At 35.1% G+C, this 115,012-nt stretch overlaps 8 protein-coding genes, 2 long non-coding RNA genes and 4 pseudogenes across 16 annotated transcripts; 6 read left to right on the top strand and 8 right to left on the bottom strand.

The window, feature by feature from the left end:
* Window positions 1-10,869: 10,869 nt before the first annotated feature.
* On the bottom strand, window positions 10,870-12,099 carry LOC104767273 (putative F-box protein At3g24580 pseudogene; annotated as a pseudogene).
* A 2,916-nt stretch (window positions 12,100-15,015) lies between these two features.
* Window positions 15,016-16,090, bottom strand: LOC147920485 (uncharacterized). Its single transcript, XR_015590513.1, has 5 exons — window positions 16,019-16,090; window positions 15,844-15,908; window positions 15,643-15,741; window positions 15,376-15,448; window positions 15,016-15,160 (listed from the first exon to the last, which is right to left on the bottom strand). It is a non-coding gene; the product is annotated as an uncharacterized LOC147920485 (long non-coding RNA).
* Window positions 16,091-36,546: 20,456 nt separating this feature from the next.
* LOC147920484 (uncharacterized) lies at window positions 36,547-45,859 on the top strand (annotated as a pseudogene).
* Window positions 45,860-47,912: 2,053 nt separating this feature from the next.
* LOC104766261 (uncharacterized) lies at window positions 47,913-51,227 on the bottom strand. Of its 2 annotated transcripts, XR_015590395.1 has the most exons (15): window positions 50,981-51,227; window positions 50,800-50,899; window positions 50,597-50,692; window positions 50,474-50,520; window positions 50,291-50,402; window positions 50,129-50,191; window positions 49,987-50,046; window positions 49,734-49,895; window positions 49,596-49,669; window positions 49,423-49,516; window positions 49,218-49,354; window positions 49,061-49,141; window positions 48,859-48,964; window positions 48,582-48,768; window positions 47,913-48,184 (listed from the first exon to the last, which is right to left on the bottom strand). XR_015590395.1 is itself a non-coding variant. In XM_087500372.1 (14 exons), the coding sequence occupies exons 1-14, from the start codon at window positions 51,124-51,126 to the stop codon at window positions 48,679-48,681; spliced, it is 1,368 nt and encodes a 455-aa protein (XP_087356498.1). In that variant the 5' UTR covers window positions 51,127-51,227; the 3' UTR covers window positions 48,326-48,678. The 2 variants fall into 2 exon arrangements, 1 of the variants encoding a protein (XP_087356498.1); XM_087500372.1 differs by lacking the exon at window positions 47,913-48,184 and having other exon boundaries at window positions 48,326-48,768.
* Window positions 51,228-52,713: 1,486 nt separating this feature from the next.
* Window positions 52,714-54,489, bottom strand: LOC104766259 (uncharacterized). Its single transcript, XM_010490101.3, has one exon. It carries the CDS (start codon window positions 54,270-54,272, stop codon window positions 52,959-52,961), a length of 1,314 nt encoding a protein of 437 aa, XP_010488403.2. The 5' UTR covers window positions 54,273-54,489; the 3' UTR covers window positions 52,714-52,958.
* Window positions 54,490-56,943: 2,454 nt separating this feature from the next.
* Window positions 56,944-57,925, top strand: LOC104766258 (uncharacterized). The gene is made up of 2 exons (XM_010490100.2): window positions 56,944-57,102; window positions 57,260-57,925. Exon 2 carries the CDS (start codon window positions 57,375-57,377, stop codon window positions 57,732-57,734), a length of 360 nt encoding a protein of 119 aa, XP_010488402.2. The 5' UTR covers window positions 56,944-57,102; window positions 57,260-57,374; the 3' UTR covers window positions 57,735-57,925.
* A 7,636-nt stretch (window positions 57,926-65,561) lies between these two features.
* LOC147920483 (uncharacterized) lies at window positions 65,562-67,348 on the top strand (annotated as a pseudogene).
* A 5,869-nt stretch (window positions 67,349-73,217) lies between these two features.
* Window positions 73,218-77,933, bottom strand: LOC147920482 (uncharacterized; annotated as a pseudogene).
* A 1,710-nt stretch (window positions 77,934-79,643) lies between these two features.
* On the top strand, window positions 79,644-86,578 carry LOC104766257 (phosphate transporter PHO1). 2 transcript variants are annotated; one of them, XM_087502421.1, is made up of 15 exons: window positions 79,644-80,273; window positions 81,363-81,455; window positions 81,842-82,061; window positions 82,684-83,041; window positions 83,137-83,185; window positions 83,283-83,354; window positions 83,441-83,570; window positions 83,692-83,812; window positions 83,955-84,204; window positions 84,305-84,409; window positions 84,491-84,535; window positions 84,619-84,771; window positions 84,864-85,142; window positions 85,212-85,348; window positions 86,184-86,578. In XM_087502421.1, exons 1-15 carry the CDS (start codon window positions 80,025-80,027, stop codon window positions 86,272-86,274), a joined length of 2,352 nt encoding a protein of 783 aa, XP_087358547.1. In that variant the 5' UTR covers window positions 79,644-80,024; the 3' UTR covers window positions 86,275-86,578. The 2 variants fall into 2 exon arrangements, with proteins under 2 accessions (XP_087358547.1, XP_087358548.1); XM_087502422.1 differs by having other exon boundaries at window positions 79,649-80,273; window positions 82,693-83,041.
* Window positions 86,579-86,711: 133 nt separating this feature from the next.
* Window positions 86,712-90,543, bottom strand: LOC104766256 (long-chain-alcohol oxidase FAO3). Its single transcript, XM_010490096.2, has 3 exons — window positions 90,077-90,543; window positions 89,574-89,846; window positions 86,712-88,602 (listed from the first exon to the last, which is right to left on the bottom strand). The coding sequence occupies exons 1-3, from the start codon at window positions 90,293-90,295 to the stop codon at window positions 86,842-86,844; spliced, it is 2,253 nt and encodes a 750-aa protein (XP_010488398.2). The 5' UTR covers window positions 90,296-90,543; the 3' UTR covers window positions 86,712-86,841.
* A 5,145-nt stretch (window positions 90,544-95,688) lies between these two features.
* On the top strand, window positions 95,689-99,396 carry LOC104766254 (plastid-lipid-associated protein 6, chloroplastic). Its single transcript, XM_010490095.3, has 4 exons — window positions 95,689-97,880; window positions 97,998-98,234; window positions 98,832-98,958; window positions 99,056-99,396. The coding sequence occupies exons 1-4, from the start codon at window positions 97,617-97,619 to the stop codon at window positions 99,268-99,270; spliced, it is 843 nt and encodes a 280-aa protein (XP_010488397.1). The 5' UTR covers window positions 95,689-97,616; the 3' UTR covers window positions 99,271-99,396.
* Window positions 99,397-99,570: 174 nt separating this feature from the next.
* LOC104766253 (large ribosomal subunit protein eL42z/eL42y) lies at window positions 99,571-100,593 on the bottom strand. The gene is made up of 4 exons (XM_010490094.3): window positions 100,478-100,593; window positions 100,107-100,286; window positions 99,869-99,943; window positions 99,571-99,773 (listed from the first exon to the last, which is right to left on the bottom strand). Exons 1-4 carry the CDS (start codon window positions 100,478-100,480, stop codon window positions 99,714-99,716), a joined length of 318 nt encoding a protein of 105 aa, XP_010488396.1. The 5' UTR covers window positions 100,481-100,593; the 3' UTR covers window positions 99,571-99,713.
* A 176-nt stretch (window positions 100,594-100,769) lies between these two features.
* LOC104766252 (CRIB domain-containing protein RIC5-like) lies at window positions 100,770-102,492 on the bottom strand. Its single transcript, XM_010490093.2, has 5 exons — window positions 102,318-102,492; window positions 102,152-102,223; window positions 101,928-102,006; window positions 101,744-101,844; window positions 100,770-101,655 (listed from the first exon to the last, which is right to left on the bottom strand). The coding sequence occupies exons 3-5, from the start codon at window positions 101,983-101,985 to the stop codon at window positions 101,203-101,205; spliced, it is 612 nt and encodes a 203-aa protein (XP_010488395.2). The 5' UTR covers window positions 101,986-102,006; window positions 102,152-102,223; window positions 102,318-102,492; the 3' UTR covers window positions 100,770-101,202.
* Window positions 102,493-103,716: 1,224 nt separating this feature from the next.
* Window positions 103,717-106,213, top strand: LOC104766251 (uncharacterized). 5 transcript variants are annotated; one of them, XR_015591570.1, is made up of 7 exons: window positions 103,717-103,842; window positions 104,043-104,123; window positions 104,436-104,689; window positions 104,806-104,917; window positions 105,041-105,393; window positions 105,479-105,840; window positions 105,922-106,213. It is a non-coding gene; the product is annotated as an uncharacterized LOC104766251 (long non-coding RNA). The 5 variants fall into 5 exon arrangements; XR_015591571.1 differs by having other exon boundaries at window positions 104,806-105,166; window positions 105,273-105,393; window positions 105,697-105,840; XR_015591573.1 differs by having other exon boundaries at window positions 104,806-105,166; window positions 105,273-105,393.
* Window positions 106,214-115,012: the final 8,799 nt, after the last annotated feature.

Below are 115,012 nucleotides of genomic sequence, written 5' to 3'. Positions count from 1 at the left end.
AAATTTTTAAAGTCCGCATATTGAGCTGATCATAATCTCGTATTTCAATCATAACATAATTAGAGGGTAAGCAGACGAACATTTAACCCCAATAAAAACCATATAATCCCCAATCGTTCTGAGTTCTCAATTTTTCGTTTCTATGAAGATAAATCTACAAGAACATTTAGGGTTACCCAATCACTTGACAAACATTCTACAGGAATCAAGAGACGATTGGTTAGGTTTACTAGAAGAAACATGTACATTATTAGCGCAAAAAATGCTATCATACACTAGATTTTAACTAGCGGTACATTGCGACACAATTTTTTTATATAATAAAATTTTAACTTTTATTTGTTTGTTATGTTTAGTTAATTAGTATTTGGATTGTTCATTATTAGTAGAAATAATAAAATACATAATAAGTAATATATAAGATATTATCTAAATAAGACACAATTTTGCTAATGATTTAAATTATTTTACAGAATTTAGTTAAATTACCTTGATTTGATTTGATATGTCTAATATTCTAATATTTGTAGTGTTGACCAAATAATTAAATGAGAATTTAACCCGTATTTTAACATCGAATTATAATTATTTTTAATTTATACTAATGTTAATTCAAACCCATCAAGTTTTATAACTCGTCCTGCTATATAACCATATTATATAGTATTTTAAATTAATTATAAGAAATGATTGTAAGATTTTAATTGATAAAGGAAAATAGCAATGAAGCGGAGATATATTATAAGGTTAATATCCGATTCACAATATCAATTTAGGAATATGATGTTAAATGTAAAGATTGTATATAAACAAAAATTGATTTAGGAAAATAGAAATAAATTTAGAAGAGATATTTTAAGAATAAAATTGGTGTAACGATTTTATAGACATATTAATTCAGTACTCGATTTTGAATTGTCATATTTTAGTTATTATTTTGTTCGGATTGACTTTGTAAATAAGTATAACTAAAAGGGTATAACACAAAATGTATTTCAAAAAATATTAATATAAATATTTCATAGCGATATCATAAATGTTTTGATATCGATAGCCATGGTAAATAGCCCACATACGCTAACATTTTTATATTATAACACTAATCAAAATGCTATAATACATTTTATTGTAACACAAAATTAGTGCTATTTTCGATATATAAATTTTATAATTTGTATATATGAATCATGTTTTGCAGAAATGATTTAATTGGATATATATATTTATATTATTTTATATATATATCATAAAATCATCTACGTACATAACATTAAATATTACATTAACCAAAATAAGTCTTACATAACATCAAGTGTTACATAACATTAAGTGCCACAAAGTCTTAAATAAATTAAAACTTACATCACAAAAAAATAGAGACAAACTTCTATATCATACAAAAGAATAATACCATCCTTAGCAATCTTCGATTGGGTTCATTGAGCAGGTTAGGTATATCATTCTCCGACCAAGTTTTAACAGAGATAAACCTGAAACCACTAGATAATGCAGATGAATATCAAAATATAAGATTCTGCTAATGGAACTTTGTGAAGAAAGAAGCTTACCTCTCATGGTAAGCACAACCTGTAGACTATGAAGTCCATAGCGAGATGATGATTAACCTCAGATGCTTCTTTGGACAAGGTACCCTAGTTGTTGCCGTTAGGGAAATGTTGACCTTCATTGTTAGTGACCATCAAGTTGGTCGTACATGTTCTTTTCGTTTGGTTAATAAGAAGGTTAGATCTTTTTTAGTCAACATCATTCGCCACTACCTGATTCAACCAAAACAATTAGAAACAAACAAATTATCTATAAACCAAAATCAATGGAAGATAATAGAATTTAACAAACCATTCCATTAGGTAGATATCCTGACTCTGATGATTCATGTATAGATTATTTCAAGCAGCTGAAATAATACATGAAAAATTAGAATGTCACGCAAGATTATTAGGGTACCAAGGCAAAGGCTTGATACCCTCCAGTTCACCACTCTCTACAGTCTAAGTAAAAGGCAAAGAATCCAACATTTGAGAATTGTACAAAATAATATAAAAACAAAAACAAGAGTCAATGTATTATTTATGTCAGCCTGAAGAGATTTCATGAAATCATTCTCCAACTTGAGTCGAAGATCATCGCAAAATTTGCCACTAAAGAATCACATAATAAACAGAGACCCAACAAATAAAAAAAACATACTTGGAATGATTTCATGAATGACACTTGCCCAAAAAAAACAGAGACCCAACAAATAAAAAAAATTCAGAAACTTAAACTATGAATGAAACTGTTAAATGATTTAAGGATGCAAATAAACAAAGCATACATACGTACTTGGAATTAACTCTGAAAGCAGCAAGAAATGGCTTACGAAGAATCTCCATAAACAAATCCCACTCTTCTGCTTTCACTATCCTTTGCTCCTTACAGAACAACAAGAAAGAACAATACACAATGTTGTTTAGAAGCAAGATTTATATCCTAGTAAAAAAAAAAAAAAAAGATTTATATCCTAGCAGAAGGACAGTCACAAGTTCAACGTGGTTCCAACAAACTACATTTTTTCATGGCAATGAAGGTGAACACAAATAACTCGCATACCTCATTAAGGCATGGAAGTATACGCATCACCTCAGGCCCTCTACTATCAACACGGATGTTGAACCCAACAACAAAAGATCTTTTCATCTCAAAGAAATGACCTTTGTCAAATCCAAAAGCCGTAGATTGATCGTGAATGTAACGCTCCCGAACTGCCCTATGGTCAGACGAGCCAACGGACAGCCACGGGACACTACGATGGGCCGAGGTGGTCCAGTCGAGGGACTGAAGCTGCAGCTTCTTGACCGGTCCTCCTATGACACAGTTCCACTCGCGACCGAGACTGCTTAGACTTTTCCCCCTCTCAGTCTGGTTCGTTTTGTTGGCCCGAACGAGGCCAAGTATCAAATTCATTTGTCATGTTTCCCCAAAAATCATTTATATTACTTATAGTAAATTATTACATTCAAATAAGTTACCAAAGCAATATATAGTCGGATCCTTTTCATAGAATACATAGTAAGAAAAATATAGTTTTTACAAAAACACATAAAATTTCCTATTCGGCACCCTAGTGTTTGCTCCAGCTCTAGATTCATCATAAGCTTCCTGCAAAACAAAATATTATCATGAGTAGTGTAAGGTTACTCAGTGAGCTGGGTACCCTTTTCTCCTAACATGCATTCTATCTTTCCCTCCCCGACCACCCCTAACATGCAGATACATGGCGGAAGCAGTTTAGCAAGCACCAAGAAATGAAGGTTAAATAAATCAAGACTAGACTCGATAGACCTAGACACTTCACTCCTATAAGCCCTGGATAACCTGTTCCTTCCACAACAAATAAAGTCCCATTTTGAAACCACAAAGGTAACCAACATGAGCCACCAAGGTCGCATCGTCATGCGGCGGTCGGGCTAGTAGCTAGCTAGGCACCGAATTGTCTCTAGCGTGAGAAACCACTTGGGATTAGGCTCACGAGACATTCTCACACCGCACTTAGAACAGAAGATCGACCACTCTATTCTAGCTAAGACTCCAAAAAATAAATTCAAGAGACTAGCTAAAATAAGTACAACAATCTAAAGAGTTATTAATAACGCAAAAAATTAAGTACTTCAATCACTCAAGCAATTTCAAGCAATAGCATGCAAGAAAAATCAAGCAAGAAAATTAAACAAACAATCAACAAGCAACATGAATTAATTCAAGCAACTTAGATACATGCATTCAAGTCCATTTTTATGCAAAATTATAGCAAATTAATCCATCAAGTAAACTATGTCTATCAAGTAAACTTAGACTGTTTTTCCACCAATTTGATCATGCATGCAAGTCCTTATCTAGTTTTTTAAGCAATCCCAAAATTTGCTAACAAAATTCATCGTGTAAACGAATTCATCATGTAAACATAGAATTTCTATCTCTTCGATTTTTAAACATGCATGGTGATTCTAGTATCAATTTTGTGTAATTAAACAAGAATAACACAAACAATAACACAACAACTAACACAATCAAATAATAACAAAGACACAACATCAAATAAAACATCTCAAACTCGTCAATAACTACCAATTATTGACTTGCAAAATACGAGCAGCATAACGACTATAACTATAGCATAACCGATTATACTAGCATCAAACTACTCACAACAAACAAACACGCAATAATAACCACATAAAACTAATCACACAACAATGATCATGAACTATACCAAAATAGAACATGAACCTAACATGCACACATACCCTAAGAAAATACAATAATAAACACAACAACCACACAAAGCAAACAACAACCGAACTTAACCTTACACAAAATAAGGAAATAAATCCTAGACATGTGCTACTTCACATGTGTTCGGTACTCACAGGGTTAAGCTGGAACTTGGCTTAGTTCACGTCTCCGACTAGCTAGATCCGCGCGAACTCGAATGCTCTGGATTTCGCATCATCAAGATCCGCTTAGGCTAGGATCTAAAAAGAAAAGCTAGAAAGGAAACTGAACTATGACTAGAGTACTTACCTACAACCTTGCTATCCTTCTTTGAAAACTCCTTGAGCTACTTGGAGACTTCCCTTATCTCCAAGAACAAACAAAAAACTTAACAAAGGTTTTAGGTGGATTTTGGGTTTACTTAAGCTAAGGAACGGTGGGTGGGTATTTATACTCCTCTAGGGTCGGTGATGAGGTTGATTAGTCACCTAAAGAAGTGTCTTTCGTTCAGTTCTTAGCCAATCATATCTCGCCATTTTAACTTTGACCATACTTATCCATTTTGTTATGTCAACACATGGGATTACAGCTCAACCACGTCCTCATCCTATTTTCTTGGCTAAAAATGAACCACTTGGTCACTTATTGACCAATCAAACTCTCCCAACCGATTCCAAGCCAAACTCTCACGAACCGTTAACTGTTTCTCATTGGAAATATCCCATTTCAACCAGTTTTATGTGCCATTGCCCTAAAAATAATTCCTCCATGAAAACTCTGATTTTCCAAGATAAAATTTCCTATTTTATCCGTATCACTTTTCCTTTCGGTGATCGGCTAAAAGAGTCTCTGGCGACTTGATTTTCTAAAAGAAAATTATTCTGAGCTTCAACTTGATTTTCTACTTCTTGCTATAGCATCCTCAACTTCTTCAAGGTCCTCTTAACTTATTTCATGCTTGTCCTTAGCAAAAAATTCTAATTCTGCTCCTTAGCGCTCTTTTGAGTAGCTTCTGGGTCAATTCTCTAGAAATCTGAAAACTGACTAATTCTTTTTAGCTAAAACCTTTCAAGCTTCTTTTCTGATTTAATCATATGCCTTAGCCCACTGAATGCTTCATTTTCTTCCTTCCAAACTGATTCTTAGTCGCTAGACTAATTACCGGAAAATAGCGTCTCTCGCTAAATGGCTATCGGTTCCTATTGAACTTAACGTTGATCCTTAACTAATTTTTGCAGAGCTTCTTGATGTCAGTCCTCTTGGCTACTGATTGAATCTAGTCTTTCTTAGAAATTCTCTTCTTCAGCAATTTCTTCCCGGCTAGGTCATTCGACTATCTTACTGCGTCTTTCGTCTTTGGATTATTTTTCTGAGTAATAATCTGTCGGGACAATTGCTCTGGATCCCTTCTACTGAGCTTTGATCATCGTTGTTCCTTTGGTTTTTAACCAATCTTCCACTCATTTGGTTTATTTCCCTCGTTGGTCGAAAAATCTTGTTCGCATCCTTCCCATATATTTTTAGGTTTAGTACGGGATATTCCAACCACTGTGTATAGGTGGAACCATGCGTTGTTTTGACTTCACCGTTGTATACAAGCCAGCAGCATACAACGTGATCACCTGGGCACCACGTTGACATGATCACCTGGGCACCACGTTGACATGATCACCTGGGTACAAAATGAAGGTTGTCGTCTCTACTTACTACTAGTGCGTCAAGTTCCCGACAAAACAGTGGTCACTTGAGCACCATGTCGACATGATCATGGGGGGCCTAACAACATGCATGGATTTTGTTCGTTCAATTCGAGACTACGTGAAAGCCGGAACGGCTGCTGTGTGGCCAGTCCAAGCATCACCCTTCATACCGCCGATGACCTTTGAGGCAGAAGATCTGATCGGCGTTAGCTTCCCGCATAACAATGCGCTCGTTATTGAACTCCACGTCGACTCGAAACATGATTGATACTGGCAGTTTCGTTAATGTCATATTTCAAGATGTCCTGGACAAAATGGAAGTCAAAGACTGCGAAATCAAACCATCGATCCGGCCACTCACGAGTTTTTATGGAAACTACATGATATACTCCGGGACAATAAAAATACTGATCTACAAGAAAGGTGCGACGCCTCAGTTTCCACCTCGGGAAGATGCAAAACCCTAAGGAGACATTTCAAGATGAGCCGAGCAAAGTCTCCAAACTAGCTCGTTGACTCGGATTAAGGTTGTTCCCAACAAACTAAAGGGGGGTGGGGGAATTGTTGGATATTGGTTTCATCCCACTTTAGCAGGCCTTCTCTCAGCCCACCTATCAAACAGTCAACAGAGCTTCTAGTGGAATTGTGTGACACCCCGGTTTCAGAGACTTGCAGAGAGGTTTAAAAGAATTGATTTGACCACTTATGTCACCAAAGTGCACTTATCTTTGTGGTCAAGGGTCCTGAGAAAACTCTCCAGTTAAGCGTGCTTATGCTGGAGTAGTCTTAGGATGGGTGTCCTTCCGGGAAGTGACTGTCGAAAATGTGCGAGTGAGGACAAAACACAGGGAAAGATCAAGTGGTGATTTGTAGGGACGATAACAAGTCTTTAAAGTCTACCGGACATAGCAAACCGGCCGTCGGATATTGATGGGCTCATGGGCCTAGTGAGAGGACGTGAGACCAATTAAGGAAAGTGGGTCCATGGACTGGGATTGGACATTGGGCCACTAAGAGGTGACGTTCGGGGCGTACAAGTTGACCGACTGAATAGAGCGAGTTGGGCCGGCGAGATGCCTAAATGTCCTGTTAAGATGTTCAGTTCGGCCCATTTAATCGACGCCCTGAGTACGAATAAATGCTGCCAAAGCAGTTAAGTGGTACCACATCGATCCCAAGACGAGGATATGATACGTCCCATCAACTGTAAATAGGAGAAAGCCCCGAGTAAGCAAGGGCATGAGTTAAGCGGAGTAAGATTTAGAAGATTATCTGGTTCTAATTCGAAGTTCTTAAGTTGTATTAGCGAGTATAAAGTTTTGTAACTAGCCGACCTAGTTTTAGTAACATTGCTATAATTTTGCCGATCCTTGATTATCTTAATAAAAAGCCCTCTGTCTAGTCCCTTTTGTTACTTGTTCTTTATTTGACGATCACTATCACTAGATCAACAAGAGAGACTCCACGGTCACAATGATCTACCTTCTCGTCTGGAGAGACATCAAGTACCCTCCATGAAGCAGAGTTTAAGTCGTAGATATTGGTCTCAATAAAGGTAGTGGGGAAAAATACATCAATAAATCTCAAGATTTTGTAGCTGCGGCTTCTATTTCGTATCCAAGAGCATACGAATAAAAGTCCAATCTGGGGAAAGTATGTGTGGGATCGATCCAATGGGTTTGACCCCAATACGGGTTCCAAACCACGAGCTTAGTGTGGTCCTTGGTGATGCATAACAACAAACCGTCACAGTGAAAGACTTTAGATACATGGACTTCATATGAATTGTCTAGGCTAATAAGTTTACCTTCATGCTGTTTCCATGATTGTCTAATAGTAAGTTGTAACATTGCAATTCCTATGGTGTTTGTTTATATGTACTCTATGGCAACTCCAGCCTCCCTGTTTCAAGTTGAATAACAGTGCATAAATAAAAGCAAGAAAACATCTTTAAACATTGTAATCAAGTTCTGATTCGTGCTTAATAACGATTGAATAAAGTTTCTGGCAGTCATATGTACCCAAGACGTAACACAAGATCTTGAATTACATCATAGTACTCAAAACTTGGACAGCATAAGGTTTTTGCAGGGCCCTAATGGAAGTGAACCATAGCACCATAACAGTTCGAGTAGATGTTCCCACACATTACAGGTTATCATCAGAGCCATGCCTACTTGATATAAAATGAAGCCGCCTACGGCATCAAAATTTAGATAAAACATATATTACTTTATTTTGCTTACTTGTGAGTTGTGATGATGTAATTTAGTTTTAATTTCTTTCTTTCTTCACCTTAAATGCCCATCAATAGAATAGTTTATTCACGTTTCTACTTAAAATTTTGGTTTATTTTTTATTGTCCATGCGCTTGTTTTTTGTTTTTCCCCACCACATTCATTTTTCTTCTTTTTAATCAAATTTTGAAAAACATTTATTTTTGTTTATACTTATTTAGATTCTAAAAATACATGTTTTTACAAAATAATTTATGTTTAATTTGATTTGTATTGTCAACAATTTATTTATTAATTATTTTGCTTAAGTTTATACTTAAACACTAAATTACATTTTTCTATGATAGTTATTATAAAATAATTTAAAACTAAACTATACATTTTTCTTTTGCCTAGGGCACTAAAACTCCTTGGCACGGCTCTAGTTATCATCTTTTGCATAATAAATCATGAAAGCAGAACTTTTTCGAGTGTCCAAATACTTATGCTCCGGGAAACAAGAAATGGTAGTAGTAGTACTTCAGATAGGGAACTATTTCATCTATTATTGTTTATTCTGAGTTAAAGGAGAGCTGCGGAATGGATCATCATCACCGAATGCAGCTACGTTCCCTGGACGTGAGAAAACTATCTGCAATATTGCATAAATGCATATAGTTAATCAAATTAAATCTTAAAATGAGACTGAAGTAAGAAACAAGGTTATTTTTCTGATTCATGCTCCCGTGTTTGTGTTACCTGGTAGTTCCTAAGGGTAAGTGTCTTGAAATAGTAGTCGAAATAGCTGCACAGTAGTCGAAATAGTACTCCCGTGTCCTTATGAATTTATCGTCGAATCCAAGATCCATGACTTGTCTGTGCAGATAGATAATAGTTACTTTTCTTGAACAAATGAACAAATTATACTGAGTCCTGAAAAGCAATACAGAGGAAAGTGTTTTTTCTTTTTTTGAAGTTTATCTTACTTTTGTCTCTCTAAGAAGTTCTGGCTCCAGCACCTCAACGTGTGGTAGTAATGAATCCCAAAGTTCTCTCTAAAAAAATCTATTACAATTTAAAGCAATTCGTCTTACTAATGAGCATTAGAAGCTGTAAAATTGTATAGAGACATGTTTTAAATTGTTTCCAAAGTATTTGCATTAATTGTAAGCAGATACATTGGTATTCAACCTTTATTGGGTTGGTCATTATAATTATTTTTTCTTGTATTTATGTCAATTTAAAAAAAAAAAAATCAACCTTTATTGGGTAGATCATATAACTTATTGCAATCACGAAATTTGTTTATAATCTTATTTCTCTTATGACTATGTCATCAACTATTAATTTGTGATAGATTTTCTGAGTCACCCATTTTAGTGGTTAAAGTAAGTACATATCTCAAAGTAAAAGTCTGAAAAATATAATTGGTTTAATGTGTTCATAAAGTCATTTTATAGGTAGTATAAAGAGTATATTTTAATAGTAAAAATATGTATAGGGTTGTAAAAACACATTTTTAGTGGTAAAAAGTATTGTAAGTTTTACATAAATATTAATAAGATATGGTTTGACTGATGATATTTATGTAAAACATTTCGTCAAAAAAATTGTGAACCCATATTTTAGGTGGACGTGAATTCAGGTTTTTGAGTTTTGACAATAATAATAATAATGGTTAATATTTTTGCAAATTTTTTGGTGATTAATAATTTAACTTTAGTAGATTATTGTAATAATTGTTACAATAAATTTAAAATAATATAAATACAAATTAATGTATTAGGGAAAAACAAATAAACTATTTCTTTTTAAAATAAAAATTTCTATATTTACTTATAGGTTTTACTTATAACAAAAATATATATATATATATATATATATTTTATATTTAATTTTAATTAATTTAATTAAAAATTTTAAAATCCGCATATTGAACCAATCATAATCTCGTATTTCAGTCGTAACATAATTAGAGGGTAAACCGACGAACATTTAAATCAAACCAGTAATTAGTAAATATGCAAGAAATAGATTACTAATTAAGTTGCACTAAACTTGGAACCTAAGAGCACACAATAGGCATGTCAATTATGGCTAAAGCCCGCGGGCTGGCCTGACCCGGCCCTGAAAAATACCGGGCTCAGGCTTAAATATATATATCCAGAAAAAATCGGGTCTTTCGGGCTCAGCCCGTTTGGACTATAGGGTTTTTTGGGCTTAGCCCGACCGGACTCGGACCAGCCTGAAAAGCCCTTTAACAAATCTATTTGTACTTTTTTGTTAACATTTTTATTTGATTGCAATATTTGATTAATAATTTATTATAAATAAAGTTTAAAACTCTAATCTTAGTTTTCATATTTACTTAATAACCTTGCTTAATACTTTTAAAATTTTTATCTATGATATTTTATATGAATTATATATTGTTTTTATTTGGTTAAAGTATAAAATTTTATTTATTTTGAAACTTTTTCTTTTAAATTAAGTTGGTTGTAGTGAATATAGATGAGTTATTAAAATTTTGATTGATTTGTTTTATTGTACATCTTTAAACACTGCTTTTCAAGACTTATAAGTTTTAATTATTGATTTGTAAGATAAGTTCGAAAAAGCCCGAAAAGTTCTGTAGCCCTGTTAGGGCCGGGTTCGGGCTTTGAAATATAGGCTCGGAAATATTTCGGACTGGACCGGACTGGGCTCAAACATATGCGGGCTTTACGGGTTTTGGGCCGGGCCGGGCCAGGCCAGCCCGATTGACACCCCTAGCACACAAGTGGATAACAATGTTTGTACTGAGAATCTCCAAGAGACGCTTTTTTGAGGGATCCATCCACTCCAAGGATGTAAGCTAAGTTGCGAGTGGGGTTTATATAATAACAATTCTCATCTTGAACGACTTTATCAAAAACCACAGCGACTTTCTCCTCCTCGTCAATGAAGAAACTCGCAGCTGTGACCGGAAACAGAAAGCCAAAGAAAGTAAGTGGTCTCATATTGAGAGCTAAGAAACACTTGGTGCTCCAGGAAACGGCGTTGGGCTCAATCTTAGTAGTTATCCATATCTCCAACATTGATGTGTCCCATCGCTGGAATAAAACCGCAAACTGCTCCTCTCTAACACTAGATAGAGTGGCAGTATCTTCAACAAACCACTCAAAAGGAAGAGGCAAAAGTGGCCCAAATACCTCTCTTGTGAAATCAAAACAAACCAAGAAAGCCTCCTCGTCCACACCTTCTTCTCTTGTTTCTGAAGGCTTCTCTTTAGCAAACCAGTAAGTATTTCCCTTGAGAGAGACTCCACGGTCATAATAATCTACCTTCCCGTCTGGAGAGACATCAAGTACCCTCCATGAAGCAGAGTTTAAGTCGTAGATATTGGTCTCAATAAAGGTAGTGGGGCAAAATACATCAATAAATCTCAAGATTTTGTAGCTGCGGCTTCTATTGTCGTATCCAAGAGCATACGAATAAAAGTCCAATCTGGGGAAAGTATGTGTGGGATCGATCCAATGGGTTTGACCCCAATACGGGTTCCAAACCACGAGCTTAGTGTGGTCCTTGGTGATGCATAACAACAAACCGTCACAGTGAAAGACTTGAGATACATGGACTTCATATGAATTGTCTAGGCTAATAAGTTTACCTTCATGCTCTATACATGATGATGATTCAGCCTTGTCGTCGTGAAGATTGATGCTCGTCAAATAAACCTTAAAATCCATCATCAAGACCACTATAGACTTCTTTGCGTTCTTTGCTTTCGCTACTGCAAGGTGCAACTTTCCAAATTTCCTACATTTGGATAAAGTGTTCCAAGTTTTAAAAGCAAATCGGACTTTTCTCATTGATGTCACTAGAACCCTAGAGAGCACCTCCTCCACCAAATCCTTTGGAAGATTGAGCATCGTCGTTCAACGAGGATCAATTTAACGCAAATTAGATCGAGCGACAATCGAAGACGCATTAAATAAAGAAAAGATTCGGTGATAACCGACAGAACACAACCCGATCGTGTTACTGTTAGCTTTAGGTCCATGCCCAAATTAGACTTTACAAGCCCAAAACCGATCCAACGTGGGTTAGACATGGTTAAATTTAGAGAATTTTTAAATTCAGACAAAAAGGTATTTTTAGTACACAGTTCATTTTTAAAATTTTGAATGGAATCTCTAAAACTTTTGTACAATACGTTTTAGACCTTAAAAAAAATCTTTGTGTACAATACGTTTCAGATCGTGAACCGGATGGGTTGTTCAAAAAAGATTGAAGTCCATGAGCGGTTTTGTGTTTTTTTTTTTTTTGTGGAAAAAAAAATAATTTTCAAATGGGAAAAAAATAATTAAAATCTCTTTTCTAATAAGAAAAAGTGATCTATATATATATATAAAAAATGGCAAAGGATTTACAATTTATCCATCACCATATCGAGAATTAAAAAGATGGTATTAAAGCATGGTTCATGGCCATGGGACACGAGTTTTCAAATATTTTACGAGTAAATATTGATTCTCAAAGGCAATTTTAGAACAAGTCTGTCCATGCCAGCGATAGACTTCTATTGCTCTGTCGACAAAGTTAAAGGAGTGGATGGTAACAATCGCGTTGTCGTGACACTTGATGGGGTCTGGGGAAGTATCTATCGCATTCCGAGCAGGTCAGTGTTGCATTTTATAATGCTTTTTTTAATATAAGTATTCAGAATGTATGAATGATTTGGGATTATTGTTACAGAGGACGGAGAATATGTTGTCAAGGCCAAACCTCAAGGGAAGTACAAGCGAATGATGTGAATCTAAGAAGCTTTATGTTTCCATGAATGTCTCATAGTAAGTTGTAAAATTGCAATTCCTATGGTGTTTGTTTATATGTACTCTATGACAACTCCAGCCTCCAGGTTAAAGCTGTTTCATGTTGAATAACAATGCATAAATAAAAACAAGAAAACATTTCTATCTTTGTCTTAAAACATTGTAATCAAGTTCTGATTCATGCATGCTTAATATCGATTGAATAAAGTTTATGGCAGTCATATGTACCCTAGATGTAACCTTGTCATAGAGATCTTGAATTACATCATAGTACTCAAAACTTGGACAGCATAAGGTTTTAATGGAAGTGAACCATTGCACCATAACAGTTCGAGTAGATGTTCACACACATTACAGGTTATCATCTTTTGCATAATCATTCATGAAAGCAGAAGTAGAAGTAGTTCAGATTGGAAACTATTTCATCTAATGTTGTTTTATTTCTGAGTTAAAGGAGAGCTGCGGAATGGATCATCATCACCGAAGGCAGCTACGTTCCGTGAACGTGAGAAAACTATCTGCAATATCACAGAAATGCATATAGTTAATCAAATCAAATCTTAAAATGCTCCAGTGTTTTTGTGAATGCTCCAGTGTTTGTGTTACCTGGTAGTTCTTCAGGGTAAGTGTCTTGAAACCAGCAGCACAGTAGTCGAAATAGTACTCCCATGTCCTTATGAATTTATCTTCGAATCCAAGATCCATGACTTGTCTGTGCAGATAGATAATAGTTACTTTTCTTGAACAAATGAACAAACATATTGAGTCCTAAAAAGCAAAACAGAGGAAAGAGGTTTTTTGTAGTTTATCTTACTTTTGTGTCTCTAAGAAGTTCTTCCTCCAGTACCTCAATGTGTCGTAGTAATGAATCCCAAAGTTCTCAACGTGTTCAATGCTGTATTAATTTTTTTCAAGTGTTAGATACTAATTAGGTCGTTTCGTTTAGGAGAAGGAGAAAGCAGATAAATTGCATTTGAAGCTAAACTCTAATAAAGAAAAAAAAACTTTACCATAGCCTAGAGGAAGAGGCCATGGCTGAAGTAACTCTGGCTAAAGAACACTATAACAAATATGAACATTGATAGCATTAGAGAAATGCTATAATATGTAATTCATAGCTTTTTTACAAACGTTATATTAGGTCATTGTTATTGTAGATACCGCTCATACGATAGCGCCGAATACGTATGCTATGGTCGAGTATTTTACGATAGGAGTAGCGAAATGCTTTGTTATCATGTTTTTTTAATTTTTTAAGATCATGTTATAAGTCATTTTACACGCTATGTTAGGAGCTTCTACCGTAGCTATATCATAGCACTAATCGAATGCTATAATATAATTTATGGTATCACAAAATTAATGCTATTTTGTTTATTATTGTAATATTTTTTTTCAAAATTTATTTAATTAGATTTATATTTTTACATTTCATAAAATAATCAACATACATAACATAAATTACATTAACCAAAATTAGTCTTACATAACAAAGTGTCACCAAGTCTTAAACAAAATAAAACTAACATCAAAAAGAATAGAAACACTACTTGACATGTACATGTAACCCATCCAAGCCTTTCTTACTTGTAGCAAAGCCTCTCTTTTAGCTGCTCACTTAGCGTTTCTTGAAACAGTCCAATGAACAACTACTAGTTCACTTTGAATATATGAAAAAGACATGTTAGTTATCCTCTCCATATGTATCTGCTCATATGAAACAAAAGAATCATGAGAAGCCACAATATGCCACTAACCCTATAAGCAAATAGCAATCACATAGAGATAAATAAACTATAAATTGTAAGTGTTACCTATACATGAGCAGAAACATACGAGACACATTCAATATCAGAAATGAACATTATAATTGTTAACCATTAAGGAACAATAAAGAGTAAGGAATTAATACCAAATCATCATCATCTGTTTGGCTGTTCCCACCACTACGGTTCTCCCTCAAACCTTTTTTTCTTCTTCTAGTTGTGCGCATCGTTGCTTTGCAAAGATCATAAGGCTTCTTTTAGCTTCTCGTAGGAAGAGAAAATAATCTAATGTCAATCAAAAGCCTAAGCAAAAAGCATCTTACCTGAAATTTGAGCTGCAATTTCCCTATCCTTCTGCTGGAGTTGTGCTTTGGCTTCAAATCTAGATATATCTGATTGTTGTCAATACACAGTAAGAAAATGCAGATAGATCCATAACGGAGAAAAAAAACATGTAAAACATCAAAATTTTGAAACAAGCTAAAAAGGGACCAAATGTCTTTCCGCTGAATAACATTCTCATGATGCAGCTTCAGAATTTTTATCTTCCTGATTGTTGTTATCAAAAACTGCATCAAATCAATTGCGAGAATGGAAAAGGTTGTACCTGCTCAACAGGAGGTAAGACCTTCTCCTTGAGATTGGTATTGGTATCCTCTGAACTGTGCTCCATCTTGATCCTAGCGAATGAAACAACTCATTACACTTAGCAATACAAACAAATGATTCAGAAATTGCTTTCCCAAAGCTCGAAGTGATACTTGTAGAGGAGAGACCAATCTACCCAAAAAAAGTAATAATGAAAATAGAAGGTTTGAAATTTACATATTTGAATCTAATCAATAACTTTAGCAAACCAAAATTAATCAATTACCTTTAAAGAATCTGTTCCACCGTAGATATCCCCACCACAAGCATGTCAATAACTCTGTCTTATTTTCATGTTCACTTAACTCAAAGCAATTCATCAAACCTGAAATTAAGAGATTAATACTCATGCAAGGAGGAAACTACAAACATGAATAGAGTTAATTAAAAAGTCATCTCTTGCGTTTTCTTAAAAGCTTTCCAGGACCTAAAACTGTGCCTCCACCAAAGGCTTGTTCCACTTATCCGCTCATACTTTCCATCTGCATTGACCTAAATAAGAACAAGTTTAAGTAAGTAAAATCGCTGATGTAGTTGCAAACAAAAACCATAGTTATATAATCCATATTCTATGTATGTCCTCGAGAAACAATCTACAATACCTCTGTACACAAAACTATTGCTGAGGCGACTTAGACTTATCACCCAAATCAGCGTTGTGCACTAAAACAAGAAAAAATTAACAAGCTTATGAATTTAATTCGATGTCATGAGAGAAATAGGCATATCATATAGGTCATCCAATATCATAGATACCATTCAATATAATAAAAAGGATAATTTATGTATTACATAAATATTTATAATATTTTAAATTTTTAAAAGGTTTCGAAATATAAAATTTGAACCTTTTCAAAAGTTTCAATATTATAACTTTCAAAAGTTTCAATATTTATAATATTTAAACTCTTAAACATTTTGAAATATTCTAATATATTTTTTGAAACTTTTTAATGTTTTAGTTTGATCAAATAAAAAACTGGATCAAACCGAATAAAACTATTAAACTGGGACGCCTGATAAATCAAGCTTTCCTGTTCATTCGTTGTTGAAAGCATATTAATCTTATTTATAATGGTTCTGAACCATTGTCTAAAAATTTTCTAGCCGATGTGTGATATTGTACATATTTCTTTTATTTCCAAAAATTTAAAATTTTCCTTTTTCTAAAAAATTCTGGAAATTTAAAAATATTAATGAATGACATGTCAAATCCTGATAGGATGTTTAAAATAATTCTTAATATTGAAAATTCTGGAAAATTTAAAAAATGTTAATTAGTGAGATTTCTAATATCTATCGGTGGTTTAAAATCCTAGGTGGACAGCTTAAGAAGCTTATAGCTCATACTTTTTATTATTATAGATTTTTCAAGGTTTTTAAACGGTTTACAAAGTTTTTTAAAGATTTTTCAACAGTTTTTAAAAAGGTATTTACACTGTATTTATAAAATATATATATATAATTTATACACATATAAAGATAATTTGTGTATATATTTATAAGCTTACACACAAATTTTAAAAATTTGCAAATTTTTAGTGGTTTTTTTGGTAAAATTTGAAAAAGAAGATATTTTTGAAAATAGTATTGCAAAAAGGGTATTTTTGAAATTTCCCCAACTAATTTATCGCAAATGAGTTTCTAGTGAGTATCTAATACGTTCTTAAAGAAAAGCTATTACTAATTCTCTTTCATGTTTTTCGAATATTTTTTACTTAAAAGTTATTGTGATATTTTCTTAGATACAACAACATAACTAATAACTAATGGAAAAGCTTTAAGGACAACTCCATTGGTTATATAGCCATTTGGATGTTAGGAGAATTAATTAATAATATTTTTAATTTTATTTTATTATTTAATTATTTTTTAATTTATCCAACCAACAAAACAAAGACAGCAGTACATTCTGTGTGTTAATAGTTTTGGGCAAAGACACCTTTTCTCATTTATTCAATTTTTAAATTTTTTTTTCTGACCCTCTATGTGATATGTCTGATGGAGATAGTGTTGGGTTTTTCTAAACCCAAGTCAAGTCCTATTAGTATGATATTGTCCGCTTTGGGCTGAGATCGCAAAGCCCGCAAGGATTTGTTATTGGGTTTTTTCCCAAAAAATCTCATACTAAGTAGGTTTGGACTTGACTTCTATATTAGAAACTTCTTTTTCTAATCTTCCGATGTGAGATGTTGGTTTGTACCCAATAATACTCCCCTTCAAACCAAGGACCACAAACCTTAGGTTTCCCCTTCAGCCAAATCTTGTCACCATTAACCAATCGATATGATATTGTACGAAATGCCGAGCCACTGTTTGGGTTAGGGAAAGGACCATATGTTGCATATTTTTCAGAAGAGTGTTTTCTTTCCCTAGCAAACCTCGTGCAACTTCCACCCCAGCCTAAAGACAATAAAACCGTATCAAAAGTGTGGAGTGGTCACTGGCATTAGTCTATCGTCATGGAAATTTAGTTAAGGATCAGACAATGATTTGCTTTGAAGTATGAGTTTACCAAAAAAAAACATATAAAACAAAATCTAACGTACATGCAAACTAAAACAATATTACAAATATTATATCATCAAAAACTGTTATAATTAACATCGCAAACAAAATATATAAAATATATGAAGAGAGATCTAGAGACTAGAGAGATGAGTGTATATATATATATATATATGAACGTGAGAGAGAAAACTAGTGGGAGAGAAAACTAGCTAGTCACTTCTCTCTTTTCTACCACTTAGTCTCATGTGCATAACCTCTATCTATAGTAGGGAGAAAGACCATGATGACTCATATACTACTCTAAGAGACAAAGACAAGTATAAAAATGCTAAGAACAAGTGATGAACAAATGTAGACCATGAAGACAAGGAGATATGTGTCATCGAGGTGAAAATATCTTAGTTCACTCATTTCAAGAAAATGATCAATGTTCTCAGAGTACCCACGATAAAAAGGTAAAATCACAAACTCAAAAGAGTAGAGAGAGAAAAAATAAAAATAAGAAGAAGTCAACTTACAAGTATCATAGTGACGAGAATTAAATGTCCCTTCGAACTTGAGTTAAAGTATTATATATACGACCTAGAGAAGAAACAAATTACATCCCAAGTGATTTAGACTAGTTTTTGCTAGTCCTAGGCATTCGGTGGAAACAGGTTGTTCGGGTCGGGTTATTCAGTTTTTTTTTTTTAATTCGGACTTTTAAAAATTTTACCAAATTGAAGTTAAATTGAAATACAGTTTGGTTCGAACGGTAATCGGGTTAATCGGGTCGGTTACCTGATTTAATTTTGCATCCGAAAACAATTTCTAATTCGGGTTATTTAACCCGAATTAAAAAATTTCTGAAGTAAACACCAAAATACAACCTGCTAAGTTCATGTACTAGTAGCTTAAAGTTGTGTTAATAAGTTTAAAGGCTTTAAGCTACTAGTACAGATTATTACATACCATTACAGACCATTAGAGAAGCTGCTAAGCTAGCATTTAAATCAAGTTTAAGCTAGCATTACATCCAAAAACCAACCCATCACCAAAAGCATGATACTTTGCATCAAAAAGTAGTCAAAAGAGCAGCTTCAAAGTCAGTACTATACCATCCATTGTTAACGCTGCATTCCGCATCAAAAAGGACAAAATATGCAGCTTCCTACCTGTGAAAATCATAACAAAAACAATGTTAATCAACAACAAAAACAAAACTTATATGAACACTTAGTAAGAACCACAAACATACCTGTCATACTATGAAGAATCATGGAATAACTTCTGTTGGATTTCGAGAATCTACACAATAAAACAGATGCAAGAAATTAATACAACTTATAGATATCAAAAGATTTGTTAGGATAACTAAACCGAGAGAAGTTAAACTTACCAAGAGACTCAAAGAATTCAACTTCCTCCAACATCTCGGCCAAGTTTACCATGGCTGCTTCTCCTTTATACGAGCTCTTTAACCATTGTTGGGTGCACAACAATACCTCAACCATGTAAGGAGTTAAAGAGCTTCTGTAAGGATCCAAGACCCATCCACTTGTATTAAAAGCTGATTCTGAAGCAACCTATGAGGCTTGAATTGCTAGAACATCTCTAGCCATTTCTGACAAGACTGGATACTTTGGGCTATTACGTCTCCACCAACTGAGAACATCATAAGGCATCCCCAACCTATTCTCTACTCGCGGCTCAGGTTTCTCTGCTAGATACTGTTGTAACTCATTGTAGTGTTCTGCAGAAGTCTTCAACCCAACCACCTTGTCGAATATTGAAAGTTTCCCCTCACAATCTTCATCATCTGATAACTCAAAGACGGTAGACTCTGGCTGAGAACCTGGGGTGTCTTAGATGGCTTCTGGTGTGCTCAGCTTGTAACTATAATGCTCATACAAGTTCTTCATAACATATGAAACTTTCGCATTGAGGTGTCTAGACTCGATTGTATCCTTACCATACAGCTGGTCAAAGCAGAGAGAAGCAAATTTCATCTTGTTTCGAGGGTCAAAGACACTGGCCACAATCACTAACGGATTCATGTTTTTCAATCCATCCCAATACTTGTCAAACTTATTCCTCATAACATGTGCTTGCTTTCTGATCTCCTCATCAGGACTGGTACACTTACTCATCAGGTTCCTCTCAATGTCGACAATCTCATTGTAACAGACAGTGGAACTAACTGAATTGGAGGCAGAGAATATCAAGGTGCACTTATAAAAGATTTTCAGAAACTTGACCAACCTTGCAATTTCCTCCCAAGTAGAACTATAGTCGGCGGTCCAACTCGTTTAGCCTTTGTTTTCTCATCCTCTTCCTCAAAATAATCACAGTACAACTTGTCCTCAACTTCCATCTTCTCAAAATCCTTCCTCAACTTCAAAACAGAACTCAACATCAGATATGTTGAGTTCCAGCGTGTGCAAACATCGAGTGGCAAACTCCCTCTACACAGTTTCCCTGTGTCACACCTCAATGCGAAAGACTTCAACCTAGTGAATGATGACCGAACATACTTCACTGCATTCCTAACAGCAACAACATGATGATTTACCTTCTTCAAACCATCTCCGACAATCAGATTGAGGATATGTGCACAGCAACGCATATGTAGGTAATCACCATCTCTAACTAATGCTTCCTCTCCTCTCAGCCTTAACTGTACCTTAAAAGCATCCAAAGCCTTGTCATTGTTCTTCACATTATCGACTGTCACCGTGAAGACTTTCTCAATTCCCCAATCATCTAAGCAATCCAGCAACTGCCCTGCAGTGGTGTCTCCTTTGTGATCCGTGATGACCTTAAAGCTCAGAATTCTCTTCTGTAATTCCCATTCATTATTAATCCAGTGAGTTGTGATCACCATGTAGTTGTATGATGTGGTAGGACACGTCCATATATCTGTAGTGAGAGAAACCCTTTGTTTCTCTAAACTAAGCAAGTTCTTCAGAGCCGCCTTCTCTTGCAGATACATTGCCACAATGTCTTTAGTACTAGTCCTCCTATAGAATGTACTATACATCGGCAAAACATTGAAGCAGAACCGCTTCCATCCCTCTGACTCTACAAAGGAGAGTGGCAACTCATTCACTACTACCATCTCATTAACTGATCTTGTAAACACCATCGAGTCATACTTAATGACCTTCAGATTCCCATTGTTATCACCCGTTATAACCTTCTGCTTGTCCTTCTCTACCCAATCCTTGTACTGCTTGCATCTATTAATGTGACCTATCATCGAGCTAGTACCTACTGCCTTAGTATCACAAGCTATCTCTGCTGCACAATACTTACAGTAGCTCTTAGCTAACTCTCCTTCCCTTTGCAGAAAATGTTCCCAAACCGGAGCTCTTTTTGTATACTTATTTCTTGGTTTCGGTGGTTTATCAGTACTAGATGGAGGTCTTGGACGCTTCTTTCCAGATACATTCGGTGCAACATCCGTAGTTACATCTTCTTGTCCGGGTTGAACTGTAGGTTCTTTTTCATTTTCATCGGCCATCTACAAATGCTCATTAGCTCATAATAACAATCAACAATACAAGTTGCAAATAAAGAAACAAGATCATAAACAAAGTAAATATAAAATGCAACCCTAAATAAGCTAATCAGATGATAACGAAACAGGGATAGACTAATTGTTAGCTGAAGAACAACGAAAGAACATAAGCCCTAACTTTTGAAATAAAATTGAAACCGAAACCCTAAATTTTTTGAATCAAAAAATTTAGGGTTTCGGTTTCAATTTTGAATATGCTAATAGGTTGCTATCGAATCATAGATAAACTAATTGACTAAGAAGATAAACCCTAAATTTCAGAAAGAAATTGCAACCCAAACCCCAAATTTTTTGAATAATGTTGCTAACGAATCGAAATAGCCAAATTGACAACCAAGAACAACTAAAGAACACAAAGAAATTGAAAACAAAGAACAACAAAATAACTGACCTTTACGAATTTCTCGGCTGCTCGCAGATGTATCCGTCGAACTCTCTAGAAGAGAAGAAGTAGAAGAAGATCAAGATGAATTGATGAAGGAGAATAAACGAGATTAGATCGGAGGACCGGATGAAGTGATGAACTTCTCTCTCGCTTTCAGAATCGCATCATGCGGTCTGCGGCGTCGAAGAAAGAAAGAAGTGAGAAAATTAGGGTTAATACATATGGTTAGATTTATATACTTATGCGGATTTTCATTAACCGATTGGTCCGATTACCGAACCGAACCAAACCGAAATCCGATTATCAAATTAAATTTTACCGACCGGTTATGCTTCTTCTCTTCGGTTCGTCCTGATAACCGACATTTTCGGGTTGTCCAGTTATTGCCGAACGTCCAGGGTGAGTTTTTGCTACCAACCGATAGAGAAAAAGAAGACAACAAGGTCAAATGAAAAGAGACCACCTACTAAACAAAGCAAAAGCCACAAAATCAGATTGGAAGTGAGAACGGACCTTGAAGGTTCACATATAAACCAAACAGTCAATAAGAACAAAGGGAGGGATGTTTTTTTATTTTTTTACCCTAGTGCATTAAAATGCCATGATCTCATTATCTCAAACCAGTAAATGCTACATTGGGGAACTAGGGAATATTATAGAAGGCTTATATTATTAGATGAATGAGATACAAGATATATATATATATGCATGTACAGAAGGGTTTTGATATACACTAATTACAATTATATCCTTAATATACATTTCTCCTTATACGCCCCCACAAGAAGGAAGCAATCTCCTGATTCCTATCTTGTTGTTTAAGTCGGCGAAGCGTGGCCCCGGAAGAGGTTTTGTGAGACCATCCGCGAGCTGATCATGTGTAGAGACATGAACAACCCGCAACATGCTAGACTGAATGTGTTCACGCACAAAGTGATAATCCATTGCAACATGTTTCATCCTTGTATGGAAAACAGGATTTGCGCATAAGTATGTGGCACCGATATGGTCGCAATAGATCACCGGAGACAGAGGTAGAGTAATCCCCATCTCTGTGAGCAAAGAGCAGATCCACCGGATTTCAGAGGCAGTGTTAGCGACGGCCCTATACTCGGCTTCGGTAGAGGACCGAGAGACACTCCATTGTTTCTTTGAAAACCAAGAAATAGGACTGCCACCATAGTAAACAATGTAAGCATTTGTGGAGATATAATCACCTCGGTCACGACCCCAGTCTGCATCAGAGAATGCGTGAAGTGTGGACGGTCCATCGCGTCGAAGGAAGATGCCCAGTGACCTCGTTCCCGCAAGATAGCGTAAGACGCGTTTAGCCACAATCCAGTGTGCATCAGTGGGTTTATGCATAAACTGAGACAAGCGGTTAACCGCAAATGCAATGTCGGGTCTCATAAAGGCCAAGTACTGGAGACTCCCAACCACCATGCGATATTGAGAAGCATCTCCAAGAGCTGTACCGGAGAGGAGAGTTAGAGGCTTGTGCGTCATTGGAGTGGAAACCGCTTTAGCCTCAAGCATGTGTGTCTTGGCAAGCAAGTCAGTGATGTACTTCCGCTGCGTCAAGTGAATACGATTTGAGGATCGTGTCGCCTCTATACCCAGAAAATAGTGAAGAGGACCAAGATCCTTAAGTGAAAATCGGTGGGCAAGATTTGCATTGAACACGTTCACAGCGGAAGGATCCCCAACAATAATGATATCGTCAACGTATACTAGGACATAGATGTAAGAAGAGCCACGATGACAGCTGAACAAAGAGGAATCAGCGAGTGACGTTTTGAAACCGGACTGAAGGAGGAATTGACACAGTTCATGATACCAGGCACGAGGTGCCTGTTTGAGTCCATATAGGGCTTTGTTTAAACGGCACACATGATCAGGACGGTCACGATCAATGAAACCCGGGGGTTGCGTTACATACACCTCCTCTTGCAATGTGCCCTGTAGAAAAGCGTTATTAATGTCGACTTGATGAAGAGCCCAATCGCGTTGCAATCTCAAGCACCAAGCGGATTGTCGTCGATTTTATGACGGGACTGAAAGTCTCGGAGTAGTCGACACCATACAGCTGGTTGAAACCTCTCGCCACCAATCGATCTTTATACCTATCAATAGACCCATCAGGTTTATATTTGAGAGTGAATATCCACTTACAGGTGATCACATTGTGGGCATGGTCAGGCGGGACCAAGTCAAAAGTTTGATTGCGGATTTGAGCATTCATCTCCTTAGACATGGCGTGTCGCCAATTCGGATCTCGGAGAGCTTGCGCCACCGTTGTCGGTATCGCTGGAGTCATGGCCGCAACCAGATTTAAACGTTGTTTAGGCTTGGTGATCTGGTTTTTGGATCGAGTCTTCATGGGGTGAGCATTATGAGGTGGAGGACGTGGCGAGAGAGATGGTGCCGGAGCCGGAGCCGGAGCCGGAGCCGGAACCGGAGACAAGCTTGGCGAATGAGTCGAGGTCGGAGAAGAAGCCGGTGTGGGAGAGGATGATGACGACGAGGTCGAGGTGTAGGAGGAAGACGATGAGGATGGATCGTGCAACGATGGGCCGGAAGAGGAGGATGGGCTTTGAGTGGATAGGCCCGTTGGAGATGGACTTTGATTTGTTGGGCTTTGGTGGACCGAGGGAGAGTCATGAAAATGTTTTGTTTGTGTTTCATGGGCAATGTCAGGCGAGACAAACGACGAGGACTGGGAAGCCAGCGAGTCCGGCGGGGAGTGAGCAATTGGCGGTGGAGAGGAATCTTGGTGGCCGGGGTGAAGGGAGCACGGAGGCGGAGCTGATGACGGCGTGAGACGTAGAACCGACGACCAGTTAGAACCAGTAGACGATGACGACGGAGTACACACCGGCGGAGTCATGGACAACGGTTTCTGAGCAAACGGAAACGACGACTCCACGAACTGCACATGGCGGGACACATAAATTCAACCAGTTTGCATCTCGATACACAAATACGCGCTTTGAGTCAACGAGTAACCGAGGAACAAACAGGCAGTGGATCTACTTTCGAGCTTGTTCTGACGGTAAGGACGAAGCCATGGATAACATACACAACCAAACACCCGGAGTTTGAGATAGTTAGGTGTTGTGTTGAATAGTTTCTTGTACGGAGAGTCACCATTAAGTACGTCCGTTGGCATCCGATTAATAAGATAGACCGCCGCACCAAATGCATAGGGCCAATATGTGTGAGGAACGGACGCATGGGTAAGCATGGCAAGATCGGTTTCAACCACATGGCGATGCTTGCGTTCAGAGATACCATTGTGTTTCGGTGTGTGAGGCGGAGTCATCATGTGCGAGATACCATGTGAAACCAAGAAGGATCGCAGTGCTATAAATTCCCCACCATTATCTGAGTACAAAGTACGAATCTTACTTTGAAAACGATTTTCGACTAATGCTTTAAAAGCTATAAATACTTCTTTAACCTGTGACTTTTGTTTCAAAGGGTAGAGTCAAGAATATCTGGTAAAATGATCGACAAAGATGAGATAGTATTTATGATTTTCTGTAGATAAGATTGGGGAGGACCACACATCGGTGTAAATATATTCAAGGGGATGAGAGGAGACAATAGTGTTTGTAGAGAAAGGCAATTTCTGACTTTTATTGAGTAAACAATCAGAACAAGAAAATTCTTTGTGAGGAGATGGAGAAAGTGGTAAAGAGAATTGAGAAACAATAGTTTTTAAAACAGAAAAAGAAGGATGCCCTAGTCGAATATGCCAAGAAGATAAGTCCGTATGTGGTGTCGGTGTGGCCGAGAAGACAGACATGGTGTTACGGTTCATCGGCCATTCATGCAGCTCATTCTTAGTTCGGCCTTGGAGCAAGAGGGCCCCCGTGCTCAGATCCTTCACCTGAAAATGTGCAGGAAAGAAATTCACAGACACATGATTATTGTTGCATAACCGATAAACAGAGATAATGTTCTTGCAAACATTTTGGAACATATAAAACATCCTTAAGCGCAAGAGAGCGAGAGGGAATAGGGAGTAAAGCTGAACCCGTGTGTGTTATGGGAAGGCCGGAGCCATCCGCAATGGTGACCTCCTCACCACCATTGTATGGCTGATGAAGAGCAAGATTTGAAAGATCAGTGGTGAGATGATGAGTTGCGCCACTGTCACAAATCCAGGGGGTCGAGGAAGACACCGCTGCAACGTTCGCACGAGGTTGCCACGGTGGTGCAGACGAGGCCGAGTAACCGCCACCAGAAAAGCCACAGCCAGAGGATTGGAGCTGAGAGCATCGCCGCGCACTGTGACCATAGACCCCACAAAGTTGACACCGTCCCTGGTACCCACGACCTTGTGATCCACGGGAAAAGCCTTGCGAGGTATTCCATGATCCACGTGATGAGCCACGGTTCTGGTTACGAAAATTTTGATTGTTGTTGTTGGATCCACCAAAAGACTTGTACGACACGGCATTGGCAGTGACCGGAACAGAGGAGGAGGCAGAGCGAGCAAGAGCTTGTAACTTCAAATCGTAATTAATCAGCTTTTCGTGAATCTCCGTTAACGATGGCGGCGTATCACGACCGTCAATCTGATCAATCACCGACTTAAAGTCATCCGGGAGGCCACCGAGAATGTAGGCGACTTGATCTTCATGCGCAAGAGGCTTACCAAGAAACGCAAGTTGATCAAACCGTGTGGTAAGGCCTTGAAAATATTCATCTATCGAGCGACCACCTTTCTTCCACGATTTGATTTGCTCCCTAATCTGTTTGATATGTCCCCAGCTCGGCTTAGCATAAGTGTCAGAGAGAGTGCTCCAGATCTGTGCAGAGGTGACCGCTTTGGACAGTAAGGGTTGAACTTCGACAGAAATAGCACCAAGAAGACTAGCAAATATCAGCTTGTCATGTCGTTTCCAGTGGCTATACTGCGGATTAACCGTATCAACACCAGCAGAGGTGATGATCTGAGAAGGAGCAGCGGTGGAACCATCAAGGTACCCAACAAGTTCATGGCCATCCAACAAGGCATGAACCTGGCGATTCCACATCATGAAATTTGTGGCTGTGAGCTTTGTGACGTTAACCATGTTAACGTTGTGAAGGAGAGATGGATCGGAGGTTACAACGGTGTCACTCTGGGAAGACATGAGGAAAACAAGAGAGAGAAAAGAAAAGAGAGGAAGCTTGCATAGAGAGATGCAAGAAGAGGAAGAACGGCGGAGAAATAAAAATTTAGGGTTTTTAGGATCTACTGCTCTAATACCATATTATAAAAGGCTTATATTATTAGATGAATAAGATACAAAATATATATATATGCCTGTACAGAAGGGTTTTGATATATATTAATTACAATTATATCCTTAATATACATTTCTCCTTATAGGGAAGACTCTCTTTTGATTTTTGTAAACTATTCAACAAGTCATTAGCTAATATATCGATATAATTTTACGTAAGCCATAGAGGTTTTATATTAGTAGGGATAATACCTTAAAAATACATCAACTTAAGTGAGTATATAATCTGAAGTAGTAAAAGATTGTTGGAAGTGAACCATGCGTAAGATTGAAAAGTTTGTTGGGAGTAAACGATTCGGTATTAAAAATGGACATAATGGTATGCGCAAAAGCTTTTTTTTTTTTAATTCAATCACTCAAACATAATACAAGGCTTAGGAGAATAGACATTCTCAATGTTTATTAAAACAAAGTTTAAAACAATGAAACTAGAAGTACAATAGTTGTATATGATAGCTCGGAGACAAGGGTTGTAGAACACAATGCCACATGATTGGAAATGATTCATCTACTGTTGTTTTTTCTGAGTTATAGGGGAGCTACGGAATGGATCATCATCACCGAATGCAGCTACGTTCCCTGGACGTGAGAAAGCTACCTGCAATGATGCATAAATTGCTTATTAGTAAGACTGAGAAAAGAGGCATGGTTATGTTTCTGGTTTAATGCTCTGCGTGTGAGTTACCTGGTAGTTTCCAAGGGTACGAGTCTTGAAACCAGCTCCAGAATAGTCGAAATAATATTCCCACGTCCTTATGAATTTTTCGTCAAATCCAAGATCCATGATTTGTCTACACAGTATAATAATAGTTTTTCTTAAGACTTATGAGCGGAACAGAAAAACAGAGGAAATGTTTTAAATGTCATAATCTTACTTGTGTCTATCCAAGAAGTTCTTCCTCCACAACCTCAACGTTTGGTAGTAATGAATCCCAATGTTCTCAACGTGTTCAATGCTGTATTTTCTTAAGTGTTAGATTGATTTGACAAAGAGAGATTTCGAAAAAAACAATACATATATGCATTTATACCATAGCCTAGAAGAAGAGGCCATGGCTGAAGTAACTCTGGCTAAAAGAAGGAAGGTATCCACCAGGGAATATGTATTCTTTTATAAAATCAGAATTTAGTCGATGCTCATTGTAGCGTTCTTCGGGTATCGATGTGAACTGTCATTATTGTTAAACGTTAACAAATAACAACGATCAACGGTTGTGCAAACATGAGATAAAAGAATCATGCATACAAGTGTTACGTGCAGGACAAAAATGCCGTCTTCTGCAAGCACAGCTTCACAGTGACTAAAAAATGTCTCCATGAATTTGTGGCCAACATGTTCTAGCATCTCTCTGAAAACATCGTAAATGTTATGTCGTAGACTCATAAGTTACAGTACAGGAGAGAGGAGAAAGAAAAAGAGAGTACCAAGATATAATTCTGTCATATTTCTTAGCATCAGATAGTTGGCGATAATCGCAGAGCTTAAACGTAATTCGATCCTATCATTAAGAAGTTAAATCGTTTATAGTCCATAGCCTTGGAGATCAGAAACAGATATTGGATTAAAACAAAACCTGAAGTCCAGCTTCTTTCACTTTTGCTTCTGCATATTTAAGCTGTTCAATAGAAAGAGTAATGCCGGTGTATAAAATCCAGTTCTTTTCACAGCTTCTATGGCCAATGTTCCCCATCCGCATCCAATATCTAAAACCTCATGGTTCTTTTGTATCCTCGCCTGAAATATCCCACTTTTGATTTACTAAAGAACAGAGAAAAGGAAATGTTCTTGTTCTAACTCAAGAAAATGCTTTGGTATATATAGATGATACCTTATCAATGAGAAGATATGTTTTTCTCAATTGTGAAGCCCTCAGATCTTCATCATCCAACTATAAACGTGTTAAACAAGTCAGAGTCACAGTAAAGTAACGTAAATGCAAATAGAGATTTGAAGAGATTTTATTGTCACCTTGAATACCGCAGAGGAATAAGACATGGTATCATCCAAGAATAAAGCAAAAAGCTCATTACTCTGCAAGTTTCCCCAATGATAAATGAAGCAGTTGGTAAACTCAAATCAACGAAGAAATGTTCATCTTGAGATCAGAAACGATGTGGGCATAAGACAACTTACAAGGTCATAGTGACGCGAAATGTTCCTTCGGGCTTGAGTTAAAGTGTTCTGCTTATAGAAATGGTTTAGGAAATGCTTTGAAGATGCTAAACCAGTAGTCAGGAACATCGGTTTCCACCAACTCCTGCAAAATCCAGAACAAGTGCAATGGGACAACTGAAAAAAAAACTTAGCTGAACGTTTGAAACGTTACCTATTCTTAGCAAGACTTGATTTCAAATCTCTGTTGGCAATGAGAATCTGTAAGTTATCATGATCAAGCAGATAGATGTTGATCAGAAGTTTTTAAACATCAATCTCTATGGTTTAATAATGTTATGTACCATATACCATGACAAGATTCAAAAGTCCTGTTTCCTTATTAACAAACGAAAAATCTCCATTGATATACGCATCAGCAAGTCCTAAATCTGCCTGTGTCATAACCTGTGAGAAAAAAAATAAGTCAAGAGTCCATTTCTTGAGCTTCATATCAGAAACTGTTTACACTAATTCAAAGATCTAACCTTCCAGTAAAACTGAGGACTGAATCTTTAGTACCGAATTCAAGTGACTAATTCTCGAATCATGTCCTTCGAAAGTGAAGGTTGATCCTTCTTCTTCAAGTATTCTGTTAGGATCTAACTATTAAGTAAATGTAACATTCCGGAACAACGTAACTAATGGTAGAAATATATAAAAAAGGAGGGAACTCACGTTACACAACCGGTTGATATGAAATGTGTCAAGAATCTAGTAAATAAAAACCGAGCCGCTTTTTCGGTTAGAGACAGGACCATGCGGTTTTGGTTGCTCAAAGAAGCCACCACATCCTTCCGTGACAGACCTTGTGCAGTAAAAGAACTTGTTAAGTTACAAGGTCTCGTCCAAGATGAACAAGGAGAAGCTATGGAATATGTGAAGTCTCCGGACCAAGATGAACCAGAGCGAGAGAGAGATTCAAAGCGGGAGCTGACTGGCAAGTGTCTTTGTTATTTAAAAGACTAGGTTTTGAAACCACTATACGAGTAGGTTTAGTTGATATATTTTGATGAAAATTATTTATAACTGATGATGGTAATAAAATATTATTTTATAAAAAAAATTAGTATTAAGGAAAAAAATTATATTTCAGATATACATTTTTAAAAAATATAAAAATCAGTTGTCTTATAAAATCAAATCTAATAAAAAAATCATGAATTTAACTCGACGTCGAGGCGAGGCGAATCAAATTGATGATCTCACATATCCTAAACAATTTTTATACATGGTGAAACTAAATACTTGAAATTCAACAGATCAGAAAAACGGAACAATTTTATCATCATGAATTTAACTCGTTTTCATATTTAATTGATCGCTATGACCTAAGTTTTCGTGTTTTTTATTCTATGTTTCCTTATTCTTCATATTCTTTCTTGTCATTTTCATTGTCAAATTTTGGGGTAATTGTCATCGTTACTTTTACCGTCTCGTTCTTCGTTATACTCTTTTTATTCTTCTTCTTCGTCATCTTCACATTTTTCTACTCCAACTTTTAGACCACCACACAACTTGTTAACCCATCAAACTCCAAGAACAAAATCATTTCTTTTCTCATAAAAATAAAAAATCAATGAAAGAATATCAACTCATCTATAAAATCATACACAAAAATATATTTTACAGCTCATAAGAAATAAAAAGCATAAACGTAGATAAATAAGATAATTTATGTATTATATAAATATTTATAATATTTTAAATTTTTAAAAGGTTTCGAAATATAAAATTTGAACCTTTTAAAAAGTTTCAATATTATAACTTTCAAAAGTTTCAATATTTATAATATTTAAACTCTTAAAATTTTGAAATATTCTAATATATTTTTTGAAACTTTTTAATGTTTTAGTTTGATCAAATAAAAAACTGGATCAAACCGAATAAAACTATTAAACTGGGACGCCTGATAAATCAAGCTTTCCTGCTCATTCGTTGTTGAAAGCATATTAATCTTATTTATAATGTTTCTGAACCATTGTCTAAAAATTTTCTAGCCGATGTGGGATATTGTACATAGTTCTTTTATTTCCATAAATTTAAAATTTTCCTTTTTCTAAAAAATTCTGGAAATTTAAAAAATGTTAATGAATGACATGTCAAATCCTGATAGGATGTTTAAAATAATTCTTAATATTGAAAATTCTGGAAAATTTAAAAAATGTTAATTAGAGAGATTTCTAATCTTTATTGGTGGTTTAAAATCCTAGGTGGACAGCTTAAGAAGCTTATAGCTCATACTTTTTATTATTATAGATTTTTCAAGGTTTTTAAACGGTTTACAAAGTTTTTTAAAGATTTTTCAACAGTTTTTAAAAGGTAAAATTTGAAAAAATATATTTTTGAAAATAGTATTGCAAAAAGGGTATTTTTGAAATTCCCCCGACTAATTTATCGCAAATGAGTTTCTAGTGAGTATCTAATACGTTCGTAAAGAAAAGCTATTACTAATTCTCTTTCATGTTTTTCGAATATTTTTTACTTAAAAGTTATTGTGATATTTTCTTAGATACAACAACATAACTAATAACTAATGGAAAAGCTTTAAGGACAACTTCCATTGGTTATATAGCCATTTGGATGTTAGGAGAATTAATTAATAATATTTTTCATTTAATTTTATTATTTAGTTATTTTTTAATTTATCCAACCAATAAAACGAAGACAACAGTACATTCTGAGTGTTAATAGTTTTTGGCAAAGACACCTTTCCTCATTTATTCAATTTTTAAATTTTTTTTTTCTGACCCTTTATGTGATATGTCTAATGGAGATAGTGTTAGGTTTTTGTAAACCCAAGTCAAGTCCTATTAGTATGATATTTTCCGCTTTGGGCTGAGATCGCAAAGCCCGCACGGATTTGTTATTGGGTTCCTTCCCAAAAGGCCTCATACTAAGTAGGTTTGGACTTGACTTCTATATTAGAAACTTCTTTTTCTAATCTTCCGATGTGGGATGTTGGTTTGTACCCAATAATACTCCCCCTCAAACCAAGGACCACAAACCTTAGGTCTCCCCTTCAGCGAAATCTTGTCACCATTAACTCGGTGCTTCCTTATTCACAAGGTATCCTTCTTATCGTGTCACATTGAGGGGCTTCTCCCACACCAATTGATGTGTCTCTATTTTATCGGTTTTAACCATAGTTTTTAAGTTTGTTTTGAGTCTTTTATTTAGTCAAAGTGTTAGAGTTTTTTTAGTCTTTTATGAGTTTGTACAGGTTCTAGGTTGCTTTTGAAAGAAACTGAGTGTTTTGGGGATGAAAACGAGCATCTGGAGCTATTTTGGTGAAGACTGATCGGACTAGCAAGCAGATGGAGCAAACACAGAAAAATAAGCATCCTGGATCGGCTGATTTACATTCGGATCGACCAATCCCAAACCCAAAGCAACTTTTCCTTTTCTCGTTTTAAACCGACTCTTAGGGTTTTATTTTACTATTTAAGCATGAGGCTCGACCTCTAGAAGGACACCTTCAATTTTACGCAGCTTTTGAGTACTTGTAGGATTTGGGAGAAGATCTCTAATCCTTTTACCTTTTTGGAGAAGATTTCTCAACTCTTTTTACTTCTCTTTGCAATTTCAATTATGTTTTCTTCATCTTTGATTTGTTGTTCCTTTACTTCCATGTCTGAGTAATCTTCTTATTGGGTTTTGGGTTTCAAAGGGGGTTTATAATTTTCTAACTATAGTGTTTTAAACTCATCGTGGCACCAAAAGTGTTGTTGAGTTGCTGGAAAAGAACTTAGGTGAGCAAGGTGGATCTTAGCCAACGGAAGTTGAAGTTAAGGCACTTTGTGAACAGATCAAACTTGAACCCTTATTGCTTGCTTGGTTTGTTAGGTCCAAACGACGATTTAGGGTCTAGCAGATTCGTTGCATAGATAGCTAACGCTGTGGAAGTAGGTTGGTTTTACATCAGTGTTTTGAGTTCTAGAACGGTGTTTAATGCGACCCCATCTTCCACCTTAGTCCGAGAATTATATCCTCATAGATTTCCTACGCCCAATATTTCTTTTTTGATTTTTAAAGTAACTTATTTACTTTCCGTTTTCGATTAGTTACTTGATTCACAAACTTCCTCTTTTCGCTTTAGCTAGATTCGATTTCCAAAGTTTCAAAGTGTGATATTTGGTCTCTGTGGATTCGACCCTGAAGTGTTACGACGACACCACTAGATCGTGGTTGAGTGGTTGAGTGCACATTATGTTTTAATTGACACTAGATCACCAATCATTAAGCTTATACCCACTTCTTAGGTCTATTTATTTCAACCTAGGCTCTGTTACCAATTGTTGGGTTTTTCTAAACCCAAGTCAAATCCCATTAGTATGATATTGTCCAGTTTGGGCCGAGATGGCAAAGCCCGCACGGATTTGTTATTGGGTTCCTTCCCAAAAAACCTCATACTAAGTAGGTTTGGACTTCACTTATATATTAAAAACTTCTTTTTCTAATCTTCCGATGTGGGACGTTGGTTTGTACCCAACAATAGATGGTCTAAGAGCAACTCCACCAAAACACCAAAACACTAAAGCTCCTATTGGTAAATACTAAAATTTAATGTTTTGGTGTCCCAACTTTTTTTCATCTTCAACCATAACACCAAATCTTACACTAAGTACAAAAGATTTGATTTAGATTATTATATATCATTAAATTTAAAATTCTCTTTATTTTTGGTAGTTTGATAAATATTATTATGATTTATTTTAGTTCAGTTAATATAAGATTACAATCGATAGTCAATACTATAATGATCTTAGCTGAAATAATTTATTTGGATATTAGATTGTTGTTTGAAATTATATCATATGTCCTATAAAATTATCTTATTGCATTTAATTTTTATGTTTGTTTGGTTTTGATTTTGTAATTTTATGTTTTCACTATGTTACATTGTTACTGAACTTTAATATGAATTTTTAATCTTAATCAATTTAGTATTTATTTAAATTTTTTGTCTAGATTATTATTTTATATTACATTAGTTGTAGTTAATAATTCATAATATTAAATGTAATAAGATAGTTTTAAAAATAATGATGGTATATTTGTTTTTTAGTGGATAAACATTATTTCTTAATAAAAATGCAAATAAAATTAAGGTGTGACACTGTTGAAAAAAACATGAAAAATAAAAAAATGTGTCTCTTTTCATCTTAATCTTTCACAAAACTACATGTAACCAAATTAACTAAAGGATATTTCGACACAAAAAGACTGAAAATTTCATATATAATGGAAGTAGTCCTGAGACCTAATATCCGGTATCCGGGATCCGATCCGGTATTCGGGTGTATCCGCACCAAAATTTGAAATCCGTTAAAACCGGATCCGGATCCAGATATCACAAAACATTTGACCCAGATATCCATATCCGTTTTATATTTATTTATTTTATTTATTTTTAGTTTTACACAGTTACACATGTCTGTAATCTGACCTTTAAAATTTAAGTAATTAAAAAAAGGTGAACAAAAAAATCACATGTAATGAGTCATGTGTATAATCGGGTATATATAGTCACGCTGGAGAGGTTACATTTTGTCAAGTGGGCGATGTGGGATCTTTGAAACTCCCTTCCCTAATTATTTTATCCCACATCAGCTCTAACTCACATCTTTCCTACTTTATTCCTTTATAAATATACACTCTCTCCTCCACAAAAATTCCATGGACCTCCGAGCTTCAACAGATGGGCTTTATTGGGCCTATTAGTTTTAGTTCAACAGATGGACTTCAAAAGATGGGCTTATAAATATACACACTCTCCTCAACAAAGGATATCCGGTTATCTGACCATCACGAAACCGGATTCGGATATTTGTTTCATATATCCTGTGGAGCCGGATCCGGATACCCTTAAAAAATCCGGATATTCGGCTCTGTCTCAGGGCTAAATGGAGAACCGCTAAGTTGCACAATAGTCGAATTTGTCTTTATTATCTTATCGTTGAATCAAATATTTTTTTTTTGTCTTTATATTTTTTTCTCACATTTTTTGTAATCATGGATGTACTCCGATGTAACCATTTACTCTTCCTAGTTTGGAAAGAAATTAATAAAATATTTAAAACAAAAATAATACTAATAATAATACGTTTAAAAATATGTACACTAATATGGATTAATTTTAACAGAGGAAATATATTAATATGGATTAGTTTTGTTAGAGTAAACGGAGCATATGGTATATAATAAATCCAACATAATTTTGTTCATTCAAATATTCAATTTCCCCACAAAATCTGTTAGTTTATAGCATACTTTGATTAGATCAAATACTTATGTTGATAGTTAATTTTGAAAATTCAATAGAACAAATTAACGTATAAACGTTTCCATATTTAGGTTTCAAAAGTTTAGAATCTCTAGTTCTTAGTTAGCCAAATGTTTTGTAACTACAAACAATTTTTTTTTTGAACCTGCCAAATTTTATCACAAATGAAAAAAAGTATTCGTCTTACACTTGTTCCGATTTATCACAAATGAAAAAAAGTATTCGTCTTACACTTGTTCCGAATGAGCAATAGGCAGGCACACTAACAAGTAAGAAGGGAAAATCCCACAAAAAAAATCCCAAAGTGACACCAGCTTCCAGTTTAAATCTTGAAGGTTTTGTACTTCCACTTTTATACCTCAAAATGATAATATTGCTAATATAATACCCTAAATTAGCTTATATGTTCGTGACATCACAAAATTTAACAGAATTTCTGAATCTCTTAACAGAACTGTTAACAAAAGTTAACTCTGTTTAATTATTGGATTTATTGGCCACGTGCATCTGTTTTTTTTTTTAATACTACATAAAACAAAATTTTAAATAAACTACAATTATTAAAAAATGATAAAATCCCCAAATCATTTTGGGGGAGTTCATAAGAAAGAAAAAAAGACTCGACGAGAGAGAGAGACGTAGAGTAGAAAAAAGGAGAATCGAAGAATATAGCATACCACTGATCGAAATGGGGTAAGAATTGCTTCAGCCTATCAGTTTTAGTTGATTATTACTTTTTATGATTTTCCCAATTGATTAGAAAGATTTATGGGTTTCTGATTTTTGACTTTTGCGATGTAATGTATCGATTGAATTCGTGTTTATGGGTTTGAGTGGGTGGTTTCGTATGAAAATTGCAAGTGTTTTCATTTTTTTTTCTTTTTACGAGACTAGAGATTGATGTTCTGCTTTTTTCATTTTGTTATTATACAGTGAAGAGATGATTAAACTAACAATCCACTATGGTGGAGAAATGAAGAAAGTAGAAGATGATTACAACTATCTTCATGAATTAGGTTGTAAAATTGTTTTCTGGAAATTGGCAGAGGTTGGATGGATGAAGTTTGAAGACTGTTGTAGAAATGAATGTGTTAAGGCCCCAATAAGTATCATTTGGTTCAAAGATGCAAAAGAGGAGATGAAGATGTTGTAGTATGTGTTTGATAGCTCAAATTTTGACATGCCCGAGCTACATTCTTCTGCAAAATCAACAGGTGAGATTGATGTATTTATTGAGCATGGTTGTCCAGATCATTTGATTGGTTCTGTTGATGGAACAAGTATAATGGCTGAGGGGATGGGAGAAAAAGGATATGAAGCTGATGAAGATGAGAGGATGGAAGAAGAAATGGATTATGAATCAGGTAATGATGATGACAAGCCGCCAAAGGAAGAAGATGACCCTGAGGAATCTGAAGATGAAACACATGTAGTTGAGAAAGAGGTTGATAACAATGAAAAAGAAGTAGATGGTGGAATTGATATGTTGAATGAGAATCAGAATGAAAGTAAGGGTCAAACAGAGATCGATGATGGAGATGACGTTGTGAAAGATGCAGGAAATGGGGCTAATGATGATAGGTTTCAGACAGTGTTTGAGGAAGGTACAAACACAACTACAGAGTTAGATGAAGCTATGCGTAAATTGGCTGAAGAAAATGCACAAAAACAAAAAGACGAAAAAGAAGAAGAAACAGATCCAGAGTTTGGCTTAGAGGATGTAAATTATCCAGATACTCCAATAGAGTCAGAAGAGGAGTGGGAGCAATGGAAGAATCCACAACGAGAAAAAGAAATCAAAGGTATCATGGAGATTTAAATACGGAACCCTACATTTGGTTGTTTCAAACATTCAACAGTGGATTGGAGTTTAAGGATCAATTATTACGTTATTCTTTGAATACTCAATATGATATAAAGATGGCCAAGTCAGAAGCAAGTAGGATAGCTGCCATTTGTCGCACAAAGAAGTGCAATTGGAGAGTGTATTGCTCAGTGGAGCCTAGATTGAATAAGTGGATGGTGAAGGTATGTCACTACAATCACAATCATGGAAAATCAAGTCGGGTATCAATGCTGAAACAAGGTATGATTGGAGGGTTGTTTAGAGAAGAGATAAGAAGGAATGTTAACTTACCAGCTGCAGCTATAAAAGACATTATCAAGGAACGCTATGACATTGTTGTTAACATATCAAAGTGCTACAAAGGAAGACGAATTGCTCTAGATTCAGTCCTTGAAGCTCAATCAATACAATTTGGCAAACTATGGGATTACGAGAAAGAGCTTAGAAGGTATAACAAGGACGTCACTACTGAGATATTAACAGGTGACATCAATGGTAGACAACAGTTTAACAGTTTCTACATTTGTTTTAAAGAGTTTAGGGAGAGTTGGCAGAAGTGTTGTAGACCTGTGATTGGCTTGGATGGTTGCTTTTTGAAGTGGGATTTAGAGGGTGATTTACTTGCAGCTGTTGGTAGAGATGCAGATAACAAGATATATCCAATAGCTTGGGCAGTTGTAACAGGGGAAAATAAAGATACGTGGGGTTGGTTTTTGCAGAAGCTTAAGTTGGATTTAAACTTGGGAATTGGCAAAAATCTTACCATCATTTCTGATAAACAGAAGGTAACATTTTGTTTTACTTTGGAAATTTATTTAAAAAAATTATTTTGATTGCGGTTGTTATTGCGGTTGCTGCTGAAAAAATTATTTTGTATTAATGTCTTAACAACTATTTTCAGGGTCTTGTTATTGCGGTTGCTGCTGAACTTGCTCAAGCAGAGCATCGTATGTGTGCAAGGCATATTTATGCTAATTGGAAGAAGTCTTTCAACAGGTCAGAGTATAAAAACTTGTTTTGGGGTGTTGCTTACAGTTACCATGAAGGAGAATACGAAAAAAATATGCAGATGGTACATGCATATGATCCTGCTGCATATGAGGCGTTGCTTGTGACAGAGCCAAGAAGGTGGTGTAGAGCATTTTTCAACCCGGAATCTCATTGTGCTGATGTCCACAACAATCTCTCAGAAGCTTTCAATAGGACTATTAAAATGGCCAGAACAAAGCCTGTTATAACAATGTTGGAGGATATAAGAAGACAAGCTATGACAAGGATATCTCGCAGGTGGTTAAAAGCATTCAAGTTAGACTCCCATCTCACACCTATCACACTTGCTATATTGGAGAAAGCAAGAAAGGATAAGAAGTATTGCAAGACATTACGCAGCAGCAAGTACTTGTATGAAGCTACAGAGTTCAACATTGGTTATTCAGTTGATTTGGCAACACATCAATGTGCATGTCGTCGATGGGATTTGACAGGCATTTTCTGTGAACCTGAATTTGAGTTTAATTCTTTTATGATATTAATATGAGTCTCATTAACTATGTTTGTTAGGCATACCATGCAAACATGCTTATGTGTTTTAGACGACAATCAAGATAATCCAGAGAAGTATGTGGCTGATTATTACCAATCCTCTTACTTGAAGAAGACATATGTGGATAATATAAAACCTGTCAATGGTGAGCAACTGTGGACGAAAACATGGAAGCCTCCAATTGGGATCCCTAATATTCGCAAGCCAAGAGGTAGACCAAAGAATCGTGACAGAAAAAAAGAGCCTTTTGAATCACTCCAAAATGCAGGAAAATCAACTAGACATGGGAGGATACCACATTGTAGCCAATGTGGTCAAGCTGGTCATATTAAAAGTGGTTGTAAAAATGAAACTGTTGTTGTGGAGGGACCAAAAAACAGATGTGGTAGACCTCGAAAACTTCCATTAGTTGAGGTACTTTCTCTCTCTTTTTTACTTGACCAATGCTTGATAATTGGCTTTAAATTTCTCTGTTTTATTTGTGTGAATTAGGTTCAGCCACTACGTCAACCAAAGACAAGGAAACCTAGAGACAATTCAGCTGTTGGCTCTCATCCATTACCAACCACTGAATCCACCACAATCGATCAAACTTCTTCTGCAATTAGCTCTCAACCGTTTCAACCGAATCAATTATCTTCTGCAGTTCATGTTTCTTCAAGTACACCACAGCCTTCAGTCTCCTCCAACAAACCAAAAAACAAGAAGCGTGGACGACCTTTAAAGACAAGAAAAGTGGAAAATGTTCCAAGAGGAGTTGGAAAATTTTATAGTCCATTCACAGGTCGGCCATTTCAATTGTTTGGAGACAAAGTGTATGATATGTCTAACAATGACCATCAACCTCCTCTTTGAATGTTTATGTCTTTCAGTTTCAGTTTTGGGATGAAAACTTTATGGTTTTTGTGTTGTCAATTTTAGGTTTTGGGACAAAATATGTTTTCTTAAACAAGTTATGGGAGATTTTTACTATGAATTATGTGTTTTTATATTTATTTATTGTTTTTTTCTCTAAAATTTTCCAGATTATCTACTCTAATTTATATAAAATAACATTTTATTAACACAAACAACGTTAACTACTGTTAACTGTTCTGTTAACAAATTAAAATTTCCGTAAACCTTCTGTTAACTTTTGTGATGTCACGAACGTGTAAGCCAATATGAGGTATTATATTAGCAATATTATTACTTTGAGGTATAAAAGTGGAAGTGCAAAACTTTTAAGGTTTAAACTGGGAGTTGGTGTCACTTTGAAGTTTTTTTGTGGGATTTTCTCCAAGTAAAAATAATTCACTTATAACTGTATACCAACGTGAATTTCATGTTGATAAAGACAATACACCCTCTGGCTACTTTGCACTTGAGTATTTTACTATTTTGTAGTATAGTAATTGTATGCAGAGCCGTTCCGGAGCAGAAGCCCAACAAGCAGCTGCTTTAGGCAGCAGATTATATAAATTATTTAGAGGGCATCAGTTCAAGAAATATTTGGTAGTGTAGTGGTTATGTGTCTTGCTTGTTTCTCTCACATTGAAGATTCCAGTCCTACTGGTAAATTGTATCTTGCTTGTTTCTCTCACATAGATACAATTTAATCTTCTTAATCTTCCCCACCATCTCTTTCTCTTTATCTTAGTTCAATATTTGTTAATTTTTCTTCTTATCTCAATTATGTCTTATTTTATCTAAAGTTTTAAAAATTAAAGATTATAAATTATATTGAAACTGATGATAAACTGTTATTTTCTGTTGATGTTTTGATTTGAATTTTTTGTTTCTATGTTTGGTTTCTCATTTTAAAATCTAGTTATTCTAATTTTTTTGGATACTATTTTTTCTCTTTTTTAATTCTTATTAAGAAACTCATTTTCAAAAATAATATTTTGTTTTCTTTTGTGTAAAATTTTTTTAGGCATTATTTTATTTTACTTTAGGCATTACATTACAATGGACAGGCTCTGATTGTATTCTACGAAAAAAATACGAAATATGAACTAAGAGGTCAGTGGTATCTTTTTTCTTTTAGCGTATAGTGTCGTTATAATTCACTTCAGAAAAAAAAACACGTCGGGTTACATACGTCACTTTGGGTTACGTCACTTTTTTTAAGTCCAAATCTTAAACCGACGTGAAAGAAATAAAATTAGGAGGAGTTTGCGTCGTTTCATCATTAGCCGACTTCAATTTTTTTTAATGATAACGTAGTACTAAATATTTTTTTTAAAAGTAAAATTAGGTTTCACAAAAAAGTTACAAATTTTGTTATTTTAAAATAAATATGAATATGTGTGTTTTAAGAATCATTGTGAGTAGGTCTAATACAATAATTTTGTATAGTTTCAGATGTAACAAACTTTTCTTATCTTAGAAAATGCTTCATTAAGTTTTCAATTGTAACATCCCGGTTTTTAATTGGGAATTAAGCTTTGTTACTAGGATCAGCCCACCAAAGGCCCAATTGAAGATAGAGGAGAAGAGGGTTTTGTTGTGTGCTCTCGTTAAGCCGCAAAATAGAATCGGGGATTATCAAACCTAAAACCAGCAGCCTCCGAAAGTGGGAAATACGAGAGACAGCGGAGCCATTGTCGTTGTTCTTGTTCCTTCTTGGTGTTGTGCTTGAAGAGGTGAAGGAATCCGAGAACGTTGGGAAGCGAGGTCGTTGTCGTTCACCGCCACCAGCAGCCACCGTGATTTACCATTGGAGTTGCAAGGATGAGTCACTAGAGATGTCAGCCATTGTCACCGGAGTAGTCGTAGTCATCGTCGAGACCGTTAAGGGTAAGGAAACCTAGATCTTCTTTGTAACTTGTGCCGGAAGTTACTGGTTTTGTCTGATTTGTCGCTTTGTGTTGTTCTATATTGTTGTGGCATGAGGACCTAACCACCGTGAGCTTGATCCGCCGTAGTCCGTAGACGAGTATTGCCGCCGTGTTAACAGTGCGTCGAGACTAATCACCGTGAGAGGTAAACGATGAAGCGTTACGTCTCGTGTTGTTGTTGTTGTGTTGTTTGTACATTGCTAACCAGTATTTAACCAACTAAACCAGGAGATTTACGTCCACAACCGAAACTTGATTATCGAACGTACGTGCATGAGTTGATTTGTGTTGTTGTGCATGGTTACGTGTGTTGGACGGTGATGTTAGTTAGTTTAATATTGTGGTGGTTGTAATCGGATAGTGTGGCTGGTTTAGGAGTTGATATTAATATGGGAGCATGCGGTCGTGGAATGAACTGTGGTATTATGAATTATTAGATTGTTGGTTTGATTTAATTATTAAACTACATCTAACTAATTTATTTGAGAAACACCAACACAATTAAATCAATTTGGTTATTAGAATAAATCATGGATTATTATTGGAATATAATATTTGATCGGTTAATCTAAACCGTTGCAGGCCAGATTATTTTTGAAGCCGATTTCTGTTGTTTTTAAACCGAAGATTATATTTGTATGGCCAAGGTGAGGGTGGTATTTGCGGATAACAGTAACCTCTTTCTTTATGTACTCTTCGATAGTTGTTGAGTATAGACTTAAGAATGGTTTGTTGATTGAAAGTGTTTGTGTGAATGGTAAAATAGGTTGCTAGTAACATGATACATGTGAATCACATTGGTAATACGATTTGATGTTATGAATTAATGTATATATTATAATACAAAAATTACTATGAGCGTATAACGGAAATGAGAAAAGAAAGGATACTTGAGGATGTTGGACTGTAATGGACCGATGGGTTCATTGCAGGTCATAACCCGCTGACGAGCAGGGGAAGAATCGAGCTATTGGTTGTGGTCTTCTAAGAAAGGGGGTTTGGGAGCCAGAAAAAGTGTTAATGGCCAAACCTATAAGGAAAGTAAAATTTCTTAAGTAATGTAAGAAACATACATGCTTGAAAGTGGTAGTAGCCACGGAAGTGCATAAAATAAGATGAAAGTTAATGAGGAAAAATAAGATGTTTGCTTGTTTGTTTGAATGATCATCATTCTGAATCTATGCTAAGTAATAGTTGTTGGTTATATTTGGAACGTTATTACTGTATGTCCAGTGGGCAGAGTTTGATCTCCTCACTGAGTAAACTTGTTTACTCACCCACTTTTTTCCCTTTTTCCCAGGTTAGTAAGTCTCAAGAGTTACATCTTGAAGTTTGTTCGTTGGTGAATTTTAAAGAAAGAAACGTTTTTGGCCAGACCGGATGGATTACATGTTGTTCCGTCTTTTGAGACGGTACGGGTGTTACATTTGGTATCAGAGCCGGTTAAGGCCACTCCGGTGCTGACCTGGAGGGTCAATATTTCATAAATGATTTGTTTTAAAAAAAAATGTTTTCAAACAAAGTTTCTGGAAACGAGTTTTGTTTTGTAATGATTTTTAATTCACAACCAACAAACTTGTTCTTGACTTTCATTTGTGAAAGATAGTAGAATTATAATTGTTGAGCTTGATTTTGTGGCGAGTGGAAATCAATCCTCAGAAGAAGTGTAAGAACCTGAACCGCAATTGCGCGTGAAGCCAAAAAGTGTGTGATGAATGTTTTTAGAGGAAGGGTGAGGAGTTAGTACCGTGCGAGAGTACTAGGGATAATTCCACTAGTGGGGAAGGTTGGTGATGAAGAAGACGAAGACTTGAACCATGTTTTATGTTTGTGTGTTTTGTTCGCTTTGATTGAAATTAAGTGTTGCATTATTTCTTTGAGTGAATTGTGTGTTTGGTTTATAATTTTAGGGAGTCTTGATTGTATCTTTTGGTTTTTGTAAATGAAATCTAAGGCCTCTTGTCTGTAAGCTTAAAGGAGTTAGTAAGAAGTTCCAAGTGAAGATCAGTTCGTCAGGATTGTCAGGAAAGTTTAGTAAAATTTTTAAGAGGGACGGAACACCCTAAGATATGTGTGGCGACATTAAAGTGATAAATAACATGGGAAGGAGCCCTATAAACCATATACGGATGATAACACCATATAAGTCGATATGGTGTTGGCAAGAATGTATACTTGTACGACATGCAGTAAGGTCAAACCAATTACTCGACTCACATGGAATGACGTGATGTTCAAGTGCACGAAGGTTTGAGATACTAATTTTAAAAGTCAAATGGACATTTGATAAAAAATCAAAGTTAATATTGTTGAGTGACGTTTTTGGAGTTGGTGCCATAAATTTAAAGATAAGGTGTTTTATAAAGATCACTAGTTGAGGTTATTCTAGTGCTTGGAGAGCACAAAAGGTAATTGCAGCGGAGGAAGTAGAAATAAGAAGTGTGGGAGGACACCATACGATAACTCACATTATGGACTTCTACAGAGAATGTGTATGTGTTAAAGATGATTTAAAAAATATTGCTTGTCATTTCAATGGAGATATGTTGTTTATAGTTCAAATTTGTCTTAACCCGAAAAGAAAAGGGTGTGGTGACAATGGAGATTGATAGTGGACTGCTTCGGACGACTAGTAGTAGGGACGCAACTAGGGTAGTTGTAGAGCTGAATGAGTCAAAAAGATGCTAGAAAAAGAAAATGGTTGATTCTTAAACTGGGGCTTTTGAGAGAGCCTTAGAAAATAGATGTTAGAAGAAGAGGAAGACGCTAAGTCTAGAAGGTATGAAGTTTGATAGGTGGTATAAGAATCCACTAAAGATAGTGAAATGGAGATCACTAGGAAAGAGGAGGAGACATTACTATTTGGTGTTAGATGAATGCATAGCGGACATTATGTAGGGAAGGTGCACTACATGAGAAGTACTACCTTGAAAAAAATGCATAGAAGTGTGAAACCCAAAAGGAACAAGAACCGTAAGAGAGTGTTAGGGAACCACTATGTTAATTTTCACATTGGGAAACCTTTAAAGGGATGCCAACCTTACAGAGTGAGCGCAGCGGAAGCTTGGTGGATCATTTAACTTCGTGTTGCACAAAACCGTAATGGTCACGGTTAATGTGTACACTTTGTAACATTGATAACAAGGTCGTATGTTGGTGAATTAGATATTTTTACAAGTCAAGGTCAAGAGGTAATGGACAAACCTTTGTTGGAAATTGGGTATTCTTTTCGAATTTCAGAACTATTTGAAAGATGTGTGTTATGATGTCTACGCGATGGAAAGTTAAAAAGGAACTATACACTTGACACCCTATGATGTGTTGGATTAAATCATAGTAATGGAAGAGTTGAGTTTTTACCTAATCAAAAGGTGAAAATGAGGAGCATGGAGAAATTATTTCTATTAACTGGAGACTAGGGTTATTACAGTATAACCAAGTGGAAACTTGCATTTTGTTGTTGATCGGAAAAGTTTGGAAATAATTCAAACCGAACTTACAGGAGAAGGACATTAAGTTAGATTGGATAATCTAAAACATTAAAGATCAAACAGAAGGACACTCCAAGTTGGGATAAATACTAAGTGGGGGAGAAACTGATTCACAAATTCGATGACGAATTTATTTTAAGTAGGAGAGAATTGTAATATCCCGGTTTTTAATTGGGAATTAAGCTTTGTTACTAGGATCAGCCCACCAAAGGCCCAATTGAATATAGAGGAGAAGAGGGTTTTGTTGTGTGCTCTCGTTAAGCCGCAAAATAGAATCGGGGATTATCAAACCTAAAACCAGCAGCCTCCGAAAGTGGGAAATACGAGAGACAGCGGAGCCATTGTCGTTGTTCTTGTTCCTTCTTGGTGTTGTGCTTGAAGAGGTGAAGGAATCCGAGAACGTTGGGAAGCGAGGTCGTTGTCGTTCACCGCCACCAGCAGCCACCGTGATTTACCATTGGAGTTGCAACGATGAGTCACTAGAGATGTCAGCCATTGTTACCGGAGTAGTCGTAGTCATCGTCGAGACCGTTAAGGGTAAGGAAACCTAGATCTTCTTTGTAACTTGTGCAGGAAGTTACTGGTTTTGTCTGATTTGTCGCTTTGTGTTGTTCTATATTGTTGTGGCATGAGGACCTAACCACCGTGAGCTTGATCCGCCGTAGTCCGTAGACGAGTATTGCCGCCGTGTTAACAGTGCGTCGAGACTAATCACCGTGAGAGGTAAACGATGAAGCGTTACGTCTCGTGTTGTTGTTGTTGTGTTGTTTGTACATTGCTAACCAGTATTTAACCAACTAAACCAGGAGATTTACGTCCACAACCGAAACTTGATTATCGAACGTACGTGCATGAGTTGATTTGTGTTGTTGTGCATGGTTACGTGTGTTGGACGGTGATGTTGGTTAGTTTAATATTGTGGTTGTAATTGGATAGTGTGGCTGGTTTAGGAATTGATATTAATATGGGGCATGCGGTCGTGGAATGAACTGTGGTATTATGAATTATTAGATTGTTGGTTTGATTTAATTATTAAACTACATCTAACTAATTTATTTGAGAAACATCAGCACAATTAAATCAATTTGGTTATTAGAATAAATTATGGATTATTATTGGAATATAATCTTTGATCGGTTAATCTAAACCGTTGTAGGCCAGATTGTTTTTGAAGCGGATTTCTGCTGTTTTTAAACCGAAGATTATATTTGTGTGGTCAAGGTGAGGGTGGTATTTGCGGATAACAGTAACCTCTTTCCTTATGTACTCTTCGATAGTTGTTGAGTATAGACTTAAGAATGGTTTGTTGATTGAAAGTGTTTGTGTGCATGGTAAAATAGGTTGCTAGTAACATGATACATGTGAATCACATTGGTAATACGATTTGATGTTATGAATTAATGTATATATTATAATACAAAAATTACTATGAACGTATAACGGAAATGAGAAAAGAAAGGATACTTGAGGATGTTGGACTGTAATGGACCGACGGGTTCATTTCAGGTCATAAACTGCTGACGAGCAGGGGAAGAATCGAGCTATTGGTTGTGGTCTTCTAAAAAAGGGGGTTTGGGAGCCAGAAAAAGTGTTAATGGTTACATCTATGCTAAGTAATAGTTGTTGGTTATATTTGGAACGTTATTACTGTATGTCCAGTAGGCAGAGTTTATCTCCTCACTTGTTTACTCACCCATTTTTTTCCCTTTTTCCCAGGTTAGTAAGTCTTAAGAGTTACATCTTGAAGTTTGTTCGTTGGTGAATTTTAAAGAAAGAAACGTTTATGGCCAGACCCGATGGATTACATGTTGTTCCGTCTTTTCAGATGGTACGGGTGTTACACCAATGATACAAGATTGTTCCTTAAATACAATCTAAGATAACCAAGGTCTAATCATAAACCAATAGAAAGATTAAACCAAGGAATTAAACCGACATATATAATCTGATATATGGTAATATATTTGTGACTGTAATATTAGTACTGTAATCTTGCAATTTGTTTATTGGTGTAAATTGATATAGTGCAAGGTAAGTAGCTCATGTACAGAAGAACATTTCTTTGTTCGGTTTTAGTCGATTAACCCAATTAATATAACCTACTTAACTAAACGGCTAAACCATTGATTAAAGCCTTAAACCAAGTTCTTTAATCATCCGGGTTGCTTTCCATTTTGAATACCCGGTTAGGTAGTCACAATCAACAAAATTTATGAAAACATTCCCACCCAAAAAAATCAACAGAGTCTATAAAAGCTTGACTTCCCGCCAAATATATACAGTCCTAGTGTTTTACATGGTAAAGGCCCTGTTCGTTTCCCACGACGCTGGGACCCAAGTTAGCGACAAGAAAATACAAACAATGGAGAGTAATTCCTTTGCCGTATTTACTATTCAAGTGTCGCCAGAACTGTCGCTACTCTTTTTTAAAGCCATTAAAACCGTCGCTGTTTATTCGACACCTGATCCCTCTTTTTTAAAGTAATCGGATTCGCTCGTTTTCAATTTTCAGCGACACCAAACTAATAAATCAGAGTAAAATTTGGGTCGCCGGTGGAGTGGCAGCGTTGTGGAAAACGAACAGGGCCAAAATGTGAATTATTAGAGTGCATCTAACAAAACTCATATATAGCTCGTAATTCAAATAAAGACAAAAGTACATAAAGCTCTCTAGTAGTATATTTGGTAACACTCTTAAACTTGTAAATCATGTTGTACGTGATGTCCGGGGGGTCTGGTCAAGTCTATTCTGGGTTTGCTCGATCGTCTGATCGAACAGATGGTCGATCGTTCTGTCATGTGGCTCCAGTCTTCGCTCTGGCTGTATATACTTTCACTAAAACAGGTATAACTCTTTACACGCACATCCGATTGGCCTGAAATCACCTCCATTGCAAAGATAACTCAATTTTCAAAAATGTTGATGAAAAACTCTGAAGCTAATTCCCAAGGCAAGGTCTTCATACGAGTCGATATTTTAGGGACTACAAACTGGTTCCGAATCATAAATCATATTCTTTGCATCCAAATGTGTGTCTTCCATTATATTAATCTGAAATGGTTCAAAAGACACACAAAACACACCAAAACATAGACAAAGACACTATAGGACCTCTAAAATGCAAGAAGACTCACTTTGACACTAAATGCAACAAAACACGATGAAAATACTAATGTAACACAATATAATGGAACATAACAATCATGAAAAAACAGTAAATATAGAGTATATCAGAATGGTCTGGACAGTAAAAGATTGTTGGTAGAGATTACATAATCAATGATGAAAGCAGAACTTTTTCTGAGTGTCCAGAAACTTCTGCTCCGGGAAACAAGAAATAGGAGTACTTCAGATTGGAAACTATTTCATCTATTGTTGTTTTTTCTGAGTTAAGGGAGAGCTGCGGAATGGATCATCATCACCGAATGCAGCTACGTTCCCTGGACGTGAGAAAACAATCTGCGACGTTGCAGAAATGCATTTAGTTAATTAAATCAAGATGCATGGTTATATATGTTTTTGGCTCATGTTTGAGTTTGTGTGTGTTACCTGGTAGTCTCCAAGGGTACGAGTCTTGAAACCAGCGGCACAGTAGTCGAAATAATATTCCCACGTCCTTATGAATTTATCGTCAAATCCAAGATCCATGATTTGGCTACACAGATAATAGTATTTTTCTAGACATATGAGCGGAAACATACTTATTCAAGAGCAGAAAACAGAGAAAATGGTTTTAATATATTTATCTTACTTGTGTCTATCCAAGAAGTTCTTCCTCCACAACCTCAACGTTTGGTAGTAATGAATTCCAATGTTCTCAACGTGTTCAATGCTGTATTTTCTTAAGTATTAAATTGATTTGACAAAGAGAGATGGCGAAAAAAAACAATACATATACGCATTTATACCATAGCCTAGAAGAAGAGGCCATGGCTGAAGTAACTCTGGCTAACGAAGGAAGGCATCCACCAGGGAATATGTACTCTTTTATAAAATCAGAATTTAGTCTGTACTCATTGTAGCGTTCTTCAGGTATCGATATGAACTGTATTATTGTTAAACATTAACGGTTGTGCAAACATGAGATAAAAGAATCATGCATGCAAGTGTTACCTGCAGGACAAGAATGCCGTCTTCTGTAAGCGCAGCTTCACAATGACTAAAAAATGTCTCCATGAATTCGTGGCCAGCATGTTCTAGCATCTCACTGAAAACATCGAAAATGTTATGTCGTCATAGACTCATAACACAAAAGTTCATATTTTGATATACAAGAGAGATATTACCAAGATATAATTCTGTCATATTTTTGAGCATCAGATAGTTGGCGATAATCGCAGAGCTTAAATGTTATCCGGTCCTGAAGTTAAATAGTTAGTAATATAGCATTGGAGATCAGAAACTGAAATGGATTGTATACAAACCTCAAGTCCAGCTTCTTTAGCTTTTGCTTCTGCATATTTAAGCTGTTCAACAGAAAGAGTAATGCCAGTGTATTTGCATCCAGTTCTTCTCACCGCTTCAATGGCCAAAGTTCCCCATCCACATCCAATATCTAAAACCTCATGATTCTTCTTTATCCTAGCCTGAAATTTCCCACGTTTCAATTCTCTAAAGAACAGAGAAAATGCCAAGTTCTTGTTTCAGATCAAGAAAATGCCCTTGCATAGATGTTACCTTATCAATGAGAAGATATATTTTTCTCATTTGTGCAATCCTCAGATCTTCATCACCTGACTATAAATATAAACGTGTTAAATGGCGAAAGTTTAAAGTCGGACTAACAAAAAGCAAGAGAGTGAAGACGTTTCATTGTTACCTTGAATACCGCAGAGGAATAAGACATGGTATCATCCAAGAATAAAGCAAAAAGCTCATTACTCTGCAAGTTTTACTCATAATGAGGCAAATCATTACACTTAAAACAACAAAGAAATGTTCATCTTGAGAAAAAAAAACATGTGGGCATATGACAAGTTACAAGGTCATAGTGACGTGAAATGTTCCTTCGAGCTTGAGTTAAAGTGTTCTGCCTATAGAAATGCTTTGCAGCTGCTAAACCAGTAGTCAGAAACATCGGGTTCCACCAACCCCTGAAAAATCCAAAACAAGTGCAATAGGACAACTGAAAAAAAAAGCTTAGCTGAACGTTTCAAACTTTTACCTATTTTTAGCAAGACTAAAGTTCAAATCTCTGTTGGCAATGAGAATCTGCAAGTTTTTCAATCTGTTGATCAGAATTTTTGAAAAATCAATCTCCATGCTTCAATAATGTTATGTACCATACCATGATAAGATTCAAAAGTCCTGTTTCCTTATTGCAAAACGAAAAATCTCCGTTAATATAAGCATCAGCAAGTCCTAAATCAGACCGTGTCATAACCTGTGGGAAAAAATAATCAAGAATCCAGTTCTTGAGCTTCAGAAGAAAACAGTTTCCACTGATCCAAAGAGCTCTTCTAAGTTGAACCATCAATGTGCTAGGCTAACCTTCCAGTAAAACTGAGGACTGTGAATCTCTAGTTCAGATTTCAAGTGACAACTCAAATCCTCTCCTTGGAATGTGACCATCGTTTCTCCTTCAATTATTCTGTTAGGATATAACTAAATGTAACGTTTCTAATGACAGAATTAGGAAGTTATACATTGTAGACAGAGGAGGGGGACTCACGTTACACAACCGGTTGATATGAATTTTGTCAAGAATCTAGTAAAGAAAAACCGAACCACTTTTTCAGTTAGAGACAGGACCATGCGGTTTTGGTTTCTCGAAGAAGTCACCATATCCTTCCCTAACAGACCTTGTGCAGCCACCATACCTGCCTGAAGAAGTAGAAGGTATAATAACAAAATTGTAGAGGGAGAGAGAAGTACAAAATTGTAGAGGTACGATAGAAAAATAGTAGTAGTCCGAGAGATATCTTGTTTGTATGATCATCACATCTGTATATTAATAGAGAAGCACTCTCACAAAAAAACTTAAGGTGTCGCGTTCAGATAGCTTATTTGCCTTTCTTAATAAATTTTTTTATATAAGGCAATGTACTTTTCTGTTAGTATTTAAAAGTAAAAGATTTAATTAACAATTAAATCCAGAAATGTATTTAATTATCAATTTCATAACATATTTAATTATTAGAAGTAAATTACATTTCACAAGCAATAAAAAAAATATTAATTTATTTATCATTTTTATACAATTTTCTCATTGCAATTTTAAACTTAGCATTAGTTTAAATTAAATTGATTAGTCTAAAAAATATTTCTTTATGTATTTAATAGTATAGTGATGTAGATAACAATGTGAAAAAATAAAATATGTGAATTTGATTTTTAGAAACACAAAAAGACATCAAAACTTTATATACCATCTTAAAATTCTTTTCCAAGTTCAAATATTTCACGAAAGAAACATATTTTAAGAAAAGAAACACAAATTTGAATAAACTAATAAAAACTTTACTTACATATTTTTTTTACATAAACAAATCTTAAATTCTCAAATAATAATTTTACTAATAATAATTTATTTAAATCAATTTATCCCGCACATTGTGCGGATTGGTACCTAGTTTATATATAAAATGTAACTTCAAACTTGTTAGAGTGCTGAAGATTTTCATGCATCACAGAGACAATGAAATGTAACTTAGGTGCCAGTTAGGTAATCTTGAACAAAGACACCTAGGAATAAACATGCACCTAACGGATATGGATCAACCAAAAGTCCAAAATCAATTAAATTTTTTATATCATCTATGTTAGCAACACAAATCAATTCATAAGTTTCGAAAACTTCACCAGGATAATTTTAATTTTTTTGCCACCACTTAAGCTATGCAAAACTTTAAATCAGTTTTTTTTAAAAAAAAATTTGTTTCTAAAGAATTCTGAAACTCTGCCGAATAATACCTAACCACGTGGAGCATTATTGCAAGTTATTTATTTAGATTAACGGGTATTACATTATATATATCTAATGTAACATGTATTTGTGGAGTTATCATCGTGTTTCTACTTCTCAATAAGTTGTACGTTTCATGTTGACATGTTGCTATATGTTTTGTAATTTTGCTTATCAACATCGCTATATATTTTGTAATTTTGCGTCACTTGATTTTGTTGAACTTGAATCGGTTTAGAATTCAAACCAATACGTTGAATATCTAAGAAACTTGTTGCAGAAGTAAGCAAGAGATTTAACGAGTTCAAGAATCAACAGAAACCTCACAAATTACGAGCTCATGAGTTTTATGTACAGAGCATTCCTCGGTTTTGTATAGTCGGTTACAATATAACCAACTTAACCAACTTTAACCATTAATTACAAACAGACCAATTGATCAAAGCCTTGAACCAAGTTATTTAATCATCCTGTTTGCTCTTCATTTTGATCCGGTTGTGTAGTCACAATCAACAGATTTTATAAGAACGTTGACTTCCCACCAAATACAAATCCTAGTGTTTTACATGATAAAATGGAAATTATTAGAGTGCGTCTAACAAAACTCATAGCTCGTAATTCAAATAAAGACAAAGTACATAAAGCTCTAATAGTATATCTGGTAACACACTCAAACTTGTAAACCATGTTGTACGTGACGTGACGTGAGACATGCACTCAATGCAACTTCTTCATGTATTTTCGTTTAGTGGTGTCCAATTCCGCCACCTCCTCCGCCGCCGCCTCCTCCACCTCCCCCTCCGAAACCTCCACCGCCAAATCCTCCGCCTTTACCAAATCCACCTCCTCCACCAATACCTCCACCTTTCCCAAAGCCACCTCCTCCGCCGAAACCTCCTCCTTTGCCTATTCCACCACCGATGCCACCACCTTTTCCAAATCCTCCTCCTCCACCAAAGCCTCCTCCTCCTCCGATACCACCGCCAATGCCTCCGCCTTTGCCAATACCACCTCCAATGCCTCCACCTTTGCCAATACCGCCTCCAATGCCGCCACCCTTACCAAATCCACCGCCTCCGCCAATACCTCCGCCTTTGCCAATACCGCCTCCAATGCCTCCACCCTTACCGAATCCACCTCCTCCGCCAATGCCTCCGCCTTTGCCAATACCGCCTCCAATACCTCCGCCTTTGCCAAATCCACCTCCTCCGCCAATACCTCCGCCTTTGCCAATACCACCTCCAATGCCTCCGCCTTTGCCAATACCCCCGCCAATACCTCCACCCTTACCAAATCCACCTCCACCACCAATGCCTCCACCTTTGCCAATCCCGCCACCTATGCCTCCACCTTTGCCAATGCCTCCACCAATTCCGCCGCCTTTGCCTATGCCACCACCAATGCCTCCACCTTTTCCAATGCCACCGCCAATACCTCTACCTTTGCCAATTCCACCGCCAACACCTCCGCCTTTACCAAAACCACCGCCAACTCCTCCACCTTTACCAATGCCGCCACCAACTCCACCGCCTTTGCCAATGCCGCCACCAACTCCACCGCCTTTGCCGATACCGCCACCAACTCCTCCACCTTTGCCTATTCCACCACCAATGCCACCGCCTTTACCGATGCCACCGCCAACTCCACCACCCTTTCCAATCCCTCCACCGATCCCTCCACCTTTTCCAAACCCACCACCAGCTCCTCCGCCGTGTCCCCCTCCGATACCACCACCAACTCCACCACCCTTACCAAAGCCACCGCCAACTCCGACACCTCCACCATGTCCACCACCAAAACCTCCTCCGCCGCCTCCACCTCCACCACCGCCTCCTCCAAAACCACCGCCTGCTCCTCCTCCAAATCCACCACCAGCTCCTCCTCCAAATCCACCACCGGCTCCTCCACCGAACCCGCCGCCAAAGCCACCACCCTTGCCACCTAAAGTCTTCTCGTCCTCATCTTTTCCCGAACTCACATCTCTCGCAGCAACATTCACCACAAAAACATGGAAACATAACAAAGCCACGAGAGTAGCTCCTCTAACGAGACGCCCCATATTTTTTTTTTTTGGAGTATGTTTGTTAATTTGCAAAGTGCACTGCCCGATAATCAAAACTAACCAGCAAAGACAGTCGATTATATAGCAACACTTAATTATCTACTTTAATCTTTGCATTAACTTACTTCAACTACTAACTACTACGTACTCTACTACTCACTGCATTCAATTCCCTAAATCCTTTTGCGATCTCTTCTCCACATGTTTTCTAGTAACAAATCTCACTAATAATTAATACCTATATTGAGGAAAAAAGATACGAAACCCACTTAATATGTATATCTAACAAGTAGGCTTGTAATTCCCTAAAAAGATACGAGATTTACCCAAATTACCTTGCACTGTCTGACACATTAACGGTTTGAGGATCTCGTAACAGTCTGTTAATATGATGAGTAAAATACTCATAAGTAAATCTAAAAAAACAAAACAACTGATCATGAGTTAATTAATACGTCAGTTTCTTTTTGTTTGTCTATATATCAAATCTTTTCATCTCCTCTTTGATTTATAAATACTAAATCCAACAAAAAAAATTCTGCCAATTGTGCCACAAAACTCTGTTAGTTTTAATACAATGAAAACAAAAGAGGTTGGTTTCAAATTTTAATATTCATGAAGGAAATTAATCGAATTGAAAATTCATAAATTTCATTTTCATTGCATTTGCATAATTGTAGGAATGAATTTGCTATTTTTGGATTGGATCAATTAAAAAAAACAACAAATCATAATAATAATAAATACTAAATATTTTCCCAAAAAAACTAAATATATTTGTAATGTGTGCATTTTTTTCTTATATTCAATTCACAATTCAAAGGTTGTTTTTCTTTAACCAACTACAAAGGTGATGTGTTCATAGTTTGATTAGATCACATACTATCATGTTGTGTTATTGATTTATAAATAAATAATGTCTTTTGGACATTAACAAATTCACAATGCATCCGATGATAATTTCACACGGGAACTCTATTGACTAGTGATACTATTTATTTTACTTTAATGTCGTCATTGGTAGTTTTTCATATAAATCTAATTCATATGAATATAATTTTTTTAATAAAAAAAACAAATAACCATTGGAGCTTCCAACCAAACCATGTGCGAGTTAGATGAAGAATTTATTGCAGTTTGAACAAAAAAAGCCGTCCATTATTTTTCTGACCTATTATGTCCTAACCTAAATGCAATGATATTGAATAAATACAGACCACTTGTGTACGTACTCATCCTCCAATAAGAGATTGCTACATGGAACACGAATTGTCTCAGTGGTTGACAAACTTTTGGGTTTATTTCGTAACGATGGAATTCATGAGGATCTTAATATCCTTTCCCGTTTCTTAGGGGTGAGTGGTTTATGTTTCTTTTGGCTCTTTCCGAGTTTGATTCAGTTCGGTTAATTACAATCAAAATAAGAATGTTAAACTATCATTAGTAACCATACTAAGGTTATCGACTCAACTTGGTTTCCATCTTAACCGAACGTAATCATGTTAAACATAGTTAACCTAAACAGATTACACATAGACGACTTGGTTTGGTTAAACTGTCCACCCATAGTTTTAACTTTTAACCAAATTTCATTAATGTAGTTTATACTAGTTTACTTCTCGTCTCATAATTGTTTTTTTTTTCTTAGTAGGGTAGACCAAACTGAATTAAATGACGGTGCTTAAACAAAAATCAAAAGTAAGCATTAATCGCTTGGACTTTTTTTTTTTTTTTTTTTTTTTTTGGTCAATCATCGCTTGGACTTTTGATGCAGTTAATAGGAGGTTGGAGTAATGTTATATAAATATTTGAAAGAGATGGTGTCTACTTTCTTAAATAAATCCACATCCCGATTTGTTTCATCCACACTCGATCGTCCCGACATGAAAGAATTAGGGTTATAAATAGTTAAAAGAAAAAATTACCAAATATATACGTTGAACAGAATTTGTAATCAATGCATGTGGTGCAAAATTCTATGAATAATGTCGCTACTCTAGCTTTTTATTTTATGAATGTTGTTTTTCGTGTCCATATTGTTTTTTTTTTTTTTTATTACTGATAGTTTAGTACTTACTTTTTTATTTGGGAAAAACAAATGAGAGATTACAGAAGAAAGAAAAAAAAGTCTAGATTTTTCTCTTTCATCTATGGTTTCGTGTATATATATGTGTGTGATTGTTTAGAGTTGTACAAACTTTTTATAGCATTAATCTATTGTCTAGAGCCCTGAAATAAAATAAAATAAAAAACACTATATATTTCTCTTTTGTCATTATCATTGATTCATGAAAATCTAATACCACTTACATATACAGTCGTGACCTCTTGATCCTCTGAAGTAGAACTAATAAAATGTTGCAATCTTGACATAACTGTCAAGATTGTGAACCGCGATTTAAACACACGAAGAAGACTTTAACAAGTCCACGGCCTGTTTTACGGAGTACGGTCTCGTAAGATAACTCTCTTGCCTACAAAAACCACTAAAATAAAAAATAAAAGAGATGAAAACGAAATGTAGAGAAAAGTTACACAAAGGACGAAGCTCTTTCAATTCTACTTACTCCCTATTAAAAACAGTTGGGCCTGTCTTAAACCCACTAGTCTATATTTCAAGCCCATTAACGGCCTCATTATTATTATTTTTGATATTTGTTTTCAAAACAACCAGATAATAAGAATTCACGCCTGCGACTTTTCCCCTTCACATCTCTTTCTCTCTCCCTCTAATTTATTCCCTTTTCCTCCTCCGTCGATCTCCGGCGACGATATCTCAAACTCCGATCTACTCCTGCGTCATACTTCCCCGATCCTCTACGGCACCGTATACTCTCAGATTCATCCGCCTCTTCCGATCGCTTTTTTTTTCAATTCCCTTTAAAAAACTTTTTTTCTTTTTAAATCTTAATTTTGAAAAAAAAATATTATTATAATGTTTTTTTTTTTTTTTTTTGTCTGTGTTCGCTTATTTTTCTCGACAGTCATGCGTTTTGACGCTTTTCGCCTCAGATTAAAAAACTTGAATTGACGTTTCTACCCCTGATCCTTGTTTACCTGTCAACCACGTGGCATAAAAGATAAAAGAAGAAAAAAAAAATGAATCAAAACCAATACCACTACCACTACCACGCGCGTGGAGTACAGTCGAGTGATCCAAGAAGAGGCGCCGCCACTCATTCTCAGAGTCAGGGCGCTGATGCACCGAACTGGCTCTTGGCTGGCTACATGGCGCACGAGTTCCTCACGTGCGGGACTATGCTGGGCCGAAAGTTGTCTCCTGGATGGGCCGAAGTTGGGCCGCTTGTCTCGCCGTCCCCACCACCGCAGCAACAGAGGGAAACGAAAAAGGCTCGCCAGAGCTACTACTCTGACGTGGCGGGTGTGTTCAAAACAGATGGGAACCACGTCCCTGGTGTGGTTAACCCGACCCAGCTTGCTAAATGGATCCAGATGTGAACTATACAAGTTCGTTAACATTTTAATTTTCGTGTATTTTTAGTGTTTTCTTAATCGATAATTTCTTTGTGTCACACAATGATGAAATAATAATTGTAGACTTGTGTTTGTCATTTTATTAGCTACACATACATCATCAACTTGGATCTCGATCATTACTTATAATGAAAGGTGTGGCCATCATCTTTAAATGGGTTCATCATTATTTGATTTTTGCATAACCATAAGTTATACTGTTATAGTGAAATTTGTGAAAAGATATACTTGTGTTTGTGTGGTTCGTTGCACACGTGTGTGTGAATCATATGTGGACGAAGAGAGACATGCATTGGTTGTAGTACAATATGTACACACAAGTAAAACAAATGAAGCATCATTCAAAGTGGCATCTATGAATACGTGGAGGAAATGAGCACATGATCAACACCATAAACAAACCTACATAACTCTACAGATTGTCACATTCCGATTCTCATCAACTAAGACACGTTTTTTTAAGATATATCAATCCTAGCTAGAAAAAACGCTCTACCAAGAAAATAAAGCGTTGAATAGTTTATAATTCATCTTTTGGTCTGTCGATCTTTGTTGCACAAATTTTTGCTATAGGTCTTGCAATTAGCTAGTGAAAAAATTGTATTCAGTGTATCAAAAAAAAAAAAAAATATGAACCAAAGCAAATGCGGTGGGAAGAAGGTAATAGCGACCTCTAAAAACCAAGTGGGGAACATTGAAATTAGAATTTAATAAGCAAAGATCAAAAGGGGGATATTAAAGACAGTTTAATAAGCAAAGATATTAAAAAACTTCTTTTACTTTTCTTTATCAAAATCTTTTTTGAATAAAACAAATTAATCATAACATACATTACACATTCATAAACCATAATATATATATATATATATGTATACACAGACAAATATAATTGGGATTCCATAACCATAACTGAAGTGATCTGTTGAACCATATTTGTTATTTTAAGACGAAACTTAACCAAAAGTAGAGGTTTGTGTAATTTCTTTCGTAAGAGAAGTTTATGTAGCATTAACCTATTACATTTGATCGAGTTATGCATAGTATATAGATATTGGTACTTGATTTTGTTTGTTTCAAGTGACTCACATATTCTCAATTTAAAACCTAAAAGTAGTTTATAAAACTGGTACGAGTTGCAACACTAGTGGCTAACGATTTTTAGGACTTCAAAATATATTATTGGGTGAATAAAGTAAAAACAAAAACAAAAAGTAGAGATGTAAAACTAAGTGATTATTTCCAAAAAAAAACATAGAACATTTGGTCTAATGAGGTCGTGAGAGGGTTAATAAGAAGTTAATAATATGAAGAAGATACGACTTAAGGCCGATTACAAAAGGAAGGTCCACTACTCAAATTATCACCACTATATAATTGATAAAAGCATTTTTCATAATCACTAGATGATATAAAGGTCTAAGTAACCACCAATCATCTTCGTTGATCTTGCTTTTCAATTATTATTTTCTCCTATGATTGCATTGGCCAACATATATGACTTGAACATTCACAACCAAATTGAATTTGTTTTGTTTTAATTATATGTAAAATATCATGAAACTGTTGATGATGGGATCATAATCATCATGATTCATAGCTACCACCTAAATTTCCACCACCCCATGGTGTTCATGATCATTGTTATCATCACCGTCATACATTGTTCATCCAAATATGGAGTATCGAAATGATAGCCATTAGAGGAGACGTCATCATGTTAACTCCTTAATCTAGGACATGCTTGTTCAATTTTAGCCTAGATATCTAAATCTGCTACCACTAATACAAATATAATTATGAAAACTAACATATGATAAATGCTACTAATGAAAACATTATACTATAATTTAACTTGTGTATACGTGGTTGTCTTCTATGAATCGAACCAACATCTTTTGTCAAAGACACTTTCACATTTTCTATCACTTGAACACAACAAAACATATATATATAACTTTTTTTTTTCCTTCTTGGCGGCTTTTATAAATTTAATCCAAATCTTTCATGCTTTTATGATAATTTAATTTAGTTATATACGATCATTTTTCATATCCTATGCACATTGAATCACTTGTAGGAAAGCCATCAGCCTGCGATCTTTTTACACTTACCCACTTTTAGTTGTTTATTTCTTTTCCCATTTCCCTTATATATAAGCTATATTCATTTAGGGGTATTTGATCTGGTACTAACGCAGTATGCCAAACATATTTCTCTATGGAATTTAAATGAATTGACAAAAAGATTTAGTAAACTCTTTCGTTAGTGATAATAATAATGCAAATAAGACGACTATCTTTCGTTAATATTATACAAAAATGTAATTTGTTAGTTCATTGTTTATTACGAACTTGTGTTTGAGATCATCCAAAAGCCTCTATATAAATGTTTTGATACGTCTTTACATCATCATTTCGGATAACGATTAGGTTATAAATGGTAACTTTAAACTACTTGTCAAAATTTATTCAATTATAAATATCCTCATGTGTTAATGGTCAACCTCGGGTACAAAGAAATGTGGAAGACTTCTGAGAAAAAGTAAAAAGATTTAAAGATATAATACAATGACTGTATGGAATAGTGGATTTGTGAGTCAGTTCGAAGGTTCTTTTCGAGATCCATAAATATCCAATTTGATGTTTCATAGTTCATATATTATGAATGTCATTTCTAGCCATTTCGGTTAAAGAGATGAAAGCATATCAGTAAACCACCATTAGCCAATCGATCTTTAAACTTTTCCCACTTTCCAGTTTTAAATTCATTACCGGATCTCTTACTTTATCAAATGGTTCCATGAATTTGAAAAGACACATTGTCACATTTAGTTGACCTCTGGCTCAGATATTTGGGATTGGTAGAACTCATAATCTTTTTGATTGTGCCATTATAAGCTTGAGTTTATCTAGAGTTTTGTATTTTAATGGCTTGGTATTTTAAAGTGTTTAACGACCAAGTCCACAATACAAATTTAAATAAAAGTTTTTAGCGGTATTTTAATTTTTAAATTCCTAGAATCCGTGTACTGGTTCTACATTAGGGTGGTAAGACTTTTATGTGACCAACAAGATATAGATATTATATATGGTTCTGAATGATAATAACGTATAGAACAACTGCAACAAATGTATGCATCAGTGTTAACAACACAAAAATACATATTATTAGAATATGTTTGCATGTATATTTCTTTTTTCAAAAAAATTTCATATTACGTGTATTTATATGGATATATTACATTTTCATCAAATAGTAATAATGAATAGATAGTTACTGTACAAACAAAGATGTAAATAGTAAATACACACGTAGACGGGATGAAAAACCCGTTAATAGCCACCCCAGTCGTTGACATGATCTTTGTTTTTCTTTCCTTTGACCTCCTAGAATTAGTGCCTATATAATTGTATATTATTGTTTTAGATATCCCTTAATATAGTATATTAATAAATCTCGTACGGAATTGAAACTGCTAAATCTATATGTACCCCACTTGTACAAAATTGTAGACGACTAAAATTGTAGGCATCTGATTTATTAATATAAGCTAGGAAGTGCAACGAATCGTGTCAGCTCTTCGTGGAAGTTTGGTTGTCTGCCAGAGTTCAAAAAAAGAGGAAAAGATAGGTTGAGAATTATTTTTTCCAATTTTTTTTAATTCAACATATTTTCATCCATTTTTTAATGTTAAATATATTATTCAACAAAAAAGATTATCTACATCAAAAAGGATAACAAATTCAAGCATAAACTGAAACAAAGTTTTTTTTTTTTTTGATAAATATATCAATAGGTTGGATTTTAGAACCTCATTATAATTGATCACATGTGTATACCTATTATATATTAATTTTTTGGAATCTTTTTAGCAGTAAAAATATATAATGGGACAAGGATAGTGGTGGGATATGCAAATACTGATGAGTTTTAACACCAAATAAATACACTTTGGCATCAGAACAGAGAGATGAGAAATAGTTGGAATACTTGTCTGCTGCTTTTGAGTCTGACAATAGTAATAGTATGTATGCCTTTTTCTTTCGTATCTTTCTCGAGAGTACAACTTAGAAGAATATATTGCAAGTGTATGTATGAACGAACACATTTGATGGCCAAGTATGTGGTTTACTCATTTTGTTTTCTTCTGGAAATCACATCCTATATATATATATATATATATATTGTATGTAGTTCTTACATTTTTCATATATTATTTCTTATTTATTTCATAAGATTGATGTTGTCTTAACTTAATTTTCTCCTGTTCTTATTAATATTTCGTAAAAGGTGTTGCAAGTAGATAAATTTCGATCATTCGAAGATGAAAAACAATGTCTTGAATTGGTGTATTATGATCAATGCTATACATATATAACGTTTCTGAACTCGTTGAACTCTTACGTTTGTAAATTAGCTTCAATATATTATACTGACGTATTTGAATCGAAGCTAAGATGCAAGATTCTCAACAGTACCTACAAATCCACTAGGAATATTGGTGATTCAGATTTAGGATAAAAAACATCAAGTGGACGAAAATCAAACAACAAATAAATATATATGAAAAATTAATTAAAAAATGAATAAAGAAAAGAAAAATTTATGGAGTGGACTGTTCAACGTCATTGTAATCACATTAATGCGATTTTCATATTTTAAGAAGAATAAAGTGAAAGAGCACAAAATCCCTTTTTTTCTTTATGTTTTCCCCAAAAGGGATTATTAATTTTCTATCACCAAATTCTCACTAGATGCATTATTTCACAGTGGCACTCGTTCGATACTGTGGAGTACAACTAAACCACAATACCTCTATTTCTTTAGTTTTGTTTATTATTACTTGGTCATGGTTTTGCCTAAATTATATTATATGTGTACGTACCCTTTAGTTATACGATGTCTCTCTACATATATAACGCAAATCAGCAATATGATATGTGCTTACTGATTATAAATTTATAAATACTGGGGGATTGGAGATTCCAAAAGCACAGTGGATCTGATCGTAAACAAAGAGAAGCTCATATTCTAAGAGCATCAAAAGGAATCACCACTTTTGTAATATATCCAAGTCATATGTTGAGATTCAAAGTTAATATACAATTCATTTAGTTCATCACATGCAAGCGTATCGATCCAGAATAAAAGTCAGTACAAGCAGTACCGTACCTAGTGTAAAGGTTAACGAATGAGTTAACTGGTATTAGAATTTCTAGAAACGTACGTGGTTAAATTCCATGTTTCAGAAACAACTAGTTACCTAGCTAGACGGTAGTGAATATCACAGTTAGGACGATAAAAACTTAATTTATATCATTCAATACATGTGATATGGAAGATTCAAGAAATACAAAGAGAACTTTTGAAGTAGATATATGTAGAGACAAAAATAGTAATATCTAACTAAATTCCTTGGGATGTTTAAATATGATCTTCCAGTGTTTTCAGAACTGATCATGTAGAGAGCACAAAAAGTAGAGGAGATATATGAATCATGTGGCACAGCATTAACAGCCCTTGAGAACATAATTAGTTTAAAAACTTATCAATACGCCTAATTAATCTACTAATTATGTCATGAATTATTTAATCAACGTTGATCCCAAATTTTCATATAACGATATGATCATAATGCTTCCGTGGCTGCTTTGCTCCTAAGTGATTGAGTGGATTTCATACTTTGTTTTGATCACACGACTTCTCTTTCATTCTTTTAAAAGCTATTTGCAATAATATAAGTTTTAGACCCTAATTACTGATTCTTAATCAGTAGTATTAAGATATTACGTAAATATATTTTATACGATGTGCCTGTTGTTTGCATATCTTCTGTCAAGTTTCCACATAATCTTTACCCAAAAATAATGTGACACGTACGAGAATTTTTTACGTGAGATAAAGTTATAGTAGTGCGGTTTAGTTGAATTTGTGGTTAGTTGAATCAATAGGTAGGAACTTCCATTGGCAAATCTTGTGACATTTATATGCGTTAAAGTTACCAGTCCCATCACACAGGTTGGACTGAAGTATCATTCGGGTGCTTCTAATTAGTTTCAAAAAGAGAAAAATAGAGAAAATAAAATTCCCAATTAAAAGTAGAAAATTGCGTATATCAGACAGGAAAATAGTATTTTACCATATATTTTAAATCTTACTTTGAGAAATCATAACATAAACTTGAACCTTTTCCATCTAAGTATATAAGAACAAAAAAAACTTCAATAATTTTAAAGGAAAACTGCATTAGGTAACATGTTTTCAAAACTCATAAGTGAAAACATAACCCTTAAGAGGAAACATAGTACTTTTGTAGTTACGTGCATGAGCCAAACCAGAAAGATTATCCATCCTCCAAGTACTTCAAATCTGGTTTATTAAGTGAGTATAATTTATTTATCACTATTTTATCAATAGTCCGAATAAGGCTGAAGTCAAACTAAACCTTCTTTTCATACATAAACTACAAAGTACGAACATTAAAAGAATATTGACGACAAAAACCTACAAAAATATACTATGTACAAAGAGTGGTTACAAGTTGATTAAAAAAAAAAAAAAAAAAAAAAAAACTTTAATTGAGACGGAAAGCAACAACTCATAACTATGCTTACTCTATGATATGTTTGAAAGAAGAGACATAGTGATGAGCACAGACTTTCTCATATCTATCATATTTCTTTGGAATTACTTATAAAATTTATGTGAGATTTATAATATTTATTAAAAAAGATTTATTAGTGAAATTTGAGATGAAATTGAAGATTTATTGGATGGTTGAGTAGTGTCTGTGTAATTCAAGACGTGTGTGATTCAAGACGTGATAAATGATTGTTGTTGTTTTATGTAGGTGAGAAGTTTCTATAATGTTTGAGAAGACAATATTGAAGGAAGATTTGAGGATAAATTAAAGAGGAAAGCTACTATTTCTTTGGTTATTAAATTGGAGTTTTACAAGAAAAAGGAAAATAACAAAAAAAAAAATATTTTTTTTATGGAATTTGGAAATCTTCTCCTATTGTGATTAGGAGGTTCTGATGGTTATATAAGGAGGTGTTGGGCACGTCCTAGAGAGGTAAGAGAGCTGAGGCATAAAGGTTAGAACCCTAGAGAGCTTTCTGTTTGTGTGCGGCTTAGTTTCGCGGTTTGGTGCTTGGGCTGTTCAAGCTTCTTTGTTCGTCGGTGTGACGTGTGCGTGAAGGTTGCTCAAAAGAGTTGAAGATCTGAAGTCTAGGCTCAGGGGGAGTTTAGCCTAAGGTTAAGTTATCTTGGTTTAAATTTAGGCTTGGTGTTAGTCTAGTTAAGGGTAGAGAATTATCCTTAAGATTTCATGTTATAGAACAGAGCGGTGAATTAAGAGGATTGTGCTTAATTTACGCGTTTGCGAATAGGTTGTATTTGCTTTCTTGTTCTAGTGGAATCGAAATCTGGACGTGGTCCCGGGGAGTAGGAAAAACCGAACCTCGTTAACAAAGTTCTTGTATTCTTTATTTTTAGCAATTTATTATTGCCTCATCCGCATTTACAAGTGGTATCAGAGCGGGTTCTCGATAGAGATTTAGTCTAGTTTCGGGTAGATTAAGGGTGAGGGTAGTTCAGGAAGTAAGGCAGAGCTTTGAATAAGTTGTGATGAATTCATACAGAGAAGGCACATCTATGTCAAGACCACCGTTGCTTGATTCAACAAATTATGGATATTGGAAGGTTCGTATGCAAGCGTTTATTAGTAACCTTTATGAAGATTGTTGGAATTTGATTGAGCTTGGTTGGGAGCCTCCTAAATTCGTGGATGAGAAAGGAGTTGAGTGTCTTAAGCCAAGAGATAAGTGGACTACTGTAGAGAAAAAGCTATCAAGTTTCAATTCTACAGCCAAGACTGCGATTTACAATGCTATTGATTCAAGCCACTTCAAGTTGATTTCTCAATGTATATCAGCTCAGAAAGCATGGAAGTCATTGGAGAATATGTTTGAGGGTACTTCAAGTGTTAAGAGAACAAAGTTGGATATGTTGGCATCACAATTTGAGAATCTAAGGATGGAAGAAAAAGAAACTGTGGCTGAGTTCAGTGCTAAGTTATGTAATATATCTTATGAGGCTTTTGCTCTTGGAAAACAGTACAAAGACAAAAAGCTTGTGAAGAAGCTGAAGTGGTCATTGCCCGTAAAATTTGAGTCAAAAATATCTGCAGTTGAAGAAGCTCATAATTTAGATGATATGGCTTTTGATGAGTTTGTTGGAATTCTTAAAGTTTTTGAATTAAGCAAAGCATATGAAGCTGAAGGAGTTAAGAAGAAAGATGATGAAATTAAGGAAGCAATAAAGAAGGAAGTTGATATTGGAGTTGCTCTTAAGGTATCATCTTGTGAAGATTCAATGGCTATGTTATCAAGACAATTTGCTAAATTTCTGAAGCGTAAAGGTGAAGAGAAGAAAAGTAGAATGGGTGAAGAGATGAGGACTTCATCAAAGAATGTTCAGTGTTTTGAATGCAAAGTATATGGTCATGTACGATCTGATTGTGCCAATCTACAAAAGCATAAGAAGAAGGCTATGAATGTTGTCACTAGTGATTCTGAAACTGATTCGGATGGAGAAGAAGAACTAAAGAATTTTGTGGTATTTACAACTTTTGAAGATAGTTCTGAATCAGCGTCTGCATCTGCTTCTGAATCTGCAACAAAACCTGCACCTGCATCTGAACATGAATCTGATAGTGATAGTGATGCAGAGGATATGAGTTATGAAGAACTTGGTAAGAACTATGAGAAGTTGTATGCACATTGGCTTAAGATAGTTGAAGAAAATTCAGTTTTGATTAAGGAGAAGCTCGAGTTAGAGGCTAAAGACGTTGAATCAGAGAAACATGCAACAGAGAAGGGAGAAGAAGCATTACAAGTTAAAGTGCAGCTTGAAGAAACTCAAAAGAATTTGAGAATGCTTAATAATGGTACAAAGAAGTTAGATCACATTCTGAGTATTGGCAAGACTGATAAGTGTGGCCTTGGATATGAAGGAAAAGTTTCAAAATCAGATATGGTGTTTGTTTCGAGTGAAAAAATCACGCCTGCATCAGGAACTATGCCAGAGACTGCTTCAAAGACTGCTTCAAAGAGTGCTTCAGAGACTGTATTTGTGAAAGAGCATGGTAAAATAATCTCTGAATTTCAGAATGCACCTAGACAAGTTTTTCGACCTGTTTGTCATCATTGTGGTGTTGTTGGGCATATTAGGCCAAGATGTTTCAGATTGTTGAGAGAGAGAAGTCGAATGGTGAATGCTTATGATGTAAGGTTTCAAGATCCTATATGTAATCATTGTGGAGTTCAAGGACATATTAAGAGGAACTGTTTCAGGTTCATTCAAGTGGTTAACTATGGAGGTCTAAGGCGCAACAAGATTTGGGTTAGAAAAGATGAGTTTTATGGAGGTGGTGTACTAGGCTATCAACCGCGTATTGCAAAGCGGAGAGAATTTTCGAGTTAGTTTTGACCATGTTGTGACTCATTCAGGCGGAGAATGAAGAAGTGTTTGGTGATGGTTTTTAGGAGTTTGAACTGATGAGTTCACAAGCATAGTCAAAAAGGGAGAGAATGAAGATGTATTTGATGGTTGAAGTAGTGTCTGTGTGATTCAAGACGTGATACAGGATTGTTTTTGTTTTATGTGCGTGAAAAGTTTCTAGAAGGTTTGAGAAGGCAATATTGAAGGAAGATTTGAGGATAAATTGAAGAGAAAAACTAATATTTCTTTGGTTAATTAAATTGGAGTTTTACAAGGAAAAGGAAAATAGCGAAAAGGAAAAAGTATTTTTCTTATGGAATTTGGAAATCTTCTCCTATTGTGATTAGGAGGTCAGGGTATATAAGGAGGTGTTGGGCACGTTCTAGAGAGGTAAGAGAGCTGAGGCATAAAGGTTAGAACCCTAGAGAGCTTTCTGTTTGTGTGCGGCTTAGTTTCGCGGTTTGGTGCTTGGGTTGTTCAAGCTTCTTTGTTCGTCGGTGTGCGTGTGCGTGAAGGTTGCTCAAAAGAGTTGAAGATCTGAAGTCTAGGCTCCGGGGGAGTTTAGCCCAAGGTTAGGTTATCTTAGTTTAAATCTAGGCTTGATGTTAGTCTAGTTAAGGATAGAGAATTATCCTTAAGATTTCATGTTATAGAACGGAGCGGTGAATTAAGAGGGTTGTGCTTAATTTACGCGTTTGCGAATAGGTTGTATTTGCTTTCTTGTTCTAGTGGAATCGAAATATGGACGTGGTCCCGGAGAGTAGGAAAAACCGAACCTCGTTAACAAAGTTCTTGTGTTCTTTATTTTCTGCACTTTATTATTGCCTCATCCGCATTTACAGAAATTTTTTGTAATTTAAAATACATAAAAATGAAAACTTATCTTATAAACAACAAAAACAATAATATATAATTAAAACCAGAAACTAAACAAATTAGCATTCAGTTTTTGAGAGAACTAAAATCTACAGCAAAAGTTTAAAGAAAAAAAAAAACCACTCTAAAAACTGTAAACATGTACAGCCTATGTTAGTGATGGTTTATTTTCACAACTTTCCATGCATTTGGTATGTGAGCATGAATTTGAGTATTATGCATAATAGTAATTTTAGTGACAAAAATGTCGTTGTTTGTATTACTAGGACCACCTTAAATAAAAAATTTTTTAAGTTTACACATGTTTTTATTTTTTGTTGTTAATTAAGTTCTTCAAAATTGTTGAAATATTAGTGCTCAGAAGAATGGAAATAAATTCCCACACACTAATAAATTATTAGCTAAACAAATTAAATCATATAGTTTGATCATCAGTTGATGTAATGGTTAAACTTAGGCATGTTAATTAGGTTCAAAGTCTGCGGGCTGGCTCGGTCCGGCCCTGAAAAACTGGACTCGGTTTAAATATATATGTCCAGAAAAAATCGGACATTTCGGATTCATGCCGTTTGGTTTATAGGGTTTTTCGGGTTTAGCCCGACCGGGCTCGGACCAGTCTGAAAAGCCTTTTAACAAATATATTTGTACTTTTTGTTAACATTTTTATTTGATTGCAATATTTGATTAATGATTTATTGTCAATAAGTTTAAAACTCTAATCCTAGTTTTCATATTCACTTATAATAATCTTGCATAATACTTTTAAAATTGTTATCTATGATATTTTATATGAATTATATATATTTTTATTTGGTTTAAGTATCAAATTTTATTTAGTTCTAAACTTTTTCCTTAAAATTAAGTTGGTTGTAGTGAATATATATGAGTTATTAAAATTTTAATAAATTTGTTTTACATTGCATTTTTAAACGCTGCTTTTTAAAACTCATAAGTTTGAATTATTCATCTGTAAGATAAGCCCGAAAATCTTTGTAGCCATGTTAGGGCCGGACTCGAACTTTGAAATATAGACTCGAAAATATTTCGGTCCAAATCGGATCAAACTTAAATATATGCGGGTTTTACGGATTTTGGACCGGGCCAGGTCGAGCCAGCCGGATTGACACTCCTAGTTAAATTGCTAGTTGCCGAAAACGTAGAAATAAATCACAGCATTATAAGATATATATACTTGGTTTGGACATATATATGGACTTATAAAAAAAATATTTTAAATTTATCCGTATATATAATGTATATACTTTTATCATCGTTATATTTCTAGTTCCCTTTACTTGTTAATGATGGGAAACCGTAGAAATTGGGCAAGCTGTGGCTCATGGAAGATGAGCAACCAATTTACACTACTTGGATATGCAATAATGAGAGTAGAATTTATGCGCCTGTGACGCTATATATATAGTTCAGATTATGAATATATCATCTCATTCATATATCAAAAGCGAAAATATGTACAAAGATATAATTGTTCTATTAAAATTATGTTCGAGTCATATGAATATGAGTATCCATAGTGGGAATAATATCATTTCATAATTGTCACAATACTTTACATTATTATCTCCCAACAATCAGTTTTATTATAGAAATAAATTAATGTTCAACCACTTATAAAATGAGTTATCAACTCATACCGCTATTTCAAGAAATCAATGTAACCTGTGGTTTGGCGCTAGTCGCTATTTCTTCGTCACCAATGTTTTTATGGTTGGAGCCATTACTAGATATTTTTTTGCGGGTTTATACACTTAAAAACAAGATTTAGTGTATATTATTAGAAAAAGACTGCCAATATGGTACTATTAAAGAAAGAAAACAAAGTATATATTTGATCGACATAACTAAAAAACAATTCTTTAATTTTACTTTTCAGAAATTAGAAGAGGATAAGACTTATGAGTTGATAGTGGGGTGGAAGATGTGAGAAAATAGATATAGAATTGATCAAAAACCTTACGAAGTGGTATCAAAACCGAACACAAATGATGGGATAATAAAGTAGTGTAGGATGGATCACATCCTCAAGATTACAATCTTGGTTTGTAGTAAGAACATTGCATTTTGTAAACGGACCATCGTATAATAACCCAAACATTATACAGTGAAATGGTGGATGTTGAATGAATTACAATAATTCATTTCACAATTTGTATAACTAAAATGTACTACCAAATAATTTGAAAAGCAAATTTAATATGATTTGTGTGACGAAAATAAGCGGGAAAAACAAAACATGTGATACCATACAAAACTGATCCAAAATTCTCGACTATCACAAATGAATAGGAGGGCATCTAATTGCTTGATGTTATAAACATTTTCATTAACATTGGGGTTTTGGATTCAAAGGGTCAAGGTCATTTGATGCCATCTATGGAATATTCTCTTCAGTTGATACCATACACAAAGCAAGATGCCGTGTGTTTTTGGGAAAAGAAAACAAAAGAAACTCTCTTTTTTTTCGTAATTTATATTTGCCATTAGCACTAAAGTGGTGATGTACGCATGATCGGAAACAATTGCCATCCTAAGCGAAACTCCAAAGGCCATCATTAATTTCTTTTGTAATCTTTTCTTGTAATTAGAACCTTTTTGTTCTCATTTAAATCGGAGTATGCTAATAGTAATGTGTCTTAGTACTTATATTTATTAATCCACTCAACTTATTATGATGGTTTCAACTTTCATAGGATCACCTAATGATGAATTTTTGTGGTTGAATACGTTTAGCTTTATTATGACATTTCACATTAGTTATAGTTTCATTCTCATAAATTACTTACGAAACTAGCAATTTTTCTACATCTCGCTATATACCAGTTGATTAAAAAATATACCAGTTGATTTAAAATTTTACTACTTGTGTTTTGATTTTGAAAATTAGATAAAGTTTACTAAGTGTAGAGAAAAAGAATGCAAACTTTCAAACTGGGTTTTTTTCAACTTGCATCTTTAGTATTACGTTTAGAAACAAACCAACTAGAGTTAGCTTTCAAATGCACCATTTGCGGCAAACAAATAAACCAGTCACAACCCTCTTAATCTACTGTTCTATACGTACTGTTCTGTTAAATGGGCTTTTAAGAGCTGGCCATCCATGAACTAAACTCAATCAATATTAACTAGATTACAACAATATATAGTACCAAAAAAGTTTGAGGGACTATAGTCTAACACCGAAAAAGAACCACAGTTCATATAAAGATAAATCTTCGAAAACGCCGCATATGCTTCTCATTACTCACATAGTTTATCCATGCATGATATTCAAAAACTAACAAGACTTTTGTGGTTTTCTATTAAAAAAAAAAGAAGTACACATGATAAGTTAGGATATTTTCCTAAACATCTTTGTTTTGGTTTCCCTAATTCTTTTTAACTTTTTTTTCATTTTCATTTTTTTCTTCTTCTAAAATTTTGATAAATTTTATGTCCAAGTAAACTTCCTTTTCTTTTTCCAAGATGTCCTTTGCACTAAACTTTTTCCTCTTTTGACGTGGTTGTTTACAAAATCATGTTTAACCAACTTTACCAGTTAATTCTTCTTAATTAACTCGTAGGTCCATGACCGTACCCTTCTTATTTCCGACTCCAAAATTACTCTTGTCTTCAAAATTCCATATGCATCAGAAATTCAGAATGCTCATGAAATTCTCAGCATTATGTTTAACGTAGATAATTATTGGGAAACAAAGATGCTTTGCTTAACATTTGAAAAAATAAAAATCAGTCACCAGTTTGATACATCTGATGATGACTATGGTCTCGATAGTTTTTTTGGTGTCGATGTTTTTATTTTTCTGTTTGTTTTTCTGTTTGCATATATTTTTCTGTGTTCTAATAATGTTTAGGTACAAAGAAATCCACAACTTTTAGTATTTTAATCAATATAAGAAAAATAAAATACAACAGCCAATACAAACATAAACTTTTGGTATTTAATCCATTTGTGTGTTGCTTTTGTGTTTAAAAACTTAAAGAATATTTGATAAAAAGTGAAGATAATTTTTTTTAGTAAATGTGAAAAATTATTCAATATTGAAACACAGACCAAAGTGCTAAAATTTACGTTTAAATAAGCGAAACTTCTTTATGGTTTAGATTTTGGGATTGAATGTACACAGAATATTTATTAACAGTTATTTAATTAATCGAAACTTATAGTATTACTCTTGAAACATATATACTGTAGTTGCTACTATGTAAGTTTCGATAGTGATAAAAGTGTACCATCCTCTAAGTGATATGTTTAATTTTTTGCATACGAATTAATACAAAACATAAATTTTGTAATCTTATATATGTTGTCTTTTCTATTATTAAACAAAATTTTAGAACAAAAATGTTGAATTAATAACAAAAGAAACTTTACGAAATATAAATCACTACAAGAAAACAGTCAATTTTCGAGGGACAAAATCGTCGGTAAACCCATGGAAACAGCTTTTTCTGACGAATTACCAAAAATAAAAAGTACTCGGAAATCACTTGTCGAAAATTAGAACTCGTCTAAAATCTATCGAAAATTTCCGACGAATTTCCAAGGGTTAATTATTTCTAAGGGATTTCCAAGGACGTCAAACTACCGAGGAATTTTCAAGGGTACTTAGCTTCCAACGGAATTCCAAGGACAAATATTTTCGACGAATTTCTGAGAGTCCAGATTTTCGACGGTTTTCCAATAAAGCAGATTTTCGACAAAATTCCAAGGACAAAAGCCTTTCGAGAGAATTCCAAGGGCTTCAATTTTTCAAGGGATTTCCAAGAGACATGATTTCCGAGAGATTTCCGAGGGATATAGTTTCCGAGGTCTTTCTGACGACGTCAGAGTTTCCGAGATCTTTCCGAGGGATCTTATATATAAATTACGAAAATATAAATAAAAATAGAAATTCTCAATAATAAATAAAATAATAGCAATATCTATATCAAAAAGCTAAAAATAAATATATAAATATCCTAATACAAAATATATACATCCCAATACAAAATTATCCACCTAAATAACAATTTTCATAAAACTAAAATAGTTATAAAAAAAACAAATTATTTAGGATTAGGAGGAGGGAATTGTCCAGGAAATTGGGAGGAAATGACACTTTGAAGTTGGGAGAGTGTTGTTTGGGTCTGGATAAATTGTTCCTTAATCTTGAGATTTTCTTGCTTCAGTTACTCGACAGTCGCGTCTTTTTCTTGTACGATCCGGTTAAGATCTTGAACTTGTTGAACAAGTTCATTGTCCCGAGGAAAAACCAAAGAGACATTCCCATCTCGTGACACAAAATTTCCTAAACCGGGTCTCCGACCCTTGGTTAAAGAAATTTTCTAAGTAACAAAAAAATAATTAATTAATAATTAGAAATAAATAAAAAGACAAAACAATATATTCAAATATACCTCAAGACACATTTGGTTGATTTCCTGACGAGGTATACCAACTGTGGATGATGAGCCATCTTCAGAGAGTTGTGTAAGTCGTTCCATCTTTTTCGGAGCTTAATCTTCTCAGTCCGTTCTGCGATAACCATATCTTGAATTTGTCCAGTTTTCTTGCTTGTGTGGGTGGCTTCCATAACATCTAACCGATCAGGTGCAACCCCTCCGACCTCTATTGTCTACATTTAAAGAAAAACATAACATATTAAATCTAAACAACTTATAAATTTTTAAAAAGTAAAAGTGATTATATTAGAAAACTTACCATTTTTCTCTCATGTTTTTTAAAGGTTATAGAACCTCCATTGTGGGTTGCAGGTCTGATATAAGATCAAGGAACAATCGGATCTAGGTAGATGACCACACGGTGCTTTCTACGTCGATCTCGTAACCGGAGTTGACGGTGCCGAAACAAATGACCACACGGATCTCTTTGGGTCGGCTAAGGAATGGAATGGATCTATGTACGCCACACAATCGATGAGTGAGATTGTGATAAGTCGAAGAACTCACGAATCAAGGGGAACCTGCTCAAGATCAGTGAACTCGTAAAACACTTAAAAGAAAAGTTCTCTCTTTATTGATAATAGGCAAAAACGTGAACTACAAGAGCTGCAATGGACCTTATTAATATGTCGACAGCCTTGATCTTCTAGGGTCTTTGAAAAGAGAAGAAAGGCAACAAATAATTCACAAAATAAACTACAAAAGGAATCTAAACTATTTTCGAACCAACCTGGAAAAGAAAAGGAAATTTCTCATTTATTAGAAAATATTGAAACGCTTACCTTGGCTTGGGGAGGAAGTTTTTGGCCTTGGAAGCTTCTAACTCATGTCTCTTTAAGTGTTGTCGTTTGGAGTGAAGACAAAAAGAACTTGGGCTTGGTTGATCTTAAGGAGAGGCCTTTCACTTGTTGGTTCGTAAAAGTTTGGGTCGACACTTAAGTCGGGTTTCATGACGTTAATTGGACTATCCTTGACATCTTCTTGTTGGTGCTTCTTATCGCCAAGGGTGAGGTTGTTGAACTGGTCGATGGTGCTTTCCAAGTCCTTATAGTTGTTGATTAAACGTTCCACAGCTTTGTTGAATTCTTCCCGCATTGTCTTTGTACCGGATCTTGTCCTAGGCGGTTGATACATATTTGGAACTCTAACAGCTTTGGTGATACTTGAGCTTATGTCCTCATCATTCTCACCCTCTTGAGAAGGTTCTGTCCTCAGAACCGGTTCACCTTCAAGAAATGGAGCCAAGTCAGCTACATTGAAGCTAGTTGAGATTTTTAACTCACCTGGAAGCTCGAGGCGATAGGCATTATTGTTGATGCGTTCCAGGACTTTGAATGGACCATCTCCACGTGGTGATAGCTTGGACTTTCGTTGGTTTGAAAACAGTTCGGGTCGCATGTGTAGCCAAACCCAATCACCGGGCTCAAAAATCATCTCCTTTCGTCCTTTGTCTACTCGTTGTTTTATCTTGTCGGTCTTCTTATCAAGGTTTTCTTTCACCGTTTGGTGAATCTTCTTTATTGCTTCAACTTTACTCTCCCCATCTTGGCTGGTCTGGTCCGCCGGTGGAAATGGTGAAAGATCTAGTGGCGTGGTAGGCTTAAACCCATACACAATCTCAAAAGGTGAAAGTTTAGTGGCTGAATGGTAATTACGATTGTAAGCAAATTCAATATAAGGAATACAATCTAGCCAATTCTTGAAATTTTTACCGACTGTAGCTCTTAAAAGAGCTGAGAGTGTGCGGTTGACTACTTCGGTTTGCCCATCCGTTTGGGGGTGGCATGTGGTGGAGAAGAGTAACTTAGTTCCTAACTTCCTCCAAAGTGTTCTCCAAAAATGCTCGAGGAACTTGGTATCACGATCAGATACTATTGTTTGTGGTATCCCATGTAAGCGGATCACTTCCTTGAAAAACATGTCAGCGATTTGTGTTGCATCATTTGTTTTTGCACATGGTATAAAATGCGCCATTTTCGAGAAGCGATCCACCACAACAAATATGGAGTCCTTGTGTCTAACCATTGGTAACCCTAACACGAAATCCATAGAAATATCGACCCAAAGCATGTTAGGTATAAGTAACGGCAGATAGAGACCATAAGGATGTGACTTGGATTTTGTTTTGATGCAAGTGACACATCGGGCACAGAATTTCTCCACGTATCGTTTGAGGTGAGGCCAAAAGAAATGTTCAACAAGAACATTTAATGTCTTATCCACTCCGAAATGACCCATTAATCCTCCTTCATGTGACTCTCGGATTAGCAGCTCTCTCATCGAGCCTTGCGGGATGCATAAGCGCTTATACCTGAAAAGAAACCCATCATGTTGATAGAATGGACCTGTTGCAGTGGTAGCACAATTTTGGTATATGGATCCGAAGTTTGGGTCTCCTTCGTACTGCTCCTTCAAGTGTTCAAACCCCATGAATTTGGCTTCCATAGTGGAGATGAGAGTATAACGACGTGAAAGTGCATCTGCGACTATGTTGTCCTTCCTCTTTTTGTATTTGATGATGTATGGAAATGTTTCTATAAACTCCAACCACCGCGCATGTCGTCGTTTGAGAGTCGTTTGGCCCCTAAGGTGCTTTAGCGTCTCATGATCCGTGTGTATAACAAATTCTTTGGCCAGAAGATAGTGCTGCCATGTTTCCAATGATCGAACTAACGCATATAGTTCTTTATCGTAGGTAGGATAATTTAATGTGGCGCCACTCAACTTCTCACTAAAGTAGGCAATGGGCTTTCCTTGTTGAGTCAAAAATGCTCCAATCCCGAAACCTGAAGCATCACATTCAACTTCAAAAGTGTTATCAAAATTGGGAAGTACTAATATCGGGGCGTTGGTGAGGCTGTGTTTAAGCTTAGTGAAAGCTTCTTGTTGAGTGTGTCCCCATGAGAAGGTCACATTCTTTTTGATGACGGCAGTTAGAGGGGCGGCAATAGTGCTAAAATCTTTGACAAAACGTCTATAATGTGGCTAGCTAAGCCGTGAAAGCTCCTAATGTGGCCAATGGTAGTTGGTGTTGGCCATTCTTGAATTGCTCGTATTTTTTCTTGGTCCACCTGTAATCCCTGCAAACTTACAACAAAACCTAAAAAGATTAATTCATTAGTGCAGAAGGTACACTTCTTGAAGTTGGCAAAAAAACCTTCTTTTCGAAGAGTCTCTAAGGCTTGCTCAAGGTGCCTCACATGATTAGAAAAACATTTGCTGTAAATTAAAATATCATCAAAATATACCACAACAAACTTACTAATGTATGCCCGTAAGACATGGTTCATGAGTCGCATGAACGTGCTTGGAGCGTTTGTAAGGACGAAAGGCATAACTAACCACTCGTAAAGGCCTTTTTTGGTTTTGAAGGCGGTTTTCCACTCATCCTCCTCTTTCATCTGGACTTGATGGTACCCACTCTTTAAATCCACCTTTGAAAAGATTGTAGCTCCGCTTAGCTCGTCGAGCATATCGTCGAGTCGGGGAATAGGATGACGGTATTTGATGGTAATGTTGTTGATGGCGCAACAGTCGACACACATTCTCCATGTCCCATCTTTCTTTGGTACTAGTAAAACAGAGACCTTATTAATATGTCGACAGCCTTGACCTTCTAGGTCTTTGAAAAGAGAAGAAAGGCAACAAATAATTCACAAAATAAACTACAAAAGGAATCTAAACTATTTTCGAACCAACCTGCAAAAGAAAAGGAAACTTCTCATTTATTAGAAAATATTGAAACGCTTACCTTGGCTTGGGGAGGAAATTTTTGGCCTTGGAAGCTTTTAACTCATGTCTCTTTAAGTGTTGTCGTTTGGAGTGATGACAAAAAGAACTTGGGCTTGGTTTATCTTAAGGAGAGGCCTTTCACTTGTTGGTTCGTAAAAGTTTGGGCCGACACTTAAGTCGGGTTTCATGACGTTAATTGGACTATCCTTGACATCTTCTTGTTGGTGATTCTTATCGCCAAGGGTGAGGTTGTTGAACTGGTTGATGGTGCTTTCCAAGTCCTTATAGTTGATTAAACTCTCCACAGCTTTGTTGAATTCTTCCCGCATTGTCTTTGTACCAGATCTTGTCCTAGGCGGTTGATACATAGTTGGAACTCTAACAGCTTTGGTGATACTTGAGCTTATGTCCTCATCATGGTCCCTTTCCACCACGTCTGCTCTTACGATTAATCGAATTTTGTGATGAAACAGCATGCGTCTCATCCATACTCCAATAGCTGATAAACCCTTTCCAAACATCAGGATTTAGACCGACTGATGGGTGCGCAATTACACTGTTTGATGTATGTTCTGCATGCCATCTCATTGCTCCTGTTGTACGCTATGACTGATACAATCTTTTCAACCTCTCTGCTAACGGTAAATACAACATTCTTTTATATGGTATGGGAACTCTTCCACTTGTGTCCTGATACCGAGGTTTACGACAAAAACGATATGAAGTGTGGCCTTTGTCTTCTCTCCAATAAATCATACAATTATCATTGCACACATCTATCACCTGATATGGCAAACTAAGTCCAACTACGAGTTTCTGCACCTCATAGTACGAAGCTAGTGAAAGATTATTCTCTAGCAAAATTTCTTTCACAAAATCAGTAATCGCATCCACACAACCCTCCGATAAATTCCAATCCGTCTTTATGTCCATCAACCTAGTTGCAGCTGATAATGGTGAATGACCCTTCTTACAACCATCATACAATGACATATTTGCCGCATCTAACATATCAAATAATGTTCGGGCTTCTAAATTCGGTTGTTCTACTCTATCTCCATCCTGAATTAATGAGGGCGCATTTTCCCTAAATGCATCGTTCACCATCTGAAATGTACCTACATCTACTTCTATCGATGGTTCTTCTACACTATCCGGAAGATAATGTTGACTAGTACTCCCATAATCTACCATTGATTCACTTTCTCCATGCGAAAACCATATCTTATAACCCGGCATAAATCCATCCCTAAACAAATGCTTCTTTACTAATGATACCTTCAGATTTTTATAATTCCGACATTTTGGACAAGGCCAAGACATAGTACCTGTTTCTCGCGTTATGCTCTGGTTTGACGCGAATAACATGAATTGTCCGTCTCTTCATTGTATCTAGGTTTATCCATCCATGAACGAAAATAATCATAAGGATCTGAAGAAGATATTATTGTTGGTATTGTGTATATTTCCGTTTACCAAACAAGTGAATATATACACAAAATTTCCTAGAGATTTCCAACGAATTTCCGAGGGATTTTTAAATTGCAACGGTCACATTCAATGGATATAAACACAACGGCTATATCGCAACAGATATAATTGTAACGGATATAATCACAACGGATATAATGGCATAGTTCTCAGTAATCCGTTGGAAATCTGTTAGAATTTACCAACGGTCTTCTGTCTCTCTGAAAGTCATCGGAAGTGTTGATAATTTTCCGACGAGATTCCGACGACCGTGTTTTCGTCAGAAATTTTTAAGATATTACTGACGGAATAACAAATTTCCGAATGTTTTCTAAAAATCGTCGTTTCCTTAGAATATCCTTGGAAATATGTTGAAAACCTCTTGGAAAACTGTCGGAAATTTTCTACGGATTTTTTCCGTCAGAAATTCCGTCCAAAATCAACGTACTTTTTTGTAGTGAAATATTAATTTAGAAAATAACTTAACGGAGGAAGTATGCCTTAATATTAATCTGGTCTCTCGATCAGCATAACAAAGCTATCAAGAAGTTGTTTACTGTACCACGATTCATATTATTAGAAAAAAATTCATAATACACGTAATATTACATCATGGATCATAATTATACGTATAATACGTATAATAGATTTAAAGTACTACTATTTTTGGAAAAGAATGTATGCAAGATAAATTAAAATATTGTCCTTGATGAATGCAATGGAAGTGTGTTTCTGTGTGGGATTCGTGACGAGTTGCACTACTCACACCAATACTAATGAGTGCGTTATATTCAAATCTATATATAAGTGAGTGTAATTAAGCTTCGCATAATGGCCAAGCAAATTTAATATAAAAAAACAAAAGTTTCCATTTCCCATTTTTATTAACTTTACTTTTACAAATCGCATCAAAAAAATTTAAATCTCCTCGTTGCTGCAAACCATGTGTGTTAAAAATATTTTATTTCCATTAAATTAAATAGTTAGTGACCATAAAAAAAAAATATAGAAACTAAAAATTCACCTTCTCTACACGTCTTTCTCTCTATATATACAAACTTTCTTCTTTCCCTCTTAATGCCTCTCTTAACATTAAACACCTATCTCTCTCTCTTTCTCTCCTTCTCCTTCTTCCTCACATTATAATTTCTTCCCAAGTCACTATTAACATTTATCTAATCAAAACGGAAGAAACTATATGCGAAGAAGATGGTGAAGTTCTCCAAGGAGCTAGAGGCACAACTCATACCGGAGTGGAAAGAGGCCTTTGTTAACTATTGTTTACTAAAGAAACAAATCAAGAAAATCAAAATCTCTCGTAAACCAAAACCGGCTTCTCATTACCCCATTGCTCATCACTCCGATTTTGGTCGATCACTTTTGGACCCGATTCGCAAATTAGCCCGGACGTTCTCGGATAAACTTTTTTCCAACTCAGAAAAACCAGAGATCCTCCAGGTAATTTAATCAGTTAGCTACTTTTATTTTTATCTTAAGACAACATGCTTGATTCTTTTGTCGGTTTGAATGATTAGTTTTTAAGTTCCGTGTAAACTTTTTGTAACCTTTGCTAACCAAAATAGATTATAAGTCTAAACGCATTTACCCGCAGTTTGAACATTGATACCATTAGGGACTAAAATATTATAATTGGTGAGACCGTATGTTTTGAGTTTGTCGGATGAACTGTGTGTGTTTTACTCTCAACTATTTTAGCTTTGAAAATTTTGGAATATAATTTAAAGAGAACGTTTATGTAAATATGTAATGATTTATTTATTATCTTGTTTGGTCCTATGATTGTTTCGATGGAGTTTCGTGTCAGCTTACGTCTTTGTAATTGCCTACGCGTCAGAATTACCCGTTATTTCTGCTTTGTCTACATGAGAAATTTGCCTTTTCTTTTATTTTTTTTTAACTATTTTATTTGCTTTTCACATTTTTATTATAGAGATAGGTAAATATTGCATATTTGGTAGAGTTTTGATATGTTAAGTCTTGTGGACCAAGTTGGGAAATTTTTTGTAGTGTGTATCAAATATATAATATTTACAAATCTTAGTAAGGATAACAATCATTTATACATATGATTTAGACCTTATATCTTACCTAACCTTAAGTAACCTACCGGTTTCCTAATTTAAGAAAAATCCTATAACTTCACTATCCCTAAAATCTGTAATATTTATAATTTTTCAGAAAACAAATGCTTACTTATTAGACTGTATTTCTCTCATGTTAGAGCTTGATATCGCTAATTCCAAAAATAAGGTTTGTATTTCTTCATAGTCTCACGAAAGCCAAAGATGCGGAAACGGTTGTGAAGATTGTGATATCTCACGAAACCATCGTGACTGGAAAAAAATATATAAAGACATAACAAACTCACAAGTCACCACCTCTAATTCAATGACACGTCTAAGAAAATATCAAAATAAGAATAAATATGATGTTTACATGGTTTGTTGAATTAAATGAAAATTGTTGACAAAATAAAAAAATCAAACTAAAATTAATATCATGTTTTTGTTTTCATGAAATTATCAGGTAAGGAGAAGACGAAATAGCTCAGAAACTGGAGATGATGTTGAGGAGATTTACCAAACTGAACTTGTTCAGCTGTTTTCTGAAGAAGACGAGGTATAGTTACATTTATTATTTTCATATAAAGCTTAAGCGTAAATATTTGATCTATTATTCTGATTCTATAACTAGCCATAATGCCATATTAATACACTTTTTTCTATTAAAAAACTTGAATTATGGTGCATTTATTTTTGACGACTTTATTTACTGTATATCATCATCAGTATTAATACTACGGATTTGTTTTTTTCTTACTATGGAAAAGCAGAAAATTAAATAAGATTTACTAGTAGTGTTTTTATTGCTAGCCTAAATTGCACACAACAGCCACTTCCTAAATCCTAATGAAGATGGTCAAATTAAAACTACTTTTTCTCTTCCACTAGAGGCATAAACGTTTGAACTAAGTATTTGGATACTTTTGTTATTGTTTCTTTCAGGTTAAAGTGTTTTTCGCAAGACTAGATGAAGAACTAAACAAAGTGAATCAGTTTCACAAGGCCAAAGAAACAGAGTTTTTGGGAAGAGGAGAGATTCTGAAGAAACAGTTGGAGATTCTTGCAGAACTCAAACAGATCTTAAGTGATCGGAAGAAGAGAAACTTGTCTGGATCACATCGCTCCTTCTCTTCTTCTGCTCGAAACTCTGATTTCTCAGCAGGTCAGTCTCCTTTCTTATCAATGCTTTTAATACAAGTTAGGTCTGATTGAGGGTAGTTTAATAAATTCCACAAGTTGACATAGACTCTTTAAAAAGCTAACCATTAATATATCGGAGATATGACGTGGTCTGCACCCATTAGAAAACCACAAAAGTGCATGTCTTAAAGGCCGTTTACGTAGTGCGGCTAGTAAAAAGAAAAGTAGGTTATTTTGTATTCTACATAGTAACTCTGTTTACGATTAACAATTCAATTAATTCGTATGTTGTGTTATCTTGCACAATAGAAATTTTACTATTAAGATGACAATTTGTTTTAAGCTTACGATCTATTGCACGTGGATGCAAAACTCGAAGCTGCAAATATCTGAAAGAGAGAATTTTAGAGTTTAGGGATTTTATTATGTCAACATATATATTAAATGGCCGACAAGAAAATGAGAACACAAATCGAGTTCTACTAACAAACAAAAAAAATGTTTGTAAGAAAATAAAAATGGACCGACAATAGATGACAAGGTCGACAATATTTTTTTTTTTCCTTCTTCTCTGAGATTTTGTGTCTTTTGTTATTAGTAACAAAATATATAATTTTTTGAATTTATATTCATATCATGTTTAGGGTCTCCAGGAGAACTAAGTGAGACACAAAGTGAAGCATCAAGAACAGATGAAATCATAGATGCACTAGAGAGGAACGGTGTGAGTTTCATAAACTCTGCAACGAGGAGCAAAACAAAAGGAGGCAAACCAAAAATGTCTCTCCGCGTGGACATCCCCGACGCCGTGGCTGGAGCCGAAGGTGGCGGTGCAAGATCCATAGCCACTGCCACTTCTGTCCTGTGGGAAGAGCTCGTCAACAACCCAAGAAGCGGCGGAGGAGATTTCATCAACCGGAAAAAGATTCAATGCGCCGAGAAGATGATACGAAGTGCCTTTGTTGAGCTCTATAGAGGTCTTGGCTTGTTAAAGACTTACAGGTAGATTCATTGACCGACTCAAATATCATAATATTTTTATTTGGTAATGATTTCTATGTTTTATAATTCTTGGTTTTGCTTTTTTATTTTGGCAGCTCGTTGAATATGATAGCTTTTACAAAAATAATGAAGAAATTTGATAAGGTAAAGTGGCTTGTAGATGTTACTTTCGGTGATAAACCAATGAAAAAAAATATAATTATAGTGGTTAATGATGAATATTTTAAATATGGACCAACAGGTTTCTGGTCAGCAAGCATCATCAACTTATCTCAAAGTCGTAAAGAGATCGCAATTTATCAGCTCTGATAAGGTAATACTTAATCTTATAATTAGTTAAATAAAAGGAGGTCTAATGCTATGTATTGAAAGACTAATTGAATTATTAAAAAAACGAAGGTGGTAAGACTGATGGACGAAGTGGAGTCCGTATTCACAAAGCACTTCGCCAACAATGACAGGAAAAAGGCCATGAAATTCTTGAAACCCCACCAGACTAAAGATTCTCACATGGTCACTTTCTTTGTTGGTACTTACTTTTTAATTTCTCTACTCTACTACTACTTTACTTCTTTTATTTTCAAGAAAACAAAAAAAAAAACAATTCACCAAGAAGTTAAACGAATTAAAATTATGTTTTTGTTCTGCAGGATTGTTTACGGGTTGCTTCATCTCATTGTTTAGTATTTACATAATACTGGCACATCTTTCTGGAATCTTCACCTCTGGTGCCCAAGTCTCTTATATGGAGACTGTCTATCCTGTTTTCAGGTAATTAACGAATATATTCATTATTTGCAACATAAATATAAAAATACCAATGAGTAATCAATTCAAAACAAAGAGAACAGATTAAATTTTTGTTATTTATTCTGATGTTTTGTATATATTTTCGTTGTTTTACAAAATGCAGTGTTTTTGCGTTGCTGAGTCTACACATGTTCATGTACGGATGCAATCTGTTCATGTGGAAGAACACGAGGATAAACTACACGTTCATCTTCGAGTTTGCACCAAACACAGCATTGCGTTACCGAGACGCGTTTCTGATGGGAACCACATTCATGACCTCCGTCGTGGCCGCTATGGTCATCCACCTCATCCTCCGCGCCGCCGGTTTCTCGGCCAGCCAAGTTGATACCATCCCTGGCATCCTTCTCTTGGTAAATCTTAATTACTTATAAGTTTGATTAGTCATATGGAACGTTTTAACGGCAATCGCAGTTTCAAAACGCTAATTTTTTTTTTGTGTGCATGCGACAGTTCTTCATTTGTGTCTTGATTTGCCCTTTCGACACATTTTATCGTCCAACAAGATTCTGCTTCATTCGCATCTTGCGGAACATTGTTTGCTCACCTTTCTACAAGGTATCAATACTTTGGTTACTTTCAACACAAGCGATCTGCAGAAACGTGATTATAATTTTTATTGTTTTTTGTACGGAATAGGTTTTGATGGTTGATTTCTTCATGGCCGATCAACTTACTAGCCAGGTAAATTGACTGATTCAACATCCATAGATTGTTACGACATAGAATTTAGTCGATAACTAAAGTATTAATCGTGTTCTATTCAGATTCCATTGCTGAGACATCTTGAGTCAACTGGGTGCTACTTCATGGCTCAAAGCTTCAAAACACACGAATACAATACCTGCAAAAATGGAAGAATCTACAGAGAACTTGCTTACTTAATTTCTTTCTCACCCTACTTCTGGCGTGCCATGCAAGTAAGTTTGCTTAGGGTTTTTTGCGCTCTGTTTTTTTTTAATCAAGTCCCTTAAAACCTCTTAACTAACATACTATGAGCATTAATTTACAGTGTATAAGGAGATGGTGGGACGAATCAAACAGTGATCATCTAATAAACATGGGGAAATACGTGTCAGCGATGGTTGCAGCCGGAGTTCGCATAACCTACGCCAGAGAAAGCACAACCTTGTGGTTAACCATGGTGCTTGTGAGCTCTGTTGTGGCCACCATTTACCAGTTATACTGGGACTTCGTCAAGGATTGGGGTCTTCTAAACCCTAAATCCAAAAATCCATGGCTAAGGGACAATTTGGTTCTCCGGAACAAGAACTTCTACTACCTCTCTATTGTAAGTCTATCACATAGTCATAACGTGCTTCACAAGTTAAGATCTTCTACTAAATGCTGAGTTGTTCAGGCGTTGAACTTGGTGTTGCGAGTTGCATGGATCGAGACAATAATGAGATTCAGGGTTAGCCCTGTCCAGTCTCATTTGCTAGATTTCTTATTGGCCTCCCTTGAAGTCATTCGTCGAGGCCACTGGAACTTTTACAGGTAAAAAAAGTTCACCTATGTCTATAGATTACTGTGTTAAACTCAGTGGCGGATCCAGAACACTTTTTAGTATGGGGCACACCGCATATTTAAACGAAAAAATATTTAAGTTAACATAAAAATAAGTTCTGTAATAAATTTTAAAACTATAAATAAAATAATTATATTTTCATGGCTATTTCATTTCCTACTTCATTAAATGTTTTCTCCCAATTTTTTATTACTATTGTTTAAAAATTGCTAATAATAGGTTACATTAAAAATTGATATATGAACGAATTATCTATATAATGATAAAATAACATCACCATTTATAAGTTTTATGAATAACAAATCATTTTATTAAACTAGAGAAACTAGTTTGTCTAACTAGTCACATTATAAAATAATCACAAAACAATGACTTATTATAAACATTTTGATGTATTTAGAACTAGGAAACAACTAAAAAAGTTACCATAATTAAAGTTTTAGTTGACGAAAAAAAAACTAAATTAATTATGATATAATTTTCCTATGGTAATTTCCTAAAATAATTGTAGGAAACTTATATTGCACCAGGAAAAACAAAAATCGCAGACTTTTATTAACAAAGTTATATGGGTCGTTTTTGTTAATTATTTTGAATTGAAATAATTTTCTTTACGTTTTTTTCTTTACATTTCAAAAATATTCAACTAGACAGATAATTAAATACATAAATACATAATTGTACAAAGGAAAAAAAAAAAAAAAGAGTGTGGGGCACGTGCCACACCACTCTTAGCCTTGCGTCCGCCCCTGGTTAAACTTGATTTTGGATCTTATTAAATATGAATCTTTTTTGTAATTACAGAGTGGAGAATGAACATTTGAACAATGTTGGCCAGTTTAGGGCAGTGAAGACCGTACCATTACCGTTCCGTGACATGGACTCAGACGGTTAAACAAAGATAAGGGTTCTATACTTTGGAGGGTTTAAGTCTTGAACCAAGTTCCAAGGATATAAAGGAAGCATTTCGGATTTTGCATCGATGTAACCATATCGAGGAATAACCTTTGGGAAACTCTCGAAATTGCCTAACCAATTTATCCTTTAAAATATGAAAAAATGGGACTAATGAATTCTAGAACTGTTTAACCCTCCAAAGTGTAAAACGAACATCACAATTTAACTTTCTAGTTTATATATTGATTTCTGTAAATTTTGATTTGAGTTTTATTTTCAATAAGTCTTCTTTTTCTAATAAAGAATGTCACTATCTGCTCAAGTTATTTACAATTCTTCTTGTTTATTTCTTAGTCTAATTAGGGTGAACATAATTAGTTGCCCGGCTTTATTGTAATTTAATCCCCCTAAACGTGATCATACTCACACATAATATGATAATTCAGACGAGTCTTTAACTATCAATTATCATATTCGTCACACATAATTTGATTTTTGATTAATAATAACTTTACAACTAAGATAAATACGAAATTTTATGCAAGGATATAGAAACCACTTAGCTTTAATGAGATATGCCAGTGGTCATAGACTTGGCGATTCGTGTGGAGATACAATAAGCCGTAGACATGACTGTGATCATAGGATTAACACCAACAGCACTAGGCAACGCACTTGCATCGCACACAAACAACTTCTCAGCTTCCCAACTCTCTCCATTCACATCTATTGCACCTTCTTTTTCATTTTCTCCGATCCTACAGCTTCCCATCTGATGAGCTGAGCAATAAATGTTCCATTTCTCAGTCATCCCCTTTGGCCCTTCCTCTGAACTCACCGAGTCCAAGAACTCTTCGATCGATTTCTCATCAACACCTTTGCATTTTAGTATCTGCCCGTCGCTTCTATGAGTTCCCACTTCCTCTGCTCCAGCTGCAATTAGTATCCTCAACGACTGTCTAAGCCCGGCTTTGATATTTTCTTTATCGGTTTTGTCCACGACGTAGCTTATCCTTCCTTCAGTTTTCACTTCCCCTGATCCGCGATCTCTAACTATCGTTATGAGACTCGCGGTTCTTGAGTATCTAGCCATTCTCGTCTTCATGTCAAGCCCTGAAGTCCAAGGAAATAGCACCGAGAATGAACCTGGTCCTAATGACGCTGTCTCTATGATGGCTCTAACTTCTGAATCTTCTGATAACACTTTGCTCACTGATGTTATGATCCCACCTTCGTAGGACTTGCCCTTGAAACTGAGACTAGAAGATTCCTTCTCCGGGAAGTAACCCCACGACATTAAAGTAGGGTGTAGGTGAAGGTTTTTACCGATGTTTCGGTTTCTCAACCCGCTCGAGATCATCAAAGGAGGTGTTAAAAGAGAACCCCCTGCCGAAACCGTGACTTTAGCTTCGATCTTTAGCTTCTTTGCTATGTTTCCGTTTAAAGACTTCGCCATCACTCCCAAACATTTCATTTGCTTGCCTTCTACGTTACTACCACCCTTCTTTTCGAGTACGAATCTCTCCGCTTTACATCCCGTTAGAACCACTGCGCCGTGACTCACAGCGTCAACAAGCCAGGTCTGGTCGCTTCCTTTTTTGTCTCCTTGTTTACATCCATACCCGCAAGATCCGCAATAATGACCTTCTGAGGAGTTACGCGCCACGTTTTCTACATGAACCCCAATATTTTCGCAACCTTTTCTCAAAATCTGATTCTGAAAACTCTCCATTTCACATTTCTCCGTGACACCCATCCTTTTCCACACGACGTCCATAGCCGAAACATATTCTTTAGTACCGTAAAAAGGTATCTTTTGATCGTCTGACCATTCTTGAAGAACAGATTTGGGAGTTTTGATACACGCAGACCAGTTCACTGCAGATCCACCGCCTACCGTAGCTCCAGCCAAAACCATAAGGTTCCCATCAACGGTTGGGAGAATCCCTCCATTTTCATATAGTTTGTCCATGCCAGGACCTTCGTAAGGACGATAATCCGACGGCGTATAGTAGCTTCCTTTTTCAAGAACGACCACTTTCAAACCAGATTTTGCTAGAACAGAAGCAGCCACGCCTCCTCCTGAACCAGATCCGATCACCACAGCGTCACACTTGATTCTGATGGTATCCTGGTCCATATCGTGGTCAGCTTCAAGGCCTTTTCGAGCAAGTGATTCGAGGAGAGTCTGCTCTGTTTCATTCATAGTCTCCACTATACCTTTCTCAAGAGGTCTTGCTTTATAGGTTGCAGATGGTTTGTTTTCGTCAAGATTCACGTGGTAACCTATTGCTTCCCATGCCGGGTTTTCACCTTTTGGACTCACCTACAATAAAGAAAAAAAGCAACATATAAATCAAGAAATTCTTGAAGATTTATTTAAGTAGCTCTGTTTTTACGTAAAATCATACTGAAATATAAGACCATCTCCACTCATAGATGACTCATTTCCGTTTCTTTTAAGTTAAAATGTTCAATATTTTATTAATAAAAAGAAATTGACCAATAGGAAGGAGATAAAAGAGGAGAACCGTTTCTCACATTGTTTCTAAAGTTGCTGCAATAAAAAACGATTCTGCAATTTCTCTTTCCTCAATTCAGTTTTTTAATTATTTATATTTTTTTAAGATGCTCTAAAGGCTTTTAATCCGAATTTTCTGTTTTGCTATAAGATTTTTCATTTTTTGTTTTTGTTTTGTATGCCTTTAGTAACCAAATTGATAGAAAAAAAACTATTTAAATAGCTTGATACACTTGAGATCTAGGTTTTTTCATATTTGTGGGACCAATTGTTTATGTAAAGTAAATTAGTAACTTTTGTAACCAAATAACAGTGAAATTAGTAGTTAGTAAGTTACATACGCTAAAGTAAATATCGTATAAATTAATAATTGTTTGGTACGGTTTTAGGTTTAAGCTTTTCTAATTTGTGGATATTTGGAATAATAATAATAACCTAAATAAAACATATTATATAGTATGAGTGTGTTAGTTTAAAACGATTTAAACTTGGATGATTTTTAATTAAAAACATATCATTAATTTTAACAGAAGATACGTGTTTCAGTTCTATTGGCTCTATTTGATTTCACTTTTTGAATTTTGTATTTTTGTTAAACTTTGGATTTATAGTAAATATTTAAATCTTAACCATAAGATTCAGTTTCCGATTACTTGGATAGATTTTGGACTAGTTTATCCGGATTGAACAACAAAAACTATATATGTGGTTCAGTGGTTGAGACAAAGTCTTGGACTTGGTGTAACAAAAAAACAGCGAGGATTTGAGATACATACCCGAGAGAAGAAACAGAAGAGAAAGACAACTTTGATGTAGACAAAACCAGCTCTAATAGGAGTTAAAATCCAATTTCTGAATTGTTTCTGAATTACTCTTTCCCTCTTCTCCAATGACAGCTCACTGAACTTCTCAACAAAAGGCCATCTCGTGACCAAACACTCGGTTCCACAAATGAGTAAGGTCCCAAGCCGAGTAGCAAGCAAGAACAATATAAGCCTAGTAACAAGACAAGCTTCCATCGTCGCTCGTTTTGTGAGCAGCTCAATACTCTGCATCCATTAATAACAAGTCTTTCACTTTTTTACTCAAAACCTAGGGTTCTATTTTTAGTAACTCAATATTTTTTTTGACATTTTAGGGTTTATGGAGAACCACAAACAAATCATTAGGTCACACGTTCTTGATTTATGTTTTTAAAAAACCAAAAAAGAAAAAAAAAACTTTGAGCACTTGAAAAAAACAGAGGATTGAGTCGGTGAACAGAGAAAGTGTGTTGTACCTGGCGAAGGACAGGAGTTTGTGATCCCGAAGTTGAGTAAAACGACCAGAGAGCCTCGGTGTTCCGGTGGTTATTATTATCACCTGCACCGGAGAGTTCTTCTGGCGGTGGTGGCGCCACTGGAGGAAAGACAGCTTCACAAAAGCTAGCTAAGGTTTCCATCTCTGCCGCCGTGATGTCCCGGAGACCAAATTTTCCGGCGATTCTTTGCTTACCCATATCACACAATTCGCTCAAATTTGACAAAACAAAACAGAACAAAACTGGAAGGTTCTTAAAGTGTTTTCGAAGCGCAATCTTCGTTATGATACATATGGACACAAGCTTACAGCTGTCTGCAATATATAGAAATAGTTAAATAAACCAAAATTGCTAAAAGAACCCTCAAATCTTGTTTCATTCTTTTTTTATGATTATAATTTTTTTATTTGTCGGTTTCGAAAGCAGATGTACGTATTTGTTGTGATAGTAATTAATGATGATAATTGACAAATTTACTGTATATGAAAAGTGTTTCAGTAGTTATGATGATAATTGACAATTTAATTGTTCTCCCTCCATTTCAAAATATAGGATGTTTTAACTAAAACATGCAGATTAAGAAAGTTTTTACTTTTTAACAAGTTCAACCAATCATAAACAATACTGCATAATATAAAATACTAAAGTAATCTAAAAGTTGCATAGAAACTTGAAAACATCTTATATTATGAAACAAAATTTTTTTCTAAAACATCTTATATTTTGAAACGGAGAGAGTATAAAGTAAACAATTGGACCAAATATTGATGATTTTTTGGAAACGATGCATATAAACCCACGTTGTTGTTTCTTTCGATTTCTAACTTAAATGCCAAATTCCATTAGGTGTCAATAATTGTCATACGATGTAGATAAGAGTATCTATCTTTAAGGGACCTCATGTTTAACTGTCTCTGAAATAGTGGTTAATACACTAAGCAATTGCAAAATATAGGGAGTAGTATGCAATTGGTAGGCACTAGTATATATGGGTGAAGTCTCTTTCAGTTTTTCTAGATTGCAACATGTGAAAATAACGGGCAACTATACGAAAGGATTGGTAATCAATGATTAATTAATGATTTGAAAAAGTAACAAACGCACGAAAGAGGAGAAAAAAAGTTTAGCAAAGTTCGCATAGTTGTGAATAGAAATCACGTGCGATGCTCTTATTTGTTTTTTTTTGTTTGTTTGTTTGACTACTACGATGCTCTAGAGACCACAATTTGAAACTTGTGATAGCTAACTTGTGAGTTAAATGCAAGAGCCCCCCCCCCCCCCCCCCCCCCCCCCATAACGTTTTTTAGCTTCCTTTTCGGTATACGTGTACTCGATTACTTCTCACGAATTCGAATTATTATATGTAGACTTAAATACGAATCTACTGGGTTTCTTATTCGGCATACGTGTATAACTTTTTAAATACACGTAACCCTAAAACAAATAATATACGACGTCGCCGGTCATTTACAAAATACATATACATTAAATAGAGTGGTAGTTTGGCGGTTTGGGCAAGAAACTAGTTTTATTTCGTTCTAAGTTTCAGATATATGATATACGCTGTGTTAGTTATAGTATTATCGCCTAGGCGCGGATCCATGAAGATGTATGAGATTTATAATCTAAATTAAAACTATATGAAAAAAACGAAGAAAAACATTTGTCTTAGACAAAACAAATATATAAATGTTGCTAAGCTGTCAAAACCGATACAGAAAAGGTTTGCAGTAAACTTTTAATTGTTTTAGTTGTTCTACATAAGTTATGTAACATAACTAATAACAAAAATCAAAATAGTGTACTGGTTTAGCAACCCATGTGAGTGATTATCTATATAAAATTATCTCATTTAGTCATCGAGTAATCTCATGAAGCGGATGTTTTTTTTTTAATCTAATTTTTAAAATACTTTATTGATTAGTATGAAATTAGATTCAAGTACCGACGATTATGAGATACTACTAACATTTACTGGAAAAATAAATAAATATTGTATACTTTATATATATGCTTAAAATTTCAATGGACAAGGTTTGGACTCATTTAAGAGCCAAAGGAAAGAGAATTATTAAGGCGATATTAATTAAGGTGATATGTATCGATTATTAAAACACAATTTCGATGAATTATTTTTAAAATGGCGTACTTAGATGAGTTGTATTTTGCAGCAAATCTATGGGAATCAGTGGAAGCCAATCAGTTGCCTTCAAGTCAGCATGTGCATGTCATGCAACAGTCAAAAGTGGTCATGCTCATGCAATTCCCATCTAACCAGTCAAGTGTCATCGAACTATCCGATAACAAGTCAGACAAAAAAAAACTCTATATATATTATATTCCCTCCATTTCAAAATATAAGATATTTTAATTAAAACACGCAGATTAAAAAGTTTTTACTTTTAACAAGTTTAAACAATCAGAAACAATACTGCATAATATAAAATACTAAAGTAATCTAAAAGTTGCATAGAAACTTGAAAACATCTTATATTATGAAACAAAAAACTTTTCTAAAACATCTTATATATTGAAACGGAGGGAGTAATTAGTTTTAGTGTAACCTAAGCTAAATATTGATTCTTTACTAATAAATGTTCTGATCCCAAATGGTTTGGTTAGAAGATTTCCTCTGCCTAGGTTATAGGTACATAATTGTTTGGTAATAAACACATGTTCCACTTTTACAAATAAAAGTACAAATAAATGTTACCGCAATTTTCAAGGTGTCGGCGTAAACTCTTTGTAATCTCTGTTTTTGAAATTGTTGTTTCAAGGCCTAGCTCTTTTGGGAAGCCTATTATAATTAAATTTCTGTTAATACATTTTTTTTTTTGTAATGTTACCGTGGTGCATGAGCTAAGAGTATACTAAGTTTAAGTAAGGTTTTGTTTGGCAAAATATTCCATAGTTCACAAAAGTTTGATATATATATGTTAATATTTTTTACACTTATTTAAAACTTCTCTCAATATTTGTCTTTCTTAGGTGATATCGACGCCATGCGCATAAACAAAATTTATTAATTGCTTAATAGTAATAGAATTGAAAATATTTACATTATTGTAGTTTTATGACTAAAGATTTCATATCAATCAAAAAAAATTATTATTAACGGACCATAACATTCCATGATTGATGTACACTTTCGGATTAGTTATTCTTTGTATTCGACCAAATATATTCAATGGGCTCTAAAAGCTTTATATTCAAATGGATTATGTGTTTTTGGGTTGTTGATTTTGCATTATTATTATTCCCTCCGTATATTTTTACTTATCATTCGAGAGTTAATTTTTTGTTTTCTATTATTTGTCATTTTCTATTTAGGATACAATTTTATAGATCAAATTTTCAGTTTACCCATAACTTGTAGCTTATTAATTACTTATATTAAATGAAATAGCGTATTAACGAGAGTTAAAAGAGAAATTTAATTATTTTTTTAATAAGTGTAAAATCGTTTAAAATGACAAGTAATATAAAAGAGAGAGAGTATGTGTTAGTAATTAGTATAGGCTTAGTACTTAAAAGTCAAAAATGTGGTTGGCCACAACTAAAGATGTGTAATTGATTAAGTAATAATGTAAAGCAAAATAACGTTTTATTCCATTTTCAAGATAGCCCACTTGTGTTTATAGACCTTTTCGGTTAATCATGCTACTTTCATAAAAGCATTTTGTTTGGTTAAATAGACAATACGTGGATACTTAGTACTGGTAACTTAGAAAACGACTGATTTTTTTCTTGTGTAAGAAGATGTGTTTTTCACATGTTCTACTTGCAAAGAAATAATAAATGCGATCGTGCCAATTGATTATACTGTTTAACTATATATGTGTTCAGATTAATTGATTAAAATATATATTTTATATTTTTTTAAACTATTGCTGATATTTTTCTTGTTCATTAGTATTCTTCCGTTTTAATATAAATGATGTTTTAGGGAAAGTTGTTTAAAAGTAATTCATGTGTTCAATTTTACAAGCAAAAGTTAAATATTAGAGCAGTTTTATCGTTATAAACAATGAAATTTCTTTAAATATATATATATAGTAGGTTCGGACCCGCACGTACGTGCGGGGTTATTTCAAAAACTAAGTTTACGATCAAGTTTGCAGTATGTTATGTACGTGTTAGATTATGTTGTAAGCGTATTTTATATAAATATTATTAACATTCATAGTCCAAACTCGTTGATTTGTTTCTACTTCGGTATAGAGAAAAAAATGATCTGATTGTTTTTATTATTATTAGTGGCACATTAAAAAATAGTAAGAGAAAAGTGATATGTTTAAAGTTTAAACACGTCTCTTCCCTTTCTGTGGACTATCAAACCGTTTCATCCTAAACCTGAACTAACCGAAAACCCGTCCCAGACCGGAACTAACAAAAAACTCATCCCAGACCGGAACTAACAAAAAAAACTTGTCTCGTATCCTCCCGTAAACTATCAAACCGATAAAATTTACCAGTAATATTAATTAAAATTTGTCAAATCAAATGACCTAAATTTTGTAGCTGGACAAATCTATCTTGTTAGGTCTGCCTTGTAATGATTTTGCTATTTTTTAACTATAGAAAACCCGTCTCACGAAACCCATAAGAGAAGTGTGTCCCATTCATCTTGTTTGATTTTGCAAAACCTATGGATAACAAACGTTTCAATAAAAAAAATTATAATATACAAATTACTTTAAGATTTTATAATGTAGAATAGGCATGGGCATAAAAACCGTATCTGAATACCCAACCCAATATTCGACCCAAAAACTAGGTTTGGTTTGGGTACGAGTTTACCTACAAAACTCTGTTGGTTTCTATTTTCTAATACCCGTGGGTTCGGGTTAGGGTCAGGATTGGATAATACCCGATATCCATTCGGGTATCCATCATAACCCGAATATATAAATATATTTAAAAACTATTTATACTATTTAGCATTAATATAATTCAATTATCCAAAATTTTAGTTATAATGTTGAATATTTCAATTTTCAATTAGTTTTAAACCTAAACATCAAAAATAATCAAAACATCTAAAATTATTTCTTAGATAATTCAAAATTTAGCTAAATTTATTTAAATTTAATTAATTAATTTTTTTTACGGTACCTAAACCCGGTAATACTTAAACCAAAACAAACCAATATATCAAAAAATAACCAATAGGTTCTATTTACCTAAATCCGTTTATCCGAACCTTATGGGATAATATCCGAACCCAAAGGGATTGCACGAATGCCCATAGAAATTAAACTATTTCATATATATTATAAACTATTAAACTATTTCACATATATTCTTTTATGCGGGGTTTTTTATAAATTTGATTTTACTTTATAATAATGAGAAGAGTTATAATAGTTAAATTTTGATTAAAAAAATAAATAAATAATTCGACCTAAGGGGCATAATTTTAGAAGTCCATTAATATTTTAAGATAGATCATATGTTTGAAAATTAATTGGATCTCATTCTTTGTATTGGTTGAAGTTTATTAAAAGGGAAAAACAAAAAAAAAACAAAAACAAAAAGAAAAGAAAAAAATGAAACGACAAAAACATCATTCTTGCCGTCTCCGCCTTCAGTTTCGCCTGAGAAAACAATTTCTTATTTTACCTGTCAGCCAATGGATCTCTTCCTTGATACCTTTTCCTTTTCCTTCATTCTTCTCATTTCTACCTTCGATTCCTATTTCTTATGAATCTTTAAATCTTCTGAGCTTAATCCTATGAGGCTATGACCATCATAGGTAAATCTAATCACCTCTCTTCTCATTTGCTATGTTTTAGATTTGAGTCTTGAATTACTACATAATTAGGAAAACAATCAACATGTAATTAGAAATTGTGCACCAATATCTCTGAAAATTGTAAAAACAAATAGAAGTTAAGTGTGTAACTTGATAATTATTTTTAAATTGTAATCAAATGATTAAACGTTCATTTTCTACCATTTTTCTCACCAAAATTTGACTTTGGAAACTCGCATTGCTTTGCGTTTGCAGCATTAATGGAGTATCAATTGTGGAGAAATGATATACTATAAGTATATATATATAATGTTATACTATAATCATACGAAAGTTCATGAGTTATAAATGATGTCTTATTCGAATTTGAATTTCTTACAAGTAGGAGTATATATTAACACTAATTATGTTTGTTTACCGATTAGTACGCATATAATTTCATCTAAATCCATTCACACTAACGTCTACTTTTCTTTGTCGAACAGTTCGTTATTATCACTTACATGTTGCAAATAACCACAAATTGAGAAAAGGAAAGACTAAAAAACCTCGTAGAGCCCATGGTTTAGCATGCGGTATATCATGGACATAAATAGTAAACTGCAAACGGCAGAATCTAAACACACAAATGTCAACAAACTGAATTCAAGATTTTAATACTACAACCCCAATATAACTAGCTAGTATTCTCCTACAGTAGTACATCATTTTTGTTCAGCATAATTAGAACCCAACTGCCAAAAAGTTATCACAAATTGAAGTTTCAACCATTGAATTAGTGCCACCAAAAATTGGACGATATTATCTCTAAAGACAAGAAGAAAATAAAAACAGAAAGTTTCTTGTTTCATAAAAAAGAAAAAAAAGCCCTTTACTCAATTGATGACCTCATAAAACGTTTTTTTCCTTTCCCATGTAAGAATCCATTCATACAGTACTAAAATATATATTCAAATACGAAGTTATATTATTTTCCAAACTTCATCACCACTACTATGAAAAGCTTAATACTTTGTTCTAAAAAAAGAAATGCATATATGAAAGGCATGCATGTCATATGACAAAAAGAGAGAAACACAACTGTACTAAGTATTGGAAGCAAAATACTTTGTCCATTACAATTATGTCGATTAATTATTCGTCAATTAAATTGGTTAGGATGCAATAACTTTCTAACGCTTTTGGAGAAATATGTACGGGGCAAATTAATAAAAATGTAACCAGAAACCTCTGATCATAAACGTGTGGATGTCAGGATTTGATGAGGTGGGGATTAATAACTACAAAAAAAAAAAAAAAAAAAAAAAAAAAAAAAAAAAAAAAAAAATTGGGGGTCAAAGCTTCTATGTAGATGTAACACTAGATCGAACTAAATTGTAGTCTTGAAACAAAAGAAACAAGAAAAAATAAATGTGAAATATTGTGGGATTGGGCATCTTCTGATATCTTCATGGGCTTTATGAGTTTTTATTTAACTCGATTTTGATTACATTATACAATTGCATAAAACGACATCATTTTATAGAAAATGTGAATGTAATAATGACAACATTTTTGGTTAATAAACACGTATTTTAGGAAACGTGACAGCTTACGCACTAACCCGTGGTGCTTCTCAAATCACACAACTTATCAAAACAAAAAAAAAAAAAAGACAAGAGAAATCTTTTACTTCTGTTCTGTCTGTAGATGCTTCTTCTTCTTCTTCTCTAGAAAATAAATATCTCAACTGTCTTCGTGTGTTTTATTTTTGTTTAATCAACCATGGCGGCTTCTTCTACTCTCTCATCATCACTACTACGTTCACCACCGGCGCTTCTTTCCGACCACCGCTCTTCTCCTCCGCCGTCCATCAGATGCTCTTTCTCTTCCTCTCCAGTTCTCAGATCGTCTCGTTTGCGTTTCACTCAGGCGAATTCGTCTCTCGTTGAGGTATCCATTGGCGGCGACAGAGACCCACCACCACCGTCATCATCTGGATCGGGAGGAGACGACAAGGGAATCGCATTGCTCAAACTCAAATTACTTGTGAGTCTCTCTGATTCAAATAAAAAGAAATCAATTTTGTGAAATTAGAATAAAGTTAGGGTTTTTTTGGGGGGAATTTTAAGATTGTTTATGTGTGTTGTGTTGTGAGAATCGTAGAGTGCAGTTTCGGGATTAAACAGAGGACTTGTGGCGAGTGTTGATGATTTACGAAAAGCTGAGGAAGCTGCTAAAGAACTTGAAACTGCTGGTGGACCTGTTGATTTAACCGATGGTCTTGATATACTCCAAGGGAAATGGAGGTTGTTGTATAGCAGCGCCTTCTCTTCTCGGTCTTTAGGTGGTAGCCGTCCTGGTTTACCCACTGGTCGTTTGATCCCTGTTACTCTTGGTCAGGTATATCTTGTCATGTGAATTCTTGAATCAATGCCTCTGATTTCTTTTTTATCAGTCAAGATTTGGTTTTTTTGGGTATGTGGTCAAGTTGTGTTTGTGTACTGTATGGTCTATTGAGTTTGAATGGTGATGAGATAAGAGTCTAGCTTTCTAAGGTTTCAATTTTGCAATGTCAGCTATGTCCGAATCACTCGAAAGCAAATCTTTTTCTATGTTGCCAAGGGTATGTGTGTATGTGTATCGTCTGTGACTCTGGTCTGGTCTATCAATGGTAGTTTTGGTTGAGCTAGAATGGTGATGAGATAAGAGTCTAGCTTTCTGAGGTTTCAATTTTGCAATGTCATCTATCTACGAATCACTCGAAAGCAAACCTTTTTCTATGTTGCCAAGTATATGTGTATGTGTATGTGTATGTGTATGTGTATGATGGTCTGGTCTATCATTGATAGTCTTGGTTGAACTTGAATGATGATGAGCTAAGACTCTTGCTTTCTTTGGTTTACATTTGGTAACGCACCTAACCTGAGTCAGTAGTAGAAAGCAGACTTCTGTAATATTGCCTCTTGTTTCTGATTCATAAGAACTGTGTGGAACCAGGTGTTTCAACGGATTGATGTGTTTAGCAAAGACTTTGACAACATAGCAGAGGTGGAACTAGGTGCTCCTTGGCCATTTCCGCCATTAGAAGCCACTGCTACATTGGCTCACAAATTTGAACTCTTAGGTTTGTATCTCTCTTTGTCTCGTGTTTTACGCTTATTGAATTGTGTAAGAGCAAAATGTTAATCCGCAGCAATTTTTGATATCGATGGGAAAAACAGGCACTTGCAAGATCAAGATAACATTTGAGAAAACAACAGTGAAGACATCAGGAAACTTATCGCAGATTCCTCCGTTTGATATCCCGAGGCTTCCCGATAGTTTCAGGCCATCGTCAAACCCTGGAACTGGAGATTTTGAAGTCACCTATGTTGATGATAGCATGCGCATAACTCGCGGGGACAGAGGTGAACTTAGGGTATTTGTCATTGCTTAATTCTCAAGCGTTGACATGTAAAAAGACCAACAAAAAACAAACTTTCTGCTTGTAGCAGCCTCATGAGTTTTGTACAAATCATGTGAACAGATAAAGTCATAAAGAAGTAAGGATTACATATGGAAATGAGTGTCCTGTTACAGATAAAGCTATATGAATGACCTGCATGGCGTAACCTAATTGCACAACGATATAGAACTTTCAGATTCTGCACTATATTGCAGTCTCTAATGAGTTATATTCTTGAATTTTTCATAGAGAGAAAACAGATTTGCAAAAAGTTAAATCGAAGGTGGATGATTAACAGCAAAACCATATCTTGATGATGATTCAAAATATAAGAGTCAACAAGCAAAGACGAGACAATCTTATACGAGAGCTAAAACAGAAGGATTCCAAATCCAACAAAGTACAAAAATAGTAGAACATAAGACGAAACCAACTTAGAAAAGTGATGTTCCCTTCCCCTTTTTGTCTCCACCGATCTCAAAATGCTTGCACCTCTGTTAAACAAACAACAACAATACAATGTAAGCAAATCACCAAGTAACATATCCAGTATACATTAACTGAAGTATGTAAAGATGATTCATCTCACCTTGATTGGGCGCTGAGAAAAGTGCTTGCAGCTCTGACACTGAAGCCTCAGCACAATCTTCTTCGTGGTCTTAGCCTGTTCAATACAACATGTATCCAAGTAAAAAACTGATTCTATTTGGAATGATTTCTCACTGCTCCAATTTCAAGATTCTACTACACAATTAAGATACAAGATCAATGGTTCCCTAAACCCTAGTTCAAAAAGCAAAATTATCAATACAAGATAGTATATTTACCTTCTTGTGGAAGACAGGCTTAGTCTGACCACCATAACCAGATTGTTTACGGTCATAACGACGCTTTCCTTGAGCAGCAAGACTGTCTTTACCCTTTTTGTATTGGGTAACCTTGTGCAAAGTATGCTTCTTGCACTCTTTATTTTTACAGTAAGTGTTCTTAGTCTTTGGAATGTTCACCTGTCATATTCATAGACCCAAAGAAATGAATCAGTTACACACACATACATAATCAAAACAGACTAGATCTGGAAAAGAAAAAGAAACATCAATACAGACCATGTATTGTTTGTTCCTCAAAGATCTTAATCCAAAACCAAAACGAACAATTAAGAATTCCAAATTACTTCGAAAGAGAATAAATAGTATACCATTTTCGCGTCTCTTCTGCTCTCTCCGGTGAAGCTTGTTGTTGTGTGCCGTCGTCGTCCACTAGACTAGACGAAGGTGTTTATAGAAAAAGCTTTTATAGTACAGTTTCTGAAAACCCTAATCCGGCTTTGGGCCTTAGTATAAACTATTAGGCCCATATTTGTAGTATGTGGGTTGGACATAAACTATAGGCCCATCTTTTTTTTTTCTTTTGTGTGGTGGGATTGTGTCATTGATGTGTGTATAAAAATAAAAACATTGATTACAATCAAAGACCTCTAGAACTTGAAGTGGTGACAAAATAAATCGAAATCATCGAAATCAAAAATTTACAATTTAAACAAATGAGGTTTCGTTTGAACAATACATGTAAACGCAACAAACAGTAGAAGTCTAATAGATGTCAGACACAATCAAGGCTAATATACTAATCGAATCCTAAGAAAACAATAGAAAGGTTTGCTTCTGAATATTCTTAAGAGTGTTAAGCAAGCATATATAATTCACATCCCTTATTCACAATCATCATCAAAGGGTTCTCCTTTCTCGACTTGATATGAAAAGCATTGTTCTTGTAGTCTTGTAATGCAAAAGCATTTCCAAGAAAAGGGAGAGAAAAGACAAAAAGTGTGTAGTAGATCATGAGAAGAAAAGCAAAAACCACCACTCTAGTCTAAACTTGAGAACAACACTCTCTTTTTTTTTTCTTTCTCCTCTTCATCTTTCATCTTCCTGTAGAACTTCCAAGACCCGCACAAGGGTAAACCGCTCTCACGGATATATCTGTTTCTTTCGACTTTACTGGTCCATTAGGTGGAAGAGGTTCTCCTCCTCCTCCCCCTCCTCCTCCTCCTCCTCCTCCTCCTCCCGCTGATCCTTTTGACTTTCTCTGCCTCGAGTGTTTTGGCCCTACAGGCTGATCAGTCTGTTGAGGTAACTCTAACCCTGAAGACTCTGACCCCGAACCTGTGCTCTGTTCTCTCTGTTTACCCGTACTGCGTTTTGATGGCCTCATTGATCCTCCTGCCCTTGATGGAGATTCTGTAGGTGAGTTGTTTCCTGTTGATGTCTTACGTCTCCCCTTGTTTCTATGCTTCTCCCCTGAACTCCCAGGTTTCTTGTTAGAGCTTCCTTTCGTCTCAGTCTTTGTGCGATCTTGAGACTTGAAATCATGCATCTGCATATTCCCATGAAAACATTTGACTTAATTCACAAGCAAAACCTATTCATAGAGTAATATTCATTGAGAGAGAAGAAGGTTATACCCAGCTTGGTGTGGTAGCAGAGGGCCCTTCCCATCCTATATGAGCAACATGTTTGACATCGGTTGGTATCCCAATCTGCATCTCTGGTTCCTTCTCATCCTCTACAACGATAACATTTATTAAGATGTTTGATTATTGTATGTAGACATATGTATGAGTTTGTTTCGAGAACGAATAAACTCACCGAAGATACGAGCAATGTACCTCAACCCTTTTAATAGACCCTTCATTTGTGAGGTCATATTCAACTTGCAGCTGCATACCTAGCTTGCACACCAAGCAAAATCACAAACCTTAATTTTTTTTCGTAAATTTAATGCTTTTCTTTATAGAGATTCTTCTTGTTTTAACTTTTATATTTATACAATTGTGAAATAAAAATCTTAAGAAGAAGAAAAAACAACTTACATATTTATGGAGTAGATAAAACCCGCTTAACAAACAAATAGGTTCATATAGATTTCCAAGAGCTATGAGTTTCTGCAAATTTTAGTGGAATATATAACAAACAAAAAGAAAGAAAATACAATTTATTAATTTTTGTTTTGGAGAAGAGAGAAAACAAACAAGATACCTGGTTATAAAAACTTTAAAAGGTTATGTTCTTCAAACTAATATCTGAAAAAAAGTCGAATTATTGTGTTTGTTTATCTTGTTTTCTTGTTTTGGTGAAGAGAGAAGAGAGGTCACGTAAGAAGAAGAAAGAAGTCTCAAATGTGTTTGTCCTCTTTGTTCGATCACAAAGGCTCTCTTTTTTTTCTTGTCTATTTCTTTTTTACATATGCCTAAAGCCTACGTGGTGGATAATTATTGGATGTAGAAGTTGCAAGTCAACGGATAGCCAGAAGATTTTTTTCCCTTATTTGGTGGTTTCAATGCAATTTCTTCAAATTCTATATTAAGATGATGTGAAATTGTGAATTGTTTTATTTACTGGCAAACGCGGGAGATACGGTTCTTTGTTAGCTTTTTAGAGAAACCCAATAAGAAAAATCATCTCTCAATATATATATTTTTTAGTTATATCTATAGAATTTTGCAATACTAGTTTTTATTATAGTCAACAACTTCCAACAAGGCAAATCCATTTATATAAAAATACACATGTCAGTAATTAAAAATTAGAAGCAAAAAATTTATTATTATTTGCAGAATGAGATGTTTTGTCTTTCACGCATTAGTTTTTTTAGTTCTCGTCGTCGTTATCCGGTTTCTTGGTGAATTTAACGCCGAGCAACTTAAGGAAACTGAACACAATCCCTATGACGCACAGTGCAATGGCGACGCCTATCAAGATTTTAGTCCACAACTCCATTGTTAAAAGAGATCTCGTTCCTGGTTAGAAATGGGAGTTTGAAATTCATTTATATATAGTTGGGGGATTGACTTTCTACATGAATGGTTGGATTCGCAATATGATATTGTGTCTAACAGTAATTGGGTGTGCATGATGTGTGTATCAATAAAACACAAAAGCACATTAAAACATTAATTTGACTTAATTTTATAAAAAAGATTCTTTCAAGGAGTAAGAGTTTCTTCAAAAAATAATTACAAAAGCTATATTTTAGTATTTCGTTTATCTTTTTAATAAATTTTACAAATACAGATTTCCTTTCCATAAATATATTTTTATTAATTTTAAAAATAATAATCTCTCAATGAATTGGATTTTTATTGAATATATAAATTAAATTAATTAAAATATCTCTGAAATTTTAAATTTAACTTTGTTTTAAGCTATCTAATTGTATAAAAATCATAAATAAAATAATCTAGTGTTCATAATATCATCCCACATACTCAAAATTGTATCCCTAAAGCTATAAAAGCTAATTTTTAGTAATTTGTTCAAAATGTTACTAATAAAAGCTAATTTCGAGTATTACTTTTTATCTTTTAAATAACTTTACAAATACAAATTTCTTTTCAATACATATTTTCTAAATTTTAAAAGTAATTTTTTAATGTTATCTCATGATTTTTAACTGGATACATAAATGAAATTAACTAACAATCTCTTAATTTAATCTTATAGTTGAGACTTGAGATATTTGTATAACAATAATAATCTTAATGTTCATCGTATCATCTGACATGTGAGATTTTTTATCCCTAACTTAAGTATAATCTATATATGTTACCTAGCTATCATTTCCTCTTTTCTCCCACAACTAAAACTATAGACTCCCTAGTGTTCTTTTTTTTTTTAATCCTTGTATTTAGTTATAAGGAACGTCAATAAACAAGAATTAAAATTTTCGAGAACTTATGTTTGTCAATCGATATTACATTGTAGGTAGGCATTTTTGGACATCGATTCTATATTCGAGATATAGAAAACAGAAATCTTGGCGCTTGGTGAAATGAATCAGCTAAGGTTTGACTCTTTGACTGAACTTACGAGTTACATCCGTTTAGAAATCATTTAGTTAGTCGGATAGTCGGGATGAGGTTTAGAACCTAACAGAAAAATCTGATATATATATATATATATATATATATATATATAAAGTGCAGTTTTCTTGATCATGGTGATGCCACTTCACCATACCCCTATTTTAAGTAAATCCATATTTTCAAAATAAGTTCATATTTTACATTACCCACTAAGTAGTTACTATTTATTTCTATCACATTTCTGTAAAAGCCCAATTCATTATCTACTAAACCATATTTTTTTGACCGATAGAATAAAACTCCTCTCCACGATACTCCACAGCGCCGTCGTCCGTTGTGGACCTGAAACGTCCCTGTCCTTCTCATTCTTTCATCCTGGTTCATCTAATGGTGATCTTTGAAATAAATGTTCTCCACTCCTCCATACCCTTTCGCTGTCTTCCCTCTCTTCCATCTCGAATGTAACGTTTTTCTCTATTACTGTAATTCATCTCGTTCAATGCTCGCTCTTTCAATTCAAGACCCACTACTCTATCTTTAATTGGTGTAAGTCCTATATAATGCCTTCTCCTCCAATTTCATGCTTCATATATATTTTTTTTCGTCTCTTTGATTTCTTCACTAAAATGGATTCCCTGTCGTTTCATTCGAAAATCTCAAAGCTGAGCACCTTCACCAACAGATCGTCAAAAGAATGCTTCGTCATTGGCCTGCTCGCAATGTCAAAAAAGGAGGCTAACTCATGGGCATCGACTTCCTACTCATTGATGAGAAGTAGATTAATAAGATTTATCTACTCATTACACAAAGTCAAGTCGAGCCAATCAGGGTTTGGATTTGTGGGTATGGGTTACAGTGTTTTATCCATGTGGTTTTGGTTTTGTCTGAGTATTGCAGGATAAACACGACGCGTAGAGCTAGGGATTTGGAGTCTAGAGATAGTACCGCCACCGATCATGAAGATCACAGTGAGTATGATCATGAAGAAGAAGAAGAAGACAATGACAATTCAACAACTTACAAGTTTGATTGACTAATCTCAATTTCATGAATTTATGAAGACGAAATTGATGTTTTTTTGTCGTTTATGTGATTGAATTTGCCATTGGGATGATGGGTTTGTAATCAGTTTTTGCTAAAAGATGTGAGTCTATAAACATTGTGGTATCATTCGTATGGTGGATCATTGGATTCTATTGGGTTGTTGAAGGTGGTGATAAGCTTTTAGGAGAAGCTTCTAATATTTACTGGTATCAGATTCTCTCATATCTCCAAGCTCATTCAAATACAAGAATTATTGTTTCTGTGTGTTCCAAATCTTCCGAGTTTTGGCAGGTTGGTCGGTGACTTTTCTGGCGATTGACGTCTTCTTCGCCATTTTCTGTATTGTTTTGGCTTGCCTTGTTGTAATAGCTCTCTGCGGCTGTCTTCCTTGCATTATCGCTCTTCTCTACCCCGTTGCATGAACGATATGAACATGAAAATGGATAGCCTCTCATTAATCTTTGTTGACTTTAAAGACTTACAAACGCCTTTTCTTGTGGGTTATACAGGAAGGAGTATCAGAGGCTGAGCTCGGTGTTCTTCCACTTTACAAATTTAAAGCTTTCTATACCAACGAGAAGAACAAATTGGTTCCTATACCGACCAAAGGACTATGCTTAGCAACTGAAAGAACGCTCCTTGCTGAGGATGCAGTAAAGCCAATCTTCTATGACAACAATTAACTCTGCTTTATGAAGTTCCAAATGTTTCTTCTAATTGATTTTTCTTATCAGGACTGTTGCATATGTCTGAGCTCATACGAGGATGGTGCAGAGATTCATGCTCTTCCTTGTAACCACCATTTTCATTCGACCTGTATTGTGAAATGGCTTAAGATGAGAGCAACATACCCTCTCTACAAATACAACATCCTTAAAGTAACGACTGACAAATCTTGAAGACAAACCCCAACTAAGAAGAGAGAGTAATATTCTGCACATATGGATACAGATTCCATTTCCTCAATTAAAACAATTCTGTATATATTTAAAGATAACTATTAAAATCATGTATCTTTTGTTAAAAGCGTCCATTTTTAAATGTTTTTTTTAAACATTGACAAAAAAAACTACTTCAACAGTTTACAAAATACATATGAAAATATTAAATAACAATTCAACCACAAAATGACAAATAATAATAAATTAATCACAACTAACAACTACAGCAAAACAACAACTTCAACTACACAATGTTAACTTGTAATGATATTTTTTAAAAAAAACATTAAAAACACACAAGATGATCTCAATTTTTTAAAAATAAACAACAAACTAAATTATACTTAATGCAAAACCTATTTGTATAAAAAATATCCAACAAAACAAGATAAGCAACCAAAATCAAATACAAAAACAAACGTAAATATGAATTTACGTAACCAGAAAAATAATATACACAACAAAATCCGGAATACACCTTAATTTAACTACCGCGCTTAGCGCGGATCAATTGTTAGTATTAAATAAAGATTAATGAGAAACTAGTTTTAGGCTTATTTATCAAATTAATAAAAATATATATTATTAAATATGTATAATTATATTTATGTTAATAGAAAAACATCAAATAAAATATAAAACTATAGTATTATTTTTAAAATTATGATAAACACATAAAACGTAATTTTAAAAGAGTATTTTCTGAGTTTTATTACAAGTTTGTACATTAATTATTGTCAAACATCAAATGTTATTAAACCCAACCCGAAAAGCAAACCGGAAGACCTTCTCGGTCACCAGGTCATCGGGTCGACCCAGTCCAACCACGGGTCAATAATTCATTAAATTTCATTATATATAGTCAGAAACTCGAGGGTTTGCTCGAGTTTGGCCGTTTCTGGAGAAAAAGAATGAGAGAAAGAAGTTTTTGAGTGTTCTTGAGAGGTTTTGGTGTTTTGAGGCTATTCCTGTAGAGATCTATAGCTGGGATCGTTGTAGGAGCTTGCTAGGAGTGTAGTTCTTTTTGCTTGCGGTTCAGAATCTTCTTCGCAAATGTGAGTGCATGACCATGGCTTATCTAAGCTGGAGATTTCTCTGATCTGCTTGTTTATGTGTTTATTTGGCTTGTTAGAATGTTTTTGAGTCGCAAGAGGCTTTGGGAAGCTTTTTGTGGCTTTGGTTTGTGTGTTTTGGTGGTTTAGCAACGGAGATCTGACGAGAAGCTTTGGGGGAAAACGATGCTCGGCACGTGCATCGGTCGATGCAATACGAGGACGGCGCGGTTTAACCTAGGAGCATCGGTCGATGCCATGTGGAGGCGATGGTCGATGCAACTAGGGATTTCGTGCAATGTCGAGCATGCATTGGTCGATGCAGTGTGATTGTCGGTCGATGCAAGTGAACCTTGCGTCGGTCAATGCAAGCTTGTGTCGGTAGATGCGACCTCATATGGTGTTGGTTGATGCATGGGTTGGTGTCGGTCGATGCAGATGTATGGTTTGTTGTTTGGTTATTGGTTGTTGTTTGATGATTGGAGATATCTCAATTGCTTATGTGTATAGCCAAGTAAATGGGAGGATTTCCTCACTGAGTGTTTATAAAATACTCATGCATCTGAATTTGTGTTTTTGGTGCAGGTAAAGGCAAAGTGTGTTCGTGGAATCAAGGCAATGAAGAGAAGGATGTTCTAGTGACTCGATTGGTTGTTGTCTGACTTCTGTTAAGTTGTCAGAGTTTGGGTCATTAAAACATTGTTAGGTTGCTGGTTTCATGTTTTATGACTTTGTTGGATTGAATTATTGGTTATTGGTTTATTAATTATTGGTTATTGGATTAATGGTATTGTGTTGGTTATGTTTCTCTGTTTGGTTGTTTCTGGTTAGGTGGTTAGTGGGTATGGGACAACTTGTTAATTAGTTAATTATTATTATTAAAAAGAAAAAAAACGGGTCGGGTCGTTTCAGGGTTGCTCCAAAATCAAACATGACATGGGACCTAAACCCGCCCACCAATAACGTCCCTACACAAACCTCTTGTGCTAAAAACCCTAACAATTTTTCACAGACAATTAATCAAATCTAAACCTACTGAAAATCTAAAAGTCTGAGTCTCAGAAATTATAACTGTGATCACCCCGATAATGGTTCCTCCGGTCTCCACGGTCTTGTACACCCATGGCACCTGCTCAATCTGTGCCACCTGTTGCACTTCCGGCTGCACTCCGTGCTGCACCGCTGCCACCGCCATCTGCTGCAACTTGGGACTCTTGGGTTTGATGTGCCCAGGCTCCCTGCAATGGTAGCACACACGAACCGCCGTCTGAGCTGCCGGCGTGGCACTCCTCTGGAGACAGCTTGCCACCCTATGATCGATGCTACCACATCGATAGCACTCTGCACCACTCAGCCTCTGCGTAGCCTCCCACTTCCTTTTGGTTCCCTGTGCAGGCTTGCCATCTTTGCCAGAACCTCCAGGATGCTGAGCCTTCCTTGGCTGAACCGCTGGACTAACCGTCACTGTATTTTCTCGAATATCCCCTCAATCTCTGTTGTGGTCTCAACCAGCTCCGCCCTTGAAGCATAGCTCCGCCTCTACAGTGAACCCTTAAGTCATCCCGAAGGGCCCTCATGCTGCAGATGTGATGTAGCGACATCTATGCTTCTATTAATATTGGGCTTTTTCATTTATGTTTTGTTTTCATTATTGTTGGACTTTTGATTTGTGTTTTCTAGTTTGTTTTTATGTCGGCTAAGAGATAGATTGCTTTGTCTCCAAGCTTAGACAATTAGGGCTTCCGTTTATGAGTAGTATAAGTACTACTATTTGTGTATCGTGAGAGTTGGTTTTCGGTTGAGTTATTAAAGAGAGCTTTCTCTATTCCTTGTTTCGGTATCCCTTTAGGGTTTCAATGACATCAAGAAGACAAGAAGTAGCGGTATCCTTCTCGGATCAACGATCTCGTGTTGTGTCAGTATCCTCTCAGATCAACGACGACGTTCTGTTTATCATAGCTTCCGCTACACTTGTTGGTATCAGAATCCAAACAGTCATTATCATGCTGCCCAAAAAGAATCTGCAACAACAGAAGAATGAGCAAGCTGATGCCTTGAACAATTTGTAGGTGCTGCGCTTCGAGCTGTGTTACAAGCGCATCCACCTCAGCCTCAAAAAGTTGTGCCTCCAGAGAATCAGCCAGTGTTTGATGCTTACGATGATGATGACGACGAGGGTGGTGACAATTCGTTTGCTGATGTCTTTCAGCAGCAGAACCTTCAACGCTAAGTTGCTCCGGTCGTGGCTCAAGACTTTGACAATTGGAGGTGGGAATCAGGTTTCAAGTTAGACTTACCTGAATTTCATGGTACTTTATAACCAGAAGAGTTCCTCGATTGGATTAGCACAACAGAAGAGTTGTTAACATTCAAAAGTGTCCCCGATGCGATGCGTTTTCCCCTCATAGCAACACGTTTTAAAGGTCGTGCTTCAGCGTGGTGGCAGCAGTCGAAGGAGCAACGAAAACGCGCCGGTAATGAACCTATTTACATCGTGGGAAAATATGAAGAGAAAGATGCAAGAGGCTTTCTTGCCTTACAACTATTCACGCACCATCTACACACGCTTCCAGAATCTTCTTCAAGGAGTGCGTTTCTGTTGATGAGTATGCAACAGATTTTTTCTCTTTGTTAGCTCGAAGTGATTTGCTTGAAACAGAGGATCAGTTTGTGTCTAGGTTCATTGGGGGATTACAACAACAATTGTAAAACACATTGCTGCAATTTAATCCAAAGACAGTCTCTGATGCTCATCAACGAGCCTTGTTAATCGAACAGCAGATTCAAAGCTCTTCGTCACTGTTGGATTCAGGTTCATTAGTTCGACCGCCAGATCCTTCATTGCGTGCCACTGAAATCGTTGCTAGCAACATTGCACCACATTCAACGCGTGGTACAACTTTCAAATGCTTTGGCTGTGGAGAGCAAGTTTATTGACAATCGTCATGTCCACAAAAAAGTCGTCGTTGGTTGTAGGCAGAGTAAGACATCAAGAACAATTTTGATATATACACAATATGCCATTGGTGGAGCTGACTGGTGACAAAGGCACGATGCTGGTTTGACATTGGCAAAATTCAAGGACGAATTTTCGTTACCCCGAGAGACCTGATGTAGCGACATCTATGCTTCTATTAGTATTGGGCTTTTTCATTTATCTTTTGTTTTGATTATTGCTGGGCTTTTGATTCGTGTTTTCTAGTTTGTGTTTATGTCGGCTAAGAGATAGATTGCTTTGTCTCCAAGCTTAGACAATTAGGGCTTTCGTTTATGAGTAGTATAAGTAGTACTATTTGTGTATCGTGAGAGTTGGTTTTCAGTTGAGTTATTAATAAAAGAGAGTTTTCTCTATTCCTTGTTTCGGTATCCTTTAGGGTTTCAACGACATCAAGAAGACAAGACGTAGCGGTATCCTTCTCGGATCAACGATATCATTTTGTTTCGGTATCCTCTCGGATCAACGACGACATTCTGTTTATCGTAGCTTCAACTACACTAAGATGCATGGAAGACGAGAATGGAACTTAACTTCCAGTGTCTCAGGTGTCCAGAGGAGTACCAGGTGGACATAGGGGTCCACTACCTGGTGGATGATCCTCACTTGTGGTGGAGGTCAATGGCTGTGAGGAGGGTGAAGAGGGAGATGACTTGGGTTGACTTCGTGGAAAAGTTCAACCGCAAGTAATTTTCCCGTGAGTCAATAGACCAGTTGGAAGTTTAGTTCCTGCAGTTATCTCAGGGGACTCGAAATGTGCTTGAGCTGGACGTGGAGTTCAGTCGGCTTCTGATGTATGGGGGCCGGGCGATGGACTCCGAGGAGGCACAGGTTCGGAGGTTCATGCGGGTTCACCACAGAGGGTGGAGCTATGCTTCAAAGGCAGAGCTGGTTGAGACCACAGCAGAGACTGAGGGTGATATCCGAGCACATGCGGTGATAGTTAGTCCAGCAGTCCAGGCAAAGAAGGCTCAACGTCCTAGAGGTTTCGGCAAGGGCGGCAAACCTGGGCAGGGAACCAAGAAGAAGTGGGAGGCTACGCAGAGGCCAAGTAGTGCACGGTGCTACGGGTGCGGTAGCATGGACCACAATGTGGCTAGCTGTCCCCAGAAGAGTGCCATGCCGGCAACTCAAACGGTGGTTTGTGTGTGCTACCATTGCAAGGAGCCTGGGCACATCAAGCCTAGGTGTCCAACATTGCAGCAGATGGCGGTGGCAGCGGTGCAGCACATAATGCAGCCGGGAGTGCAGCTGGTGGCACAGATTGAGCATGCGCCATGGGTGTACATGACAATGGACACAAGTGGAACCAGTGCCGGAACGATCACATGTATAATTTCTGAGGCTTACCTGGTTACAATTTCGATGTCGGAGTCAGTGGAGAAGTCTACGGTTGGCCGTATCCGGGTTGTAGAGGAGTTTGAGGATGTGTTCCACTCGTTGCAGGGATTACCACCGTCTCGGTCTGATCCCTTCAAGATTGAGCTGGAACCGGGGACGACGCCGCTATCTAAGACACCTTAAAGGATGGCTCTAGCAGAGATGACAGAGCTGAAGAAGTAGTTGGAAGATCTTATAGGCAGGGGATTCATCCGTCATTGCATATCACTGTGGAGAGCGCTGGTGTTGTTCATTAAGAAGAAGGACGAGAGTTTTCGTTTGTGCATTGACTACCAGGATATGAACCGGGGTCACTGTGAAGAACAAGTACCCTCTTCCTATGATCGATGAATTGTTGGATCAGCTTAGAGCTGCTACTTGGTTCTCCATGATTGACCTGACATCGAATTACCATAAGATCCTGATAGATGAGGCAGATGTGAAGAAGACTACATTTAAGAAACTAAAAATTAATAAAACATAATTCTCAAAAAATAAACTAAGAACTACTTTTATCTCAATTTTGAAAAAATAACAATATCTTAAATATATTTCTTTCATATTTTGTAATCTCATGTGTAATAATTTTACTAATTTTAAATAAAACTATACTAACATTATCATAAATTAATTAAAACTTCAAAGATGTTATTTTGAGAAAATTATTTGTTTATGTAAAAGTGAGTCTCTACAATCATTTTTCTTTTAGGAATAACAATTGACAGTATAATTTAATTAATTATGGTACTCCCTCCGTTTCATAATATAGGATGTTTAGAGAATTATTTTTGTTTCATAATATAGGATGTTTCTAATTTTCTATGCAACTTTTAGATTAAATTTATATTTTATATTATGCAGACTTGTTTATGATTAGTTAAACTTTTTAAAAGTAACTATTTTTTAATATGCGTGTTTTCACTAAAACATCCTATATTTTGAAACGGAGGGAGTATTATTTTAGTAATTAATTGTATAATTTTCTTAATTCTTTTCTTATAGAATCAGTAATTTAAAATTAGAATTAGTATTATTTTTTATATACATATATAAACTATCTTTTTATATTTAAATTGTTAAAATTTTTAATTTCTTATAATTTATAAATATGTTAAAACAAAGTTTGTGTATAACACATGACAAAATCTTTAATTGTTAAAATTGACAATTGTCACGATCACTTGAGTTACTAACTTTGAAAACCAAGGTTTATATAATAACATAATATTGAATACGCTATCAAATCATTCACCGATTCAAAAACTTAAGAAAATTACATTAATTTTATATTTTGATTATCTTATTTTTCTTATATTATGTTAATCACTAATTTTTACACATTAAACCTTTATATACTTTAATCACTTTTCTGTATAAATTTATCTCTACTATATAATTATAATAAATAATAATTGCAATTAAATTGCAAATATTTTCCTTATTAATTGCAAATATTTTTCTATAACTTTCCTAAAGAATTAGTGATATAATAGATTACTTTTGGTTTTATATACTTTTCAAAAATATTAATTGTAATCCTTTTATATTTAGATTTTTTTTCATTTTCTTATAATTATTAAATAAAATTTCTTTTCGCACATGTCAAAATATTATTGATATACTTGACACATATCACGATTATATGAATTACTAACTTTAAAAACTAAGGTTTATATAATAAAATGTTAGATAACTCAGCTTAAATATGTATCTGAGTGAGGTGGGTAACAAAACAAAACAAAATAGCATGTATTAGTTTTTATTTATCTATTATTAATTCAGTAATTCTCTAATAAACATGTAGCTTGCCGGTCAAGATATTTGTTTGGATCAGTCGAAGTCCAATGGCGGATCTAGACAAATATCTTGACCGGGGCACAAAACATATATATTTAGAATATTAAAACTATATAATAAAACATATTTAAAAAAAAATTTTGATAACTTGAATTTGCATCTTTAATGAGCCAAAGTTTTAAAAGCATTTTTTCTATTGGTATAGAAATATCTTTTAAAAATGTTAATTAGAAAATACACAATTACAAACTTACACCTCAGTATAAAATAGACATTTCTTTTTTACTTATCTAACCATATCACACAAACTTAAACCCTAAAAATAATAAATTATTTATAAACTGATAATATTTTTAATGTTACTAATTTGCTAGTTTTACTACCATTTTATTAATTAAGATATATGTATAGTACAGTAAAAAATAATTCATTTAAAAATTAAACTGGAAATAGAAAATTAAACAAAACTAAAATCATATAAAGTTATTAAAAAAAAATTAAATAGAATAAAGAAAATGCAAAATGCATCTGGTAGGCAAAAAAAAAATTAAAAGGAAATGACTAACAAAGGCATAGAACAAGTATAAGTTGTAACCCCAAAAAAGAGAAATAAAATAGAACAAAGAGGGCTTGAACTCTCGACCACTTATATTTCATGGGTGACTATTTGCCAAATAAGCTGAAGGATATAACTACCCGTAACTGCTGCCTAATTTTTAAAAAGTAGTATTAGGCACGTGTCCCACCTGCTTATTGTCTTAGGAATACTAAAACAGGAAAGGCGACCCAAAATAAAAAATAAATCAGAACGCTGCCGATACACAAATTACCGCTGCCGCCATAACTGTTATGAGGATCGCTATTAGCAACCGGTTCCTATATAAATAATAACTATATCATCAGATAATAGTATTTTGAGACCAAACAAAATTTCACTAATTATTCCGAGTGTATAACAAAAACCTCATAAGATAACTATGATATATGAGATTGATTATTTTTCATATGAAGTCAGTAAGTCCAGTAAAAAAAACTATCAAGTTAGGTTATCTCCAACCCAGAAACGGCCGGATATTCCAAGAAAAAAAACTTTAATTATATAGTTATATTTTTAATTTTTTTAATAAAGTTGAACTAATAAAAATTGTCTATGACCTACAAACAGTAGAAGAAACGTTTCTACAATAAGTAATTTCAGAAGCGATTCTTCTCCTAGTAGAGCCACCTTTTGAGTTTTGTAATTAAAATTTGACCCACAAAAAACATGAGCAACCCAATAAGCACTTCCACTGGAGTTGTTCATAGTATTTTATATCAATCTGTTTTGTTAAGTAGTTTAAGTCAACCATTGGGAACACTAACCCAAAGTCAACACCTTAACCTTAATTTTTACATGACTATTTTTAGTTCTCACTTTTAACTGTTTCTCTAATACCTTATCAAACATAAAGTTACTATAAAATTTCAGGCTTCATGCAAGTTATTATACATTAAATACTAATTAAGTAGTCCACAAACGTTACTATAAACTCCATGCTTCATGCAAGTTATTTCAAAACTTGCATGGAAACTCTTTTAAAGTTCCGTTTCCCATTTCCGAAATGTTTCAGAAACATAAACTCTTGGAAATACGAAAATAAGTCACGGAAACACGATTCCT

This window comes from Camelina sativa, chromosome 19 (assembly GCF_030686135.1).
Source record: "Camelina sativa cultivar CO46 ecotype springtype chromosome 19, ASM3068613v1".
Taxonomy (NCBI): Eukaryota; Viridiplantae; Streptophyta; class Magnoliopsida; order Brassicales; family Brassicaceae; genus Camelina; species Camelina sativa.
This window is presented reverse-complemented; position numbering and strand designations above follow the sequence as displayed.

What these genes read in the sequence shown, in the direction of transcription:
- LOC104766261 (XM_087500372.1), bottom strand. Translation starts at nt 51,126, where the DNA reads ATGGTGGCTGCACAAGGTCTGTTAGGGAAGGATATGGTGACTTCTTCG. An exon ending in GCCTCTTCTTCTAGGCTATG is followed by an intron (nt 49,142 to 49,217) that starts GTATAAATGCGT and finishes AAGAAAATACAG; the next exon opens with CATTGAACACGTTGAGAACA. An exon ending in AACTTCTTGGATAGACACAA is followed by an intron (nt 48,965 to 49,060) that starts GTAAGATAAATA and finishes TTATCTGTGTAG; the next exon opens with CCAAATCATGGATCTTGGAT.
- LOC104766259 (XM_010490101.3), bottom strand. Translation starts at nt 54,272, where the DNA reads ATGGGGCGTCTCGTTAGAGGAGCTACTCTCGTGGCTTTGTTATGTTTC.
- LOC104766258 (XM_010490100.2), top strand. Translation starts at nt 57,375, where the DNA reads ATGAATCAAAACCAATACCACTACCACTACCACGCGCGTGGAGTACAG.
- LOC104766257 (XM_087502421.1), top strand. Translation starts at nt 80,025, where the DNA reads ATGGTGAAGTTCTCCAAGGAGCTAGAGGCACAACTCATACCGGAGTGG. An exon ending in TCCCTGGCATCCTTCTCTTG is followed by an intron (nt 84,205 to 84,304) that starts GTAAATCTTAAT and finishes TGCATGCGACAG; the next exon opens with TTCTTCATTTGTGTCTTGAT. An exon ending in ACTTCTACTACCTCTCTATT is followed by an intron (nt 85,143 to 85,211) that starts GTAAGTCTATCA and finishes TGAGTTGTTCAG; the next exon opens with GCGTTGAACTTGGTGTTGCG.
- LOC104766256 (XM_010490096.2), bottom strand. Translation starts at nt 90,295, where the DNA reads ATGGGTAAGCAAAGAATCGCCGGAAAATTTGGTCTCCGGGACATCACG. An exon ending in AAACTCCTGTCCTTCGCCAG is followed by an intron (nt 89,847 to 90,076) that starts GTACAACACACT and finishes TAATGGATGCAG; the next exon opens with AGTATTGAGCTGCTCACAAA. An exon ending in TCTTCTGTTTCTTCTCTCGG is followed by an intron (nt 88,603 to 89,573) that starts GTATGTATCTCA and finishes TCTTTATTGTAG; the next exon opens with GTGAGTCCAAAAGGTGAAAA.
- LOC104766254 (XM_010490095.3), top strand. Translation starts at nt 97,617, where the DNA reads ATGGCGGCTTCTTCTACTCTCTCATCATCACTACTACGTTCACCACCG. An exon ending in TGCTCAAACTCAAATTACTT is followed by an intron (nt 97,881 to 97,997) that starts GTGAGTCTCTCT and finishes TGAGAATCGTAG; the next exon opens with AGTGCAGTTTCGGGATTAAA. An exon ending in TCACAAATTTGAACTCTTAG is followed by an intron (nt 98,959 to 99,055) that starts GTTTGTATCTCT and finishes TGGGAAAAACAG; the next exon opens with GCACTTGCAAGATCAAGATA.
- LOC104766253 (XM_010490094.3), bottom strand. An exon ending in AGCCTGTCTTCCACAAGAAG is followed by an intron (nt 99,944 to 100,106) that starts GTAAATATACTA and finishes TGTATTGAACAG; the next exon opens with GCTAAGACCACGAAGAAGAT. An exon ending in TTTCTCAGCGCCCAATCAAG is followed by an intron (nt 99,774 to 99,868) that starts GTGAGATGAATC and finishes TTTGTTTAACAG; the next exon opens with AGGTGCAAGCATTTTGAGAT.
- LOC104766252 (XM_010490093.2), bottom strand. Translation starts at nt 101,985, where the DNA reads ATGACCTCACAAATGAAGGGTCTATTAAAAGGGTTGAGGTACATTGCT. An exon ending in GTACATTGCTCGTATCTTCG is followed by an intron (nt 101,845 to 101,927) that starts GTGAGTTTATTC and finishes TTATCGTTGTAG; the next exon opens with AGGATGAGAAGGAACCAGAG. An exon ending in CTGCTACCACACCAAGCTGG is followed by an intron (nt 101,656 to 101,743) that starts GTATAACCTTCT and finishes GGGAATATGCAG; the next exon opens with ATGCATGATTTCAAGTCTCA.